The 135,106-nt window shown below is 46.3% G+C and overlaps 3 protein-coding genes and 1 non-coding gene across 15 annotated transcripts in view; 1 reads left to right on the top strand and 3 right to left on the bottom strand.

Moving 5' to 3' along the window:
- Window positions 1-15,515: 15,515 nt before the first annotated feature.
- On the bottom strand, window positions 15,516-110,854 carry KREMEN1 (kringle containing transmembrane protein 1). 2 transcript variants are annotated; one of them, XM_009234221.4, is made up of 10 exons: window positions 110,641-110,833; window positions 89,299-89,461; window positions 84,755-84,846; window positions 62,100-62,224; window positions 58,183-58,336; window positions 46,177-46,509; window positions 45,018-45,227; window positions 43,482-43,566; window positions 41,740-41,896; window positions 15,516-16,805 (listed from the first exon to the last, which is right to left on the bottom strand). In XM_009234221.4, the coding sequence occupies exons 1-10, from the start codon at window positions 110,735-110,737 to the stop codon at window positions 16,743-16,745; spliced, it is 1,479 nt and encodes a 492-aa protein (XP_009232496.4). In that variant the 5' UTR covers window positions 110,738-110,833; the 3' UTR covers window positions 15,516-16,742. The 2 variants fall into 2 exon arrangements, with proteins under 2 accessions (XP_009232496.4, XP_024095752.3); XM_024239984.3 differs by lacking the exon at window positions 15,516-16,805 and having other exon boundaries at window positions 37,012-41,896; window positions 45,069-45,227; window positions 110,641-110,854.
- Window positions 49,750-49,856, bottom strand: LOC112130679 (U6 spliceosomal RNA). Its single transcript, XR_002912912.1, has one exon. It is a non-coding gene; the product is annotated as a U6 spliceosomal RNA (small nuclear RNA).
- Window positions 110,855-121,784: 10,930 nt separating the features above from the next.
- Window positions 121,785-125,151, top strand: C23H22orf31 (chromosome 23 C22orf31 homolog). 3 transcript variants are annotated; one of them, XM_054543275.2, is made up of 3 exons: window positions 121,785-121,878; window positions 122,946-123,374; window positions 124,640-125,151. In XM_054543275.2, the coding sequence occupies exons 2-3, from the start codon at window positions 123,066-123,068 to the stop codon at window positions 125,078-125,080; spliced, it is 750 nt and encodes a 249-aa protein (XP_054399250.2). In that variant the 5' UTR covers window positions 121,785-121,878; window positions 122,946-123,065; the 3' UTR covers window positions 125,081-125,151. The 3 variants fall into 3 exon arrangements, with proteins under 3 accessions (XP_054399250.2, XP_002831021.3, XP_054399249.2); XM_002830975.3 differs by having other exon boundaries at window positions 121,787-122,001; XM_054543274.2 differs by lacking the exon at window positions 121,785-121,878 and adding an exon at window positions 122,165-122,448.
- A 4,680-nt stretch (window positions 125,152-129,831) lies between these two features.
- ZNRF3 (zinc and ring finger 3) overlaps window positions 129,832-135,106 on the bottom strand; it is a 257,576-nt gene continuing 252,301 nt past the window's right edge. For 8 of the 9 annotated variants that reach the window (XM_024239982.3, XM_054543271.2, XM_024239980.3 and 5 more), the window contains 2 exons: window positions 132,988-134,730; window positions 129,832-130,305 (listed from right to left, as the gene is read on the bottom strand). In XM_024239982.3, the coding sequence (XP_024095750.3) occupies window positions 130,262-130,305; window positions 132,988-134,730 (1,787 nt within the window). In that variant the 3' untranslated portion in view covers window positions 129,832-130,261. The remainder of the gene's footprint in view (window positions 130,306-132,987; window positions 134,731-135,106) is intronic. The other variant, XM_063722830.1, reaches the window with a different exon arrangement.

Here is a 135,106-nt window from a genome sequence, read left to right as displayed (position 1 = left end):
TACGCTGGAGCTAATAATGACGGTGGCTGCCTGATCGAGCAGGTGATGATTCAATGGCGCAATGTACAACATACAGCCGGCACCAGGCACATTGTAAGTAAATGGCCCTGTTTCCATCAGAAAGGAGAACAGCTGCCTGGACTGAATATGCAACAGGACACCCGGAATGTGTTTTTTGGATGCATCAGCTCACTTTCTAGCCACTGGCCTCTTCTAGAAGTTGCACACAGATAAAAGGTCCCAGTTAATGAGGATTCTGGTTAAAGTTTTAAAATTCACAGCAAGCCCACTCCGCATAATAATGTATCAGAAACACAACAATCCTTTAATCTAGAAGGAATTAATTGCTGGGCCCAGAAATTCAGGGCACGCTGACAGAATCCTTAATTTCTCGAGCTGATGGTTTCAAAAAGCGACTGATTTTAGACTGGCTTCTCTCTAGGCGTACATAAGACTCCCACAGTCCCAACAAAAGGCGAGATTGTCTTGGTGTCTAACTCAGTAAGAATCACGTATGTGGGGTCTGAATTAATGTCAGCTCTGAATTTTTCCTGCTGAGTGGAACGTGGTGGACCTTAACTCCCAGGAGATTCAATGGCAGCTCTGTGGCCTGGGCACCCCAGGCATCGTCCAGGGAACGTCCTCACTCGTCCCACATATGTTTACAGAGCGCCTACTCTGAGCCAAAGCTCAGGTTCTGTGTTGGAAATGCAGGAGCCAGCACGACCAACCTCAAAGACAGACTCACACAAACCCACGGTCGGATAACTGCGTGACTGCACGTCGTAAAAAGGAATGAGGCAGGGTGTCTGAAAGGACATAACAGGCTGGGCACAGTGACTCACACTTGTAATCCCAGCACTTTGGGAGGCTAAGGCAGGAAGATCACTTGAGGCCAGAAGTTCAAGTCTAGCCTGGGCAACATAGTGAGATCCTGTCTCTGCAAAAATTAAAATATTACCCAGGTATGGTGGTGCATGCCTGTGGTCCCAGCTCCTTAGAAGGCTGAGGCAGGAGGATTGCTTGAGCCAGGGAGGTTGAGGCTGCAGTGAGCCGTGATTGCATCCTTGCACTCCAGCCTGGGTGACAGAACAAGACCCTGTCTTAAAAAAAAAAAAAAGAGAGACAGGACAATAGGGCCCTAATTTAGATGATAGTGCCTGGCAGATAGGGCCACAGATCTTATAAAATGTTTTCATTTATTTATTTATTTATTTTTTGAGACGGAGTCTCGCTCTGTCCCCCAGGCTGGAGTGCAGTGGCCTGATCTCGGCTCACTGCAAGCTCCGCCTCCCGGGTTCATGCCATTCTCCTGCCTCAGCCTCCCAAGTAGCTGGGACTACAGGCGCCCGCCAACATGCCTGGTTAATTTTTTGTGTTTTTAGTAGAGACGGGGTTTCACCGTGTTAGCCAGGATGGTCTCGATCTCTTGACCTCATGATCGGCCCGCCTCGGCCTCCCAAAGTGCTGGGATTACAGGCGTGAGCCACCACGCCTGGCCTTTTTATTATTATTATTATTATTATTTTGAGACAAGTTCTCACTCTGTTGTCCAGGCTGCAGTGCAGTGGCATTATCACAGCTCACTGCAGCTTGGAACTCCTGGGTTTAAGTGATCCCCCTGCCTCAGCCTCCTGAGTAACTGGGATTACAGGAGTGTACCACCATGCCCAGCTAATTTTTTTTTTTTTTTTTAATAGAGACAAGAGCTTGCCATGTTGCCCCAGGCTGGTCTCAAACTCCCAGCCTCAAGCAAACTTCCTGTCTTGGCCTTTCAAAACCCTGAGATTACAAGCATAAGAAAAGAAAATCTTGTAAGCTGAAGGATGAGAGCAATTAATTGATGAAGTATAATGATCCCAGTGTCCCTGGGTGAAGAAACAACCTCTACAAGGCCCTGAGGTAGGAATACGCCATTATAGGAGCTAGGAGCTGTTCTCAGGGAGCTGACGGTGATTGAAGCTCATGGAACAAGAAAAGAAAAAATCATCATCATCATTGTCACTATCACTACCATAGTCACATGAAGGTGAAGTCTTACAAATACTTCACATGGGGCCAGGTGTGGTGGTGTGTGCCTGTAATCCCAGCACTTTGGGAAACCAAGGTGGGAGGATCGCTTGAGACCAGGAGTTTGAGACTGGCCTGGGCAACATAGCGAGATTCTATCTCTGCAATTTTTTTTTCTTAATTAGCATGATGTGTTAGTATGCACTTATAGTCACAACTACTAAGGAGGGTGAGGTGGGAGGATTGCCTAAGCCCAGGAGTTTGAGGCTGCAGTGAGCTATAATTGCACCACTGCACCCAGCCTGGGCAACAGAGTGAGACCCTGTCTCAAAAACAAACAAAAAGCCTCATGTAGGATCATATACACCAGGCCCTGTACATATTCCCAGGGGAATCTGAGCACCATTTAGGGCCCCAAAAGGATCATCCTGGGTACAGACTGGGAGGCAGGAGACAGCCAGATAAGGACACAGGCTCTGGGTCAGATGACCTGGCTTTGCATCCTGACTCCCCTCTCAAGGCAGGAGAGAAGGCTCCCCTTCCCTCCCCTCCCCGTCCCACTCTGTCACCCAGGCTGAAGTGCAGTGGAGCAATCATGGCTCACTGCAGTCTTGACCTCCCAGGCTCAAGTGATCCTTTGGACACAGGCATGTGCCACCGCGCCTGGCTAGTTTTTTTTTGTTGTTGTTGTCGTTTTTTGTATTTTTAGTAGAGACGGGGTTTCCCCATGTTGCCCAGGCTGGTCTCGAACTCCTGGGCTCAGCAGTCCACCCACCCCTGCCTCCCAAAGTGCTGGGATTACAGGTGTGAGCCACCGCGCCCAGCCCAAGCTGTTTTTCAAAGTAATTGTACAACAGTACCTAAAAGCTCCAGTTGCTCCACATCCTCACCAACCCTTGGTATTGCCAGTTATTCAAATTTAAGCCATTCTAATAGGTGTGTAGTAGTCTCACTGTGATTTTAATTGGCATTTCCCTAATGACTGATGCTATGGAGCATCTTTTCACCTGCTTATTTGTCATCCATACGTGTTTTTTTGATCAAGTGTCTGCTTCAATTGTTTGTTCCCCATGGGCACTCTTTTAAAAATCCTTTGTTTTTGTATTATTGAGCATTGAGAGTTCTTTATATATTCTGGATACGAGTCTTTTTAAAATCAGATATGTGATTTAATGAATATCTTCTTTCAATCTGTGACTTGTCTTTTTATTCTCTTAACAGTGTCTTTCTTTTTCTTTTTGAGACAGGGTCTCGCTCATCACCAGGCTGGAGTGCAGTGACATGATCACGGCTCACTGCAGCCTCAACCTTCTGGGTTCAGGCTATCCTCCCACCTCAGCCTCCCAGGACCACAGGCGTGTGCCACCACGCCTAGCTAATTTTTTGTAGAGACGGGGTTATGCCATGTTGCCCAGGCTGGTCTCAAGCTGCTGGGCACAAGCAATCTACCCATCTCAGTCTCCCAAAGTGCTGGGATTACAGTAGTGAGCCACTGTGCCCAGCCAAGAGTGTCTTTCGAAGAGCAGAGAGAGGTTAATTTTGATGATGTCCAGTTTGCATCTTTGTTAAAAATTGACCACATATCTGTGAATCTGTTTCTGGACTCTTTGTTCTGCTTTATTAAACTACTTGTCTATTTGTACACCAACGCCACACTGTCTTCGTTGCTGTGCCTTTATAATAAGTTTTAAAGTTAGGTCATTTAAGTCCTTTAATTTTGTTCCTCTTTTTCAAAGTTGTTTTGGCTGTTCTAAGCCTTTGCATTTCCAATACATTTTGTAATCAGTTTGTAAATTTCTACCAAAAAAGCCTGCTGAGACTTTGACTGAAATTATGTTGAGTTTGTAGATTAATTTGGGAAGAATTGACATATTGACAGTATTGAGTCTCTCAACCCATGAACATGGTATACCTCTCCATTTATTTAGACCTTTAGAGCTTTTTCTCAGCAACGTTTTGTAGCTTTCATTGTATAGGCCTAATATACTTTTTTGTTCTATTTACTCTATTTCATATTTTTATGCTACTGTAAATAGTATTTTTTAAAATTTCAACGTCCAGATGTTTTTTGCTAGTAATATATTTTTTATGTTAATCCTGTATCTTTCAACCTTATTATACTCATTTATTAGTCCCAACAGCTTTTTTGCAAATTCCATCAGATTTTTAACTTAGATGAACATTTTTTTTTGCAAATAAAGGCAACTTTTCTTCTTTATATCAAATCTGAATGTCTTTTATTTCCTTTCCTTGCTTGATTATAGAATCTCCAATACAATGTTGAATAGAAGTGGTGAGAGTAGATAGACCCATCTTGTTCATGATCTTAGTGGAAAAACATTAATGAACCCTAATGTTCATTATAGGGTTTTGTTTGGTAGATGCCTTTTATTAGGTAAGAAGATTCCCTTCTATTCCTGGCTTGGTTTTTTTGTTTTTTTGTTTTTTTTTGAGACGGAGTCTTGCTCTGTAGCCCAGGCTGGAGTGCAGTGGCGCGATCTCGGCTCACTGCAAGCTCTGCCTCCCGGGTTCACGCCATTCTCCTGCCTCAGCCTCCTGAGTAGCTGGGACTACAGGGCCCGCCACCACGCCCAGCTAATTTTTTTTTGTATTTTTAGTAGAGATGGGGTTTCACCGTGTTAGCCAGGATGGTCTCGATCTCCTGACCTTGTGATCCGCCCGCCTCAGCCTCCCAAAGTGCTGGGATTACAAGCGTGAGCCACCGCGCCTGGCCAAGCTTAATTTTTTTTTAACAATCAGGAACGAATGTTGGATTTTGTCAAATGGTTTTTCTGCCTTTATTGAAATGATCTGATCATTTTAATTGTTTAGTCTGTTAATATGGTGAATTACACTGATTGATTTTCCAGTGTTAAAGCCACTTTGCAGTCCTGGGAGAAATCCCACTTGGTTGTGATGTACAGTTGTCTTCCTTTATCCATGGGGGATGTGTTCCAAGACCCCTAGTGGATGCCTGAAACCTCAGATAGTACCAAACCCTATATACACTATGTTTTTTCCTGTACAGACATACCTATGATAAAGCCTAATTTATAAATTAGGCACAGTAAGATATTAACAATAACTAATAATACAATAGAACAATTATAACAATATACTGTAATAAAAGTTATATGAATGTGGTCTCTCTCTAAATGTTTTCTTTTACTATAATATGGGTAGCCAAAACTGCAAAAAGTGAAACTCCAGATAAAGGGAGACTACTGTATTTTTTTAATATACATTCATGAGTCACTTAATGATGGGGATATGTTCTGAGAAATGTGTCATTAAGTGATTTGATTTCATCATTGTGTGAACATGACAGAGTGCACTCACGCGAACCTAGCTGAGATAGCCTACTACACACCTAGGCTATGTGGTGTAGCCTGTTTCTCCTAGGCCACAAACCAGTACAGCATGTTACCGTACTGAATATCATAGGTAACTGTATCACAGTGGTATTTGTGTATCTAAACATAGAAAAGATACAGTAAAAATACAGTATTAGAATCTTTTTTTTTTTTTTGAGACAGGGTCTCACTCTGTTGCCCAGGCTGGAGTGCAGTGGCGCGATCTCAGCTCACTGCAACCTCCGCCTCCTGGGCTCAAGCCATCCTCTCACCTCAGCCTCCCATGTAGCTGAGACCACAAACACAAGCCACCACGCCTGGCTAATTTTTTTATTTTAAATTTTTTTGTAGAGATGGGGTTTTGCCATGTTGCCCAGGCTGGTCTTGAACTCCTGGGCTCAAGCTACCCACCTGCCCTGGCCTCCCAAAGTGCTGGGATTACAGGCATAAGCCACTGCACCTGTCCCAGAATTATAATCTTATGGGATCACTATTGTATATGTGGTCCATCATTGACGGGAATGTCACTATGCACCAAATGACTATTATATATTCAGAGACAACTTCTGGTATAGTGATGTGAGGAGCTCCACCTACCCTCTGCCCAGAGAAATAACTATAACTGGTAAATATTATATGAAAAAACCATTTAAAGTCTCTGGAAATTGTCCTGAGGTCACACAGCAAATGAAGAAAAATTTATTCAAGAAAATCGCTGGGGCCGGGCGCGGTGGCTCACGCCTGTAATCCCAGCACTTTGGGAGTCCCAGGCGGGCAGATCACGAGGTCAGGAGATCGAGACCATCCTGGCGAACATGGTGAAACCCAGTCTCTACTAAAAATACAAAAAAATTAACCGGGCGTGGTGGCGGGCACCTGTAGTCACAGCTACTCGGGAGGCTGAGGCAGGAGAATGGTGTGAACCTGGGAGGTGGAGCTTGCAGTGAGCAGAGATCGTGCCACTGCACTCCAGCCTGGGCAACAGAGTGAGACTCCATCTCAAAAAAAAAAAAAAAAGAAAGAAAAAAAAGAAAATCGGCCGGGCGTGGGAGGCTGAGGCAGGTGGGTCATGAGGTCAGGAGTTTGAGACCAGCCTGGCCAATGTGGTGAAACCCGGTTTCTACTAAAAATACAAAAAAAATTAGCCGGGCATAGTGGCACACGCCTGCAGTTCCAGCTACTCAGGAGGCTGAGGCAGAAGAATCACTTGAACCCAGGAGGCGGAGGTTGCAGTGAGCCGAGATTACCCCACTGCACTCCAGCCTGGGCAACAGAGCAAGACTCTGTCTCAAAAAAAAAAAAAAAGAAAGAAAAAGAAAAAGGAAAATCTATTAAATCTCAGAACCGTAGAACAGTGAGAGCCTGTGGCATTTGAGCCATGGCCCATTCTCTCCCTTCCCCGTCCCCGCAGCTCAGCGAGATGGAAGTTCTACTCCAGGTGGATGCAGCCAAGAACACAGGTCTCCCTCTCCTTAGTCTCAGCTGGGGGGCTAGAGTATCTCCCTAGGAAGGGCAGGATATCAGCATTTCTCATCCACCAAGTCCTGTGTTGTAGATACTCCATTCTAGGCAAGAGTGGCTGAGAGGTCTGAGGTTCTCCTCCTCTACCCAGCCCCACTCCGTAGGGTAGAAGCTCTGCCTTAGGTGCAGCAGGCCAAAAAAATGCCTGGTTGCATTTGCCCCAGCTCATTCATAGGGTAGAGGTTCCATAGCATAAGTGGCAAGCCAAGAAGATCAGAAGCTACTGCTCCATCCAGCAGCCTGTTCATAAAGCAGGTGTGTCATTCTCTGAGAAAGGGGCCCATTCTCCATACCTCCAGAACAGTTGTGCAGAGGTTTTGCCCAGAGAGTGGCAGGCTGTAAGAACAGAGAGAACCTAAGCTCTTCCCAAGGGAACTGACTTCCTTTGGAAGTGAGTGTGGAGGAGTTCCAGATTAAGGGGAAAAGCAATAGAGATTTTGATGGTAAGCAATTTTGGTGGCAAGCAATTATGAGGAGGCTAGTAGCTTGTCAGATTAACAAGCTAAACTATAGAGTAGCCACTGAGAAGAACGCTCCTGGAGTTGTAACAAACCTCAAAGACTGGCCTCAAAGAGTACCTTTGCAAAAGGGCCTGAATTTAACTGAATCACATGTGGAGCAATTTCTACCCCAGGACACTGTTGAAAACAACAGAGCAATTAGTCATCAATGGAGGCTAATAGCTGGGTATGATTCCAACACAGGCAGACAGCTTGACAGAGAAATCATAAAAAGAGACAAAGAGACCCCTGCTAAAACCACTGTCACCTAGGGTGACCCTGGTCATGCCCAAGGCTGCTTTCTCTGAGGAGTGAAATCAGAAGCTGCATACTTAGGAGAAATAGACTTCACTAAAATAGTCCAGCTAAGTCACTAAACAAATAAGCAAACAAAAACGAGCCCCAGAATGTGAGAGTTCAGTATTTAGAGTGCTACAGTATATTCTCTAAAATGTCCAGTGGTTAACAACCATTTATGAGACATGAAAAAAAAAAAAAAGCAGGAAAGTGTGACCAGATATAGGAAAAAGAAAAGCAGGCAACAGAAACTGCCTTTAATCTTCAGAGTATACAAATTCAGTAAAAAAGAAAAATATATAAAAAAAGAAAGAAACTTCACCTCAGAGGATCCAGATATCAGGCTTAGCCAAGACGCCAAAGCAACTGTTATAAATATTTTCAGAGAATTAAAAAAAAGAATGCTTAAGAAAATAAAGGAAGGTAAAATAATTTCTTATCAAAATAGAGACTATCAATAAAGAGATAGAAATTATAAAATAGCACCAAATGAAAATTCTGGAGTTGGAATACAATAACTAAAATGAAAACTTCATTAGAGAGATCCAATGGGCAAAAGAATGAATCAGCAATTGTAAGGAGAGATTAATAGAGATTACACAATTGAAAGAGCAGAGAGACAGAAAAAACGCAGAAAAATGAACAGAGCCTTGGAGAAATGTGGAAAACCATTAAGCACACCAACATACATGTAATTGGAGTATCAGAAGGAGAGGAAAGAGAAAGGAGCAGACAAAATATTTGAAGAAATAATGCTCAAAAACTTCCCAAATTTGAGGAAAACAATCTACACACATCCAAGAAGTTTAATGGACTCCAGGTCGGAATTTGCAAATATGCAAATATATCCAGACATATTGTAGTCAAATGATCAAATGATCAAAAACAAAGAACTATAATCCCAGCTACTCAGGAGGCTGAGGTGGGAGGATAACTTGAGCCCAGGAGTTTCAGTTTAGCCCGGGCAACACAGTAAGACATCATCTCTAAACAAACAAACCAATAAAAAGCAAAGCATTAAGTGAAAAAAGACTCATCAAAGAGAACAGCACCTCAGACTAACAGCTGACTTGTCATCAGAAACAGTGAAGGATAGAAGCCAAAGTGCTGACAGGAAAAGTAAGTATCAACCAAGAATTGTATATCCAGCAAAGCTGTCTTTTAAAACTGAAGGTGAGGCTGGGCACGGTGGCTCACGCCTGTAATTCCAGCACTTTGGGAGGCCGAGGCGAGCAGATCATGAGGTCAGGAGATCGAGACCATCCTGGCTAACGCGGTGAAACCCTGTCTCTACTAAAAATACAAAAAATCAGGCGGGCATAGTGGTGGGCGCCTGTAGTCCCAGCTACTTGGGAGTCTGAGGCAGGAGAATGGCGTGAACCCGGGAGGCGGAGCTTGCAGTAAGCCGAGATGGCGCGACTGCACTCCAGCCTGGGAGACACAGAGAGGCTCCATCTCAAAAAAACAAACAAACAAACAATAAAACTGAAGGTGAAATAAAGATGTTTCCAGATGTGCAAATACTGAGAAAATTTATTATATACTATTGAATTTAATTTGCCAAAGTTTTGTTGAGAATTTTTCTATGTTCATGAGTAACATTGGATTTTAGGTTTTCTGTTCTTTTTAAAAAATTTTTACATATAATTTTGTTGCTTCCTAAATTCACCTGACCCTAAAACCTTTTTCTGTTGTTTATAATACTGTGGTCTGGTTTTGGTATCAATAAAATGCTGGCCTCATAGAATGAATGAATTAGGAAATGTTTCTCCCAGTTCAATTTGCTGGAAGTTTGTGTAAAATTGGTAGTCTTGGCTACTTGGGAGGCTAAGGCATGGGGATCATATGAGCCCAGGAGTTTGAGTCCAATCTGGGCAATATAGAGAGACCCTGTCTTTAAAAAATTGCTACCATTTATTCCTTCAATGTTTGGGGTCAGCCAATCCAGAATCATATACCAGTAAAAGATCCATTCACAGTGTAAGGTCAGTGGATTTCACTGTCACAAAGTACAAAAAATCCATTGACCTGGTTTCAGATTTTACACTGCAACTAACCTTTGAAAAACTACCACTTTTTGCATTTTGGTTTATATCAAAGAAGAATATCCATGCTTATCTAAAAAGCTCCTCCATAGCTGGGTGCGATAGCTCACGCCTGTAATCCCAGCTCTTTGGGAGGCCAAGGCAGGTGGATCACTTGAGTGCAGGAGTTCAAGACCAGCCTGGGCAACATGGTGAAACCCTGTTTCTACCAAAAATAATAGAATAAAATAAATAAAATAGCTCCTCTTTTTTCCACTCCCATATCTGTGTGGGATGGAAGTTTCTTCATATACTGCAACCAAAAGAACATATCACAACAGACTGAATGCAGAAACAGGTATGATAATACAGTTGTCTTCTCTACAGCCAGACACTGAAAAGATTTGCAAAAAAACCACCACCAACAACAAATACACAGAAGCTATTCTTCTTAGTAATATTTTAAAATACATATTTATTTTTAATAAAAATATTTATGCTAACAAGAAATGCACCGTTTCTTTTAAAACAAATCAGATTTTAAGTTCTCAATTTAAATTTCTGATGATGTGTTAGTTTCTCACTGCTGCTGTAACAAATTACCACAGATTTCATTGCTTAAAACAAGATGTACGTACGGCTGGGCGTGGTGGCTCACGCCTGTAATCCCAGCACTTTGGGAGGCCCAAGGCAGGCAGATCATGAGGTCAGGAGATTGAGACCATCCTGGCTAATATGGTGAAACCCAGTCTCTATTTAAAAATACAAAAATTAGACAGGCATGGTGGCGGGCGCCTGTAGTCCCAGCTACTCGGGAAGCTGAGGCAGAATAGCGTGAACCCAGAAGGCAGAGCTTGCAGTGAGCCGATATTGCGCCACTGCACTCCGGCCTGGGCGACAGAGCGAAGACTCTGTCTCAAAAAAACCAAATAAACAACAACAAAACCGAAACAAAACAAACAAACAAAAAAACAAGATGTATTCTCTTACTGTTCTAAAAGCCAAAAGTTTGAAATGGATCTCAGTGGGGCAAAATCAAGGCAAGGCATCTGCAGGGCTGTTTCTGGAGGCTCCAGGGGAGAAACCATTCTTTGCTTTTTCCAGATTCCCGAGGCCACCCCATGTCTTGGCTCGTAGCCCCATGCCACATGGCCTTCTCTTCTGCATCCATCATCACATTGCCACCTTCTGCCCTTGACCTTCCTGTGTCCCTTTTATAAGGACCCTTGTGCTAATGGGGGGCCAATCAGATAATCCAGGATAATCTCCCCATCTCAAAGTTCTTAATCACATCTGGAAATCCCTTTGCCATATAAGGGGACAGATTCACAGATTTCAGGGATCAGGATGTGGATCTCCTTTGAGGGCCATTATTCAGCCTTTTACATACAGTAAGAATCAGGAGTCATGAGCCCCATACACAGAAGCTCCTTGAAGTCTTTGGTAATCCTCTGAGCATAGAGAGGTCCCAGAAACGGCTGCTCTGGGCTATCAAAGTGAGTGGGCCTGGGGGATTTTCCTGAACAGCCTCCCCTGCTTGATGCCCAGGGAACCCAGGCCAGGTCGCAGCTTGAGGGCAGCACAGGGCATGGCCAGCTGAGTGCCTCTGCTCTTCTACAGCCGTGTGGGCGGCAGCCCAAAGAGCTGGTTTGCAGCAGGGCTGAGTGCGAATCCTGCCCGGGTCCCTCTGTGTCACAGGTCTGTGAACTCAGTATGTTCACGACCAAACCTGTGACCTTCCCCCTAAACCTGCACCACCACCCACATCTGCCCCACCCTTTCCTGGTGCCCAAGCCCTTGTTCTCCTTCACAGACCACCCACCTCCCCACTCAAACCATAGGAAATTCCACCAGCATTCCTTCCAAAACACCTCTCGAACTTACTCCTTCTCTACCCAACTCCACTCCTGGTCCAAGCCACTGACACCTCCCATCTCCGTGACTGCAAAGCTCCCTTGCTGGTCTCAAGCCTTCAGCTCTGTCCCTCCCAGCCCGCTTCCCAGCCACAACCTCTGGGAATAAATGAGATGGCAATCTGGCAGGGCTGCCTCCTGCCTCACCTCCTCATGGCTCCCCATTGCCCTCATGGCAAACGTCCAGCGTGCCTGCTGCTGCTGAGCCCTCCAGCCCCATCTCTTGCCATATCCCCACTCGCACCCCAAGCTCCAGGCAGACGAGCACTGCTTGGCTCCTCAAACCAGCCAGCGCCTCTGGCCTGTGAACCTGAGCGCGTTCTGTGCCTCGGCTCCCTCTCCCCATCCCCTGCCCAGGGGTCATTCCTGGGCATCCCCTGAATTTCTGGGGTGGGTTGAGGGCCTCTGTAGTCACTCAGGTCTCCTGGGCTTGTCCCTACTGGGCCCCTAATTTCCCTCCAGGCTTGGCCCAGGTTGGACTTGGGGAGGGCGCATGGAAAGGTTGTGAACAAATAGATAAGCATTCCAGGTCCGTGGGGAGGGAGGTCATCCACGGAGAGGTACCCCCAAAACCCTCAAGGACTTCAACTGGAAGGTGAACCCCAAAGGGGAAAGGAGCCCCATCTACCCCTGCTCCAGAGGCCCAGGGGTGACGCTGTGGAGGGGTCAGAATCAGGGACTCTGCCCACAGCCACTGCACCATAGGAGGCCACAGAGCCACTCAGGAGGGGCAGGAAGACAGCCACGAGTGACCGGGATTCTCTCATTCTCGCCTTGACCAAACTCTACTCTGCCACCCTGGACTCTTTTATTACCCTTGAGATGCTTTCTCACCATCTTAAGGTGACAGGCTGGAGTGCAGTGGTGAAATCTCGGCTCACTGCAACCTCTGCCTCCCAGGTTCAAGTGATTCTCCTGCCTCAGCCTCCCCAGTAGATGGGATTACAGGCATGCACCACCACGCACGGCATATTTTTGTATTTTTAGTAGAGACGGGGTTTCGCCATGTTGGCCAGGCTGGTCTCAAACTCCTGTCCTCAAGTGATTCACCTGCCTCAACCTCCCAAAGTGGTGGGATTACAGGCATAAGCCACCGCGCCTGGCCCCTGGACTCTTTTTCAACCAGGCCTGACCTTTTGACTTCCGTGGTCACCTCTGTATTGCCCAATTTTAGCAGGAATCCTGCTAAGTCAGTTTATCCAGAGACCCCCGTATCTGACCACCTTCCACGTCTGACTGGGTTCCTCTTCCTCCACCACCCCTAGGTGCTGTCTGAGCACCCTGGCCTGTCTTCAGCAGGAATTCTGTTAGGTGGGTGTGGCTGGAACCCCTCTTCGCTCGGATGTTTCATTTTAGTCACTTTCCATCCAGTGACCCCCACCTGCTCCTTGGCGATCAATCCCAATATCTCTTCCGCACTGCAAAACCCCATCAATCTCAGTGGCTCCCCACTGCATAAAGTCAGCCTGACCATCCTTAACAAGTGTCATGTATGATAATGGTGGGCTTTGCAACTGGCCCCATGCCCTCCCTTCTGGGCTTAGCAAAACACTCCCGCTCAAACCTGGTTCTCCTCAGATGACCAAAGGCTTTCCTCCTCACATTGGATGTACATTTCTTCTTTGTTTTAGAGACAGGGTCTTGCTCTGTTACCCAGGCTGATGTACAGTGGCACAATCATAGCTCACTGCAGCCTGGAACTGGGCTCGAGCAATCCTCCTGCCTCAGCCTCCTGGGTAGCTAAGACTACAGCTGTGCTCAGCGAATTAACCACCATGCCTAGGGAATTAATTATTTATTATTATTATTATTTTGAGATGGGGTCTCATTCTGTGTCGCCCAGGCTAGAGTACAGTGGTACAATCATAGCTCATTGCATGATTTTTTTATTTTTTGTAGAGACGAGGTTTTGCTGTGTTACCCAGGCTGGTCTCAAACTCCTGGGCTCAAGCGATCCGCCTGCCTTGGCCTCCCAAAGTGTTGGAATTATAGGTGTGAGCCACTGTGCCTGGCCTCATGTACATTTCTAAATCTCCCATGCCAGGACCTCTGAGGTTTCTGCAGACCACACTCTCTCCTTCCACCCCTCATCACCTTTCCTCTGCAAGGGGCCTCCCTTTCTGGCCTGGACCCCTCCACACTCCCCAGCCACCCCTTCTCCTCCCCAGCTCAGCCTGTCCACCCTGCTGCTCCCCTTGCGTCTTCCCTGAGGCTCAGGGAGTCCAGGTTGGGGGTGCTCGGGTCTCAGCAGGGCCAGCACTCACCACTGGTGTTCCTTGCCACACCCTGTGTAAGGCCCCAGAGCAGGCCTACCTGTGGCCTCTATGAGGTCTCAGTATCAGACTAATTAACACCCTCAACCCATGCCATGGGGCCCCTGATGTGTTCCCAGCACTGGACCAGGTGGGGGAATCCAGAGATTATGTTCAGACCCAGCCCTGCCTTCCTGGAGCCCTCAGAGAGCCAAGCCAGCAATAGTCCTCACCTGGCTCAGCCAGGACACTGTGGTTGCCTAGACAGGACATGCGAACCAGTCACAGGCAGACCTGCAAATGGGTTTCACTGTCCAGAACTGAATGGATGGCTACTCAACTGTGGCAGGGCGAAGGCATCACTGAGCAAAAGGGGCTCACTGCTCCATGTGCTAAAAGCCAATGCTATAACACTGAGTTTTTTGTTTTTGTTTTGTTTTTTTTTTTTTGAGATGCAGTCTTGCTCTGTTGTCCAGGCTGGAGTGCAGTGGCTCCATCTTAGCTCACTGCAACCTCCACCTCCTGGGTTCAAGCGATTCTCCTGCCTCAGCCTCCTGAGTAGCTGGGATTATAGGCGCCCGCTACCATGCCCAGCTAATTTTTGTATTTTTAGTAAAGACAGGGTTTCTCCATGTTGGCCAGGCTGGTTTCGAACTCCTGACCTCGTGATCCACCTGCCTTGGCCTCCCAAAGTGCTGGGATTACAAGCATGAGCCACCGCGCCCCGCCGACACTGGGTTTTTGAGAGAAGAAAAGCTTTTATTGCAAGTTGATTTACAAGGGGATAGGAGTCCAGCTCAAAGCTGCCTCCCTGTACTGGTTTTAAGGCAGTAATTTTATTGGAAAAGGTTTATGGGGTGGAAGGAAAGGGAGGTCCTTGGGCAGGCACATTTATCCTTCATGCCTCCTCATGGGTCATGTGTGCAAATCAGGAGACATTAGTATGAAACACGCGGTGGAAATTTAGGCTTTGATGTCTGAAAGCCTGTTTTGCACAGATTCCCGCTGGCCATCTTGGCTCCAGCCAATTTCAGCCAGTTTCTAAAATCTCACAAGTGAAGGGAGTGTCAGCTTTTTAGGAAGTTGTTTCTTTTCTTACCTGCTATCCTGCAAACTCAAGAATTTCTTAGTCCCTGACGTCTTTTAACTCCTTGGGGCATGGTTTCGGAGGGACCCATAGGGCCGGCAACACGGACGTGCGACCTGTGGGCTGTTGCCCAGGGCCTGGTGGGCAGAGGGGCCCTGTGCTCCATTTAATGCTCTGCTGTTGCTGTCTTGAAATTCTTCATAGTTTTCCAATGGGGACTGCTCATTCTCATTCTCTCTCTTTTTTTTTTTTTTTTTTTGAGATAGAGTTTCACTCTTGTTGCCCAGGCTGGAGTGCAATGGCATGATCTTGACTCACTGCAACCTCCACTTCCCAGTTTCAAGCGATTCTCCTGCCTCAGCCTCCTGAGTAGCTGGGATTACAGGTGTCTGTCACCATGCCTGGCTAATTTTTATATTTTTATTAGAGACAGAGTTTCACCATGTTGACCACGCTGGTCTCAAACTCCTGACCTCAGGTGATCCACCCGCCTCAGCCTCCCAAAGTGTTGGGATTACAGGCGTAAGCCACCGTGCCCAGCCTCTCTTTTTTTTTTCTGAGACAGGGTCTCACTCTGTTGCCTACGCTGGAATGCAGTGGCGTTAGCTCACTGCAACAACCTCCGCCTCCCGGGTTCAAGCAATTCTTGTGCCTCAGCCTCCGAGTAGCTGGGATTACAGGTGTGTGCCACCATGCCCAACTAATTTTTGTATTTTTAGTAGAGATGGGTTTTCGCCATGTTGGCCAGGCTGGTCTCGAATTCCTGGCCTCAAGTGATCCGCCCTCCTCAGCCTCCCAAAGTGCTGGGATTACAGGCATGAACCACTGCGCCCAGTTGTGTGGGCTGCTTATTCTCATTTCATACTGGACCTTGCAGATTATATGGCCAGTCCTGAGGGTCTCGAGTCTTCGTGCGTGGGCCATCCACCAGGTACGCATCCATCTGGCATCACCCGTCATCCTCATCTTCTGCTGGGTGCCTTGCCACGTGGTGATGTCAAAGGCCTGTGGTTGAACTGATCATGGGATGTGGCGCTCAGGAGTGGTGTCCAGCTGGGAGCTTCAGGAATGCCCAAATCCTGCTTCCTGTGAAGTCCCCCAGCGAGATACAGGCACAAAGACACAGACGCACAGGAACCCAACGTGCCACTTGGTTCTGGGAGTCTCCAGAAAAAACCACAGTGGGCCTGGGGCCTTTTAAGGTCTCTGGGTGACGAGTCCCTCTTGGGATTAGACCATGGTGACTGCTGATCCTGAGCAAGTCACACAAAGCTTCATAACCGTTCCAGATGATAAAACATGGCACCAGGGCCGGATGCCAGTGGGAAGTCCCCCCTTCCGCTCTGGTTTTGTAGTTGCTTGCTGTGTGCTGTTTCCACGAGAGGACAAAGGGGAACTCACCACCGAGGGTCCCAAAGGAGGTGAGAAAAGTGCAACTGGATGTCACTCTCGGTCCTGCCTCAAGTGAGTCACACAGTTCTGACCGGCTGTGCGGAGACACCGTTTCTCTTTCTTTCTTTCTCTTCTTAGAGACGAGGTCCCACTCTGCTGCCCAGGCTGGAGTGTGGTGGTGTGATCATAGCTCACTGCAGCCTCGACCTCCTGGGCTCAAGCAATCCTCCCATCTCAGCCTCCCAAAGCGCTGGTATTACAGGCATGAACCACCACGCTGGGCCAGAGAGAGCCCACTGTTTGTTTCTGTGCAAGGAGAGGCAATGAAGGTGTCTCCTCTGCCCTCTGAAGTTGCCACCCAGTTATGCTCACGGAGCCTAGTTGTGTCTACGGTCAGATACTTCTGGGCTGCCCCTGAGACCAGATGAGTGATGTCACTGCAGAGTCCTGAATTGCCTGGGAAGGCAGGAAGGACAATGAGTGGTATCTGAAAGTACAGCCCTAGGCACGGAGGAAGAGAACAGTAAGAAGCATTTGACTGATTTTGGTCTCTTTTGTTTTGTTTTTGAGACAGGGCCTCACTCTGTCACCCAGGCTGGAGTGCAGTGGTCTGATCATGGCTCACTGCAGCCTCAAACTCTTGGACTCCAGCGATATTCCTGCCTCAGCTTCCTGAGTAGCTGGGACTACAGGCATGTGCCACCACACTAGGCTAATTTTTTTTGAAAGATGGGGTGTCACCATATTGCCCAGGCTGGTCTCAAACTCCTGGGCTCAAGTGATCCTTCCACATTGGCTTCCCAAAGTGCTGGAATTACAGGTGTGAGCCACCGCGCCTGGCCTGATCTTGGTCTCTTGATTTTCTGAAAGCTCCACCTCATTGTGACTAAAAGAGTTGAGAGAGGCTGGGTTTCTGTAACTTCTGCAGGTTGTAACATACTTTAAAGGTTCTAAACTATTACTAAGCGGATGATCAGTTCCTTAATTTGGGCTTTTGTAAAGTGGGCCAGAGTTTGAGGCTTAGGCTCGAGGTCTAGGGGGACCTCCCCATGCCTGTGCCCAAATACCGTATGGAAGAAGTCAATGAGCCCCAGCAGATGTGAGGAGCAGAAGTGACCCCCGGAAAGGCAGCTGTCCAGCAGGGTGCATGACCACAGGCTCCACACGAGCAGACACCTTGTCTCTGTTCCACGCCCTGTGTCCTTTGCATCCAGCAGAATACCAGTCACCTAGCAGGTGCTCAATAAGTATTTGCGGGAAAAAAAAAAAAGAGCCATCTGGTCACTCAGAAGCAGATGACTAGGAGGAGAGTGTGCATGTGTGTGCATGTGTGTGCATGTTATGGCGGGTGTGCATGTGGGTGATGTGTGCATGGGTACTTGTGTGCTTGCACCTGTGTGTGCATGTGTGCACACACGTGGTGTGTGTGTGGTGAGGGGATAGGTCTTCTGATAATGACCCTGCCTTCCAGCAAATTTGACCCAGTCACTGTCCTGGAACCTGACCCATTCTGAATGGCAGCCCCTCATCTTGGGGCAAAATGGGGAGTGACAGGAGAGAGGCAGCTCTTTCCTCTCCCCCCTGCTAACTGGCGCCCTCCCAGGGCCTAAGCTCCCCTTGACCTGTGTGGGAGTCTGAGAGAAGATGCCAGTCCCCCTGGGGACCTGGCCGGAGGAGAGAAACACAGTATCTTGCTACCTGGAGTCCAGCGTCGAATGGGGTTCGGGGGACACTTCTATCAGTCCTTGCTGCTATCACCTCTGCATACCATAGAGCTCCAACATAGCCAAGGACAGTGGGGTTCAAATCCAAGGCCTGCCACTTCTTAGTTGTTTGGTCTTGAGCAAAATGCCCTCTTTTGAGGAGGGGGAAAATTATTACTAGCCTGTTGTGATTACTGAACAGGATCATGAAGTAACATGTGGTGGGCGGCAGCCTCCAAGATGAGAGTGTGGCCAATGAGCCCCACCTCCTGGCTTCATGCCCTGGTACGGTCACCTCCCATACTGAAAAGGGCTGGCCTCTGTACCAACTGGATGTTGTGAAAATGACAGAGTATGATTTCTGAACTACTTTTTTTTGTGTGTGACAGGCTCTTGCTCTGTCACCCAGGCTGGAGTGCAGTGGCACAATCGTGGCTCACTGTACCTTTGAACTCCTGGGCTCAAGGAATCTCCCGTCTCAGCCTCCGGAGGACAAGTACACACTACCACATCTGGCTATTTTTTGAATTCTTTGTAGAGATAGGGCCTTGCTCTGTTGCCCTGGCCAGTCTTGAACTCCTGGCCTTTATTTTATTTTTTGAGATGGAGTCTCCCTCCGTTGCCCAGGCTGGAGTGCAATGGCACAATCTCGGCTCACTGCAACCTCCGCCTCCCAGGTTCAAGCAACTCCTCTGCCTCAGCCTCCCGAGCAGCTGGGACCACAGGCACGCACCACCATGCCCGGCTAATTTTCATATTTTTAGTAGGGACGGGGTTTCACCATATTGGCCAGGCTGGCCTAGAACTCCTGACTTTGTGATCCGCCTGCCTGGGCCTCCCAAAGTGCTGGGATTACAGGTGTGAGCCACCGTGCCTGGCCGAACTCCTGGCCTCTTGATCCCAAAGTGCTGGGATTACAGGTGTGAGCCACCATGCCTGGCCTAAACTGCTCTTGAATCCCTGACCCACAGAAACTCAGGATAATCACAGTTCCTTGTTTTTTTTTTTTTTTTTTTGAGATGGAGTTTCACTCTTGTAGCCCAGGCTGGAGTGCAGTGGCGTGATCTCGGCTCACTGCAACCTCTGCCTCCCGGGTTCAAGTGATTCTCCTGCCTCAGCCTCCCAAATAGCTGGGATTACAGGCACCCACCACCACGCCCAGCTAATTTTTGTATTTTTAGTAGAGACGGGGTTTCACTGTGTTGGCCAGGCTGGTCTCGAACTCCTGACCTCATGATCTGCCTGCCTCGGCCTCCAGTTCCTTGTTTTAAGCTGGTAAATTTTTGGATAGTTACATGGCAAAGGATTACAAATGCATGTGTGTAGTCCAATGCCTGGAGCACAGTAAGTGCTCAATAAATGATAGCAAGGCACTGTTACTAATCAACCTTCGTCACTGGAATCATGCTTTGTAACCAGATTGAGATCATCGTGCCAGGTTCCTTCTCTCCTTCCACCGTTCCAGCCAATACAACAAAGGACTGGTCCCATCAGTTTGCCACGTGTGTCCAGATTCCTCTTTGACTTCAAGAAGGCCCCCACACCATAGTCAACAGCCGTTTCCATTTTGGACTAGTTAATTGATATCCTGCTTTTGTAAATCTCTTACATCTGGAAAGTTCTTTTTAAAATGTAAGGTCCTCAGCTGGGCGCAGCAATGAGTGCCTGTAATCCCAGCTACTCGGGAGGCTGAGGTGGGAAGATCCCTTGAGCCCAGCGGTTTGAGGCTGCAGTGCGCTATGATTCAGCCTGTGAATGGGCCCTGCACTCCAGCCTGGGCAACATAGCAAGACCTCGTCTTTTTTTTCAACTTTTACTTTAGATGTAGGGCGTACATACGTAGGTTTGTTACATGGGTGTATTGCGTGATGCTGAGGTTTGGGATATGAATGATCCCATCAGCCAGGTGGTGAGCATAGTTCCCAAGACTTAGTTTTTCAACCCCTGCCCCCTTCTCTCCCTTCCCCCCTTAGTAGTCCCCAGTGTCTACTGTTGCCATCTTTATGTCCCTGAGTACCTGTATTAGTGTGTTCTCACACTGTTATAAAAAAATACCTGAGGCCGGGCGTGGTGGCTCATGCCTGTAATCCCAGCATTTTGGGAGGCTGAGGCGGGTGGATCACTTGAGGTCTGGAGTTCCAGACCAACCTGGCCAACATGGTGAAACCCTGTCTCTACTAAAAATACAAAAATTAGCTGGACGTGGTGGTGGCCCCTGTAATCCCAGCTATTCGGGAGGCTGAGGCAAGAGAATCGCTTGAACTCGGGAGGCGGATGTTGCAGTGAGCCGAGATCGCGCCACTGCACTCCAGCCTGGGCGATGAGAGGGAAACTCCATCTCAAAAAAAAAAAAAAAAACAAGAAAGAAATACCTGAAACTGGGTAATTTATAAAGGAAAGAGGCTTAATTGACTCACAGTTCCGCATTGTTTGCTGGGGAGGCCTCAGGAAACTCACAAGCATGGCGGAAGGCAAAAGGAGAAGCACACACCTCCTTCACAAAATGGCAGGAGAGCGTGAGGGCGAGAGCAAACAAAAATTCCACTTTTAAAACCATCAGATATCGCGAGACTCACTCACTATCACGAGAACGGAGGGGGGAGGGGGGAGGGGGGAGGGGGGAGGGGGAGGGGGGAGGGTGGGGGGGGAATTGCCCCCTTAATCCAATCACTTCCCTCCCTCACCGTGGGGATTACAGGTCCCTTCCTCAGCAAGCAGGGATTATGATTCGAGATGAGATTTGTGTGAGGACACGGAGCCAAACCATATCAGTACCCAATGTTTATGGTTTTATGTACTTGTGAATGGCCTCCAGCTGGATCTGTGTTGCTGCAAAGTACGTGATTTCATTCTTTTTTATGATTATGTGGTATTCCACAATGTATATGTACTACGATTTCTTTATCTAATCCACCACTGGTGGGCACCTACGTTGATTCCTTGTCTTTGCTATTGTGAATAGTGCTGCAATGAACACACAAGTGCCTATGTCATTCTGGTATAATACTTTGTTTTCTTTTGGATATATACCCAATAATGGAATTGCTTTTTTTTCTTTCTTGTTTTTTTTTTTTTTTTTTTTTTTTGGTGGCAGAGTTTTGCTCTTGTTGCCCAGGCTGGAATGCAGTGGCACAATCTCAGTTCACTGCAACCTCCACCTCCAGGGTTCAAGCAATTCTCATGCCTCCCAAGTAGCTGAGATTACAGGCGTCTGCCACCACGCCCAGCTAATTTTCTGTATTTTTAGTGGAAACGGGGTTTCACCATGTTGGCCAGGCTGGTCTTGAACTCCTGACCTCAGTTCATCCACCTGCCTCAGCCTCCCAGAATGCTGGGATTACAGGTGTGAGCCACTGCGCCCGGCCAGCATTGCTTTTCTTGTTCCAAGGGGAATGCTTCAGCGTTTGCTGGTTCAGTTCTGATGTTGGCTGTGGGTTTGTCATAGATGGCTCTTATTATTTTGAGGTACGTTCCTTCGATGCCTAGTTTCTTGAGGATTTTTGTCACGAAAGGATGTTGGATTTTATTGAAAGCATTTTCTGCATCTATTGGGATGATGGTTTTTGTTTGTAATTCTTTTTATGTGGTGAATCACGTTTATTGATTCATGCATGTTGAACCAATCTTGCATCACAGGAATGAAACCTACTTGATCATAGTGAATTAATCTTTTTTCTTTTCTTTTTTTGTTTTTTTGAGATAGAGTCTTGCCCTGTTGTTCAGGCTGGAGTGCAGTGGCACAATCTTGGCTCACTGCAACCTCCACCTCCAGGTTCAAGTGATTCTCCTGCCTCAGCCTCCCGAGGAGCTGGGATTACAGACATGCACCACCATACCTGGCTAATTTTTTGTATTTTTAGTAGAGACGGGGTTTCGCCACGTTGGTCAGGCTGGTCTCGAACTTATGGCCAGTGATCTATCCACCTCAGCCTCCCAAAGTGCTGGGATTACAGCATGAGCCACCACCCGGCCAACTTTTTGATGTGCTGTTTGAATTCAGTTTGCTAGTATTTTGTTGAGGATTGTTGTGTCTACGTTCATCAGGGATATTGGCCTGAAGCTTTCTTTTTTCACTGTGTCTTTGCCAGGTTTTGAGGTCAGGGTGATGCTGGCTTCATAGAATGAGTTAGAGAAGAGTTCCTCCTACCTGATTTTTTGGAATAGTTTCAGTAGAATTGGTAGCAGCTCTTCCTTGTACATCTGGTGGAATGTGGCTGTAAATCTAAGTGGTCCAAAGCTTTTTTTGGCTGGTAAGTTTTTTAGTACCAATTCAATTTCTTTTTTTTTTTTTTGAGATGTAGTCTCGATCTGTCACCCAGGCTGGAGTGCAGTGGCGCAATCTCGGCTCACTGCAAGCTCTGCCTCCCGGGTTCACGCCATTCTCCTGCCTCAGCCTCTCAAGTAGCTGGGACTACAGGCGCCCGCCACCACGCCTGGCTAATTTTTTGTATTTTTAGTAGAGATGGGGTTTCATCGTGTTAGCCAGGATGGTCTTGATCTCCTGACCTCATGATCTGCCCGCCTTGGCCCCCCAAAGTGCTAGGATTACAGGCATAAGCCACCACACCCAGCCAGTGCTGATTCAATTTCTGAAGATGATATTGATTTGTTCAGTCTTTCAGTTTCTTCCTGATTCACTCTTGGGAGATGGTGTGTTTCCAGGAATTTGTCTATTGCCTCTAGATTTTCTAGTTTATGTGTGCAGAGGTGTTCATAATAGTCTCTGAGGATCTTTTGTATTTCTTTTGTATTGTGGGGTCACTTATTACAAGTGACACCTTTGTTATTTCTGATTTTGCTTATTTGATCTCTCTTTTTTTCTTTGTTAACCTAGCTAGTGGTTTACTGATCCTGTTTATCCTTTCAAATAATCAACTTTTGGTTTTGCTGATTCTTTGTATGAATTTTTGTGTCTCAATTTCATTAAGTTCTACTCTGATTTTAGTTATTTCTTTTCTTCTGCTATCTTCTGGGTTAGTTTGTTCTTGTTTTTCTAGTTCCTCTATGTGCGATATTAGATGGTTAATTTGAGGTCTAACTTTTTGAGGTAGGTGTTTAGCACTATCAGCTTTCCTTTTAACACTGCTTTTGCTGCATCCCAGAGATTTTGGTATTTTGTATCTCTGTTTTCATTTCTTTCAAAGAATTTTTTTGATTTTGTGCCTTTATTTTGTTGTTTACCCCCAAAATCATTCAGGAGCAAGTCATTTAATTTTCATATAATTGTGTGGTTTTGAGAGATCTTAAGTATTTTTTTTTTTTTTTTGAGACAGAGTCTCGCTCTGTCACCCAGGCTGGAGTGCAGTGGCATGATCTCGGCTCACTGCAACCTCCACCTCCCAGGTTCAAGTGATTCTCCTGCCTCAGCCTCCCAAGTAGCTGGGATTACAGGCACCTGCCACCATGCTTAGCTAATTTTTTTTTTTTTTTGTATTTTTAGTTGAGACAGGGTTTCACCATGTTGGGCAGGCTGGTCTCGAACTCCTGACCTCAAGTGATCCACCTGCCTTGGCCTCCTGAAGTGCTAGGATTACAGGCGTGAGCCACCACACCCAGCCGAAATCTTCTTAGTATTTTCTGTCTTTATTCTCCTGTGGTCCAAGAGTATGGCTGGTATGATTTTGATTTTTTTGAGTGTATTGATACTTGCTCTATGGCCGAGCATGTGGTTGATCTTGGAATATGTTCCATGTGCAGATGAGAAGAATGTATATTCTGTGGCTGATGGATGGAGTTTTCCGTAGATGTCTAATAGGTCCATTGGCCAAGTGCTGAATTTAAGTCCAGAAATTCTTTGGTAGTTTTCTGCCTTGATGATCTGTCTAATGCTGTTAGTGGGGTGTTGAAGTCCTCCACTATTATGGGGCTAAGAAACCTTATCTTTAAAAAAATGTCCAGGTCTCCTTAAGTGTTTCTACATATATATAGGTAGAGTCCTCTGAGGTTAGCCTCCCTCTTGCTTTAATCTGATGTCCCCATCTTCCTATATGGGCACCTGGACTTCATCCACCCATATGCCATCCTCAACATCACATCATGTGCAGAGTTCATCATTCTCTGTTTGTGAAAAATCTCTCACCAGTAAGCACCTGTTTCTGACCAGTCTTGCTCCTTAGCAAGGAGAGTCTGAAACCTGTGCTTCCTGAATGTTTGTTTATTTATTTATTTATTTATTTTTGTTTTTGTTTTTGTTTTTTTAGACAGAGTCTCACTCTGTTGCCCAGGCTGGAGTGCAGTGATGCGATCTTGGCTCACTGCAACCTCCATCTCCTGGGTTCATGCAATTCTCCTGCCTCAGCCTCCTGAGTAGCTGGGATTACAGGCGTGCGTCAACACGCCTGGCTAATTTTTGTATTTTTAGTAGAGATAGGGTTTCACCATGTTGGTCAGGCTGGTCTCGAACTCCTGACCTCATGATCCACCCGCCTCAACCTCCCAAAGAGCTGGGATTACAGGCATCAGCCACCACTCCTGGCCTTTGGTTTTGTTTTGTTTTTGCTTCCCGAATGTTTACACCTGAGAACATTAAGGAGCAAAACACTCCTGGGCTGGCTGGGTGCAGTGGCTCATGCCTGAAATCCCAGCACTTTGGGAGGCCAAGGAGGAAGGATCACTTGAGCCCAGGAGTTCGAGACCAGCCTGGGCAACGAAGTGAGATCCTGTCTCTAAAAAAAAAAAAACACTTGCCTGGGCACCGTGGCTCATGCCTGTAATCTCAGCACTTTAGGAGGCCAAGGCAGGTGGATCACTTGAGGTCAGGAGTTCAAGACCAGCTCTGGCCAACATGGAGAAACCCTGTCTCTACTAAAAATACAAAAATTAGCCCAGCTTGGTGGCAGCTACATGTAATCCCAGCTACTTGGGAGGCTGAGGCAGGAGAATCGCTTGAACCCAGGAGGCGGAGGTTGCAGTGAGCTGAGCAGTGAGCCAGCCTGGGCAACAGAGTGAGACTCCGTCTCAAAAAACAAAAACAAAACAAAAAATCAACACTCTTGATCCGACCACTACTGCCAATCATCCTCCAGACCCATTTCCTGTAGTCTTGGTCTCTCACCAGGCTGGCAAATAACCATCAGCCACAGCCATGCCCTGGAGGTGGGGCCATCTGGAACTCAGGACTGACTTTGTAATTTGTGAGGCCCAGTGCAAAATAAAAATATGGGGCCCCTTCTTGGAAAATGATTAAGAATTTCAAGACAGTGACAGCTAGGGCCAAATGTGGGGCCTTTGTGAGGATGGGCCCTGTGTGACTGTGGAGGCTGCACATACGTGAAGCTGCCCTGCTGGTGGCAGAGACCTTTTCAGCCCTCTAGGCCCAGTTTCCCTAGAATTCCCCGTGCCCCATGTCGGCGCCTCTCCTCTGTTTTCCCTTTTCCTTCCCCAGTGCCCTCTCACATCCTCTTTTCTGCAAAGTGAGCCAGGAATCTTGGCTGGCATGGCCTCCCCTTGATGTCTTCAGGGCTATTGGGTTTCCCTTGACATTCATCTGGGGGACTCTGCCTCTTGCTCCGGCATCATTTTGTCCCTCTACTGCCATGGCTGGCTGCCTGTGAGGAACCTGGACCACATGGGGCTAGATTGCAAATTAGTACCCCGTGTTTTACCCGTGTTTCTCACACTGGGCCAGCCCACTTCACCAGCCTCATGCTCTCATGTGCTGAGCAACAATCTCAAGGCATTCTGGGCCCTGACATGACTACGAGCCTTTGAATAGTGTGGCAGAGACGGGCTATATATTCGCTAATTTCATTGTACACAACTCCTGGCCCACTGGAAGACTACATTTCCCAGTGGCCCTTGCATCCAGGTGAGACCATGTGACCTGTAACAGACAATGAAATGTGAGGGGAAATGAAGTACAGGACTCCTAGGCCATGTCCCTCTGCCATGTTTGCTCCCCCGACCTGCCTGTTTGTGACACAGATGGTGGAATGACAAGATGGAAGCAATCCCTTCTTACTTTGTAGTCTCCCTTAGAGGCTACACAATGCCCTTCTCCCAGCCCAAGGGCTCAATGAACGTATCTAGGGGGATTGGCTTTCTCCCCATTTTCCAAGGCGGGTCCTTGCCACCAGCCTCCATGTTTTCAGGAAGCTCCATGCAGCCATGGACATGACATTGCCCACAGAGGCAAAGTCATGGTGGGGGCTGGATGCGGTGGCACACACCTGTAATCCTAGCACTTTGGGAGGCCAAGGCAGATGGATCACTTGAGGCCAGGAGTTCGAGACCAGCCTGGTCAACATGGTGAAACACCGTCTCTACTAAAAATACAAAAATTAGCTGGGCGTGGTGGTGCATGCCTGTAATCCCAGCTACTCGGGAGGCTGAGGCAGGAGAATCACTTGAACCCAGGAGGTGGAGGTTGCAGTGAGCTGAGATCACGCTGCTGCACTCCAGCCTGGGTGACAAGAGCAAGACTCCGTCTCAAACAACAATGAAAAAACAAAGTCATGGTGGGGCCTTGGAAAGAAGGCAATCCCCCAGCCTGTCATGATGGAATTCTGGTCCCGGGGCAGCTGAGAGCTGTCCCCTCGCTCTCTCTGGCTATATCCAAGGGAAGATCTGACTGTAATCTTTGTGTGGAGCCCCCACAGGTCAGCTCCTCTGAGCTTGGCATAGTTTGTAGAAGCCTGAAGATGATAACCCTCTGGAAAGAGTTTTCCAATATGAATATGTGGAGATGGGCAGGTGTGGCTTCAAAGCTGTAAAAAGGGTTCAGTCCATCTTTGCCCCCACTTACAAGCAGGATGACCTTGGGCTAGGAACACCTGTCTGAAGAAGAGATTTTATCCACCCAGGATTAAGTGATGGCAGCACAGACTTTATTTCTCCAAGACTCAATGTCCTCATCTATAAAAATGGGAATAGAACTGTACCTACCTCATGGGGTTGCTGGGAGAGTCAAAGGAAATAAGGCACCATATGTAGAGTTGAGCGGGGAGCCTGGTCCGAGGGTGTTTAGCAAATGTCAATGTCAAGATGACCGAGCGCCCTCCCCTCAGCAGCCTCGCTCCTCCCAGCTCTGCGTGCAGGCCCTGGGGCTCCCCTGAGTGGTTTGATGAATGCTAGGGCTGCTCACAGCCCTTCATCTGGAATGGGGTGCAGCAGTGTGGGGGCCTTCTTAGGGGTGGGTTCCTAGTACCTCATTTAGAGTTTTGAAGAGGCAGCCAGTGTCCTGTGCGGAGAGCATTCCAAGGCCTGGAAGGCCCACCAATCACCAAGTTCTAGCACAGGCCCAATCAATCACTCCCACAACCTGCTGCAGACTGGCTGGCGGAAGATCAGATGCCCTGGTTGCTGAGGGTTAATTACCATCTTGGCACCCATTGGCTCAGGGAGAAATTGCAAGAGTCTTTCTCTTTTTGTCTCTTTCCAAAGGCATAAACATTTGTACTGCAAGTGGCCCAGGGGGCCTGGAGATGTTTATTTTGTAGTTAACAAAGAGAAGGACATTTTGGCTTGGGAGCTGAGCATTCTGCGGGCCCAAAGCTTCTGGGAGACTCCCTGCACTGGGAGGTGTCTCCAGGAGTGGCTCAGGGTGGGGCAGGGCAGTGGCGTGGGTGACGCTGGGCAGCAGAATAGATGTCTAGTCCAGGGCATTGGCCAGGCCCCCTCTTGGGGGCAAGCAGGGGAAGCAGTGTTCCTCAGTGCTCCTAGTGTGTGCTGGAAACACACGCACCAGCCTTTTAACAGTGCTTCTACTGAGCAGTGTGACAGTGAGAGAGACTTATGTTGTTCTTTTTATGTGCTTTCCAAATTTTTTTTTTTTTTTGAGATGGAGTTTCGCTCTTGTTGCCCAGGCTGGAATGCAGTGGCAACGTCTCAGCTCACTGCAACCTCCGCTTCCCGGGTTCAAGTGATTCTCCTGCCTCAGCCTCTTGAGTAGCTGGGATTACAGGCACTCGCCACCACACCCAGCTAATTTTTGTATTTTTAGTAGAGACAGGGTTTCGCCATGTTGACCAGGCTGATCTCAAACCCCTGACCTCAGGTGATCCGCCTGCCTTGGCCTCTCAAAGTGCTGGGATTACAGGTGTGAGCCACTGTGCCCAGCCTCCAAATTTTAAAATAATCCACCTGCACTTTATTTTCAAACTTGCACATGTAATGCATGAATGTAAGAGATTCAAGCCACGTATAAATATATCAAATAAAATGTGAAAATCTAAGTGTCCTCATCTTCTCTTTTCCTTTTTTTTTGGAGACAGGGTTTCACTCTGTTGCCCAGGCTGGAGTGCAATGGTGTGATCATGGCTCACTGCAGCCTAGACCTCCCAGACTCAAGTGATTCTCCCACTTCAGCCTCCTGAGTACCTAGGACTACAGGCACACACCACCATGCTTGGCTAATTTTTATATTTTTTGTAGACACTGGGTTTTGCCATGTTGCCCAGGCTGGTCTCGAACTTCTGGGCTCAAGAGATCCACTTACCTTGGCCTCCCAAAGTGCTGGGATTACAGGCATGAGCAACTGCCCCTGGCCTCCCCGTCTTCCTCCCTTCCTTTTCCAAAGGTGACCACGATAAGAGTTAGGCACAGACCTTGCAGGGTTTTGCTGGTGCCTTTGTATACACATACATATATTTCCCTCCCTCTTTTTAAAATTTGGCCAAAAAAAAAAATTACACTTATGCTTTGTTCTTTGACTTTTTTCATGTAAGATATTCTGATACAGTGTATGTAGAGGCACTACATTAATTTGTTCTTTTTTTTTTTCATTGCCTTTGGAGATTTACACCACATTAATTTCAATGGTGACATAGGATTTCATAGTATGGAGGTAGAATAATTCATCTGATCACTTATCTGACGGAATGAGTTCTTTAGAGGGCTTGGTGAGAGTGAGACCTGGGCTAATGTCCAGGTTTAGAGTCAGGAAACCTGTGACATTATTTTTTTCTTTTTCCTTTTCTCTCGCAATTTTGCCCAAGCTGATTCTGAACTGCTGGGCTCAAGGCATCCTTCCCCTCAGCCTCCAGAGTAGCTGGGATTACAGGCACGCATCACTGCGCTGGGCAAAAAATCCGTGTAACTGTAATGGGAGGGCTTGAGTGCAGTTGCTGCTCAGGGCTGGCCTTCTTCCGCAGATCTGCGGTCTTACCACGGGGCGGCGCTGGTGAGCAAGCCTGCGCCGGGACGGCTCCTGCAGGAAAGGCGAGGTCGGCAGGAGGCGGCGGCTGGGGGTTCTGCCGCAGCGGGAGCTGGGCGGGCGGGCAGCTTCTTACCTTTGCCATCTGGGCCCAGGGGCCTTAGCCTATTTGTCCACCTGCAGCATTGGGGGAACTATGAGGACATTCAAATTCTGCATTTGTTCCCTTACCTGAAGCAACAGATAAGGAAATCCACTGCAGGCAGGGAGTCGGCAGAAAACGGTATTTTCACCCAACAGCTAGGTCCCTAAGAAAGTGAAGGTCGGTAGATACTTTTATTAAATGAGGTCACATACTGAAGGTCTTGGGGAAAACCAGCTACTTGAAGGATCCAAGTCAGGAATTATTCTCTAAGGAGGGAACTGCCCCTACTTTGTGCGTTGTAAACTTGGAGTTTGATAAATACGGTTCTCAATCTGAACTGAAAGGCAGGGCACATCTGAGGTCCCCCCTGCTCCTGGTGGTCCTCTTAGTTTACTGATAAAAATCGTTAAAATTTGTTGAGGACTCACAGGCCAGTCACTGAGCTAAATATTGTACCTTTCTTATTTCATTTAATCTTCACAACAACCCTATGAGAAACTACTGCTGTATCTCTTTTCTTTTTTTTTTTTTTTTTTTTTTTTTTTTTTTTTTTTTTTTTGAGATGAAGTCTCACCCTGTTACCCAGGCTGGAGTGCAATGGCGCGATCTCGGCCCACTGCAACTTCCGCCTCCCAGGTTCAAGCGATTCGCCTGCCTCAGCCTCCTGGAGTAGCTGGGATTACAGGTGCCCGTCACCACGCCAGGCTAATTTTTTGTATCTTTAGTAGAGAGGGGGTTTCAACATGTTGTCCAGGCTGGTCTCAAATTCCTGACCTCAGGTGATCCGCCCGCCTTGGCCTCCGAAAGTGCTAGGATTATAGGCGTGAGCCACCGCGCCCAGCCTGTACCTATTTTATAGATGAATAAATGGAGGTTATAAAGGAGCCAGGCATGGTGGCTGGTGCCTGTAATCTCAGCACTTTGGGAGGCCAAGACAAGAGGATCACTTGAGCCCAGGAGTTCAAGACTAACCTGGGCAACATAGTGAGACCCTGTCTCTACAATAATTAAAAAAAAAAAAATCAGCTGGACGTAGCAGCCCACGCCTGTGGTCCCAGCTACTCAGGAAGCTGAGATGGAAGGATTATTCAAACCCAGGAGAGTGAGGCTGCAATGAGCTATGATTGTGCTGTCAGAGGCAATGGAACCAGAGCGACTCCATCTTGAATAGGGGCTGGATAAAATGAGGCTGAGACCAGCTGGGCTGCATTCTAAGGAGGTCGGGCATTCTTAGTCACAGGATGAGACAGGAGGTCAGCAGGACTGGTTTCACAAGATACGGGTCACAAAGACCCCGCTGATAAAATGAGATGCAGTGAAGAAGCCGGACAAAACCCGCCAAAACCAACATGGCAATGAAAGTGACCTCTGGTTGTCGTCACTGGTCATTATATGCTAATTATAATTCATTAGCATGTGAAAAGGCACTCCCACCAGGGCCATGACAGTTTATGAATGCCATAGCAATATGTGGAGTTTACCCTATATGGTCTAAAAAGGGAAGGAACCCTCAGTTCCAGGAACTCCCCACTCCTTTCCCACAAAACTCATGAATAATCCATCTCTTGTTTAGTATATAATCAAGAAATAACCGTAAGTCTACTCAGTCAAGCAGCCCATGCCACTGCTCTGCCTATGGAGTAGCCTTCCTTTATTCCTTTACTTTCTTAATAGACTTGCTTTCACTTCACTGTCAGCTCACTCTTGAGTTCCTTCCTGCTTCAAGCCAGGAACCCATGAGGCCTCCCAGGCTGAATCCCAGTTTTGGAGTTTACCCTGTGACGGTGCCACTGCTCTCCAGCCTGGGCGACAGAGTGAGACCCTGTCTTTAGAGAGAGAAAAAAAGGAAAGGTTGTGCTTGGCAGGCAGTGTGCCAGAGCCCCAAGAGTCAGCAGGAGGGGTTGGGGGGAGAGAGGGGGGTGCAAGGGGCGGGGAGGAGCTGGAGAAAGTTGAGCAGATTCTGTCTCCCGCTAGGGCAGATCCCAGCCCAGTAAGTCAGCTCACAGAAGGGCAGGGCTCGCCTGTCTCACAGGACTGAGAAGAAAGGCGAGTTTCTAAGAGACTGGAGGACTCCCTACATGGGAAAGGGAAGTGATTTTAGCCCGTTTGGCTGGGAGTTCGGCTGATGGTTCCAACTCATGGGTATTAGCAGAGGGGAACAAGGAATTGCTGAGGATGGCAAATTGGTTATAATTAAGAGAACCTGGGAGATGCAAAACAATGTGAAGGCCACCAGCTGTCCTGGATCTGGAGCCTCTGTCCTTGGAGCCACTTGCAGGGGGTTGGAGGGATGGCTCAGGAAACCAGCCGCCCTCCCCTGCAGTGCAGACCATTCAGCAAAGACTGCAGGAGGATGGAGCCTCTCTGCCTGATATTCCCAGGGCCCAGGGGACTGCCCTTGCTCCTGGGTCTTCCTTCCTGCTTCACTGTCACCTTTTCTTCCTCCACGATTTAAATGCACCCATCTTGTCTCTTAGGAAAGCAAACAGGCTTGGGAGTGGGCTCAAATCCTGACTCCTGTGTGTTTTTTTTTTTTTTTTTTTTTTTTTTAAGACAGAGTCTTGCTCTGTCTCCCAGGCTGGAGTGCAATGGCACAATCTCGGCTCACGGCAACCTCCACCTCCCCGGTTCAAGCGATTCTCCTGCCTCAGACTCCCGAGTAGCTGGGATTACAGGCACGTGCTACCATACCTGGGTAATTTTTATATTTTTAGTAGAGACAGGGTTTCACCATGTTGGCCAGGCTAGTCTCAAACTCCTGACCTCAAGTGATCCACCCACCTCAGCCTCCCAAAGTGCTGGGATTACAGGCATGAGACATCATGCCTGGCCGGTTTTTACACTTTTTAATTTTGGGGGGAAAAAATCAAAAGAATAGCATTTTGTAGCATTTCCTGACACACGAACATTATATAAACTTCAGGTTTTGGTGTCCGTGAAGTTTTATGGGAACACAAGCGTGAACCATTTGTTTACATATTGTCTGTGGCTAATAACAAGGGGAGCTTGGTGGCCCCTCATCCCCCCTCTCCTCATAGAGTTGCCTGGATGGCTCCAGGGCTTGTTGGAGTCATCGAGGGTCCCAGTGGCTGGCCTGTGGTTCTGGTCAATGGATCTGAGACTGTATGGCTTGCAAAGTCTAAAATGTTTAGTATTTAGCCTTTTACAGAAAATGTTTGCCGACACCTGGCATAAATGCCTGACAACAGGTGGTCAGTAAAATGTATCCTGTTATTCGTATTATTATGACTGTTACTATTATCCCTTCTGGCCTCATTTTAACTTTCAAATAATCATGCTCATGGCTTAATGGAGAGATTCTAAACCTGAGGTCCATGGAAGGGTTTCAGGGGGCAGGGGGTCTCTGGACCCCTGCAGTTTGGCAGATGGGGTCTTTTTTGCAGGGAGAGGCTCCATCCAACCCCTGGTTCTCAAAGGGGTTTATGTCATCAAATTGGTAAAGAAGTGTAGGTTTGATCCTTCCTTGACCCAGGAAAATTGATCAACACTTTCCCTGGCCTTTCTGGAGGCCATATCCTCGAAGATGAGCTATTTGGGGGCCCACCCACTGCCTGTGTTGGAGGGACCTGCAGCTCAACAGGAGTGAGGACCCCTAGCTTTGGAGCCAGTGGTCCCAGGCTGAGTCCGAACCTTGGCGGCCCCTGGCTGGACCCCTTCTCTGACCCTCAGTTTCCTTGTTGGGTTGCGGCAAAGATGAATTCGGTAATGTCTGTTGGTCACTTGGCACAGCGTCTGGTACACAGTAGGTACTGCAGAGATGGTAGTGGTTATTAATCTTATTGTCCTTGCACATTCAAAAGTGCTTTCCTCAGCTCACTCAGACCCAGGAAAAGCTGTCCCTGTGTTTGGCTGAATTTGAGGTCTGAATACCCCTTGAGGACCCTTAATCTTTATCTTTGGTACCAGCAACTAAGGCAAGTCCACTAAACATTCACATGATCAATGTGCAAAGAAGCACGACCCTCAACGAAGTTTTTAAAAGTTCATTGACCTCATTTGAACAGAGACAATGCTATTAAGACGGAAATAGATGGGATCTGCAGCTTTGCTATTGCAAAAGCCCTGGCTGTTTCCGAGTGTTTGGTGTTTCTCCCAGAGGGGTTACTCTGGAGCTCAAGCTTGGGTCTACTTTCCCCCTAAAACGCTTCTTGTGGAGCCCCTTTTCCCAGCTCAGTCACCCAGAGCTAACGGGTTTATTCCAAAGCCCAGCAACCACCACCAGGAGTGGACAGGGTATCCTTGCAGCCAGGCTGTCCTGGAGATGGGAGTCCTGCACAGACTGGTTCATGTTCAGTCCGGCAGGCACTGCCCGCCCCCAGTTGCTGGGCATAGGCCCATTCAGCGGAGGCCTGGTGGCTCCAGACAACAGCTGGAGACCAGAAATGAAGACTTCCAGCTACAAGCAAATGTTGCTGCTTCTTAAGGTTGAAATATTCTATCCCTAAAGTGTCCCTTTCAGCTGAGCAAAAACAATCCCCCATCAGGACCCGACCTCACCACAGAGGAACAAAAGCTTCCCAGTTCTCTGAGTCCCAGAGACTGTCTGCAGTTTCAGGCACACATGGCCCAGAGGGGAAAGAAGATGGTCATGTGACTTCCAAGCCTGGAGACAAGGTCACCCTTGTCCAGCTCCGTTCCCCTTCACAGGAAGAAGAGCCTTTGACTGCCTGACAAAGGATGGGGCTGGTGCTGCCCTGGTGCTGGCTCCCGGGTGGTGGATTCTCCAATATCTGCATCTCTCAGGTTCAGGAGAACACAGGGCAAGGTCAGTGGTCCCAAGAATCTACTCAAATGGGTTTGAGGGTCTCATCCTGGCCTCATTGTCCCATAATCCCAAAGGGGTTCTTCAGGTGGGACAGTTGCACATTCTGGCTGCGTTTATTTTATTTTTCTGTTGCAGTGTAATTTGTCCCTAAGAAATTCACCAGCAAGGCCACCTCGTTTGTTTTCCACCATCCATTTCCTGCCATTAAAAATATTTTCCTTCATGGAAGGAAAGAGCTTCTAGGAGAGAGAAGGAAAGCCCAGTGAAGATAAACAGTCAAGTGAAGCTGATCTTTAAAGGGGCCATCACGGGCCGGGAGTGGTGGCTCACGCCTGTAATCCCAGCACTTTGGGAGGGCGAGGTGGGCGGATCACCAGGTCAAGAGATCGAGACCATCCTGGCCAACATGGTGAAACCCCGTCTCTACTAAAAATACAAAAATTAGCTGGGCGTGGTGGCAAGCACCTGTAGTCCCAGCTACTCGGAAGGCTGAGGCAGGAGAATCGTTTGAACCCAGGAGGCGGAGGTTGCAGTGAGCCAAGACAGCACCACTGTACTCCAGCCTGAAGACAGAGCGAGACTCCGTCTCAAAAAAAAAAAAAAAAAAAAAAAAGATGCCATTATGTTGCACCGGCCGCGGCAGCATGGGGGCTGGCTGCAGGGTGGAGGCAGAAGTTAGCCAGGGAGGGGACAGTGGTGAAGTGAAGGGCGTGGACTCCATGTCGAGGCAATGCTTCCAGGGATTCTGATGTGGTAGGTCTGGGGTGGGGCCCGGGAACCTGCAATTTAACAGAGCACATAGGGATTCCCAGGCAAGTGGTCAAATGCATCCCACCGAGAGCCACATCTCCGGTGGTAATATTCTTTAGCTGGACTGGCCTGTGCCCTCTTTTCTCAGAGAACACTATCCTAGCAAAAACTGGCTGGATGAGGGAGACTTCACCTGGCCAAGCTGTCTCCTGAGAATCTGGAACTGGGACTCAAAGCATGAGCAGTCTGTGTGTGCCGGTCAGGTTAGAAGCTTTGCTTGCCAGGCGCGTTGGCTTACACCTGTAATCCCAGCACTTTGGGAGGCCGAGGTGGGCGGATCACCTGAGGTCAGGAGTTTGAGACCAGCCTGGCCAACATGGTGAAACCCTATCTCTACTAAAAATACAAAAATTAGCTGGGCATGGTGGCGGGCACCTGTAATTCCAGCTACTCTGGGAGGCTGAGGCAGGAGAATCACTTGAACCCAGGAGGTGGAGGTTGCAGTGGGCAGAGATTGCACTGCCGTACTCCATCCTGGGCGACGAGCAAAACTCCGTCTCCAAAAAAAAAAAAAAAAAAAAAAAAAGCTTTGCCAATAGGTTCTTTGGCTTCCAAGGGAGTCCTTGTCTCCTGTCCTACCCCTGCCCACCCTGGTCCTGCCAGGCACTCCCTCACTGTCTCAGTGGATCTCAGGACACTGTCTCCCATAGCCTTCTGAGGGGTGGCCCCAACACTCACCCTGAGGATGCCAGCTGTGCTGTGCAGAGCCCTGTGCTCCTTGTGGGGTGCTCAGGCTGTCTGTCCAATGCCTGCCGGACAGCTCTGCCTCAGTGTCCCACAGGGACTGCAGTGAACTTAGCCCAAAAGGAACTCATCAGGTTTCCTCTCACACCTGGCGCCTTTTACATTCCTTATGTTGAAGAATGGCCCCTCTCTCCACTCAGGCACCCATGTCAGGTACCGGAGCACCATCCCAGACACCTCCTCATTCTTAACCCCCACCTCTATTCTAGAATGAAAGGAACATCTACCTTTGATGGAAAACATACTGCAGGTAATAATAATTCATACAGCCCAATGCCTCACAAAGGCAGGTACTATAACTGTCTCCATTTGACAGGTGAGAAAACAGGCACACAGGGCCGTGTTACTCACCCCAGGTCACATGGTGAACAGTGGAACTGGGATGTGAGCCTGAGCTACCCAGCCCCATGCACGTGCCCCTGCCCTGGGAGTGCAGTCAGCATCTCTCTCCACAGCACTGGCTTGGGGGCCCAGGCATGCCCTCAGCATCTCCTGGCTGGGCCTGTAGAGTCTCCCGACTGGTTTTCTTGCCCTCGGTCTTACCCCGCTCGGATCTGTTTTCCCAGATGCAAGGAGGAAAGCTTTCTAAACTGGGAATCTGATGTCACTCCTCCGCCGAAACCCTTCAAAGGCTCCCTGTTTTACCCTCACTGGCCTCACAGAGAATGAATGGAGGAAACTGAATCCTGGAGGGCTGACTCCAGGGCTGTGCTCCCAGCTACTGTCCCCCACAGCCTCTCTATGCCTCAGCTGTCTCATCTGCCAAAGAGGGAAAGTGGTACCCATGGCGAAGAGTTGTAGGATGTGCACAGTGTGCCTGGCGCAGAGTGGGCAGCTCATACATGGAGCTTCTGTTAGCTTCTTTCCTTCCTAAGAAGGAAAGGGTGGGGCAAGAAGGGGGTGGAGAGGAAGAACTGGTTGCTCTGAGAGGCAAGGTCAGTTCCACCTGGGATAATAATTACATAAGCACTTTAGATGCATTTTGTCAAAACAGAGCCTCCACAGCCTCCTGAGGAATAGATTCCATTACCCTTTTCAGATGGGGAAGCTGAGGCTGAGGAGTCGAGGGCCTGGATCTAGGCCGGCTCGAGCCCAGATCTCTCTGATGCAGAGCCCTGTGCTCTGCCCTCACCCTCCTTGGATGTGGGCTGCAATGCAATGGTTTTGGAGTACCTAATCTTTCAGATCTTACCAGCTGAAGGTCAGCTGTGGGTCAAAGCCGTGACAAGACTGGACGAAATTTGGAGGCGCTACTAGGAAAAAGCAAGCAAAAGGCGAGGACTGGCGCCCGAGGGAAGGTAAGAATCCCACCACAGACACCCTCTGCTCATCCCACGGTCTCTGGGGAACTCCCATAGAAATGACAGCGTAGGGCCCATCACTCTTTCTACAACAATGAGAATATTTATTTTTTCCACAAAGTAAAAATAACATTTTTTCTCTTTGTAAAAGTACCATTACATTCCATTTTCTTAAATAACAAAGTCCTAAAAATATATATTAAATTGTATACAGTGCGTCACACTTCATCTTATATTTTAAAATACATGATGTTTCTATTTTATTCTCAAAGTTGCATATTAAGAGCATATTTACAAATAAAGCCTTGTCATCCAAAATCAAAATCCCTGCTGGAAGCTGAGTTTGGATGTGGGAAGGTCTTGACGTGCACGAGCCCCACAATGGCAGCTCCGGTGCGGGTGGGGAAGGGCCTCCAGTCTTCGTGTCTAAAGACCCTTTCTTTCTGAAGCAGATTTCCCTCTGACTTTCCTCCACACCCCCCTTCTGCCTCCGTACCCAACTCAGCAAGACGGAAGACTGTGAGATGTGCCCACCAGGGGTCTGCAGGCAGAGGGTGAAGCCCTGTCACCCCTGAGCCATCCAGCCTGAGGGGAGACAGCTGTGGCTGGAAGGCTTGAAAAACACCCCACACCAGGGAAGCTAAGCTGAGACCTGGCCAGGAGGTAGAACAGTGAGGAAGGTAAACAAAGACACCAGAGGAAACAATCCAAACTCCCAAGGTAGGAACAAAAGCCGACATCAAACACCACGCAGGAGATCTGAAACCTAACGGTGCCAGGTGGTGGGGTGGGGAGCTGCCCGGCTCCGTGGGAGACCTGGCCTGGCCTCAGCAGACCAGGGAGGCAGGGTCTCGGAGGCCATCTGCGTATAAGTGCTTGTGAAGAGTAAGCGTGCAGTGCCAGGATGCATCGGGGCTGGGTGATGGCCTGGCTGGGCTGCAGGCAGATCCTGAGCCCGGCCAGGAAGGCTCCTGCCTGGGCTGACAGTGGGGCATGTGGGTGGAGCCGCACCCAGGCACGCCCGTGGGTTCTGCCCGAGGGCCAGGACAGCTGAACTTGCTAGTGCTTTGATCTCCGTGGGCTTCTGGCTGATTGGAGTCTTGAGCCAGAGCCCACTCTTCAGAAGTTAGAGCAGCCTGGTTTCCTCGCTCACGCCCAGAGGGGCCTCAAGCCTGTCCTGACATGGGGGACAGGGCGGGTGAAGGCACTCGGGTTCATTCCTACTCATTCTCTGCTTTGCAAGCAACTGGACAAACGGGGAGGAACAGGGCACCGTGTGCCTCCCGCCTGCCTTCTCAGAAGTGCCAAGGACACTGAGAAACGCTGCTAGAAACTAGGGGCCACAGCTGGCCAAGGCGCTGTCACCACGGAGAGTGACAAGATCGGCTGGTGAGGGCTCTCCTGTTGGCACATGTACCAAGAAGGCAGGGCCTGGCGCCAGCGGGGAACAGGGGTAAGGATGGCACGCAGGCCCAGTGCAGCCTCCTCCCACGCTCTGTCACCTCAGGAGAGGCTTTGGCCAGGGTGCTTTCAGAGCTTCGTCCACAGTGGTCCCCAAAACCCCTCCCCTGCCTCTCCCACAGTCTTCTGCCATGGGTTCTGACGCTGACTTTCCCAGGGTTACCCTCTTCTCGCCACCTCCAACCCCCACTTTATCTCATCTAAGGAGTTTCCTAAAAGTTCAAGTGCCACCTCCTCCATGCTCCTGGAAGCCCACATCATCTCTTCTGGAGCAGTTTCTTTCTCAGGTGTTTACTTAGCCGCAGTGGCCTTCTGTGGGGTGTCGCTGACTTTCTACCTGGTTCTAACTGAGCCCATAGCCAGGCTGCGGCAGGAGCCAGTGCCCATGGAGGCTTAGCCTGGGATGATTTACAGCCCTCCTGCCCATACGCTGTCCTGAGCCAGGTTTGGGTTTCCCGGGGCTGCTCCACGGATCGTAAGTTGATCCTAGAGGCGCTGGGCCATGCCAGGGCCAGGCAGGAAGGGAAGCTCTGGGGCATCCCCAGCACCTCCCAGGCCCTCCGAGGAAGCGCTGCCCCCACTGCAGGCTCCGACAGCACATTGGCTTGGGCATGGCCTCCCCTGACTGAGATGTGAGGAGGGCAAGGTGGGCATTTGGGCTGCAGGACACCCCAGAGGCCAGTGGTCAGTGTCAGCCCCAGGCAACTGAACAACTGCCCCCTGGCCGGGTGAACTCTTCCTGGGGCCACGTGCCACATTCCCTTTGTGCTGCACATGGATCTATTCACAGCACAGGACCCGTTGGGACGACACACACCTGACACTTGTGTTTGAGAGAGATTCCACAAACAGCATGAATAGCTTGGAGGGGAGACTGCACGTGTTGGTATGTTTCCAGCGGTCCTCCTGTGTGACAGGCCTCTTGGAGACAGAGGCCTGCGGACAGCTGCTCTTTCCAGATCAAAGCATGAAGGCTGCTCCGAGCAGCTCTGTGCCCTCAGCAGGCCTCCCACGGGGCCTGGGGTGGCAGTCCTGCCCCTGCCTGCCTGTGACACATTGCTCCATTTCCCTCCTCTGAAGGCCCCTCTGCCTGAAGCTCCAAGCACCTCTCCTGAACTCAGGCTGCCGAGTGTCACCTCTCCCTGCAGACACTTCCTGTGTGGCCCTCTTTCCTCCCAGGGGCGGCAGGTGCAGAGTGTTTCCAGAACCTCAGTAGGAGCCCCAGCAGGCAGTGGCTCAGGGCTTGGGGGAGGTAGGCAAAGTGCTGCAAAGAGGAAGCACCAAAGCCAGAGGCGCAACAATCACCCAGGCCCGAGTGCCTTGTGGAGAGGCACGCTCTGACGAGGGCCTAGGCATGGCCAGCAGAGGCACAGGCTGCTTTTCTCAGCTGCTGTTGACAAAGCCTGCTTCCAGATGGCAAGGACTTTTAAATTAGTGATGGCACTTACTCTCCCAACCAGCAGCCACTACAGCTGCAGCACTCAATCTTAGGAGGAGCTCCTTGGAGGAGCTCCAATTCCCAAACCCACCCTCTCCTGGCACCAATCTCTGCAGCCCACCTCCCTATCTAAGGGACAGGGTGGCATGGGACTGGGGACAAGAGTGCTCTCCTTCCCCACTGAGCCATTCCTAACCCCACTTGGTCCCCACAGGAGGGGCAGAGAGCACGGATGGCCCTTGGGGTGTTTTTTTTTTTTTTTTTGAGACGGAGTCTCGCACTGTCACCCAGGCTGGAGTGCAGTGGCGTGATCTCTGCTCACTGCAAGCTCCGCCTCCCGGGTTCACGCCATTCTCCTGCCTCAGCCTCCTGAGTAGCTGGGACTACAGGCGCCCGCCACCATGCCCGGCTAATTTTTTGTATTTTTAGTAGAGACGGGGTTTCACCGTCTTAGCCAGGATGGTTTCGATCACCTGACCTCGTGATCCGCCTGCCTCAGCCTCCCAAAGTGCTGGGATTACAGGCGTGAGCCACCGCGCCCAGCCCTTGGGGTGTTTTTTATCTTTTAACACGGGGGATACCAGAAGGAAGGACCACAGGCCCCATGTCTCATATACTGCTGCCTAAGGGCAAAAACACAAAATTGATACTCTCCACTCTGAACTGAGAGTTAGCTGAGCCAATCATGGACAGACTGAGGCCTGGCTCAGGTTCCATAGGACCATGAGCTGCTCAGTGGCAAGGCTGATAAATCCAATCCTGAGTACTTACTGAGTGCCCATAAAAGCTTGCAGGAGAATTTATTGCATGAGTAAATGAATGGATTTTTTTTTGTTTATTTGTGTTTTGTTTTTTTGAGACAGAGTCTCACTCTTGTCACCCAGGCTGGAGTGCAGTGGTGCAATCTCGGCTCACTGCAACCTCAGCCTCCTGGGTTCAAGCTGTTCTTCTGTCTCAGCCTTCTGAGTAGCTGGGATTACAGGCGCCTGCCACCACACCTGACTAATTTTTATACTTTTAGTAGAGACGGGGTTTCACCATGTTGGCCAGGCTGGTCTCGAACTCCTGACCTCAGGTGATCTGCCCACCTCAGCCTCCCAAAGTGCTGGGATTACAGGCATAAGCCATCACGCCTGGCTGAATGGATGTTTTATATGACCAAAGCTCTTAAAGCTTTCCCTGTAGCTCCATGAGCTATGGAAAGAAGAATCTAGAAAGAAGCCCATGTGTAAGATATCAGGTTTGATATAAATGGGGGTCACTAGATCTTATTCTCAGACCCTTCCAGGCTGAAGGAGGCCCACCCTAGTCCAGCATCTGGAGAGCAAAGCTGCCGGGGCAGCACAGACACCGCCGTCTTTACACTTCGCTAATGTCCAGGAGTCCGCACTTGTATGGGACCAGACCAACTCCCAAGAGTACCTAAGAGTTCTCCCTGTCTGGCCCTGTTCCAAGCCATAAAGACCAGGAGAAACTGATTTGTGTGTGAACAAAAATAGAGAAGAAGCAAAAAAAATTCAATGTAACTAAACCTACCCACCACCTGACAGCCATCTAGAATGTACCTGAGCCCTGTGCCAGCCATGACCACCTCTGTCATCTCAGCCTCACTGTCCTGACACCCCCACTGCTAGCTAGATCAGAGAGAGATGCAGAGAGACCCGGGCCCCAGGGCTTTGAGTCTCTCTCCTAAGTGCAACTGATGAAGCAGGAGGAATCCAGGCTCTGCCTGCCCTGGCAGCAGGGCGCGTCTTCCTAGTCTGTAGGAGGAGGGTGTCCCCGAAGAGGCCGAGGCAGAGGGAGAGGAGGGGAAGAGTCTGAGAAGAACCACAGGAGAGGCTGACCACGGCAGCCTTGAGCGCAAAGAGGGACCTCGAGTCCTAGGCACAGTGGGGTTTTTAGTCACTCACAAGGGGATTGCAGTCATCTTGTTGACTCTGACCCTTGAGTTTCTTCTTAAAGATGGAAATTGAAGTGGAAGGCTTGTAAAAAATGCTCCAGATTTCCCCGGAAGTCCCTGGTTGATGACAATCCCTAAGGTCCCCTGAAGCAGGAACACGATGGGATCTGTCAAGCAGATAAATATTTTTTCCAATAGATTAGAACAACGCACTCCAAACAGCCTACCATCTCACGAGATACTGTATCTATGAAATGGGGTGGGGCAAGGTCTTGGGAAGGACCTCACAGCCACCTCTAAAGATCTGAAGGACTAGCGTGCAGCTGAAATGTGGCCTGTGGGCATCAGGGGCTGAGGCCAAGTGCAGCAGGGCAGCATCTGCATCAGAATAACAAAGAACTTTCTAACTAGCAGAATTCTTCAAATCGGGAAAAGCCCAGCCTGAGAGATTATGGATTTTCAAATTCTTTTATTTTAAATAAAAGAACTGTCTTCAAATGCCATTTACCTGGAAGCCCACCTAGCTAAAACAAGATAAACACAAAACTTCTCTGCTTCAAGCAGAGACCCGTCTAGCCTCCGGTGCTGGCCTGGACTCTGTTCAGCCCCCACGGCTGCCTGGCAGGGAAGCTGCAGCTGATGTCAGAGGAGAGTTAGGCATGCACTTTAGGGCCTCAGCCATGCTGTCAGATGCTGGACTCTATAGGAAGCATCGGGCTCTCTTGCTGCCACAGGGGATGTGGTCAGGACTGAGCCTGAGAGGCTTCCCCAGAACATGTGAATTGTGACTTTAAAACACACATACACACACACACAGACACAGACACATACACACACACACACACATACACACATGCAGACACAGACACACAGACACACACACACACACACACACGAGGACATTATTTCCACTAAAAATTTCAAGTGTAGGGTGGAGGTGTCTATGTAAAGGGGTTCCAATGTGGCCAAAGGCAGCCTTCACGAGGCAATGGAAGAGCTCGCATTTAATGTATAAGAAGTCTGTAGCAGAGGGCAGTGAGATGGTCAGGAAAAAGACAGCTTTTAGTGGACATACATAAATTTTCAAGGAGGCTGTGAAATGAGAAGAGCCTGTAGTAGAAACCACCGGAAAGACAGAGTAGGGGTCTAGGAAAAATTAGAACGAGCTCCCCTCTAACTACACAAACATTAGTAGCATGAACAATCGCCCCTTTCCTGGAAGGTGGAACTGTTAGACTTGAGTAGCAAAATAAGGGAAGGAAATATATTTTAACCCAAATTGGTCAGAATTGAATGATAAAGCTTCCATAAGTGTCTTCAATAACTGTTTTAAAATAACTACTAAGCAATAGTTAATAAAATGTGAGAATTCTCTTCCTAAGGATGTTTCTCAATTTCTAGAAGGCATCAGGAAGTATGCATGGCATCGTCCTAGCTGTCTTCAGTCTTGCATAAAGATCTCCGTAAGGGACTAGCACATTTGCTTTTTAAGCCAGGAATGTTGCAATCCTCCTTGAAATTGTATGCCTTGGACACAGAGCAAACAAAATCCCTGAAACCTTAATGAGACTTGTCCAGTTGTACATTTCACTCTACAAAGAAGGGGGAATGTCTGCTGCCTTCTGTTCCCTAGGACTGAGGGCTTTGGAATCGTGCTCATTCTACAGTTGTAACCAGACAAATGAAGCATCATAGAAAATGAACTCTGAGCCTTCCCTTTCCTGGAATCGGGCAGCTCCCTCTTGTACTCACTTGAATGTGATGTGCAGAAGTATCTTTGCTACAATGGCTGTGACTGTGAGGATGAGGAGAGTTGCCAGACCATAGACTGTCCATCCTGCAAGTGCAAAAGACAGAGCTTACCAGACTTGTTTATGGTTGGTTTTTGAAAGGAGGTCGGCTGGAATACCCAAGTGAGTAAGTCTGGCTGAGGGGCTCCCTGCAGGCCGGTGTGGGAGGGCAGCCAGCAAACCCAGCCTCGGGAGCAGCTGACCCAGGCTAAGCATGGGGCCCAAGGTGTTCTGAATATTTCCCTTTGTTCTACAAGTCACTCTCAGGGTGAGGCAGGCAGGATGATCCAAAGTCTATTGGACTCAGAATCTAAAGGGATGACATGCATTTTGTCTCTGCCACTGGGACCACTGTGTAACCACAGATGGAGTTATGTAAACTCTTTGGGCCTCAGTTTCGTCATCCGAGGAATGAGATGTGTGACCTATGAGATGCTACCTATGAGAACCACAGCCTAATGATGCACAGGAAGTGCTGGACAGGCCCTTCTCCCTGACCTTCTATGGTGGGTCCTGCAGGGGCCCAGGGCAATTTGAAAGCCTCCAGGCTAGGTCACCACTGAGGATACTTTCTAGTTCTACCAGCTCATAAGGGCATCACTTCCTTGGCTCACTGCATCCTCAAGCTCCTGGGCTGAAGCAATCCTCCTGCCTCAGCCTCCCAAGTAGCTGAGACTATAGGCAGGTGTCACTATGCCCAGCTAATTTTTCTATTCTTTTCTTTTCTTTTTGAGACAAGGTCTTATTCTGTCAGCCAGGTTGGAGTGTAATGGTGCAATCATAGCTCACTGCATTCTTGAACTCCTGGGCTCAAGCAATCCTCCCACCTCAGCCTCCTAAGTAGCTGGGACCACACGTGTGCACCACCACACCCAGATAATTTTTTTATTTTTTGTAGAGAAAGGGTCTCCCTATGTTGCTCAGGCTAGTCTCGAACTCCTGGCCTCAAGCAATCTTCCTGCCTCGGCCACCCAAAGTCCTGGGGTTACAGGCATGAGCCACTGCACCTGGCCCTGCATGACTTTCCTTCATAGCGCTTATCATTATCTGATTTTTATTTGGTTTCTATCTTTCTCCTCTCATTTATACACCACAGAAGGGCAGGGGTTGTGTTTGGTTCACTCTATAATCCAGTACCTAGAACAGTGCCTGGCACCACTGAAGCACTTATATATCTTTTGAATGAATGAGTCAGTGAGTGAATGAATGGAGTTCTTGCAAATGCCAATGGATTTAGGGAGTTTCAATGTGGGGCTCTAGAAAGATAATCTCAATGTGGGAAAATACGGGATTAGCTGATTAGTCACAATGTACAAAAGGCACACTTGCCTAATTTTTGGAGGTGCGCACTTTTCCCTCAGGACTAAGGAACCAAGCTAGTAAGAAAATTTCCCTCAAAAGCCAGCTCAGACTATAGGTCACAGAGCCAGTATCCCAACCTGCCTCTGAATAAGAAACACCCAAGTGCTTTTGTTTTTATAACTGTCAAGAGCGCTACCTTCAACTCTGTGGCTTCCAGCCCCCATGGGTGGCACCCAGGAATTGCTACCTGGGACAGTCTGAGGTGGGTGGCTGGGGCTGGTGGTGATGACATAGAGGACTTTGGAGGACCGGGCAGCGCTGACACTGAGGTTGGCCTGCTCCGTGATCACCTCGACCACCGTCTGGTTGACAGCAGGCCTCTCCTGTGGCAGTTCTTCCTTGACGGCTGGAAGAGAAAAAGCAATTAACTGGGGACAGGGCTATGGAGACAACAAAGAGCTGTGCGGGAGGACAGCACGAGTTATGAAAAAAAGGCCTTCTTCTCTGATTCAATTCTGGGTGCAATTCCTTCCATAGGTGGGTCCCACCAGCCCCAAAACAGAACCTGTCAGGCTGTCACCCTTTAGGAGGCAGAAGGATGAACCTGTCAACTTCACAGAATGTGGCTAGTCTCATCTCAGACACCTGGGCATGGTTTACAGCTTCTCTGCCCCTGCACTTGGCAGCTATGGCTCCCTATCCCTGGAAGGTTCTCTTTTTTCCTATTGATCCAAATGCTACCTGTTCCTCAAGACTGTCCCACCTGCAGAGGGGACCTCTTCCCATGGGTCTCCTGGAGCACACACTACCTTAACTCTTCTTGAGGTTTGCTATCCAGGACAAACACAAAGTCTCAAACACCTGTGTTTCTTGTGTCCTGGCAAAGAGATGCGCTCAGCACACATATGCTCACATTACAGAGGCAGAGAGTGTGGCTCCATCTTAGCAGGGTTTGAAGATGGCATGCCAGTCTTTTGGAATTAGCTAGGATGTTTAGAGGAAGGAGGACAGACCAGATGACCTTTTGAGAACCTTCCAATTGTCCCAATCTCAGCTGTTCCTTCTAGTTATTCTGTTTTTTTAAATTCTTTTAACCCTCCCATGAAAACTGTCATTAGACCTACTAAAATAGCCAAATTGACAGGTTTTCACCTCTTTTCTGTCTCATGAAACACAAATGAGTTATGAAATGGGGGTAGGGAAGGAGCCACAGGCTCGGGGTGAACTGCAAGTTGAGTCAGTAGTTCCTGAGGCCCAATCTGCCCCGCAAGAACTGCCCAAGTCACAAGGGTGAAGAAGAGAAGCCCAAGGCGCGTGGGCCCTGAAGAACCCCCAAGGAGGCAAAGATGTCTTACCTTGGTATAAAACAGCAAATCCCTGGGCCTGATTGATGCGATCAGAGAAGAAATACAAGATGACGAAGTCCAGAGAGACATTGAAGGACAGAGGTGGGCGGCTCCTCCCGTGGAAGCGGGCTAGGACACGGTGGGTGTAGCCATCCAGAAGCTCCACCATGTCCGCCGAGTCCCTGATGTCAAATAGGGGGAAGCTGAAGTGGATGTGGGAGGCCCCCGGAACCCGGATGGTCCAGTAGCAGACCCTCCCCGTGGCATAGGTGTCAGGGAAGTCAGGGGAATAGACCACAGAAGACATGGCTGAGTAGTTCCCACCGCAGGCGCCGACGAGAGCTGTAGGAGAGAAAAAGACACCACGCCCTCAGTCTGGGCCTCTGCCACAGGTGCGCTTCCAACACCAAGGCACTAAAGCCTTCCTAACGAGCAGGATCCCATTTAGGACATTGTTTCTGTCTGTAAAACCTGACAGTCTTATGTTTCAGGATCAAGTCACAAAATGAATCGCTGAGACTCTCGACAAATGACTGTGGAGATGTTGTCCCCCCAGAGAGCTTAGAATTAGCACACAGCACAGTGGTGTGGCCTAGGTTGGGGCCGGGCTGGAGTCAGAGAGTCTGGACTTGGGACTGGCAGGGCCAAGTGATGGCAGGGGCTGCACTTTACTCGCGGGCCTCTTGCTTCTCTCAGTTTCAAGGCTGGAGAGAGCACCACCTGCTCCTGTATCACGGGAATGTGTGACGGCACATGAGACAAAGCACATGAACCACTCAGGCCGCTCTGCAGGGAAGCCACCCGATGAGGTAAAGTCGTCAAAAGAGAAGGGCTTTACAGCTCCTCGTGTGTCCCCAGTACCCTTGCAACGCTCCCATGAGGGACCATGTTTTCAAGCAGGGAAACTGCAGCACAAGAAATGACTTTCTGCAGTGAGGAAACATGCTAGATTCTGAGCACCCTGTACTGAGCACATTTGATTTCTCTGGACTCCTGTTTTTGATAGGCATGTTCTAGAAAGGGGATGCAGTGATTTCCTGTCTTACATGGTGAAATGTAAACAAGATCTTAGAACTGAAACTCCTTGGGAGGGAATGTAGGGCTAGGATTTTTTTTTTTTTTTTTTTTTTTGAGACGGAGTCTCCCTCTGTCCCCCAGGCTGGAGTGCAGTGGCGTGATCTCGGCTCACTGCACCCTCCTTCTCCTGGGTTCACGCCATTCTCCTGCCTCAGCCATCCGAGTAGCTGGGACTACAGGTGCCCACCACCAGGCTGGCTAACTTTGTTTTGTATTTTTAGTAGAGACGGGGTTTCACCGTGTTAGCCAGGATGGTCTCGATCTCCTGACCTCGTGATCCGCCCGTCTCGGCCTCCCAAAGTGCTGGGATTATAGGCATGCGCCACCGCGCCTGGCCAGGGCTAGGATTTAAAAAGCAGGCTTTTGGGGAGTTCTGGTTCCCTTTAGGATGTAGAAAACAACAAGCAGTCCGGGCGCGGTGGCTCACGCCTGTAATCCCAGCACTTTGGGAGGCTGAGGCAGGTGGATCACCTGAGGTCAGGAGATAAAGACCAGCCTGACCAATATGGTGAAACCCCGTCTCTACTAAAAATACAAAAATTAGCTGGGCGTGGTGGTGTGTGACTATAGTCCCAGTTACTAGGGAGGCTGAGACAGGAGAATTGCTTGAACCCAGGAGGCGGAGGTTGCAGTGAGCCGAGATCACGCTACTGCACTCCAGCCTGGGCAACAGAGTGAGACTGTCTCACAACAACAACAAGTGAATGCTGCTTCTATCCTAACAATGAGAAAAAGCTTAAAACTCAGCTGAGGTCTCGTGACAACCAGGGGAACTTAATTCTACAAAATCAAAGCCCCATCAAGGAGAGTCAGGCCACACAAACAGTTTCATCTTTGAGAGAACACAGGAGGAAGAAGTGACCACCCGAGAAGTAACAAGAAAGCACTAAAATTTTAACAAACTCTTAAAGGCTGAGAGTGGGCTAGTGTCTCAGCTTAGGGCAACTGGGAGTCCCAGACACAATGGGCATTTTGCACTCACTTGCGAGCTTTTCTGCACAGACCTCCACTCAGTGCTTTCACAAGTGACTCGGGTTGGCCAGCAGACCACAGTCCCCCTGAATGGCACGAGTGTGCAGGAGGTGACAGGCTGCCACTGGGGGACAGGCATGGAATACTGCCCACTTCCTTCTCTTTGCACTTGCAGGAGGGGACTCTCCTCTCTAAGAAAGTAAAAGCCTTCGGCAGCTGGGAGAGGGGAAGCAAATCCTGTTACTCCCAGGGCCACTGAAAACGGACAGAAGTAAAATCTGTTTGCCTCTAGGGGAGGGAGTAGACCTGATCTGACTAGAAAAGTCTACACCAAACACCATTTCACAAACCCAAATTTCAGCCTCCTTGAAATTCTCCTTCCTGTCAAAGTAACCAGGTGAAGATTCACTGCTTCTGGGGGAAGAGCAGAAGCAAAAGCCATTGGTCCCTGATTGCCTCGAGCCCTCTTGAGCCCAGGATCCTGCAGCCAATGCAAAGCAGAGCTCTACTACTCCTGGAGGGAGGGCAAGAAATTCTTTTCCCCAAGATCCACCACAGACGCAAGGCAGTGTTTGGCTGCCAGGGAGAGAAGAAGGTGTGGGAATGCTGAAAAGACCTCAGGCTGGTGGCCTTTTCACATCCTGTCTAAGACTGAGGACAGGGCAGGAGAACCAAGAACTACCCCCATGACCTCACCGTGAGTAGAGCCAGGTAACAAGCAGCCATAGCCTACCACTGAGGGAGGGAAAGAGAGTGGAGAAAGAGCCCCTCTGTGGCACAGGCATGTGGGAACTCCTCAAAGCTGAGGATGGAACAGGACTACTGAGGAAAACTCATGGGTACCCTAGGCTCCACACTAAGCACAAGCTGATAGCAGCCCGTCACTGGAGGAATTTAAAGCCTGATATGCATTGAGGGTAGTGATAGAAACAACCCAGCTCAACTTCTGATAGACTGGCTCAGTCCCTACACTATGCAGATCTGCCCAGGTGTAAACACTATCTCAGCCCCTAGTGTTCTTCTATACATAGTGTACGGCATTCAATAAAAAATTACAACACACATATAAAAGCAAGGGTGGGAGGGGGGAAAGACATTGTTAAGAGGTAAAACAATCTACAGAACTAGACTCAATGATGACCCAGATGCTAGAACTATCAGACAGAGACTACACGATGAATACAGTAAATAATCTACTGGAGGCGAGGCATGGTGGCTCATGCCTGTAGTCCCAATACTTGAGAGGCCACGGGAGGAGGATCTCTCGAGGCTAGGAGTTCAAAACCAGCCTGAGGAACACAGTGAGACTCCATCTCTACAAAAATTTTAAAATTAGCCAGGCATGGTGGTGTGTGCCTGTAGTCCCAGCTACTCGGAATTCTGAAGCAGGAGGATCACTTGAGCCCAGGAGGTCAAGGCTGCAGAGAGCTATGATTGCACCACTGCACTCCAGCCTAGGTGGCAGAGTGAGACCTTGTCTCTTAAAAAAAAAAATCTACTGGAAATCAAACAATATCGGAGATGAATTTTTTTTTAATTATAGAATGCTTCATGAATTTGCACATCATCCTTGCACAGAGGCTATGCTAATCTACTCTGTTTTGTTCCAATTTTAGTAAATGTGCTGCTGAAGCAAGCACTGAAGAATTCCTTTGATGGGCTTATCAGGATACTAGACACAGCTGAGGAAAGAATCAATAAACTTGAAGACAGGTCAATAGAAATTACCCCCAAATGAAACAAAGGGGAAAACAAAGTGAAACAAAGAGAACAGAGTACCCAACAGCTGCAGGACAATAGCATATGCTCAGTCTAACATACGTGTAATTGGAGTGCCAAAAGAAGAAAAAAAGAATGGAGCAGAAGAAATGTTTGAAGAGATAATGGTGAAAAATGTTCCAAAATCAATAAAAGGTGACAAACTACAGATCCAAGAATCTCAGCAAACCCAAGCAAACAAACAAAAAAATTAAAAACAAAAACAAAAGCAAAAAAAACCACACAAGACACACCTAGACACATCATAGTTAAATGTTGAAAACCAGTCTGGGCATGGTGGCTCATGCCCGTAATCCCAGCACTTTGGGAGGTCAAGGCAGGAGGATTGCTTGAGCCCAGGAGTTCAAGATCAGTCTGGGTAACATAGTGAGACCCTGTCTCTACACAAAATTAAAAACTTAGCTAGGTACGGTGGCGCATGCCCATAGTCCCAGCTACTCAGGAGGCTAAGGCAGGAGGATTGCTTGAGCCCAGGGGGTCGAGGCTGCAGTGGGCCATGACTGCACTACTGCACTCTAGCCCGGGTGACAGAGTAAGACCCTGTCTCCAAAAAAAAAAAAAAAAAAAGTTGAAAACCAAAATCAAAGATAAAATCTTGAAGGCAGGGAAGGAAGAGGAAAAGATTACATACAGGGGAATAAAGATAGAGCAGATATCTCTAAAAACCATACAAGTCACAAGAATATGGAGCAACATCTTTGAAGTACTGAAAGAAAAAAGCTATCAGCACAGAAATCAATACCCAGAAAAAATTACTCTAAAAAATGAAGGTGAAATAAAGCTTTTTCAAACAAAAGCTGAAAGAAGCCATTGACAGTCAACCTGTACTAGAGAAAATGCTAAAGGAATTTCTTTAGGGGAAAGGAACATACCAGATGGCAAATAAGAATATGAAAAGATGTTCAATATCATTGGTAATTAGAGAAATGCAAATTAAAACCACAATGAGATACTACTACATACCTACTAGAATGGATCACATTTTAAAAACATCATACAAAAGTTATCTGTAGCTGGAGAGAAAGGGGAGCAAATGAAAATCTTACATATTGTTGATCAGAATACAAAATGGCACATCCACTTTGGAAAATAGTTGGCAGTGACTTATAATGCTAAATATGCACTTAGCACATGACCCTGCAATCCCACTCCTAGGTAGGTACCCAAGAGAAATGACAACATATGTCCACATAAGCACCTGTACTTGGATGTTTACAACAGCTTTATCATAGACAGACCAATGTTTGTCAACTGGTGAATAGATGAACAAATTACGATACATCTGTACAAAGGAACGCTTCTTAGCAATAAAAAGGAAAAAAACTACTGATACAGGCAACAACATAGGTGAATCATAAAGCATTATTCTGGCCGGGCATGGTGGCTCACTCTTGTAATCCCAGCACTTTGGGAGGACAAGGTGGGTGGATCACCTGAGGTCCGGAGTTCAAGACCAGCCTGACCAACATGGAGAAACCCCGTCTCTCCTAGAAATACAAAATTAGCTGGGTGTGGTGGTGCATGCCTGTAATCCCAGCTACTCCGGAGGCTGAGGCAGGAGAATGGCTTAAACCAGGGAGGCGGAGGTTGCTGTGAGCCAAGATAGTGCCATTGCACTCTAGACTGGGCAACAAGAGCGAAACTCCGTCTCAAAAACAAAAACAAAAACAAAAAAAAAGCATTATTCTGAGTGAAAGAAGCCAGACACAAATGGTTAAATACTGTGATTCCATTTATATAATATTCTGCAAAACACAAAACTATATACAGATCAGTTGTTGCTGAGGAGTTGGGTTGGGGAAGGGAACTGACCACAAAGGAGCAGAAGGGAACTTGTGAGGTGATTAAAAAAAAAAAAAAAAAAGTCCTAATCTCGATTGCTTATATATTTGTCAAATCCTACTGAAGTATACAACTGAAAGGGTGATTTTTACTTTATGTACATTATACCTAAAATTAAAACCTAATTTAAGAAAAAATCAAGCTTTGGAGAAAGACTTCTGGGTTCTAATCCTGACTTCACCGTGTACTAACTATGAATTTGAGCAGGTTACTAAACCTCTGTATATCTCAGTTTATTAATCTATAAAATGAAAATGATAATAGTTTCTCTCTCATGGGGTCATGAGAATTAGCAGGAGTAATGCTTATGAAGTGTTCGGTGTAAGATATGACACACAGTATAAACTCAGTAAGTGTTGGGTATTCTATTTTTACCATTATTTGAAAAGAATAAAGTATCCAACTGAAACTGGTATTTTTCAATAGCAAGGGCAGACCTTAAACCTAAAACTTTGGATTCCGTGCTGACAGCATATTTAATTCAGCAATTTTGAGAACAAACAGATGATCTTTATGATGGATTATTAAAATTCAGTGATAATCCAACAGGAAACTTGAAATATAGTAGTCAAGACCTTATTTTTTTGAAGGAGAGATTAGCCCAACATATACAATCTGGGTGAGTGGAGGGCCCAGGATAGACCTGGGCAAGCCCTCCATGGCAGGGGGCCGGTGTCCTGCCTTCTGTGATTCTCTTCAACCTTCCTGCTCCTCCTCGATACTAGCTGAGTCCATTACTTTGGGAAGAAGCCTCAGGCACTAGTCAGGACAGGCAGCTTCCCTGAACCCCAGCTGAGTGCTCCACTTCCAGACAGGAATGATAATGGGCGTGTCTCAGGAAACAAACCTCAGCCAAATGGGTCCCAGCCATGAATCAGATTCCACTCAGGATGGAAAGGTTCTACTCTTTCTTGGCACCCAAGAAAGAAGGCTGGTACCATATTTCATCAACTCTAAGGGATACACTTTAATCTTTTAAACTGGGATATATCTTTTAGTCAATGCATGTCATTGTTAAACTGAAAATATTTTTTTCCCTTAATGGTGTATAAAATAATGTTGCACCTCAGAATTGAGGCATCTTAGAGTCTATGAAATGCAATTGCTAACACAGTCCCAGGAGCCAGATCCTACCCATCCTTAGACCAATCACTTTCACAATTAATCTCTTCCCTTCCCACTAAAATAAAGGTTCCATGAAGGCAGAATCTTTATCTGTGGGAACTTGGGCAAATTATTGAACTTTTATGAGCCTCGGTTTTCTCATCTGTAAAATAAGCATAACAGTACCTGCTTCACAGTACTGTGAGAATTAAGGGAGACAACGCATGTAAAGTGAATAGCACAGGGTCCTGTCAATGATAAATGTTCAACTAATGCTACAAAATAAGGTCCAATCCAGATGACTGACCCCTCCCTTCAGGGCCTAGAAGCCAAGGGAGTCCCAACAGGCTAGCCTGGGTAGTTCCTGTAACCCACTGTTGACTCTGGCCTACATGTTCTTCTGTTTGGTTAATTCAATAAATTATAATCCCTAGGGGTAGCAGAGGCTATGAAGCCCTCGTCAGTGTTGTGTTTGCACACAGTACACAGCTCACCTCTGTGACCTCTCCAAGTCCATGACAGCTTGCTGAAAAATCAGCCAGAGAGTCTGTGACAAACTACTTGATATGGCAGTGATGACTGAGCAGACAGTTTCTGCCAGCTGCCCCTCACCCTCCACCCCCACTACCCCGTCGTCTCTCTTCCAAAGAGCAAACACAGCCTGAGTGCTTCTACTGCAGAGGAGCCTGGGTGCTCCTCTAATCAGCAGAGGACAGGAAGACGTCGCTGACACTCTGACTGAGACCCACATGCGAGCCACACTGGTAGCAGGGCCTCATGTTCTGGGAGACAGACTGTAACCTGGTCGTTTCTCCATCTAACTTCTCCAATATCTTTAGGGAGACATCTTCACCCTCCCAAATCATGGGACAGTCTGTGGTCACCATTTCCAAAGTGCTCAGCCTTGTTCAATGAGTCATAAGGATTTCCATGAGGCGGTACTTGAGCTGTTCAAACTATTTTACTCTCTACTAGATGGACCTTTTTTTTTTAGAGGGAGTCTCACTCTGTCGCCCAGGCTGGAGTACAGTGGTGTGATCTCGGCTCACTGCAACCTCCACCTCCCGGGTTGAAGTGATTCTCCTGCCTCAGCCTCCAGCCTAGAATTACAGGCGTGCGCCCCTGTGCCGGCCTCTAGATGTACTTTTAGAGATTATTTATACAGTGCTGCATTTTGTACCTTTCTCAGCAGAGCAATGGGGTGTGAGTTACAGAACTGGCTGCTGTCAGGGGTCCTGTAGACCACAGGCATCTGGGCCTCTGGAGGATGGCGTGAGCAGCCTCTCAGAATGCCAGCCTTCTTAGTCCTTGAGCAAATGCAAGCCAGAAAGGGCAGCTTCTGGAGAGCTGCACAAGGGGCCAATGTGGTAATAATCAGAACTGGGCATACTTTGTTCATGTAACTTTAAAGCATAAAACTGGACCCGTTATTATGATATATTTTACTATTGTTAATAAAAGGGATTCTAGCTGCTGATAATAGAAAAATTTCAAATGTGGCAAACCAAGGTTTGAATCCTGGCTCTGGCACTTATTAGCATAGACAAATTACTTCATCTTTTGATCCACAGTTTTCTTATCAACAGGATTGCTATAAGGATTAAATAACATAAAATACACAAAAGCACTTGGCATCAAGTCTAGCACATGACAAGCACTCAGTAAATAGCAATAATTGTTTTATAATTAATTCACTTCAGTGCACCTTTATGTGAGGGCCAGTACTCTTTCCTAGTAGTACCAAAGATGCTACTTGGTGTGCACTTTAGAGACTATTTCCACAGTGCTGCATTTAAAATTTAATCCAGATTATTTCTACTTGACACCTCCAGTAAAGGCACTATACTAAAGAAAACATACTTTTATTTACCACAGCAGATGCCCAATAAAAATGTGCTAATTCAAAGATTGTCTTATAAAAACCACCTTCTAGGCCGGGCGCGGTGGCTCACGCCTGTAATCCCAGCACTTTGGGAGGCCGAGGTGGGCGGATCACGAGGTCAGGAGATCAAGACCATCCTGGCTAACATGGTGAAACCCCATCTCTACTAAAAATACAAAAAAATTAGCCGGGCGTGGTGGCGGGCGCCTGTAGTCCCAGCTACTCTGGAGGCTGAGGCAGGAGAAAGGTGCGAACCTGGGAGGCGGAGCTTGCAGTGAGCCGAGATCACACCACTGCAACTCCAGCCTGGGCGACAGAGCGAGACTCCATCTCAAAAAAAAAAACAAACTACAAAACTACATTCTATTTCTTCTTGATCTAAAATCCACCATTTTAGCCATTTTAAAGTACAGATGTTCCTTGACTTATAATGGGGCTATGTCCTGATAAACCCATTGTAAATTGAAAATATCAAAGTCAAAAATGCATTTAATACCCTGATAAACCTACTGTAAAGTAGAAAAATCATCAGTTGACTCTCCTAAGTTGGGGACTATCTATATATGAATCAGTGCTATTTAGTATATCCACAATGTTATACAATCATCATCCCTATCTAATTCCAGAACATTTTTATCACCCTAAAAAGAAAATCCGTACCTATTAAGCAGTCACTCCATATTCTTCCCCTTCCCCTAGCCCTTGGCAACCCGGAATCTGGCTTCCGTTTGTGTGGATTTGCCTATTCTGGACATTTCTTATAAATGGGATCATAAAATATGTAGCTCTTTGCATCTGGTTCTTTCATTTAGAATAATAGTTTCGAGGTTCATCCATGTTGTAGTATGCCTCAGTACTTTATTTATTTTTATGGTTGAATAATATTCCATCATATGGATATTCACTTTGTTTATCCATTCATCAGCTGATGGACATTTGGTTTGCTGCCTCTTTTTGGCTATTATGAATAATGTTGCTAGGAACATTGGTATGTATGTTTTTTGTGGAAACATGTTTTCAGTTCTCTCAGGTATATACCTAAAAATGGAATTGCTGGGTCATACAGTTACTCTCTGTTCACGTTTTGAGGAAATGCCAGACTGTTTACTTTTTTTTTTTTGAGATAGAGTCTCGCTCTGTCGCCAGGCAGAGCGCGATCTCAGCTCACTGCAACCTCCACCTCCTGGGTTCAAGCGATTCTCATGCCTTGGCCTACCGAGTAGCTGGGATTACAGGCATGTGTGCCACCACAACCAGCTAATTTTTGTATTTTTAGTAGAGATGGGGTTTCACCATGTTGGCCAGGCTGGCCAGACTGTTTTCCAAAGCAGCTGCACCATTTTACATTCCCACCAGCAATGTATGAGGGTTCCAATTTCTCCATATATCTGCAAACACTCATTTTCCATTTTTTAATTGACACTGCATTCTATTTAAAGTCAAAAAACAGGTAGTAAACCCTCGCACTACTCCTCTTTCCTCTCTAGCACCTCTCTAGTGGCTTCTTGGCAGTATGAATCCCAGCAAGTTATTTATCCTGTCCATGTCATGTGGCTCTGTTCTGTGAAATGAGAGTAATCACAATAACCCTTACTTCAGAAGAGTGCCAAGAGAACCTAATGTGATAATTTAGATAAGACCTTCATGCATACTAGGTACTCAAGAAACATTTATTTCCTTTGTTTTTTCACTTAAGAGTATACCAGGCATTTTGCAAGTTCAGAAAACTTACTCTCCTGAGTTACAGTGTTAAGGCAGAGAATCTTATAATAATGAACTCTAGAATAAAAGGTTAAATAGATGTGCAGTGCATAGTTATTTGCCAACTAAGCATTAGCAAGATTCCTTAATCATTAGCCAAAGTTCAGTCTTTAGCCAAAACAAAGGTATCAAACTAAGCATTGGTCTGGACATAACAGGATGTATAGGAATCAACTGGCAGTCTCCAATGGGCACACTTAGCTAAAAAAACCAATTGACTTCAATTTCTGTTCACTAATCCTGTCTTCCCACCCCAAATACAAACACACTTTAGACAGTATCTAAGCTATAACATGTAAAAGGCTCAGTTATAAACCTTGGCTGGGTTTTATAGTCACCATATATATAGTGGCTGAATTGTGTCCCCTAGAAAGGTATGTTCAAGTCCTAACACCTGGTACCTGTGAATGTTATGTAACCGAGTTAAGATGAGGCTATACTAAATTAAGGTGGGCCCTAAATCCAATGATTGGTTCCTTTTAAGGAGACACACAGAGACATGGGCACACAGACACACGCAGAGGGGAGATGGCCATGTGAAAGAGAAGGCAGAGACTGGAGTGGTGCAGCCAACAAATGCCAAGGATTGCCCACAACCACCAGAAGTGAGGAGGGCTTCCCTGGAGACTTTGGAGAGAGCACAGCCCTGCTGACACCTCGGTTTTGGATTTCTAGCCTCCAGAACTGTCAGAGAATGAATGTTTGTTGTTTTAAGCCACCCAGTTGGTGATAATCTGTTATGGCAGTCCTAGGAAACTAATAAACCATATGTCATTTTTGCTCAAAACTAGCCATGCTGCTTGGTTGAGATGCCAGTAGCGCACCTCCTCTAGCCTAAAGGCCAAAGACACCACAGACACTACAATATTTCTTGGTAATCTCGAGCCTTTTTTTTTTGTCTGCCTCCACTATCTTTAAGTCTGGTGCTGCACGGTGCTGTAATTATCATAAAGTCTCACTGCCACTGAGAGGATGCTGGTGGATTATGATGAGGAATCAGTTGGCTCAGTGGTTAGAACATGATGTTGGCGAGGTCAAGGCCCTGGATCCACTCCCATTCTGAACACACTCTGCCCCTGAACACACTTTGCCAGTATCTCACAAATGCGGCAGTTTAGAGAGGAGGTGGGTCGGGGCAAACCCAATGCCAGGCCTGAAAAAACAACTTAGAGCTACGCTGTCTCCTCAGGTGTATCACAATAATATATAAATCCCAAATGCCTAAAAAAAAAAAAAAAGTCAAAAGGGTTTGGAAATTATATTAAAGCAAGAGGATAATAAAGCTGATACTGGATTGTTATATTAGTGTCTATGTAAAATTGGAAAGGTTATCATTTCTGGGTTGTCTAAGCATCACACAATAGGCCATGTTGCTTCAAACTGTTTGGCATGACTGTAGCTAATCCCTTTTTCTCTCTTCCAGAAGGCAGGGGCTGAGTCTTCATGCACTCTGCTGTATTCCCAGGGTCTAGTCACAAGTATTATCTATTGCCAAGTGAATGAATGAATACATAGAAGGGAGGGAGGGTGGGCAGGCTTGTTGCTCTGGTCCAAGGGTTCCTGTGCCTTGGGCAGTGATGGGCACAGGGCATACTCACTATCAAAGAGGATGATCCTGCCATCGCCACCACAGGGTTGGGTGTGATCCCCGAAGCAGACACTGTTGCATTCGGTACTGGCTGCCTCCCCGTACTTCCAGTAATCAGGATTGTTTCCACAGAAGCAAGCATAGCCTGACTCCATCCCAGCAAACTGCCACAACAGAGAAGCAGCACACGGTAAGCATCATCAGGGATGTCAGATGGCCTGAAGGAGGCTGGCAGGGTGGGCTTCCAGCAAGCAATCAGCCTCAACTTCCCAGGGTCCCTTCCCCTGGGACCTCCCCCTTCTTCCACTCTTGCAACACTTAATTTCAAGCTGACCAATAAGTACGCTACCACCAATGTGTTTCCCTGTTGGCGAGCATCACTTTTTAATGTTTGTGTTTCTACTGCACTTAAGTAAGTTTTAAGGGGGAGAAAATCTCATAAACTTCAAATGTGAGTAACAGCTAAATATTTTATTGACTGTTTACTATGTGCCAGGTAGTGAGTGCTTTATAGCTAACCCTCAAAGCAAACACATTATAGGCCCCATTTTACAATTTTGTTTTTACATTACTATATAGCATTTTGGCATATAGTTCTGTAAATTTTAACACTTGTATAGATTTGTGTAACCACAGCCGGGCATGGTGGCTTACGTCTGTAATCCCAGCACTTTGGGAGGCCGAGGCAGGTGGATCACTTGAGGTCAGGAGTTAGAGACCAGTCTGGCCAACAAAGTGAAACCCCGTCTCTACTAAAAATACAAATATTAGCCAGGTGTGGTGGTGGGCACCTGTAATCCCAACTGCTTGGGAGGCTGAGGCAGGAGATTTGCTTGAACCCGGGAGGTGGATGTTGCAGTGAGCCAAGACTGCATCACTGCACTGCAGCCTGGGCAACACAGTGAGACTCTGTCTCAAAGAAAAAAAAAAAACAAGAAAAAAGATTTGTGCAACCACCAGTACAATCAGGATTCAGAACAGCTCCATTACCCCAATAATTTTCTTTGCACTATTGCTTTATAGGCCCCCTCCCCCAGAATCCCTGGCAACCACTGACCCATTTTCCATTACTGTAGTTTTGTCTTTTTGAAAATGTCACATAAATAGAATCATACAGTATGTAATCTTTTTGAGACTGGCTTCTTTCAGTCAGCATAATGTCTTTGAGATTCATCCAAATTGGTGTTTGTATCAATAGTTTACTCCTTCTTATTGCTGAGCAGAGTTCATTGTATGGATGTATCATAGCTTGTTTATCTGTTGGGCTGTTTCTAGTTATTCATAATTATGAATAGAATTGCTGTAAGCATTTGTGTACTGATTTTTATGTGAATATAAGTTTTCATGTCTCTAGGGTAATAACTAGGAATGGAATTACTAGGTCATATGGTAGATGTATATTTAACTTTATAAAAAAAGTGCCAAACTTTTTCCAGAATGACTGTACCATTTTAGATCTGCACCAACAATATACGAAAGTCCCAGTTGTTCTGTATCCTTGTCAGCAGTTGTTATTTTCAGTATATTTTATTTTAGCCATTTTAATAGGTATGTAGTGGTACCTCATTATAGTTTTAATTGGCATTACCTTAATGGCTAATGATGTCGACTATATCTTCTTCTTTTTCTTTCTTTGTTTTCTTTTGTTTTTCAGATAGAGTCTCACTCTGTCATCCAGGTTGGAGTACAGTGGTATGATGTTGGCTCACTGCAACCTCCACCTTCCAGGTGCAAGCAATTGTCCTGTCTCAGCTTCCCGAGTAACTGGGACTACAGGTGTGCTACCACGCCCAGCTAATTTTTGTATTTTTAGTAGAGACAGGGTTTTGCCATGTTGGCCAGGCTGGTCTCGAACTCCTGACCTTAAATGATCCTCCTGCCTTGGCCTCTCAGAGGGCTGGGATTACAGGCTTCAGCCACCACGCCCAGATGACTATCTTTTGATGTGCTTATTTGTCATCTGTATATCTTCTTTGGCTTCTTTTCATGCGCCTATTTGCCATCTGTATATCTTCTGTTCAGGTCTTTTGCCCATTTTTAAATTGCTTTGTTCAGTTTTTGTAACTATTGACTTGTTTGGCTTTTTTTTTTTTTAATTTTACACATTATGGATACAAGTCCTTTGTCACATATGTGATTTGCAAATATTTTCTCCCAGGCTATAGCTTGTCTTTTCATCCTGTTAAAAATATCTTTCACAGAGCAAGATCTTTACATTTTTATGAAGTCCAAATTAAAATGTACCAATTTTTTCTCATCATGGGTCATGCTTTTGGTGTCTCATGTAAGAACTTTTTGCCTAAACTCAAGTCATGAAGATTTTCTCTTATATCTTCTTCTAGAAGTTTTATAATTTTACATTTTACAGTTAGATTTGGGATACATTTTGAGTTCAGTATGTAGTCTTGTGTTTAAGTTCTTTCAAGTAGCCTACTGTTTCGGAGATTCATCCATATTGTGTATAACAGTATGTTTTTTTTTTTGAGACAGAGTCTTGCTCTGTTGCCTAGGCTGGAGTGCAGTGGCGCGATCCCAGCTCACTACAGCAACTTCCGCCTCCTGTGTTCAAGCAATTCTCCTGCCTCAGCCTCCTAAGTAGCTGGGATTACAGGCAAGCACCACCATGCCCGGCTAATTTTTGTATTTTTAGTAGAGACGGGGTTTCACCATGTTGGCCAGGCTGGTCTCCAACTCCTGACCTCGTGATCCACCCACCTTGGCCTCCCAAAGTGCTGGGATTACAGGCATGAGCCACCATGCCCAGCCAGTAGGTCTTAATATTGCTGAGTGGTATTCCACAGTGTGGATATACTGTACTTTGTTTCTCCATTCATCAGTTAATGGACATTTAGATTATTTACAGTTTGGAGCTATTATGAATAATGCTGCTATGAACATTCATGTATAAGTCTTGGTGTGAATACAGGTTTTCATTTATCTTGGGTAACTATCCAGGCGTGATATTGCTGAGTTTTAAGGTATGTGCATATTTAACTTTGAAAGAAACTTTAAGATCTTTCTTCAAAGAAGCTGTAGCATTTTACATTCCTACTAGCAGTCTGTGAGAGTTCAGTTGCTCCACATCCTTATCAATTCTTACTATTTTCAGTATTAACTTCAGACATCCTGAAGTGGTGTGCAGTGGTATCTCATTGTGGTTTTAATTTGTATTTCCCTGACAACTGGTGATGCTGAGCATCTTTTCGTGTGTTTATTGGCCACCTATGTATTTTTGGGGGATAAAATGTCTCTTCAAATTTTTTGCTCATTTTTAAAGTCAAGTTGTCATATTGTTGAGCTGTAAGTGTTCTTTATATATTCTGTGTACAAGTCCTTTATCAGATATATATTTAACAACTACTTTCTCCTAGTCTGTGGTCTGCCTTTCATATTCTTAACTCTATTTTTTGAAGATAATATTTTAATATTGATAAGTTCAATTTACCAACTTTTTAAAATGATTTGTTTTTGTGTCCAGTTTAGAAATCTTTGTCTAACCCAATATTTTAGGATTTTCTGTTTATTTTTCTAGAAGTTTAGTGATTTTAGGTTTTTTAAAAACTGAAATGTAATTCACATCATGTAACATTCACTGTTTCAGTGTATATTTCAGTGGTTATTGGTATAGTGACTGTGTTGTGCAGTCACCGCCATCTAATTCCAGAACATTCATAACCCAGAAAAGAAACTCTGTGTTGAGTAGCAGTTAGTACCAATTCCTCCCGCCTCCCACCCTCTGGCAACCACTAACCTACTTTCTATCCCTACGGATTTGCCTATTCTAGACAATTCATGTAAATGGAATCATACAATATGTGGCCTTTTGTGTCTGGCTTATTTTACTTAGCACTTATTTTTAAGTTATCTGAACAAAATGCATTTACATCTTTATATTTTTCTATAGTTACATAGCCACAGAGTCATCACCTTGAACCTCTGACTCCGACAAAAACTGATGCAAGTTTGTATGGTGAGTTTGTTGGACGTTTTACTGGTGCCAGTTAGAGGAGGTGGGTTTCCATGATCCTTGTAGCAGCCAAGGTTTCCAGGCACTAAAGAAAAAAGAAAAACAACAGAATTTTGCAACATCTGGCTGTGAAACACCAAGAAGGAAAAGCAATTTGTGCCAGGTACTTTCATCTCAGCCAGTATTTCCACTCCTGAGGTACAAATAAACAACAAGCAACCAGCTTTGAAAATGGAAGCTTTAGTGTCCTCTGCTAAAAACCATGTTTTTGTTTTATTTTGAAGAGTATGTGAGACTAGGTCTACCTTTAACTAACCAAATACTTTTTTTAAAAAAAAAAAAACTTTAATATTGATAGGATTTAGTATTGAAGAAAACTAGGAACAATTTCCTAAAAACAGAAAGACTCCAATAATGTAAATTATGTTTCAGAGTTACCAGAGGGCAAGAAAAGCCCTCTCAGAAGCCCATTATCCTATACCTTCTATGTAAGCTCCTAATTTCTTCAAAGATTCCACAAGTGGGTTTCCTCAAGGACTTTTGGTGAATATATTAGTTTCTTATTGCTGCTGGGACAAATTACCACAAACCTAGTGGCTTTAAATAACATAAATTTATTATCTTTCAGTTCTGGAGGTCAGGAGTACTAAGTGGGGCTCCACTAACTCAAGGTGTTAGTGGAGCCAAGTTCCTCCTAGAGGCTCAAGGGGAGAATCCATTCCTTGCCTTTTCAACCTCCTAGCAGCCACCCATATGCCTTGGCTTGCAGCCGCACCATTCCACCCTCTGTTTCCGTCAGCACCTCTCCCTCCTCTCTCTGTTTCCTTCATCACCTCTCCTTCCTCCCTGTTTCCTTCATCACCTCTCCTTCCTCCATTTCCTTCATCACCTCTCTTTCCTCCCTGTTTCCTTCATCACCTCTCCTTTCTCCCTGTTTCCATCATCACCTCTCCCTCCTCCCTTTCCTTCATCACCTTTCTCCCTGTTTCCATCATCACCTCTCCTTCCTCCATTTCCATCATCATCTCTCCTTCCTCCCTCTGTTTCCATCATCACCTCTCCCTCCTCCATTTGCTTCATCACCTCTCCCTCCTCCCTGCTTCCATCATCACCTCTCCCTCCTCCCTCTATTTCCTTCATCACCTCTCCTTCCTCCCTGTTTCCATCATCACCTCTCCTTCTTCCGTTTCCATCATCATCTCTCCTTCCTCCCTCTGTTTCCATCATCACCTCTCCCTCCTCCATTTGCTTCATCACCTCTCCCTCCTCCCTGCTTCCATCATCACCTCTCCCTCCACCCTCTATTTCCTTCATCACCTCTCCTTCCTCCCTGTTTCCATCATCACCTCTCCTTCCTCCGTTTCCATCATCATCTCTCCTTCCTCCCTCTGTTTCCATCATCACCTCTCCCTCCTCCATTTGCTTCATCACCTCTCCCTCCTCCCTGCTTCCATCATCACCTCTCCCTCCTCCCTCTATTTCCTTCATCACCTCTCCTTCCTCCCTGTTTCCATCATCAACTCTCCCTCCTCCCTCTGTTTCCGTCATCACCTGTCCCTCCTCCCTGTTTCCATCATCACCTCTCCTTCCTCCCGGTTTCCTTCATCACCTCTCCCTCCTCCCTGTTTCCTTTATCACCTCTCCCTCCTCCCTGTTTTCTTCATCACCTCTCCCTCCTCCCTCTGTTTCCTTCATCACCTCTCCTTCCTCCCTATTTCCTTCATCACCTCTCCTTCCTCCCTGTTTCCGTCAGCACCTCTCCTTCCTCCCTCTGTTTCCTTCATCACCTCTCCTTCCTCCCTCTGTTTCCTTCATCACCTCTCCCTCCTCCCTCTGTTTCCATTGTCACATTGTCTTCTCTGACTCAGATCCTCCTGCCTCTCTAAGGACCCTGTGATTACATTGGTCCCACCTAGATAATCTATCACAAAATCTTTCATCATATCTGCAAAATCTCCTATGCCATCTAAGGTAACGTATTCACAGATTCTAGGGATTATATCATGAACATCTTTGGAGGGCCATTCTTCAGCCCACCACACTGAGCATATTAGTGTTTCACAGCCACACATCAGATGGTTTGGTCTAGTAGAAAAAGCTGTAGCTGAGAACAAAGAAAGCTAAATATATGTACCAACTCTGATAGACAGCTTTCGAAGATGGACCTCAGTGATTCTGCTATGCACTCGATGTTTGCATACCCCTGTGACACTTGGTCTCTGCCCTGGCACAGAGCAACTCTCTGGGAATTTTCTGGGTGACCTGAGCATCATTTGTTCTAATGAGGCAACTCTTGGTAGGCTCCTGGATAGCTTCAGGATGGGGGTTGGTCACAAGAAAGACCAAGCCATGATTAAAAGCTTGGAACTTTCAGTGCCACACCCCCACATCCTCCAGGGAGGGGAGAGAGTCTAGAAATTGAGTTAATAATCAATCATGCCTATGTAATGAAGCCATCGTTAAAATTCCTAAAAGATGCCATTTGGAGAGCTTCTGGGTTGGTGAATACATATCTGTGCCAGGTATGGCAAATTCCACAAGAACAGAAGCTCCTGTGTACAGGATCCTTCCTGACCTCACCCTATATATCTCTTCATCTGCAGTTCACCTATAGCCTTTTAATTTTATTTTTTTAATTATTGAATTGAGATGGGGTCTCACTGTGTTGTTCAGGCTGGTCTTGAACTCCTAGGCTCAAGCGATCCTCCTGCCTCAGCCTCCCAAAGTGCTGGGATTACAGGTGTGAGCCACCATGCTTAGCCACACCTATATCCTTTATAATAAACTGGTAAGTGTAAGGGTTTCCCTGAGTTCTGTGAGCTGTTATAGCAAATTATCAAACCAGAGGAGAGGGTTGTGGGAACCCCCAATTTGTAGCCAAGTTGGGACCCACTCCTTGTAATTGGCATCTGAAGTGGGGGGCAGACTTGTGAGACTGAGTTAGGTAGTGCCATAACTTAATTGTAGGACCCCCAGGTGGTGTCTGGAAACTTGGAGAATTGGCTGGTTTGAGACAAATCCATACATCTGGTGTTAGAAGAGAAATGTATGAATGTATGGGAAAAGTTTTTTTCCCCCTATTACTCCCTAAAATTAATATATTGAAACCTGAATTCCCAATATGAAGGTATTTGGAGGTGAGGCTTTTGGGAGGTAATTAGGTTTAGATGAGGTTATGATGGCTGAGCCCCCATGATGGAATCACTGCCCTTATATGAGAAAGAGACCAGAACCCCCTCTCTCTCTGCAGCAAGAAGGTAGCCCTCAGCAAACTAGGAAGAGAGGCCTCACCAGGCCCTGAGTCGCCAGCACCTTGACCCTGGACTTCCTAGCCCCTTGAACTATGAGAAATAAATGTCTGTTGTTTAAGCCACCCACTCTATGGTATTTTGTTACAGCAGCCCAAACTGCCTAAGACAGATCCCCCCTTCCTGGTATTCATGCCCTTGTATAATCTCCTCCCCCTGAGTGTGAGCTGGACTGCTGACATGCTTTTGACAAGTAGAATGTGGCAAAGTTGATGGGATGTCACTTCTGGGATTAGGTTACAAAAGATTATGACTTCATCTTGCTTACAGACTCTCTATTGTTTTCTCGCTTTGTATATTTCTATGAAGCAATAATGAAGCAACATGCCATGTCAGAGGCTGTGTGGTAAGGAACTGAGGGTGGACTTCAGCCAATATCCCACAAGAAAAAGAATTTCACCCAATGGTCCACAATTAACTAAATCCTACCAACAACTACGTGAGGTTGAAAGTAGATCTTTCCTCAGTTGAGCCTTCAGATGAGACTCCAGCTCTGGTAGACACCTGGATTGCAGCTTTGTGAGACACCTTGAAGCAGGATAGTGCTGTCATACCCCAGATTTCCTGACCCACAGAATGCATGAGATCATGAATGTCTGTTGTTTTAAGCCACCAAGTTTTGAGGTAATCTGTTATGCAGTAATAGATAATATACCTTATAATACTAAATACAGCTTTATTGAATAAAGAAATTAATTCATCATGGGTCATGGACAATGAATCTCTGTGGAACTTAGTTTTCCATCTATGTTATTGATTTATGAATCACTCCACTATCAGTTGAAGTCCTTTCCCTTTCTCCATTTGTTCCTCATGGTTTATATAACTGAAGATCTAACAAAACACAAATGAGGCCTGGTCTCAGAAGCACTTCTAGGTCAGCTGAGAGTTATGTATTATACAATTCCAAAGTGACGGGCATATAGACTCTTAGATAGCATTTTTTTTTTTTTTTTTGAGCCGGAGTCTCGCTCTGTCGCCCAGGCTGGAGTGCAGTGGCGCCATCTCGGCTCACTGCAAGCTCCACCTCCCGGGTTCACGCCATTCTTCTGCCTCAGCCTCCCGAGTAGCTGGGACTACAGGTGCCCACCACCAGGCTGGCTAACTTTGTTTTGTATTTTTAGTACAGACGGGGTTTCACCATGTTAGCCAGGATGGTCTCGACCTCCTGACCTTGTGATCCGCCCGCCTTGGCCTCCCAAAGTGCTGGGATTACAGGCGTGAGCCACTGCGCCCGGTCCAATAGCATTTTTTTCCTTTATGTTTCAGACTGGAAAACAGTATGGTCCAGTTTAATAAGCTTTATATCCACATTAGTCTTTTGGGCATATAAAAATATATTCATGTGTATGTGCACATGTACACACACATTTTAATGTATTCCACCATCTAACCAGCTCATTTTAAATTGGCAGGAAGTACCTCTGTTAACCCAAAGACTCACCCTTCCCCCTCTAAGTCAAGTGGTTACCTTTCTCCCTTGCGTCACACATGGTTCAAATATAACAAATGTGGCTCACCGCACAAAAGTTAAAATGCATCCTTCGGAAACAAACTAAATCTCTATAGTAGCAAATGTAAACAGAAAAGCTCTATGCAGTAGGAGTCCAGTGTTGGGGGTGGAGGGGCCTGGCTTGGAAATGTCTACGTTTTAGGGTTTAAACAACTGCAGTGAGTCAAGCTTCTCTAGTCAAGAGCATATGATATAAACTGAGTTTGTTAAAGGGACCTTGCGCGTGGAAACCTGAGCCAGGCATTTAATGGTTCTTAATAAGAGCTACTTGATGATGATCATCTTGGTCATTTACTCTGATTTTTCTCTCATTTATTCCATTATGCTTACAAGTAAGCATGTTATTATGTATTAGTTTACAGAGAGCCTAAGGCATATAATCATAAATGTTAAGGTTAGACATAAACATCACCATGGCTTACATTAACACAGCTGGAACCTCTAAGCTTTATTAATTTGTTGAGCAAATCCAGGTGGTTCATGTTTCAATAGGACAGTGAGGTCTTGAAACACACCATGAGGTAGATCACTGGGAATCAGACCACAGCCTGCTGCCCTTCTAACCCATTTGAACGTCAGTGGCCTAAGGTATCAAACTTGCCCCCAAAGGCAATCACTTGCCAGTTGTGACACTGTCAATTCTACCTCCTACAATATCACATACATCTGCCCTTGCCTCTCTGTTCACGCTGCCACTTCCCCAGTTTGGGTCACCATCTCCTTTCACTTAGACCACTGCATCAGACTCCTCCTATTCTATCTCCATTTCTAGGCTTACCCTACTCTAATCTAGTTAGCAAACTGCAACCAGAATAATCTTTGCAGTACATTCCAGACAGAAGTGCAAAGGCCTGAAGCAAGAAAGATTGTGGCCTTGGCAGGAACTACAAGAAGTGAGCGTGATTGGTAGCAGAAAAAGGGAAAAGCAGCAGCAGCTGGTGAGGTAAACGGAGCCCTTCCCCAAACCCTCAAAGCTCTCTGGTTGCCCCCCAGGATAAAGTCCAAACTTTCTCACATGGTACACTGCTGCTGCTCCTGTGCTGCTCCCCCTTCCCCTCTGTGCTGCTCCCCATTCCCCTCTCCCACCACCGTGACCTGTCTACCCTTCAGCTCACATTCTATACGGAGGCCAAATTGTAGTGTATTTGCAAGTTTCCCAACTGGACTTTTCCCTCTGGCCTCTGGGTTTTTGCACATGCTATTCCCTGTGCTTAGAATATTATTCCCTTCTTAAGATTTCAGCCTGAACATCATTTCTCCTGGGCAGCCCCATGGCCCTCCCATCCTCCCCACCCTATCCCCCACAAGAAAGAGGGTTATGTGTCCCTGCTGTGTAGTCCTACAGCAGTCTATGCTGAGTTTGATTCTGAACACCTGTATACTTGTCTCTCTACCTGATTAACTATGAGCAACTTAAGGGCAGGACTGTATCTTCCACACACCCCTGTATTCCCAGGGCCTGGAGTGGTCCCAGTCACAAAGCAGGTGCTCTAGGACTATATGCTGAATAAACAAGCACTTCCTGTGTCACCCACTGAAATCACGGAACGAGTGGATAACGGTACTTCTGTTTTTTTTTTTTTTTATTATTTCCATAGGTTATTGGGGAACAGGTGGTGTTTGGTTACATGAGTAAGTTCTTTAGTTGTGATTTGTGAGATTTTGGTGCACCCATCACCTGAGCAGTATACACTGCACTCAATTTGTAGTCTTTTATCCCTCACCCCATTCCCACCTTTTCCCCCTGAGTCCTCAAAGTCCACTGTGTCATTCTTACACCTTTGCATCTTCATAGCTTAGCTCCCACTTATGAGTGAGAACATACAATGTTTGGTTTTCCATTCCTGATTTCCTTCACGTTTGGAATAATAGTCACCAATCCCATCCAGGTTGCTGAGAATGCCATTAGAGTGGATAAAGGTACTTCTTGGGCAGAGTGAATGAATAAGGTAGAGTGAAAGTGGAAAGCAGACTCAACCTGCATAACGACATCCACTTAAAGCTAGGAACAGTTGGTTTTGACTCCTTTCTTCTCACTGTCTTCTTTGGCTATGTAGGAACATCATTCTGGATAACTGAGTTTTCCATAAAGCTTAACTTTAAAACTTAACATTTTATCTTAATCATTTTGGATGAAACCTTTCTAACATGCATTAGATCTTTCTTAAACAAATTTAACAAGTTTAGCCTACTTTAAATTTTTCTTGGTAACTTGAGGTCATCAAATATACTTCAAAATGGCCCCAGACTGGTGTGCTTTTTTATGTTCTAGTGTCTGACTTTAATAGTTAATTTGTCTTTTGGTTGCTGTCTCAGTCCATGCAGGCTGCTATAACAAAATACCACAGGCTGGTGGCTTAAACAATGGACATGGTTCTGGAGGCTGAGAAGTCTAAGGTCAAGGTACTGGCAGTTTCAGTTCCTGATGAGGGCCCTCTTCCTGGCTTTCAGACCAAAACCTTCTTGCTGTGTCCTCACATGGCAGAGGGAGATGGAGCTCTGGTTTCTCTTCCTCTCCATTTTTTTTTTTTTTTTGACATGGAGTTTCGCTCTTGTTGCCCAGGCTGGAGTACAATGGCGTGATCTTGGCTCACTGCAACCTCCACCCCCTGGGTTCAAGTGATTCTCCTCCCTCAGCCTCCCGAGTAGCTGGGATTACAGGCGCACACCACCACGCCCAGCTAATTTTTTTGTATTTTTAGTAGAGATGGGGTTTCACCATGTTGGCCAGGCTGGTCTTGAACTCCTGACCTCAGGTGATCCACCTGCCTCGGCCTCCCAGAGTACTGGGATTACAGGCGTGAACCACTGCACCCAGCCCTCTTCCTCTCCTTATGGGGGCACTAATCCCATCATGGAGTCCCACTCTCATGACCTCATCTAAACCTAATTACCTCCCCAAGGGCCTCATCTCCAAATACCATCACATTGCAGGGTTAGGGCTTCAACATAAGAATGGTGGGAGTGGGGGTGGGACAAACATTCAGTCTAAAACAGTTGCTGTCAAGGCTGCTGCAACCTCAGAACATTAGAACTGAAAGGGGTCTTTGTGGGCATCTACTTCTTATTACTGTCAATGCCTGCAGTCTTTGCTTAACCCCTTCTTAATTTGCTGCTTCCTAGGCTTAGAACAAAACTGTGGAGCTTATCAGAACCATATGAAAAATAGAACATGCAGCTTCTAAAAGAGGGAGGGCCATTATGCTCCTCATTTTCTGCCATCCACATTGTGGCTCAGGAGTGGGTTTTGCTTGCTCCCTTCCTAGGACTTGATAATGTTCTGAAGGGCACTGGTGCCACCACCATGTGTCCAGGAGCAGGTGGCCTTTTACAGTGAGACAAACCCTAGGGTAAATTCTGGCCTCTCCATCACAGCCCTTCTCAGCTCAGTTTCATCAACAGTGGAATGAGAATCAATATGGACCTCAAAGGGTTCTTGTGAGAAATAAAATGAGATAATGTAAATAAAGTAAATACCACAAGGCCTAGCAGAATAGAATGTGCTGAATAAATAGTGTTTATCATCATTACATACAATAAGGCTCTCATCATTCACCACACAAACAAGAACTGGCTGAATAATAGAAAAATAAAATAGGCTGATTTAAAAGACAAAAATCAAAGGCAGCCACCTCAGAAAACGGTTTGATTCCAGATATTAAAATATTAATCTCTTACATCTGTATAGCATACAGCCCATTTTCACATAAGTCAGCTCACAGGAAGCTCTAGCCCTTTCAGGGAGGCGGGACAGATGATATTATTCCTATTAGACAAAGAAGAAACCAGTCTAACAAAGTTAAAGGCCTTGTATGGGGACACACAAGGCAGAACTGGAGAGTCGGGGTAAGCTCCAGGGTTGCAGACTCCCATTCCATGGGTTTTTGTTTTTATTTTTCATGTCTCTGACCCCTTTTCTTATAGGACCAGTCTGGGCAACTAAATGAAAGTGACTCCCTGAGACCTGAGATTCAAGACTGAATTCTCAAACATATTAGTCCCTCAAAACTCTGTTCACCACGAGGGAAGCCTCTGCGGTCCCAGTCAGCCTCTGAGGGGGCCACTGCCCTCTGACTTGTCCTGGAAAGTGTGGCTCGAAGTCTAGTCAGAGAAGACACGTCATGTTGCTTCAAAAGCATTACTACTCAACTGAGTGGATTTCTAGATCGTGTCCCACCCTTAGCGCTTCCCAGAAGCAGGGAGGAAAAGCCAATTTGAAAAAGGATATTTGTCTTCAAATTCCTTTTTCATTTCAAGCTTACTTTGAAGTCCTTGTGGCTTGGTCATGCATTTTTCCTCTTACCAAAGAGGCTTCATCACTTTCAATTTTTAAAAAATTATCTTACCATACAAATGGACCCCTTGTTTATCTTAGCTGAGGCTTCAAAACTTGTGAAAATTAATTACAAACATTCAGATGTTGAAGATAAAAATTTTAGAGGAGTTAAAGAGAGATGGTCCTCCGTTCACATTAACCCAGGAACTATTGCTCCTTTACTATCATAAGAAACAACTGGGAAGCAATCAGGCAGGCCCACTAAACATTGTTACATTTGAATATAACTGTGGCTTCATTGTGAAGGTACTGCGCACACCTCCATGGGGGCCTCCATGGCTGACAGCCGTTCTTTGAGAACCACCTATTACCCACAGCACCTTCTCAGAGTATCTGCCCCCATAACTACTGCTGGTTGGGGACAAGACAAAGGGCTCCATCCTCTGGCCACAGCTGCCTCACACTGGGGCCACCAGATTCTCTTTCTTAGGAAGCTGGAATTGGGATCCGCTCAGGGAATGCAGGCACTGAAATTGTAGGATTTGTCAAGTAGGAGTTGAGGCAACCAAACTCAAGTTTCAGCCATGTAAGCGGATGAATGAGCCAATCCTGCTGGTCCACGAAGAGGAAGAAGGATGGATAACAAGCTGAGAGAGCGGCAGAGAAGGGAGATGAAGTGGCCACAGAGAGAGATAGTGAAAGTCCCTGCCTTCTAGTTTCTTAGGACACAGGGGCTGGGTTCTGTGATACATCCCAATGGTCTTCAAATAGATTTCTTTTGCTCAAGTTAGCTTGAATGAGCTCTAGTCCTGGTAACCAAATCATTATGGAAGACAGAAGGCACGGCCATCATAGCAAAGGCTCAGTTTGAATCTAAATCTTCAGCTGGTAATTCACTAAGAAGAAGCAGCCTTAACTATTATTATGTTTTCTATTCCACTGCTCTGACCAGATCTGGGATATTTGCTTTAAGAAACCAGATGCTAAGATCTTGTCCTATGTCTTAAAAAACTCTTTCCAAGGCTCTGCAGAGCTCCCTTTTTTTTTTCCTAAGTAAAATCTGCTTCTTCAGAAATGATGTAACTCCTCTGCTGATTTTTTTTTTTTTTTAATAGAGACAGGGTCTCACTCTGTTACCTAGGCTGGAGTGCAGTGATACAATCATACTCACTGCAGCCTTGAACTCCTGAGCTCAAGTGATCTTCCCATCTCAGCCTCCCGAGTAGCTGGGACTACCAGTGTGTACTACCATGGCTGGCTAATTATTTGTGTATCTTGTAGAGATGGGGTCTCACTATGTTGCCCAGGCTTATCTCAAACTTGTGGCCTCCAGTGATACTCCTGCCTCAGCCTCCCAAAGTGCTTCTCTGCTGATTTTAAATGTCATTTAACCCTGTGTCAATACCATCTTCTGCCTCAAGGACCCCACACTGGTGCCTCAGTAGCTGATTTCTCCCCTCCATGGAAAGAAAAACTATGTGCATCTGAGACGCTGCAGCTAGTATCCTACTTCTTTCAGAGCATCAACAGGTTAAGTGTGGATTCATCCACACCCTCAGACCCACGACCGTAAGCTCACTGCACCCTGTGCTGTTCATCTGCAACTTCCATTCCAACCCCTTCTCATGATATGGCCCCACACTACCTCTGTAACTTTATTTCTAAACATAAACTTCCTTTTCAGTCACTCTGATTCTTCCAACAGTCTTAATTGTGCCCCCGAGTCTTACAGCAACACCCCCAAATAAATAAATAAGCACAGCTTTTTCTTCCTCTGTGAAATTCTGCCCTTAGGGGGAGGTAGTAAGAGTTCCTAAAGATCCTGATCCCATAAGGCCAGGATCTATCACAGCAGTAGTTCCCTCCCGGTGGGAGTTCCTTCTCTGAAACTTAGTTTCTGGTGAGTTAATGTGATAAAGAGTCAAAAGAGGCTCTAGTAATTTCTCCCCTCCCTGTACATGTGTGTTGCTCCCACTTTAATAGATTTCCCCACTTCTTAAATCGGGCCTTGCAACTTGCTTTGATCCATAGAATGTGGTGGACTTCTTCTGAGTTCATGCCTTAAGAGGAATGGCAGCTTCTGCTGCTTCTCTCTTGGAAGCCAGCCACCGTATAAGAAGTCTGAATACCCTGCTGTTGAGAGAAGTCACTGGATAGAGGTCTGAAGCCACCTTGAATGCCAGCAGAGCTCCCAGTTGAATGCAGGCACCTCACTAAACCCAGGTGACAGCAGCAGAAGAACCACTCAGCTCAAACTCAGTCGACCCAGAGAACTGGGAGAAATGATAAACTGTTGGTGCTTAAGTCACTGCGGCTGGGGATGGCTCATTACACAGCAATAAACAACTAGTACACATTACATGGTAAAAGGTCAGTCCAAGTTCAAGAGGAATGATAACTGCTGTGTCCCTGGAAGAAAAGCTCGTTTGTTGACTTGGACTTTTTTTTCAGGGACACCACAAATATCCCAGGCAAGGAACCTCTTCCTGCTGTTTTATCCCTTACATATTCCACTTGTCAACAAGTTCTGTCTTCTTCCTAAGTGCATCTTGGACTTAATCCTTCCTGTCTTGTCTCACTGCTGGCATGATAGCCCAGGCCCTTATCCCTTGAGTTTGGAAATCTACACCCATCCTCTCTTCCCCAAACTTTCTTCCTTTGATCCGTCCTATAAATGACACTGGACTTGCTTCTCTTCCTAAACTAGGGCTTTCAGCATATCAGTCCCATCTAATTAACTCTTGCTTTCCAGGTCTGACCTGGTTCCTTTTTGTCCATTCCTCTACTCAGGAAGCCTGGATCCCAACCCACACACACATCGATTCTGTGCTTCCTCCAAGCCTCTGTCCTGCTGTTCCCTGACCCGTTCAGCCACCAGCCACCTTTCTTCCAATTTCCACAATCTTTAATGAGTCCTCTTGTCTTCAAAAACTCACAACACTCTACCTCATAATTCAACACTTATTTATATAATTGGTGTGCTGGTCTGCAATTTTCTCTTAGGTTTATAACTCAGATTCCCAATTACATCATAAGATTGAGGGGCTATTTCTTCCTTATAGGCAAGTGCTGGTATAAAGATTTTCAGTAAAGTCATCCCTATCAATTTGAATGAGTTTTCCTTTTTAAGTCCCTAGTATGCTTTACACAACTGTGCTTTAGAACATTTGTATCTGTCACTGAACCGATATCCATTTGGTTCAGAAAGTCTGTATTTTTTTAACGGAAAATTAAATAATACCCACTGGCAAAAACCAAAAAATAATTGAGTACAAAAAATAATTGAGTACATAAAACCTCATTGTAGGAACAAACGTGGGAGCCAGGCAGAGTGGCTCACACCTGTAATCCTAGTTCTTTGGGAGGCCAAGGTGGGAGGATTGCTTGAGCCCAGGAGTTTGAGACCACCCTGGGCAACATAGCAAGACTCCATCTCTACAAAAAGTAAAAATATTTGCCAGGCACAGTAGTGTGCGCCTGTTGGCCCAGCTACTTGGGACACTGAGGTGGGAGGATCGCTTGAGTCTGGGAGGTCAAGGCTGCAGTGATCCATGACCATGCCACTGCACTCCAGCCTGGGCAACAGAGCAAGACCCTGTCACAAACAAACAACAAACAAACAAACGTGGGGCCTCTTGTGTTCACTGAGTTCAGTGCTGCAGCAGGCCACAGGGAACAGCCACTGCAGCAGCTGATGCCTGGTACTAAGACCCATGGTCAGTTAGATAAAAAAGAGATGGGCAGAAATAAAACGCAGGTTATGAATAACATATTCTAGGAATTAGATGACAGGGACATACTAACGGTAGTCCATTCCCTGGGGAGAGCATACCATCACAATACCTGCTGGTACTTTCATGTCTACCTGATATGTGCTAGGACTTAGGGCAGCGTGCATTTTATTCATTTAATCTTCAAAAAAACCCTGGAAGGAACCAATGAGGAAACCCAGGCACAACTGAGAGTCATTGTGCCTAAAGCTATTAAGCAGATAATGATTCAAACCTAACTGGGTGTGACTCAGATGTCCACATTCTTTCCATCTTTCCACCAGCTTGTGTTGTCTCTTATGGGAAGAGAGGAAGAGATAAGACCTCATGGCATGAAGAAAGAATTTTGTCTTTTGAGACAGGGTTTCACTCTCATCGCCCAGACCAAAGTGCAACGGCGCAATCTAGGCTTCCCACAACCTCCGCCTCCTGGGCTCAAGTGATTCTCCTGCCTTAGCCTCCCAAGTAGCTGGACTACAGGCATATGCCCATCACACCTGGCTAATTTTTGTATTTTTGGTAGAGACAGCTTTTCACCACATTGCCCAGGCTGGTGTCGAACTCGTGGGCTCAAGCGATCTGCCCATCTTGGCCTCCCAAAGTGTTGGGATTACAGGCATGAGCCACCACGCCCAGCCAAGAAAGAATACTTAGCAAGCACTTTTACACTCTCCACTGTGCTAGGTGTGGGGAAGACTGTTGAAATATATGGCTCTTTTCGGTGGCTACCAAGAAGAGGCTTGAAGAGGTAAAGCCTCCATAAATTCCATCAGCACTCTTCCACAAATAAAAGTACAATCAAGTAAAACAAGGGTGCCTGTGATGTGAGCTCAGCCTCAACCTCCTGAGCTCAAGCGATCCTCCTGAGTAGCTGGGACCATAGGCACATGCTACCATACCTGGTGAATTTTTAAGTTTTCTGTAAAGACAGGGTCTCCCTATGTTGCCCAGGCTAGTCTTGAACTCCTTGGCTCTAGCAGTCCTCCCACCTTGGTCTCCCAAAGTGCTGGGATTATAAGCATGAGCCACCTCACCTGGCCTATTAATATTCATTTCAATATTGCTTTGGCTATCAACAAAAGTTGGAATTTTCACTTTAGCTGTAAAGTATAAATGGTACACAGCCAAGTGTGGTGGCTCATGCCTGTAATCCCAGCACTTTGTAAAGCCGAGGCGGGTGAATCACAAGGTCAGGAGTTTGAGACCAGCCTGGCCAACATGGTGAACCCCGTCTCTACTAAAAATACAAAAATTAGCTGGGCATGGTGGTGGGCACCTGTAATCCAGCTACTCGGGAGGCTGAGGCAGGAGAATCTCTTGAAACCAGAAGGCAGAGGTTGCAGTGAGCTGAGATCATGCCGCTGCACTCCAGCCTGGGCAACAAGAGCAAAACTCTGTCTCAAAAAAAAAAAAAAAAAAAAAGTATAAATGGTACACAGGGATGTGTCATTTTAGAGAAGGTGAATTTCAGCCCACAGCAGTGAAGACATGGTATTGGGGGAGAAGCTAAGGCCCAGACAAAGCTGCTGACGAACTGTTTTGTGCAGTGGGTCCAACCCCAGGGGAGCCCTTTCCTAGCTGAGAACAGCTGGTCTGGGAACACCCACAGAGATAGCCCAGCATACTGCAGAGTGGCTCTGTTGGGCAGCAAATGCTTCCCAGATCCCATCTCAGCCTGCTTTACTCCTGGGGCTTAGGATTTCCCAAAGCCAAAGAAGAAAAGAAAATGACTTAGAGCTAACAGCATGAACTGCAGACCCTCTGTCGCCACTGAGTTAATCCTTTGGTTTCCACAATGTCACAAAAGCAATCTTAATAATTCACCATACTATCAGAATTTCAAACTTTAATTCCCAAATAATTCACAAAGAAAATTCTGAAGAATGACCTCAACAGTAGCCGGAATCCATCCCAGAGCCCCTGTTTTCAAGGAAATAAAGGAAATGGGACTGTTCTCAAGTGCTAGAAGGAAAAGGCACTGGTCTTGCTATCAGGAGTCCTAGTGAAAAATCCTGTTTGACTCAGACTGTAATCCTCATCAAATCACTTAACAATCTAGGCTCAATTTTCTTATCTGAGAAATGGAGACGGGAGAATAGACATGCCACCTGCTTCATAGGATTGTTGAAAAGGTTAAATAAGATAATGTGTTGGGAGGCCGAGGCGGGCGGATCACGAGGTCAGGAGATTGAGACCATCCTGGCTAACAAGGTGAAACCCCGTCTCTATTAAAAATACAAAAAAAATTAGCAGGGGCTGATGGCGGGCGCCTGGAGTCCCAGCTACTCAGAAGGCTGAGGCAGGAGAATGGCGTGAACCCGGGAGGCGGAGCTTGCAGTGAGCCAAGATCACACCACTGCACTCCAGCCTGGGTGACAGAGCGAGACTCTGTCTCAAAAAGAAAAAAAAAAAAAGATAATGTGAATATAAGTGCTTTTTGTACATAGTAGCTACTCAGCAATAGCTGAAACATACTAGAAAGCAGTGCTGACATGAAAACACAGAAAGTGCTGACAGAAACAAAACATTTTCTATAATTGAGAAACTGCCTTGACCACCACTGCCACAGCACCCTTGGCTTTTTACACATACTCTAAACACAGTTTTAAAAACTCTTATCAGGGATAATGGGAAGCTTTCACATCCTATTTTTTGGGCTGACTTTTGTAAGGCAAATACTAACATCTGAAATCTATTTTAAATATATTTTTAACAAGTCCAGGTATTATTTAGTTAAAAGAAACCTGAGCTGGTGAGGTCACCAGCTGAGATGGACCTAAGGTTCCACGCGTATTGCAGAGGTGCAACTGCTGGCTTCCTCTTAGGGCTGATGTGTGTGAATGATAGAATCACTAGAGAACTTCTCATAGGTTAAAAGTGGGAAATCTTGACCCAAATCCCTAATACAGAGGTTTAACGAACTATGCAGAAATGTCTCCTTCAGACACTCAGCCCTCACCTCAGCTTCATCACCATCTTCCTGGATCAGGTCCAGGCTTCATACCCAGACCATAAGACCTGACATCATCTAGCCCTGTCTACTTCTCAGACCTCATCTCCTGCCCCTTTCTTCTAAAAATTTATGTTTCAGCAACACCAACTTGCTTGGAATTCATCAGTGTGTGTGTGTGTGTGTGTGTGTGTGTGTGTGTGTGTGTGTGTGTGTGTGTGTGTGTGTGTGTGTGTGTGTGTGTGCGCGCGCGCGCGCATGCTCACGCACATGCAGGGGCACAAACTGTTCCCTTTGCCTCCAATGCCCTTACAACCCCACCCCACCCAGCCCTAACATCTAGAACCTTGCTACTTAAAGTGTAGTCCTGCAGCTCTGGCATCCCAGAACCTTGTTAAAAATGTAACAGGCCTGTTCTAGACCTACTGATAAGAATCTGTATTTTAATAAGATCCCAGGTGACTGGATGTACTTTAAAGTAGAGAAGCCCTAAACAAGACCCCGCTCTTTCCAGAAGCCCTCTTCAACAGACAATAGCCCCTGCCTCCCTACCATGCCAGACAGATGGCCCTCCTAGGTGCTCCGAACCTTTTGCTCACCTCACTTATTATAGAGTATTTCGCATATGCTTATCTGTTCATGTGTCTGTCTTCTGTCCCAGACTGAGGATTCCCCACAGGCTGCAGAACATACTATCCTTGTGTCCCCCATTTTGTACAAGGTCTGACAGATGGTCAGAGCTTAAGAAATGTCATTTGACACAACTAATAACTTCTAAATATGTCTAAAGTTCTTGTGATTTTATTTTATTTATTTTTTTGAGATGGAGTCTTGCTCTGTCGCCCAGGCTATAGTGCAATGGCGCCATCTCAGCTCACTGCAACTGCTGCCTCCCAGGTTCAAGTGATTCTCCTGCCTCAGCCTCCCAAGTAGCTGGGACTACAGATGTGCACCACCACGCCCAGTTTATTTTTGTATTTTTAGTAGAGATGTTGGCCAGGCTGGTCTTGAACTCCTGACCTCAGGTGATCCGCCCACCTTGGCCTCCCAAAGTGCTGGGATTACAGGCGTGAGCCACTGCGCCCAGCCAAGTTCTTGTGATTTTAAACTTTATTTACTAACTTTAACCTCAATAACTAGTAGTTTTAATAACTTTAAATAACTAATAGCTTTAGCAAGTTTAATAACTAAAACTTTAATAACTAACTTTAACAATGACATCAGATACCTGTGGGCTATGTGTAAAATTATTACAATTGGCTGGGTGTGGTGGCTTATGCCTGCAATCCCAGCAATTTGGGAGGCCAAGGCAGGAGGATTGCTGAGCCCAAGAGTATGAGACCAGCTAGGGGACCCTGTCTCTACAAAAAATACAAAAATTATCCAGGTGTGATGGCATGTGCCTGTAGGCCCAGCTACTCAGGAGGCTGAGGTGGGAAGTCTGTTTGAGCCTAGAGGTAGAGGCTGCAATGAGCCAAAATTTTGCCACTGCACTCCAACATGTGTGACAGGGCAAGATTCTGTCTCAAAAAAAAAAAAAAAAAAATTACAATTTAGGATAGTCGTGTTACATATTTGAATCTAGGTACTCAGAATGCTGTGTTTATATACTCTTTATATTTAAAATATTATAAAAATAATTAAAATTTTTTTTTATTATGCAAAGTTTCAAACATACACAAAAGTGGGAAAGAAAAATGAACCCATCACCCAGCATCAACAAATAATCCACTTTTTTTTAAACCATTCTTGTTTCATCTATTTCCCTCACCCCTACCTAGTCACTGTTTGGGGGGCTGGATTATTTTAAAACAAATCCCAAATATTATGTCATTTCAACCACAAATATTTCAGTATCTGTAATTTTTAAAGGACGTAACCACCATGCCATTATTGTAGCTAATAAAATTGACAGTAATTCCTTAATATAATCTAATACTAAGTCTGTATTCAAATGTCCCTATTTCAAAGATGAATTTTTATAGCTGGGTTTGTAGAAATTGGGGGAATATTTTTCAGCAAACACAAAATAGCTCTCAATAGTCAAACCAACAGGCCTTAGAGGTCTAAAGTGTGGGATCTAGAGACATGTTAAACCCGATGACGCTGGAATTTGCTTTTGAAGTCTGCATTTCTCCTGGCTGCAATAAGAACTTGGGGTTTCTGAGAAACATACTGGCAGAAGCAGTTTCAGGGGCAAATCCAATTACCTCCGAGCTGTTCTTTTAACGGTAACTTCTGATCCATGCTCTGCAGGTCAAGAGCAGTTCAGATTTCTCTCTGCTCCCATTTGAGTCATACTTCAGGTCTGCCTCCTGCTTGTTGTAGCTCTACACATAACACACCAAGGGGCAGAGATCTGGTTTCCACACAATGGCCCACCATTCAGCCAGATTCTGCTTTGTCCCTAAACATTCATTCCCCCTGGCTCCTGCTGGGTCTGTTATATTCAGATATGAACTTTCCAGGAATCTGATCATGTCACAGGCCTTTTTCTGTATGACAAGTTCAATGCTAATCATGAATAGCAGGCTTCATGCAGAGGTTTAGTATTATTCATGAAAATTGTGACTCCACATCCAGAAATAGGGCAAAAGTGGCCTAAAATAGGATGGCTGTATCTCTGTTAAATCCACCAGGCAATTACAAACATCTCTCGCTACAAACTGTAAAAGAGGTTTTGCTCAACTATGTTAATCAGACACACTAGAAGTACAATATGCTGCCAGACTCAATGTCTGAGATCCGGCTTGATGGGGAGCCCTGGTCCCCACAGGGTAAACTGAAGGGTTTTCCAAAGAACCAAAGCCAGACACCACCCACCCTCTATCCGCAGAAACCAGGTACTATAGAGCTCTCATTCCCAACTTCTACAAATCTCTCTGCCCAGACCATCTCAAGGCTAGCTTCAGAGATTTTAGAGGGTTATCAAGGGGCCACAGAAAAACTGAAATAATATTTAGTTTTCCTTTTTTGGAACAGGAAAGCATATCCGGTAAATATTACAAATTAGAGGCATACTAAATAGTTTATAGCATTTTGTTATAATTCTTTCTTCTGGAACCTGGTTTCAATGACCACATGAATCAGCTCCTATTGGCCCAGATTGTATTTTAGAAATGCAAGTCGAAGATATCTTTCCAAATAAAAGTGCCCAGATTGAAACCCCCTCTTTACCACTCCCAAGAGAAAGACACAGGCTGGTACTAAAAGACTATCTTTGTGCTGAACAAATGGACCGAGGAAAATCTGCTGTCCTCTCCCTCTGCTTCTTTCTTCTTTACATAACTAGAGGCAAATGAGATGTTTTTCATTTTAAAAATTTGATTAAGCAGACTGAGCAAAAGCCCATTCTTCTGGTCTTTACTGTTTTCTCAGTTTGGGGACTGGATGAAGGCACACTCAGGTTGGAAGGATAGTGAAGCTAAGGCTGAACTGTCAGGCAGTGTTGACATCTGGGTGTTTAAATTACAAAAGGTGAGTACTAGGTCTGCAGCACTGGTCAGGGGCTGCCTTTCCCCCTGGAGGCCTCAGAATTCAGTTGCTATTCCAGGTATCAGTGAAAGGGTTGCCAGGTCCCATACACAAGACTCCTGACCTGAGAGGTGAGAAAGATGGCAAGGCAAAGAGTAGGTTTAAATAATAAGAAAAAAATAACCCAGATAGAATGTTATGAATTCACTGTCTTTTTCTTCAGCTCTAGGCACTGAGCTCTTTTGGCATATTTTAAAATACATTATATATACTACATTAATAGACTCCTTATAGAAGCAGATCTTGCTTTAGTTTCGGTGGTTCAAACCTTCTGCAAGACCTTTCTACACACGGTATTTTCTTTACCTTGTTTAAAAGTATAGTCATGTATCTCTTAGGCAAGGATTCGCTCTGAGAACTGCATTGTCATATAATTTTGTTGTTGTGTGACCATCATAGAGTGCACTTGCACAAACTGAGATGTGATAGCCTACTACACACCTAGTCTATAATGGGATAGCCTGTCACTCCTAGGCTACAAACCTGAGCAGCATGTTACTGTACTGAATACTGTAGGCAATTGTAACATAATGGTAAGTACTTATGTATCTAAACATATCTAAACATAGAAAAGGTACAGTAAAAATACTGTATACAAGATAAAAATTGGTTTACCTATATCATGGCACTTGCCAGGAATGGAGCTTGCAGGACTGCAAGTTGCTCTGGGTGAGTCAGTGAGTGAGTGGTGAGTGAATGTGAAGGCCTAGGACATTACTGTACATTACTGTAGACTTTATAAACACTGAACATTTAGGCTACACTAAATTCATTCAAAATTATTTTTCTTGAATAATAAATTAACCTTAGCTTACTATAACTTTTTTATTTTATAAACTTTTTAATTACTTTAGCTTTTTGACTATTTCATAATAACACTTAGCTTACAACACAAACACATTGTATAGCTGTACAAAAATATTTTCTTCCTTTATATCCTTCTTTTTTTGTTGTTTTTTGTTTTTTTTTTTTGGAGACAGACTCTTGTTGTGTTTCCCAGACTGGAGTGCAGTGGCATGATCTCGGCTCAGTGCAATCTCTGCCTCCCAGGTTCAAGTGATTCTTGTTGCTCAGCCTCCCAAGTACCTGGGATTACAGGTGCATGCCACCAAACCTGGCTAATTTTTGTATTTTTAGTAGAGATGGGGTTTTGCCATGTTGGCCAAGCTGGTCTGGAACTCCTGGCCTCAAGTGATCTGCCCGCTTCAGCCTCCCAAAGTGCTGGGATTACAGGCGTGAGCCAACGTGCCCAGCCTTTACATCCTTCTTCTATAAGCTTTTTTCTATTATATTTTTTAAATGTTTTACTTTCATTTACTTTTTTAACTTTTTTTAAAAAACTAAGACACAAACACACACAATAACCTAGGCCACACAAGGTCAGGATCATCAATATCACTGTCTTCCACCTCCACATTTTGTCCCACTGGAAGGGGACAATAACACACATGGAGCTGTCATCTCCTGTGAAAACAATGCCTTCTTCTAGAATACCTCGTGAAGGAGCTGCCTGAGGCTGTTTCACTGTTAACTGCTCTTTTAATAAGTAGAAGGAATATACTCTAAAATAACAGTAAAAAGTATAGTATAGTAAATACATAAACCAGTAACATAGTTGTTTACTGTCATTATCAAGTATTATGTATTGTACGTAACTGTATATGTTATACTTCTGTGTGACTGGAAGTACAGTGTGTTTATTTATACCAGCATCACTACAAACACATGAGTAATGTGTTGCACTACGGCATCATGACAGCTACAACATCAGTAGGCAACAGAAATTTTTCAGCTCCATTATAATCTTTATATACATATATAAAGACTAGTCCATGCCTGTAATCCCAGCACTTTGGGAGGCCAAGGCGGGCGGATCACCTGAGGTCAGGAGTTCAAGACCAGCCTGACCACATGGAGAAACCCCGTCTCTACTAAAAACACAAAATTAGCCGGGCGTGGTGGTGCATGCCTGTAATCCCAGCTACTCAGGAGGCTGAGGCAGGAGAATCACTTGAACCCAGGAGGCGGAGGTTGGAGTGAGCCGAGATGGCGCCATTGCAGTGAGTTGAGATGGTACCACTGCACTCCAGCCTGGGCGACAGAGTGAGACTCTGTCTCCAAAAAAAAAAAGACTAATCAAGTGTAGTAGTGAGAAGGGAAGAAAGAAGGAAGAAAGAAGAGTAGAAAAAGAAGTGTGATCTGTAACTGACTGAACAATCAGTTGAGATACTCCGTATGGGACCACCATTGTATATGTGGTCTGTTTTGTGTGGTGCATGACTGTATCTTAAGATTCATCCTATACCATACACTCCTGAAGGTCAGGGTATGCTATTGTCTTTGTAGTTTGCATATAATAAACAGTGAATACAGGTGCCGGGTGTGGTGGCTCATGCTTGTAATCCCAACACATTGGGAGGCCTAGGCGGGCGGATCACGAGGTCAAGAGATCGAGACCATCCTGGCCAACATGGTGAAACCCCATTTCTACTAAAATACAAAAATTAGCTGGGCGTGGTGGCGCACGCCTGTAGTCCCAGCTACTGAGGAAGCTGAGGCAGGAGAATCACTTGAACCCGGGAGGTGGAGGTTGCAGTGAGCTGAGATCACGCCACTGCACTCCAGCCTGGTGATAGAGCGAGACTATGTCTCAAAAAAAAAAAAAAAAAAGGAAAAGAAAATGAATACAGGAATAAATGAATGAAGCAGTTAGAAAACAGGCATTTTAGTAAAAGGCTGAAGAAATTGGGTTGTGAGTTATTATTATAAACAGTAGAACATGTTAGGCTAATGTGAGTAAAAGAACTACCACATCCGCTTTGTATGGTATTTAACAAGATATTTATCAAATATCACTTCTGGGGACCCATTCAAATCCAAGTAATAAGTAGTGCCATAACTGAGTTTCACTATATATAAAGATGTTCATTCCAAAAAATACAAGATTTTTTTCCCCTAGGCTGCTTTTGAGCGGTTGCCCTCTCTATCCCTGAAAGAATCAGAAATTAACCAAAAGTAGGAATTCTCATGGGGCTTACCCATCAAGGGAATACCTTTAGAATGAGGTGCTAAGGAAATCAGCATTCCTATTCCTGAAAAGCCTCAACAAGAGAAGTGAAAATCCTCAGCCCAGGATGGCTTCTCCTTTCACATGCTCCATGAAATCCACCAGCCTAACTACCTGACCTCTGGCAGGGGCCTCCCTCTCCGCACTCTTAGTGTTCCCAGTCCTGGAAACCATCACACTGGGTATTACAGTCTTACTCTGGCAAGCAGGTATCTCACAGTACTTCCAGTAGACACCATCCTCGTGCTCTGCCACATAGCACCAGGGGCTCACGTCTCCATCTGGGTTTCTGTTGGGGAAAAGGACAAAATTGATGACTTCTGATGTTTTAATTCAACTGGTTCATTGCTGTTCAGTTTTACAGAAAAGGAAATGCTTTAGCTTCTGTATTATTTCTAATAGTTGGTCTGTATCTCAGTGCCATCTCTCATCAAAAGGGAAAAAATGGTAATATTACAAGAACAAACGTATCTATTCTGACATATACTTCAGAGTTTGGGGAGAAGTGAGCAAAGGTAATATATGTTTAGGCAAATTCACTATAGTATAACTAGGACAAATGGCCACTGCACATATCGTGCCAAATAGCACTGGCACCTTGAATGTGAGCATGGAGATTCCAAGGCTGAGTAAGCATAGGGGCTCTCAATGCCGCTGATGAATACATGAACTGACACAAATGGTCAGAGCAGCAATTTGGGAATTAGAGCCAAAGGCCCTAGAAATATGCAAACCCTCCACTTGGCAATTTCCTCTTTAGGAATTTACTGTAAGGAAATCTTACCTATAAAGATGTTCAACAAAACATTTTTATAATATAAAAAACAGGTGGAAACAGCAAATATCCAACAATAAAGGTTTGGTTAAATAAATTGTATATCCATAGAAGAGAATATGTGGTATAGAGACCGGTCTTATTAATTTGCAAATATATTCACAATGCCTTATGAGGCTTTTTTTTTTTTTTTTTTTTTGAGACAGACTCTCACTCTGTCACCTGGGCTGGGCTGGACTGGACTGCAGTGGCATGATCTCGGCTCACTGCAACTACCGACTCCCAGGCTCAAGCGATTCTCCTCCCTCAAGCCTCCCGAGTAGCTGGGACTACAAGTGCCCGCCGCCATGCCTTGCTAATTTTTGTTTTTAGTAGAGGTGGGGTTTCACCATGTTGGCCAGTCTGGTCTCCAACTCCTGACCTCAAGTGATCTGCCCATCTCGGCCTCCCAAAGTGCTGAGATTACAGGTGTGAGCCACCATGCCCAGTCTTATTAGATTTTTTTTTTAAAGAGGCAGTTATAAAATCCAATAGATGACATAATTCCATGTTTTGAAAAGACTTATTTAGGAAAGAATGTACACCAAATTCTAGACAGTATCTCTAGACACTGGAACTATTGGTGATTTCGGCTTTTTTTCTTTTCTGGTTTTATTTTATTTCCTGTATAGTGAATACTCCAATGGTGTAATTTTTAAACAGTAAAATAAAATTCACTTAATAAAGACTCCACTGGGCTGGGCACAACAAGAGTGAAACTCTGTCTCAAAAATAAAAAAATTTAAAGAAAATAAAATAAAGACTCCACTGACAAGCTTTCACCAGGATGAGGCTCACATTTGCTAGAAATGGGTGCTATTCCTTCCTCAAAATGCTGACTCCTCAGAGAATACTGAAGAAAACTGCGTCAGAGTCTCAGCTACAACTTGTGATCCTGTCATGAGGTACTAACTTCTGATATGCAGATAATATTTTTTAAAGCTCTATTTCACATTTCTAAACGAGAATGGCCTGGAATAAATATGCTTTAAGGTCTTTTCAACTCATAGATGGCATAACAATGACAAGCAACACTACTGAAACAGATAAATAAAACGGCAGGGGCTACTGGACACACAGAAAAGGCTCGCCTCTCTTCACCGCTTTCCAAGCCCCTTTTATTTAGACTCAGAACACTGGAAAGCTGACACTCCGGTTAGGCCGGAAATGGACATAAAGATCCTGCAGCAGGAGCTGGGAGCAACCCCTATCAGGCCAGAGTGGGCTAAGCCTATCATGTGGTGTAGAAGATAAGCTTTCCCAAAGTACAAAGCGTCCTTTTGTTTCTTGTGCCCAAAGGCAGGTGCCAGCACCAACTCTGCTCTTCCCCAGTCTCTGCCTTCCCTTCTAAGCCAGTTACTTTGAGCCCAGAAAAGTGCATTCCCATCACTCGCCAACTCTCAGACATCTCTAATGTGATGGGTCTGAAAAAGTCACACAAGACAAACATGGTGTCGGGTGTCAGCTGAGAAACCAAAGTAGGAGAACTTGTACAAAGCCCTTCTTTAAACAGTATTTCACTGTCATTTTCCTCCCTCTATTCAGTGTTCAGCTTTGATGTATTTATTTGGTAAAGCCCTTAGAAAACTGTTTATTATCAATGTCAAAACCATATTGAAAAGCATCAGAACAGCTTAATAAAGAACAAGCAAATTCATCCTTGACTTTGCTGCAGTGCTAAAACAAAAGGCCTGGACTCTTTGATGTGATAATCAACAATTTCAGCCTCCCTTTTCCAAAGCATAAACTGGTATTAAATAGTTCAGGTCTCCTGCATTCCATCAAATCAAACGAGAGGGTTTGATTTGATGGCTGACCAGGGCTAAGGAGAAAGATGGTCCGTCCTGGCTCTCACTGCTCTCTTAATGGATGTTTACAGGTACATTTCTAGGAGCATGTGAGTAGAAGTGGGTGCTAATCCACAAGAAAGAAAAATTTTTCACATAAATTAGGCCTCACTGGAAACTTAAAATTTACCTTAAAGTCAGACTTAAAAACATGAGCTCTTCTGAGAAGACTTGCTTGATAGGAAGCAACAGAGCAATAGAATAAACCAACAGCCTACTACCAAGATATACTTTGGAACAAGAAGATAAGCAACTGTGGAAAAACAAAAACCAAATACTTGTCTCTCTTCCTAAACACTCTTTCCAACCCAACCAACTATTCTTATGAATAGAAAACCTAGGGGAAGGTAATAAAAAATGGGGTGGGACAAATTTTTAAATTTATGCAAAAAATAAATTAACATGTATGACTTGGAAAATAAAATATAAAAGAACTATTGAATGAGCATGTGTGACTTGAACAATAAAATACAACAGACAGCAAAATGTGAAGTGGCAAATACCCAAATTGGTTGTCTCTGGGACTTGGGACATGGTGGGGAGGGTTTCAGGGAAAATAGGTAAAATGGGGAACTTTAACTATTTAAACCACATATATTTGTAGTGTTTGAGAAGTTTTTTTTTAAGAATAAGCTTTTAACACTTTTATAACAAACAAAATAAGTCAATAGCAACTAGGAGGGAATGGTCAGTTGATACAAGATAGGCAAAGGTATAGGGATAAAGAAAACATAGACTAAAGGCCTGGTGACTTTGAGACAACTACAAGGGCCCTAGAGTGTTAGCAAAGGTATGTAGAGGGCAGAAGGTAAACAGTGTGGCCCACACAATACAGGAAAATATATGTTTGGCTCAGCTGCGTCAACAGTGCCATGGTTGAGATTCCAATGTATGTAGAACCAGGGACACAGTATATAGTTCAACAATCATTTTTCCCTGTCCCAATAGCTCAAGAGGCTGCCTTTGCACCTGTCCTAATAATAGTTAAATTCAATGCATTGCTGAACCGTAAATCTCATTACCAGGATCTTGGGCATAAGCAGCACAAACGTATAACCAAAAGTGCTTACAATCTTTGTTCTGGACCCTACATACCAGTGATCCTGAACTTGTTTTCAATCACAGATAACTTTGAGAAGCTGATCAAAGCTATGGACCATCCCCAGGAAATTGTGAATCACATTTGAAGCACCATGGATGTCAGGTTAAGATCCCCTGCTACAGTCAGACAGGAGGTGAAAAGCAGAGAAACACCTTAGTCGACTAAAAGGAAGTAAATGGCACACATCTGATGGATACAGCTGTTCCCAGAGCAAGGTTATCCTGGGCTGGTCGGAGGTAGAATAATGTAGGCAGCTTCCTTTGCTCAGAAGCAGAGGGAGTTTTGGGTCACAGATGGTGCTGTTTGACCACAACATTCTCGGTAGCGTAGGCTGCTCTGCTAACTGTGTATTGTCCACTGGTGGTAGGGCCAACTAACAAAACCCTCCCAAAGAGACAAGGAAGCGGTCAGACAGAAAAGCAGAGCTTTGAAAGCCAGCATTAAAGCAACCCATGTTGAAAAGAGCGGTAAATTGGCCGGGCGCGGTAGCTCACGCCTGTAATCCCAGCACTTTGGGAGGCTGAGGCAGGTGGATCACAAGGTCAGGAGATCGAGACCATCCTGGCTAACACGGTTGAAACCCTGTCTCTACTAAAAACACGAAAAATTAGCCGGGCGTGGTGGCGGGCGCCTGTAGTCCCAGCTACTCGGGAGGCTGAGGCAGGAGAATGGCGTGAACCTGGGAGGCGGAGCTTGCAGTGAGCCGAGATCGTGCCACTGCACTCCAGCCTGGGCGACAGAGTGAGACCCCGTCTCAAAAAAAAAAAAAAAAAAAAGAAAAGAAAAGAGTGGTAAATTGTGTGTGTGTGTGTGTGTGTGTGTGTGTAAGGTGTGGAAGAAATATTTTAAAAACTGACAAGATAAGTCTCTTGAGTTGGTCAAAAGATTTTCCCTAGTTGTGAGCTGGGATGAAAGGGGTTGGAAGAAGAGACCAGATATATATCTATTTTTTTAAAGTACTGAGTGGCCCCATCTTACCTGCAATAGTTGTGCTCACCCAGGCCCCCCTCCCCGTTGGGGTATTTCAGAGTGTTGTATGGATGCTGGAAAGTCTCGTTCCAAAACAGACATGGCTTCCCGCCTTGTAGTGCTGTCCAGTTCTGGGTTCCCCTATAATCCGCACCATTGGCTGTGAAACATTCTAGAAGAAAGAAAAGACAGAGCAAACTAATTTTCTGGCAACATTTATGGTTTCCTCCCTCTTTGGTTGATGTTTTGTTTTGTTTGGACCAAGTTGGAAATGGATAGTGTCTTGCTAGATCCTGGACACAGTGCAGTTAACACTTCTGGGGCTGAATAAATCTGAAACAAGGTACCCTCAAAAAGCTAGGCTAATCTTGGCACTCGCTTGTCTACAGACACTAGAACATTTTCCCCTGAAGTATACAGATCCCAACTAGGATATAAACAGGGAGCTGAAGTGTACTGAAGCCCATGAAGTGAACCAGGAAACCCCCAAATCTGGGAACAGTTGGTAACAGCCATCCATGTGGAATTCTGGGTACTCGGAGGGGGTCACTGCTCTCGCCAGTGGCTCTGTGTGGTAACTAGAACCAGGTCACCAGCTGTAACTGAGCTCTCCCCTACAGTCTGAAAGGCTGCACTGACACTTGGATTTAATAAGACCATCGGATACAGCAATGCTTTGGAATCCCAATCACACAAATCTGGGAATGACTCACATTCCCTGGTAATGAAGAACAGTCCTCCCCATGCTGTTTGAGATAGAGGTGCAACAAAACAGACAGTCAACATGAGGGAGGAAGGGCTGGGCTGGCATTTTCTCTCACCTCTTTCTGAGATTCTTTTGATGAGGCACATTGAAAATGGTCTCAGGTCCAATTTAATAAAATGACAAATCCTCACAGGTGCAACAATGTGTTTCTAAAATCTACTTCTCAGACTTTGGGGGATGGGGACTGAGGCTGATAGGATTTTCACCCACATATTGCATGCATTAAACTCGAAGAGGTTCATGAGACAGGCACAGTACAAAGAACAATTTTTTAAAATTAGCTTAGTTGAAACTGACAGATAGAAGCACTTCAAACACTTCTTTAAGATATATCACTAGAAAATTGACAACCTGGGGGAGTTACACTACATTCTTAGCTGCATTTCTTTCCTTCTCCTGGCATGCACTGACCTATAACTTCCAGTATTAAGGACTCTTAATGCCATCTCCTGTTGTCGTCCATGTGCCTACTCCAGTCTAAGCGTGTGAACAACATGAACACACTCTGGAAGATATTTCTTTTAATACTTCAAACTATCCACAGAACATCTCTCTTCCAGCATCCCCTTCCTCCGACCATCCAGGCCCTGTGTTTTGTCTGGAATGGCACCATTTTATGGATAGCCAAAATAATCTGAATGTCAACCTATGCAGGAAACCCTAGGAATTTATTTTTTATTATTTTTATTTTTTGAATGGAGTCTCGCTCTGTTGCCCAGGCTGGAGTGCAGTGGTGCAATCTTGGTTCATCACAACCTCCGCCTCCCAGGTTCAAGCGATTCTCCTGCCTCGGCCTCCCTAGTAACTGGGATTACAGGCACCCGCCACCATGCTCAGCTAATTTTTGTATTTTTAGTAGATACAGGGTTTCACCATGTTGGCCAGGCTGGTCTCAAACTCCCAACCTCAAGTGATCCACCCACCTGGGCCTCCCAGAGTGCTGGGATTATAGGTGTGAGCCACCACACCCCGCCAACCCTAGCAATTTATCATGTCTGGTGCAACACTCATGTGTTATGATCAGTGCAACTCTTTGTGTACCATAAGGACCAAACCCCTCTACCAAGAGTCTGCATAAATAAGTTTAAAGGAGGCATAAATTGAAGGAGGCAGTTCAGTGTCGCATAAAATGCACTAAACCAAGAGACTAAGCCTTGGCTTCTTGTCCTGGACCTGCTGCTGACCAGCTGTGGGACCTTGGATGAATAAACATCATCCAAATCACTTCTAATACTTACACAGTGTTTCACCATGTGCCAAACTCTGTCTAAGTGCTTTACAAATGTCAACTTGCCACCAACCCAGAGAGGTACCTTAGTACCCCATTTTACAGATAAGGGAGCTGGGCACTCGACCACACCCTATACTGCCTCTAATGGAACCTCTTCGGCATCATTCTTGCTTCTCCCATTCTCTCGCTCACTCCACTTCCGATTCGTCAGCAAGTCCTGTTGACTTCCGTAAAACATACACCCTGAAACTGCCTTCTCTCTGTCTTTGATGCCACCAGTATAGTCCCCTTTATCATCAGAGAACAGTTTGGGTCTCATAGCTTCCACTTTTGTTCTCTTACAGTCCATTCTCCATAGTTCTTAAAAGAATGATGACACTCAAAACAAAACTCAGACTCTTCCTCGGTGTCTGCAAGGCCTCTGTGATGCAGCCTCAGCCCCTTCCTCCCATGAAGCAGAGCTCTTCCCTTACTCACTCGCTGTGCTCCGGCCACACTGGTCTGCTTTTAATTCTGTGAACACACTATGCTATTTCCTGCCCAAAATGTTCTTCCCCTAATACTTCCATCACAGACTGAATACTACCTTCTCAGAAAGCCCTTCTCATCATCTTTACTCCTATTTTTCTGCCCTTTGTTTGCTTCACAACACTTACTATCACAAGAAATATATGTGATCTGAGAGAAAGAGAGAGAGAGAGACAATGTGTGTGGTATGTACCACACCAGACACACCAGAGCTCTATCCCAATCCCAGAGCTGGAGCAGGACCTGAACCCTGTATTTCTGAAAGGCAGCCCAGGTGGTTCTGTTAAGTAATGAGGTTTGAGAACCATTAGACTAGATGATTCTAAGAACATCAGCCAACCTTTGCCAATTGCTAGAATTTTAATTGTTGTGTGTTAATACATGTTTTTCTCCTATCAGAATTTGTATATTGAAACATCATACTGTACCCCTTAAATATATAGGATAAAAATAAATTTTTTTAAAAAGTGTGAAGGGTGATCCAGGGGCCAGAAATCAGAGATGCAGCTCAATAGATCAATGGAAGGTCTTAGCTATACATAGCAACCTGCAGGACAGGTGGGGTTCCTGAGACTCGGATGACTTGGTTTGTAATACAAAAGAATGTAGCAGAATGTGTAATAAAAAGAATCCATGGCCGGGCACAGTGGCTCAAGCCTGTAATCCCAGCACTTTGGGAGGCCGAGGCGAGCGGATCACCTGAGGTCGGGAGTTCGAGACCAGCCTGGCCAACATGGAGAAACGCCATCTCTACTAAAAATACAAAATTAGCTGGGGGTGGTAGTGCATGCCTGTAACCCCAGCTACTTGGGAGGCTGAGGCAGGAGAATCACTTGAACCCAGGAGGCAGAGGTTGTGGTGAGCCGAGATCACGCCATTGCACTCCAGCTGGGGCAACAAGAGTGAAACTCTGTCTCAATAAATAAATAAATAAAATCCACACACATGACAGTCCTCATGGAGATGAGATGGCATCTGAGAGTGGAAATGGGAAAGTGCAGGCTTCTTTGCTTGGGTCTGTTCCTCTCAGACCCAATCTTGTTCTCAGTTACACTGGTGAAACTGAGGCAGTGTATCAGATTCTGTGATTATTTTTTGACCAGACTTGCCCAGTACATATCAATTACGGAGAAAAGCACGGAAAACAGACTTGAATGCTCTGCATTTAAAGTCATCTAGTGCATCTTGATTTCATCAGAGTACTAGGGTGTATATTAGGTAAATAGGACCCTACCTCCCTTATTTTTTTTCTTCAAAACAGTGATTTTACTTCCTTTGAATATATACCTAGAACGGAGATTGCTGGAATATGGTCACTCTATTTTGAATCATTTGAGGAACCTCCACACTGTTTTCTATCGTGATTATGTTAATTTTTTTTTTTATTTTGCACTCAGGGGTACATGTGAAGGTTTGTTACACAGGTAAACTCATGTCACAGGGGTTTGTTGTACAGATTATTTCATCACCCAGGTACCCAACACTTATCTTTCTGCTGATTTCCCTCCTCCCACGCTCCACCCTCAAGTAGACCCCAGTGTCTGTTGTTTCCTTCTTTGTATTCATAAGTTCTATCATGTAGCTCCCAGCCTCCCTTATTTTCTACTGCTATGAAACTGATGTAAGCTTTGGCTAAATAAGCAAGAGTGGCTTAAACCAATAAGAAACACACACACACAGAGCCAACTGTTTATTTATGTATTCAGTGAAAAGAGAATGAGTGAAAGCAAGAGATCTAATGTCTAGGAAATTATTCATTAATTAGTTCAGCAAATATTTATTCAATACTATGTGCCTGGCACTGCTCACAGCACTGGGGCTACAGAGATGAACAAATATCCTGTATTTATGGAGCTTACATGTTTATAATAAACTGATCAAAATGAACATCAGATAGTGATAAGTGCTATTAGGAGGAATGAAGCAGAGTAAAGGGAGTAAGATGGAATGGTGAGGGTTCTCTCCTAGGGTGGGTCAGGGAAAGCCTAGTGAGCAGAGACGTGGATGAAGGGAGGAAGCAAACCCAGTGAATGAGGCGGGAGGTGTTTAACTGGCAGAGGGTCCAGCAAATGCAAAGCCCCTGCAAATGGCAATATGTTTGGCAGGTTTGGGGAGCTACAAAGCTGCTCCTCTAATCTGACTGGAGCAGGAGAATGAGCAGGGAAGGGCAGGCAAGGTCAGGACATGTAAGGTCTTGAGGGTTAGATAAATGAGATTTTGGCTTTTGTTCTAAGTGTAAGGGGAAGCCACTGGAGGGTTTAGAGCAGGGGAATGACATAATATGACTTATCTTTATTTTTATTTATTCATTTTTGTGACTTATCTTTTAATAGAATTGTCTAGCTGTTGGGTGGAGGAAAAACCACTGACAGACAGGAACTAGGCAGGGAGAAAAGTAAGTAGTTACTGTAGAAGGATGGGTGAGAAAGAAGGATGGCCTGGACTAGGCTGGCAGCTGTGGGGTGGTGAGAAGTGGACCGATTCCAGATATATTTTGAAGGTAGTGTCAAAAGTATTTGCTGGGGGTTTGGATACAGGGTCTGAGAGACAGAGGGGTCACACAGCACACCAAAGGGGCCTGAGCAACCAGCTGAGTAGTGATACCATTTACTGTAATAGGGAGGGCTCAGGAAGGTCAGAGTGTTTTGGGGTAGAATCAAGAGTTTGGTTTTGGATAGGTTAAGCTTGACATCTTCAGAAAACTGTGTAGAGATGTAGAGTAAGCAAATGGCTACATGAGTCTGGAGTTGAGGAAAAAGGCTGAGGCTAAAGCTAGAATTATGGTCCCCAGGACTTACATGTAGAGAGAATAGGATACTGTGTGTATCAGCCCCAACATCTGGGGCTGAGCCCTGGGGCCCTCCAACATATCACACTTTGCAATGATGACTGAGAAAGTACAGCCTGTGGGGTAGGAGAAAAGCTAGGAAAACTTTTTCAGTAATATTTTTTTCTTTATCACACAACTTCTAGCAACAATGTGGTACAGTATGGAAAGCTATGTTAGGGGCTCTAGAGCCAGACCTCAGCTTTTCAGTTTACAAGCTACAAGCACTTGCCTAACCTCTTTGAGCCTCAGTTTCTTGACTTGCAAAATGAGAGATCTGATTATCTACAGCTCAGGGCAGTTGGAAGAATTGGAAGGTGTGCAAGTAAAGTACTCGGTACATAGCAGGTATCCAAAAATTATTATTGTATAATCATAAAGGCATAAAAATAATCAAACTTTATATAAGCTTAGAAATATTATAAGCATCATGATAACTTAGGTTATTCTGAGGCCAGGCGCGGTGGCTCATGCCGGTAATCCCAGCACTTTGGGAGGCTGAGATGGGCAGATCACTTGATATCAAGAGTTCGAGACCAGCCTGGGCAACATGGCGAAACCCCATCTCTACCAAAAATACAAAAAATTAGCCAAGCATGGGGGTGTGTGCTTGTGGTCACAGCTACTCAGGAGACTGAGGTAGGAGGATCGCTTGAACCTGGGAGGCAGAGGTTGCAGTGAGCCAAGATCGCACCAAAGCACTATACCCTGGGTGACAGAGTGGGAACCCCATCTCAAAATATGTGCGTGTCTGTGTGTGTGTGTATGCATGCGTGCACGCGTGCGCACGTTATTCTGGTCCATAAAATAATTAGCTATAAAAGGCAAGATAACATAAGTATGTGGGCACATCATCCTACTACAATTCTGTTTAAAGTCAGGCTACCATCAAGATGGAACATATGTATGGTTTGAATCCTGTGTTGAATCCTAGCGTTCAATGGATAAGCGGTAAGGGAAAAAGATACAGAGGAGCAAATAGGTTTCTCTTAATCAAAATTTCAGCTATAAATATGATGAAACACATCTTCATTTATTTATGCTACTAAAATCACATAGTTCAATATTTATACTAATCATAAGTGAGGAAAACACAAGTTAATAGAGTCCCAGGAAAAATTCTGCCAGGTTGTATAATAACTGCTCTGCAGTTTTAAAGTTCATGTTTAAACTATAACAAGGTATTCTTTTAAAATAATTAAAACTTGGCTGGGTGTGGTGGCTCATGCCTGTAATCCCAGCACTTTGGGAGGCCAAGGTGTGCAGATCACCTGAGGTCGGGAGTTTGAGACCAGCCTGATCAATATGGAGAAACCCCATCTCTACTAAAAATACAAAATTAGCTGAGCATGTTGGTGCATGCCTGTAATCCCAGCTACTCGGGAGGTTGAGGCAGGAGAATCACTTAAACCCGGGAGGCGGAGGTTGCAGTGAGCCAAGATCGCACCATTGCACTCCAGCCTGGGCAACAAGAGCAAAACTCCGTCAAAAAAAAACTTGACATGTATAAGATAGTGGTAGGAAAACAGTAGTTAATCTAAAAGACATCCTAATCTTTGGTAAGATTTAATAAAGCTGAAGAATATGCTCTCTATAAAACTCTATAACTAGGTAATTCTTAATTTGTCCAAAAACACACTATTGAGAAATACAACATTTTTCTCTATATTCGTGCTTTTCTGGTAGAATTACTAGTTAGATCTCTATATATGATGCTTATGAGAGTCATTGTTTTTTTTAATCCACCAAAGTTAAGTCTCTGTTCTCTGTGGGACCGCTTAGCAATTCTACTGATCTTATGTTGGAAGAATCTGTCTGGTTTTAGCCTGGCTTGAAATCAACATGAATCAATTCACATTAAATTCAATTACAGCATCTTAAAGCAAGACAGCAGAGAACATATTCCAATGAGAATAACCCTTGTTCTTTAAAAAAGTCTATGAAACTTGGTAGGTAGATAGATTATAGAAATCTAAGGTTTAGGTGTAAATGCTTTTTTTTAATATTTAGAGGGTATGGCTCATGCCTGTAATCGCAGAACTTTGGGAGGCTAAGGCAAGAGGATCACTTGAGCCCAGGAGTTCAAGACCAGCCTGGCAACATAGGGAGATCCCACCTTTACAAAATTAAAATTTAAATTTAAAATTTGCTGGGTGTGGTGGTGTGTGCTTGTAATCCTAGTTATTTGGGAGGCTGAGGTGGAGCCCAGGAAGTCAAAGCTGCAGTGAGCCATGGTCATGCCACTGCACTCCAGCCTGGGCGATGGAGTGAGACCCTATCTCAGAAAAGATATATATAGAGAGAGGGCAATGCGACAGTGCTGTCAAATATTCACATAGCACACCTATCGTCCTATTGGGTTTCAAATACAGACTGGTGCCCGGTGGGAACTTGCACCACTTCAAAGCCCCTGGGCAGACTACCCTTTGCCCTCAGACACTCAAAAGCACTATGGGAAAGCTGATTTCAGTTATGTGAAACCCTGTAGTAAAGGGGCATGTGGCCCTGGGAAGGCAGGGGTTCCCTGCCTTTTCCAACACAACACCACTGAGGCTGTGATAGGACACACTCCCATCTTCAAAAATGGCTCTCCAAGAGCAGTGATTTCTACAATTACATAGAGGAATGTCATCAGATCTAGAATAGAGAGAGGACAGTTTAGGGAAAAAACAACAACCCTGTACACACATAGTACATATGGAGAATCAGCGCAATAAAGGGGAAATGATATCAGAGAAGCAGCTAACACTGTGGTTTGAACAAACCATCCAGACATCATTGGGCCTCAGTTTCTTCCTTGGTTTCCTCATCTGTGAAATTAGGAGAGTCAAACCAGATTATCTCAACGTCCCTTCACTGTAAATGTCTGCAATTTCAAGTTCAAGATCTAACAAAATGAAACTCAGGTCCAAAAGTCTGGGGTGATATGACTGGAAAGGACTCATGGCTAAAAATCTCTTCCAGGCTTAAAATTCTCTAATTCTATGTTTCTCTAATGGAAGTAAGAATTGTATGGTTAAAAAAAAAAAAGCAAAAAAAAAAACCTCACCTCCCATGTGGGCCTTCCCTCTGAGAGGCACTTAGGCACTTTTTTTTTTTTTGAGACAGGGTGTTGCTCTGTCACACAGGCTGGAGTTCAGTGGAGCAATCATGGCTCACTGCGGCCTCTACCTCCCGGGCTCAAGTGATCCTCCCATCTCAGCCTCCCACATAGCTGGGACTATAGGCATGTGTCACCACACCTGGCTAATTTTTTAATTTTTTGTAGATATGGGGTCTACATTGTCTAAGCCAAATTCAAACTCCTGGGCTCAAGCTATCCACCTGCCTCTGCCTCCCAAAGTGCTAGGATTACAGGCAAGAGCTATTGTGCCCGGCCTACTTAGGCATTCTTCTTGCTTAAAAGAAACTACATCTTCAACAAGTAAATTGCAAGAAAAGAAAAAAAGGGGAAATCTAAGGGTTTATAGAGATTTAGGACTCACATTACCTAAATACACCTTGTTTAGATCCTGACTGAAGTGTAAAAAATACTAATAAGACAACCAGGAAAATTTGAACATTGACTGGATATTTGATGGCATTAAGGAATTATTGGTTTTTTTCTAGGTGTAATAATGGTACTATTACTATGTTTTTGAAAGGAATCCTTAGCATTTAGAGATACATACTAAAATGTTTACAGATGAGGTGACATATCTGAAATTGGTTACAAAATAATGTAGTAAGGGGAATGAAGAGGGTATAGATGAAATAACATCAGCCATGGTTAATAATTGTGGGAGTCGGGAGATAGATACATGGGACTTCCTTACACTCTCTTCTCTATTTGTGTCCTAAATTTCGCATAATAAAAAATTTTTCAAAGAACATCTTGAAAATAGTTACCAACATGTTATTTTGAAATTAATCTACCTTAGCCTTTTTTCAAGAACTATAAACAAATTCGGCCATAAAGTTAGCCATCTAAAATCAAAACTGATACTCATATATCACGTTCTTGGATTATGTGTTAACAGTGCCAAATGACCATAGAACGAGCTGCCCTTTTGCCCAAAGTGGAATTACCACAACAAAAATCACTGTAATGTTTTATGTATTAGTAGCTTTTTCATTAAAATACCTTTTAGATCTTCTTTTCCATTTAAGGAGACGGTGCCCTTAAAAACAGTACGGAAGGAAAGGCCTTGCCTCTCAAAGATACTTTAACTAAAGAATTTATACTTTTGGAAGGAGACATGAGGTCTTCTATTTGAATCTCCAGTTTATCTATCACTACTAAGAGATGAAATATTTAATTACTTAAAAGACCATTCCAAGAAAAACTGAACTTAGAGAGTAAGCATAAGACCAGATGTTTGAATTCAGAAGAACCATGAAAACGCTTCGGAGAGGGGGCCTTATTTGTTAAATAAAAATTCAAAAAACAAATAATTATCAAGGCAGAGAAGGTCCAGAATGCAGTGGCTTGGGTACCACTCTTTTCCATCTGGCTCTCATCTTGCATATGCTCCACTCCTACCCAGGCAGGGCCCCCTGGAAAACATGCCATGCTTGTCACTGTGAAGCATGTGTGTTTCTGCCAGGAATAGTCATCATGAATATGCATTAGTGTTGAGGAATTTTTATTTATCATTTACCATATTATAAACCCATATAATAGAGGCATTTGAGTCAGAGCCTCTCCATCTTGAACAGCAGATGGGTAAAATGAGGCTGGGACCTGCTGGGATACATCCCCAGTTTAGGCATTCTTAGTCACAGGATGAGATAGGAGGTCAGCACAAGACACAGGTCACGAAGACTTCGCTGATAAAACAGGATGTGATAAAGAAGCCAGCCAAAATCCAAGATAGTGATGAAAGTGACCTCTGGTCATCCTCACTGCTCATTACACACAAATTATAACATATTAGCATGCCAAAAGACACTCCTACAAGCACCATGACAGTTTACAAATGCCACTGCAACATCCAGAAGTTACCCTATATGACCTAAAAAAAAGAGGATCCCTCAGTTCCGGGAACTCCTCACCCCCTTCCCGGAAATCTCATGAGTAATCTACCCCTTGTTTAGCATATGGTCAATAAATAACCATAAAAATAGCAACCAGCTGCCCTCGGGGCTGCTCTGCCTATGGAGTAGCCATTCTTTTGTTTATTTACTTCTCTAATAAACTCCTTTTCACTTTACTCTGTGGACTTGTCCTGAATTCTTTCTTTTTTTTTTTGAGATGAGTCACACTCTGTCGCCCAAGCTGGAGTGCAGTGATGCAATCTCAGCTCACTGCAACATCCGCCTCCTGGATTCAAGCGGTTCTCCTGCCTTAGCCTCCCTAGTAGCTGGGATTACAGGCACCCACCACCATGCCTGGCTAATTTTTGTATTTTTAGTAGAGGCAGGGTTTCACCATGTTCGCCAGGCTGGTCTCAAACTCCTGACCTCAAGTGATCCGACGGCCTCAGCCTCCCAAAGTGCTGGGATTATAGGCGTGAGCCACTGTGCCGGACCCCTGAATTCTTTCTTATGCAAGATCCAAGAACCCCCTTTTGGGGTCTAGATCAGGACCCCCTTCTCGTATCACAACCATCAAATTGAAGTCCAAAAGACACTTTTTGAGAAAAAAAAGTCCATTAACCTATCAGCATTCAGGTCTATAATATGTAGAGATTAAACTTCAGTTAAAGAACGGACTCATTCAAATAGTCAAAAGTCACTGACTCAGCAGAACTCTAAGAAAAATATTTCATTTATTAACCAAAGCACCTTGATGGGTTTTACTTCCAATACCAATAGAATATATTCTATTATACTTTGGTGATGTAAAGCATCTATCTCTCAATGTAATATGTGAGCACAAATAAATCTACCTTAGATATTTATTCATAAATATCTTCCTGAATCTTGAAATAAAATTTCATACTAGAAAGTTTTCATACACTTGGCAACATAGTGAAACACTGTCTCCACAAAAAATATTTTTTAAAAATTAGCCAGGCGTGGCGGCGGGTACCTCCCAGCTACTTGGGAGGCTGGGGCAAGGGTCTCTCTTGAGTCTGCAGTGAGCTGTAATCACACCTGGGTGACAGAGCGAGACCTTGTCTCAAAAAAAGAAGTTTTCATATAAGGATAGAGGAAATGTGAGATATTTTAAAGCTGAAAGTCCAGCTTGCTGATGGACAATACCTCAGCTCATTATAAGCCAGCTCTAAAGAAAACAAAAAGACAAAAGGCGAACTATTTGAAGGCTCAGGGTCTAGAATAGGTAGCACTAACTTCTATAGAAACCAGGGGTTTTGAAACAAGTCACACAGTGCCTGCTGCCACAGCTCTTAAAGGACTTGATTACCTTGAAGTGTAATTGCTCAGGATGCAAATAGCCCTGTTTCCAATAGCCTGGAGCATCTTACTCACCTTTGTATCCTCAGCAACTACAGACCACATAGAAGGTGCCTGGCTAAGTGTCTGTTGAAAGAGGGAAGCTGGTGAATGAGTGGCTAGGGGAAAGCTCTATTACAGATACATTCAGGGTGCATTAGTTTCCTCACCAATGTATTCCTCCTAGGCCAGCCTCAAGACTTACCTAGCAATACCTATGAGAAGTTCTAGGAAAGTTTATGTAAATCAAGTACGAGTTTATGTAAATCAAGGAAATCAAATATTTGCTATTTAAACCAGGGACTCTGCTATTTAAAGGAAATGGATGGTGGCTGGGTGCAGTGGCTCACCCTTGTAATCCCAGTACTTTGGGAGGCCAAGATGGGTGGATCACTTGAGTCCAGGAGTTCAAGACCAGCCTGGCCAACATAACGAAACTCCGTCTCTACTGAAAACACAAAAATTAGCTGGGTATGTTGGCGCACACCTGTAGTCCCAGCTACTTGGGAGGCTGAGGCGTGAGAATTGCTTAAACCCAGTAGGCAGAGGCTACAGTGAGCCAAGATTGTGCCACTGCACTCCAGCCTGGGCAACAGAGCGAGACTCCATCTAAAAAATAAAATAAAATAAAATAAAAATACGAATTTTATATTCTTAGTTTGCTTTAAGCAGGAGGCACCCAGCTCAAATCTACGCCTTGCCTCACTATCACTTGAGCAACCTTTTTCCATGTTGTCTGAAGTTCTCAGTTAGATGAAAAGGAGATAAACTGATATAATCCAGCTTCTAGACAAGTTTTGTTAGTAATGCCTGTGACCTATTTTTAATGTCAGATGGCAAGAAAATTCCCCAATAATAGAGTCCTGGAGGGCAGCCAATACTCCATGGAAGACAGACTCTGGGCTTTTCAGCTTCCCTTGGCTGATACGGGATAGACAAATAATATAAGAGCTCCTGAGTGGGGAGCTGATACCAGGTAGACCATATATCTCTAGAGCACATTTCAAAGTAAAACTCGAAGCAACAAAGTTGTAGCCTTCTGTCAATTGGCACAGGGATAAGACCTAATCAGGGATGCTGGGCACACAGGAGGAATTTGATAAGTACTTGTTAATTGGCCCCAACATAAAAATATGACTCAAGAGATGGGTTTCATAAGTTCTGGCCAGGGAGACAGTTTAGGGCAGAAGGAAAGGCTCAGTGTAACACTGATTTATAAGTAGATGGAACCATCATCTCTGGTCACTTGGAGCAATAAGAATAAGAGCAGATAGTGGCCAACAGATTAATTCTGATTGTCAAAGCTTTAAAGTTTCATGGAGTGTTCCATGAAGCTTGATTAGGGTTGCCAGATTTGACAAATAAAAACAGAATTCTCAGTTAAATTTGAATTTCAGATAAACATCATAGAATTTTTTAAGACAAGTATTCCTAAACATTGCATGAAACAGACTTTAATTAAAAATTCTTTGGTGTTTGTCTGAATTTCAAACTTAATTGGGCATCCTGTAATGTATCTGACAATTGTACTCTAGAGAGAATAAAAAGACACAGTGAATCACAGACCCTCTTACTGCATTAAGGTTTCTGAAACACTGTCCACAGAAATGCTTAAAGAGGTTAGATGTGGATAATGAAGAATCTGCTTAAGAGTGAAAAAAGATGCTGATCAGAATCAACTGTTCCTAGGCAGGCAACTAACAGTAAAAAGAAGGACGGGGGGAGGGGGGAGGGATAGCATTAGGAGATATACCTAATGTTAAATGACAAGTTAATGGGTGCAGCACACCAACATGGCACATGTATACATATGTAACTAACCTGCACGTTGTGCACATGTACCCTAAAACTTAAAGTATTAAAAAAAAAATTCATTGCTGGTAACAGGAAAGCTTGACACTAAAAAAAAAAAAACAAAAACAAAGAAGGACAAAAGAATAATACAATCAGGACGGGGTTTCTCAACCTCAGCGCTACTGACATTTTGGGCTGTATAACTCTTTGGCGTGGGGGCTCTCTTGTGCATCCTAGGATGTTTAGCAGCAGCAGCATCCCTGGCCTCTGCCTGCTAGATGCCAGTAGTACCTCTTTAGTTGTGACAGCCAAAAATGCTTCCAAGTATTGCAAAATGTCCCCTGGGGGCAAAATCTCCTCCAGTTGAAATCACTGAGTTAGAAGAAATGGTCAAATAAACAGAAAGTGTCACACCCATTAACCAGTGGTCATATAACTAAAGATTGTTCCCAAGGGAGACTTTCTCAGCTCAGCCCCTGGCCCCCTCCAAGCCCCTAACAAAGAAGGCCTAGTTATTTCAGCTAAGACAATCAGAAACCCTTCATCTGCCAGAAGCGCTAGGGAAGAATCTTTGGTGAGCCAGGCCAATGAAGCTCTGCGTGGCCATGCACACATCACAGCAAGCAGGGCATCGCACCCAGCCTTTGAAGACACTCCTTTTAAGTTAATCTCCCCTCCAACTAAACTTTTTCCAAATCTCTTCCTGCCATTTGGAAGTTGAGTGATTCTCAGCTGAAAAGGCCTGTATAGACGAGGTGCAGATGGCAGCAGTTACAGCCCTCACCAGATGCTACAGTCTCTAATTTGATTGAAAGGATATAATTAGACAACAGAAACACTTTAATGAAAGAGCAAAACATGGAGGGAGGGAAGGATTGAAGGCCCTTAACTGATGCCAAAACACCCACCAGTAATAGAGGCTTTGAGTCTGGGGAAAGGGAAGGGGAAAGCCCCTTAAAAGGACAGTCCCCATCCTGTTTATTTCCCCATAGACATACGAATAGGGATTTTATTATTGTAGATTTCCACTGTATTTTATGTGGGAACAATCTGATTAGAACCAGAAGGGTCTTCGGAAGAACATCAAAGAAAAACAAATATGGCTTCTGTGGTCATTATTAAAAATATTTTTACCAGCCCAATAATTTTCTTTGAAGATGAATTTTTATAGATTGAACAACAGCAAGTAATTTACATACTGTGATGGGATTGGTTAGCAATCCCTACTAGTCTAGAAGAGAACTACTCGGTTGCCATGTTTTCCTCCAACTTCAGGACACTAAGGCACATGCACAGCCATCTAATATGTCTGTTTGGAAGGTATGAAGAAACCATGCAGAGTCAATCATACACGCTGATAGCTACAGCCACTCTGAATCACCTTTAAAAGTTGCCTACACTGTTTTTACTATTTCCTAGCTTTAAAATTTTGTGTGTGAGTATACCGTTCTGGTTCTAACCAAGAATCTAACCAAACTGAAAGAAATCCAGCCCTCAAAGTCTGCAGTTGCTAATGTGGTGTGACACTTGGGTTTGGAAGCGGCTGCAGCCTCCTCAGCCCACTAGAAGCAGGGCCCCGCCCTTGTGGCAAATTGAACAATAAAAGTTTAATGCTTTGGCTACTTGCCAGAGATTAAATCCGTGGCAAGGGAAGCTAGAAGCTGGGCCCAGCAGAGGGGTAGCTCTGAGAGGGCCCTGTTGTATAAATGCAGGGAGAGAGGCAACTTTGCGTGTGAGGTGGCCTAAAACATTTTGTCTGCCAAGGTGCTCCCTTAGCACCCCAATTCATTCATTCCTCTTTAAACTGGTACAAGTCCAGGCTAGGGAAGTGTTAACCTAGAAAGAGAATTTAAAAGGGGGGGAAGGGATTCCCTTAGAAGAGAAGTCACGTTTCTGTGGAGTAGTTATTTGTGAGGTGTATGGACGCCAATCTGACACTTTTCTGCGATGGCCTCTTTCCTTTCCCTCATCAGTCTGAATCCAGACATAGTCTCAGAAGGTGAGGTGAGGGTTGAGGGAAGCACCACCATCTTGGCAGGAAGACTATGAAGATAAGAGAGGGAGGAAAAATAGAGTGACCTCAGACTGCTCCTCCTAGACTAATACTTACGGGTTCCAGCTGGATTCTCAAGGTCAAACAATATAGAAGGAATGTCAGTCATCATTCTCACCAATGACGAGGCTGCACAGTGAGCCGGCCAGAAGGTAACCTGCCAAGTGGCGTTGGGGGTGCTGGATCTCACTTCAAACCTATACAGGTAGTTTTCTGAGGGACACATTCACTTCCTCCTATGTTGTCCTTATTCAGGCGGCAGACACTCAGGCAAAAGCTACAGATCCAAACTTCCGGCCTCTCTCAAGTGTTTTGCATTAACTGTTCCACAGTACAAGCACAATCAACTTAGTATGTTTGAATGTTTCATTTTGTTTTTTCAGAAATGTTTTAATTAAAACAAAATAATCAGCCATGCCAAGCACACTGCTGTTTTTTAAAACGACTTTAAATATGACAACAGAACCATGGACATAAAAATTGACTGCTTAGGAAAGTCATAGAAGTTTGTTTTCTTCTTTTTTTTTTTTTCCTGGCTGTTTTTCTGTGTCAGGGCTGGTGCCACCTGCTGCCTGGGCTTTCCTCTGAGAAACAGATCTCTCAACGGTTTGTTCTAAGCAGCATCTGCAGGCATAGTTGAACAAACCATAGCCCAGTTCCAAGGCGGGCACTATTTATGTAGTGTACACTGAACCACGCTGAATTTCTCTTTAGGACATTTGCAAGGTGTTTTTTTGTTTGTTTGTTTTGTTTTTTTTTGAGACAGGGTCTTGCTCTGTTGCCCAGACTGGAGTGCAGTGGCACAATCTCAGCTCACTGCAACCCTGACCTCCCAGCTCAAGTGATCCTCCCACCTCAGCCTCTTGAGTAGCTAGGACTACACGACATCTGGCTAATTTTGGTTTATTTTTTGTACAGATGGGGTTTCACAGAGACGGGGTCTCACTATGTTGCCTAGGCTGGTCTCAAACTCCTGGGCTCAAGGGATCCATTCACCTGAGCCTTCCAAACTGCTGGGATTACAGGCTTGAGACACTGCACCTGGTCTAAAAGTCCTATTAAAGACCCAAATGTATGTGCATGAACTTTTCCCTATACGTATCTTTTTAAAAAAAATTGTGGTAAAATATTAACATAAAATTTACCATTTTAACCATTTCTCCCATATGTATCTTAAAGTTAATTAACAGTAAATGGTAAAAGTTTCATTCGTTCACCAAAATCAAGCCTCCTTCTCACCTTTTCTAGACCAGTGAACACTGAAAAAAATCAAAAGACATGGACCTTGAACAGAACTCAGCAAAGCACAGCCTGTGGCCCAAATCTGGCTCACTGCCTGTTTCTGTATGGCCCACAAGCTAAGACTTAAAAAAACTATAATTTAAAAAATATTTTAGTTTTGAAAAATCAAATGAACAATATTTTGTTAACATAAAAATTATAGGAAATTCCCAGCCTGGGCAACATGGTGAAACCCCGTCTCTACTAAAAATAAAATACTAGCCAGGCATGGTGATGCATGCCTGTTATCCCAGCTACTTGAGAGGCTGAGGCAGGAGAACTACTAGAACCCGGGAGGCGGAGGTTGCAGTGAGCCGAGATCGCGCCACTGCACTTCAGCTTGGGTGACAGAGCGAGACTCCGTCTCTTTAAAAAAAAAAAAAAAATAGGAAATTCAAATTTCAGTGTCCATAAAGCCTTACTGAAACACAGTCACGCCCATTCATTTGTCTTTTGTCTATGCTGCTTTTGCCCTACAGAATTGAATAATTGCAACACAGATAGTACAAGGCCCATGAATCTCGTATTATTTACTGTCTTCCTTTACAAAAAATGTTTACCCATACCTGACCTAGATTATCAGTTGACACTTCCAGACTCAAAAATTCTAAACTAAGGATGGTATATTCCCCATCACCAAAAATCCCTAATCTGTATATTGTGAAGCTATTTAAAGCAATATATTTTATCTTACTCATTTATTGCTTTTGGTCTAACTATGCTAAACCATGAGTTTATCAATAATATCTGTACTGAGTGCATCAACTTTCTGTTTATGAGTAGTGAGCCTAAAAGGAATGCTTTCTTGCTTTAAGATTTATAAAGGGGCTCATTGCCTATCTCAAATATTTTTTATTTATTTATTTATTTATTTTGAAACAGAGTTTTGCTCTTATTGCCCAGGCTGGAGTGCAATGGCGCGATCTCAACTCACCGCAACCTCTGCCTCCTGGGTTCTAGCGATTCTCCTGCCTTAGCCTCCCAAGTACCTGGGATTACAGGCACGCGTCACCATGCCCGGCTAATTTTTTGTATTTTTAGTAGAGATGGGGTTTCGCCATGTTGGCCAGGCTGGTCTCGAACTCCTGACCTCAGGTGATACGCCTGCCTTGACCTCCCAAAATGGTAGGATTACAGGTGTGAGCCACCACGCCCAGCCTCAAAGATTTAAATGTTTTGTCTAGGGGCTAAAATATATTTTCACAAAAACATCAGAGGTCTCTGATAGCACGTCGAAGTGGTGTTTCTTAAAATACTCAGAGTATACAAGTAACTGATATGTACCCTTCACTCCTTCACTGCTTCAGCCCCCATGTTGTTTACAGGTAATTCTATTAGCATTAATGAAGTCCCCAAGAGGGCCAAGAATTGGTAGACAGTATGAAGCTCTAGCTGTTAACTGAACTCATAGGTTTTATGGCAAACACACTACTGGCTAGTGGGACAAATTCTAGATGAGGAGTTAGAGAAGAATGAGCATCAGTCTATAAACTTATAAAAGGTATTCACAGCAAATATAACCTGAGTGGAGAAGCTCTGTTGATGTGCACCTGATAGACCCTAAAGGTAGTAAAACACTCAAGTGAGTAGACCATAAATTCCATAAATTCCAGATGGGACCTACTACAGAGAACCTGTCGACCCCATGGCCCTAGTTGCACTCCTCCTTGAAGGAAAGTCTAGATTCCATTACCTTCTACTTTCCTGCTTATGAGTTGTGAAGGAAGGAAGAGAATCTTAGAGGAAGAATGAAAAGAAGGGAGATCATTTGGGGTTGCCTACACATTGTAATTCGAAGTAGGATGGATGGGGAATGAGCTGTTTTTATAAAGTCAGCATTCAAAAATGCAAACCACCAGTAATTTAAATATTACAAAATTGTGCAGAATATAAATATTGAAATAATTTTTTCCATCCACAAAATTTTAGAGAAAATTACAGTATCAAAAAATATAAAATGGCAAGTTTGGCATATCCTCAGAGTACAATGTGTGTGTGTGTGTGTGTGTGTGTGTATTTGTGTGTTTTATTGGAAAGGATTTTAAAAGCTAGTGGGTAGGATCTAGACAGGATGTGTTGGTGAAGACCATGTGGTATCTCCCTAAAACTGCTTCTGCAACTAGACAGGAAAAGTCAAAAAAGCAAAAACACTGAGTTATCAGGACGGTAAGGCACCAAGCTGGCAAGGCTCAGTGAGTTGGGAACTTGGGCCACTTATCACAAATTATTTCACAATGATTATTTGCCCCTAACCCAGACTCCTAAATAAAAGTACACCAAAATCTGGAGTGCAAACTTCATAAGGGCTGCTGCCTTTGACCTTAAAAAAGCAAAGATATCTGGGAAGAGAATAGCTTCCAACAAGCTTAAGGAGAGTTGGCTCACTTGATGCTTTTCAGAGCTGCTACTCTGCCCTTTGCAGAAGGGGAACCAGTCTATTTCCACCCATACCTCTCTCTTTGTAGGGGACATTAAACCCTGACCACACAGATAGCAAAGTGGAGCTAAGGGGTTACTAGGTTACAGTTATGTTGACATATCCTGGCTCTCGGAATGTCCCTCACTCCTCACAACAGTAGAAGTGATCATACTGTAGAAGTCCCATAAAAGACGGTGATCACTCAGAAACCACTTACTGAGCCTCAGGTTTACAACACTTGGAGACCCCAGTTCTACTAATTTAAAGCCAAGCTTTGCCTTTTACAGAAATCAATCAGACCGAAAGCTCTTAGCATTCCCAGGGTAAATGAGGTGTCTAGCACTCGATGAACTGTGAGGACCTATAAAAGTATTATTAAAATATGTTTATTGACTCCCTCCTATATGCCGGTATGTTACCTACAGTATATCATTTAATCTTCACAACACTCTGCAAAGAAGTTATCCTGTCTTTACAGATGAGGAAACTGAGGCTCAGAGAGCTGAAGGCATGGCCCAAAGTCACGCAGTAAGTGACAACACCAAGTCCTAGCTTTTTCGCTAATCCAAGCCAATGAGTAAACAAAGTAACTCTGAGTTCTTACACCAGCAAAATCCCATCCTTTCCAACATCAGTCTGTGACTTTGGGTGGAGAACCCAGAGGCGGCTTTTCCTACTCCTGCAGACTGGTAATAAACTCTTCCCATCCCTTTCACAAATGTCCTATGCTCAACACCCAAACAGCCTGCAGAGAAATGCAACGCCCTCTTGCCTTCTCTTCAACTTAGAAAGGATTCGGCTACAAGGTTGCGTGTGGAAGTTAAACAAAGTCCAAGCTTCATCCTGGTCCAGGGCCTCACCTCGGGAAGACCTGGCCTTGGCCTTGGCAGTGAGCGAGCGACCTGTCTAAGGTGTGGGCTGACCCAAAACACGGAGCTCGGCGTTGCACCCTCAGGAAGAGCACCCTAAACTCAGTAGGGGAGAAGTTTCCCATCACCGCTTCCTTTTTCCTCTCCCCGTTCTGCGCCATCACCTGAGTCATAGGGAAGTTCAAAGCGGCCCAGCGGAGAGAGAGGGCACGTCCCGTCTGTCTGGGTACAAGGTCGTCCCAGGACCCTAACCTGCCTCTAGCAGGGCGAACAAGTCCATCCCGTTCCTCGCGAGGCAGAAGTTACAATGTCCGCCAAGCGGGTGCAGCCGAGGACTCGGGAAAAGGGGCTGAGTGCCGGCTCCTCCCGCCTCCGCTCTGCTCTGCGCGGGGAGGCGCCGGGTTCCACCGGTGTAGGCGGGAGGAGAGGACTGGGGGACGCGGGGGCGTCGTAGTGAGGCTCAGGGAGGGGACCCTGGCCCGGGGGAGGAATGTCGCTGAGGGTCTTGGAGAGGGGCGTATATCCTCTTGTAGTGGGGGAGTCGTCCCGGTGCAAGGTGCGTCGATGAAGGACTAGGGGCGGGATCGCAGGAGGTACTGGGGAGCAGGGGTCGTCCCGGCCCGGGAGGGGTCGCTGGGGACTTGGGGATGGGATCCCAGGAGGTACCGGGGAGCAGGGGGCGTCCTGGCCCGTGGGGAGTCGCTGGGGATTTTGGGACGGGATCCTAGGAGGTACCGGGGAGCAGAGGACGCCCCGGCCCGGGGGGAGTCGCTGGGGACTTGGGACGGGATCCCAGGAGGTACCGGGGAGAGGGGGCGTCCCGGCCTGGTTGGGGTCGCTGAGGGACTCGGGCAGCGGGTCCCAGATCCCGAGACAGAGGAGATGTCCCAGCCCGGGGGGCGTCGCAGAGGGGCTTGGAAGATTCAAGGCGGAGGGGGCGTCCTGGGCTGAGGGGCGTCGCTGAGAAGCACCGGGTCCTGCAGCCGGGGGACAGTACCGGGCCCGGGGGCGTCGATGACGGGCCTGGGGGTTGCCCGGGTCACAGGGAGGGACCATCCCGGCCTGAGGGGCGTCGCCTAGGGGCCCGGGGAAGGGGCCCGGAAGGTCCTGAAGCGGGAGGGAGGGGGCCCTCAGGCCGGCCGGCCCTTGTCGCCCCTCGAGTGGGCTCCGCTCAGGGCGGGCGGCGGGGGGTCGCTCACACTCACCGGGTCCGGGGCCGAGGCCGGGGCTGGGCGCGGGCCGGGCCGCCAGCGTGAGCGCTGCGGCGGAGAGCAGGGCGAGGCGGGCGGCGGGCGGCGCCATGGGCCGTCAGTGCGGGGCCCCGGGGCGCGGCCCGGGGGAAAGGGGGCAGCGCGGGGAGCCGGGGGCGGCCATGGGAGCAGGACGCGGGGCCCGAGTGTAGCCCCGCCCCGGCCGCCCGGCCGCCCCGCCCCGGCCCGCCCAGCTCAGCGCCGCCACCGCCCCTGCAGCCTGGGGCCCGCCCGGATCCGCGGAGAGGCCTGGGGGGCGGAGCCCACTGCGCACGCACGCCCCGCCCCGGCCGCGCGCCGCTCCTGCCACTCACGCATCAGGCCCCGCCCATCTCTCGCCTCACCTGGGCCCGCCCCTCAGGGCCCTCTGTTTGTCCCATCCAAGGGTAGGATCCAGCAGGTGAGGGGCGGGGCCTCGGCCCAGCCTCCAAGTCACCAAGCGGTTTGGCGGGACTGAAACAGGCCGGGCTCCCAGTGACCCCTGCTCCACCCTCACTTAGGTCGTGACCCACGCGCGAGCTCAGCTACAGCGGTAATAATTACAACAGCAGTTTGCAAACTGTCTTCCCTTGCTCAGCTCATCCTAATGGTTAACAAAAGAATGCTTTGGAGAGTTCACATCCCACTTGGTCACCTGTAAGACCTTGGACAGGTTTAAAGAAAAAATAGCTCTTACCTCAATTTCCTCACCTGTTAAATGGAGGTGATAATAGCTACTACTCCTCAGAGCGGTTGCACTAAATAAGAATGCCTACAGCCGGGTGCGGTGGCTGACAACTCCTGTGATCCCAGCACTTTGGGAGGCCGAGACGGAAGAATCGCTTGAGCCCAGGATTTTGAGACCAACCTGGGCAACACAGCGAGACCCCACCTCTACAAGAAAAAAATAAATAAATCAGTGGTCCCAGCTACTCAGGAGACTGAAGCAGGAGGATCGCTTGGGCCCGGGAGTTCGGGCTTGCAGTGAGCCTTGTTCGCACCACTGCACTCCAGCCTGGGTGACAGAGCAAGACCCTGTCTCAAAAAAAAAAAACAAAAAAAAAAAACAAAAACCGAAAGCATGGAAGCTTTTACGCACGCACAGTAGGAGTTCAGCAAATGTTGAATTTCTTTCTCCACCCCAAGTTTGCAGCCACATACTGACCCCTGGTTCCATATCTTATCACATAGCCAGTTTCAGCTAGGGCAACTTTCCTGATCTGTCTGAGGCTCAGCCGTTTGCAGAATAGGAATAATAGAAGGCCTTCAGAGGATTCGATGAGATAGAAGCAAGTAAAACGCCCAACGCAACGTCCAGAAATGGATGGGACAGTACTGCTTATCCTACAGCCTGGGATGTTAGGGAACAGAGAGCGCGCGGCTTGCTTAAACTTTCGGCCCTCGCGTGGTAGGCCCTTTGCCCGCCTCCCCCCGCCCCGACCCCGGCAAGGTCTTTCCCTGCCGCACCCGGGGTCGGTCGTGGGCCGTCCTCCTCCCCCGCCCTCCCCCCAGGCAGAGGGGATTTTCCTACAGCTCCCGCCTAAAGCGCAGCGGTGACGCCCGGCCGGGCAGGTCCAGGCGGCGCGCCGGGCGCTTTCAAGTCCCTGGTCCCGGGCTTGCAAGTGCAGACCTGCGCCCGGCGCGGCGGCGGGAACATCTGCCCCAGTGTGCAGACTCGCCGCACCCAGAGCGCGGCTGGGCGGGACCTGCCCGCCTTGGGTACACTCGCCCCTGGGCCCCCTCAACCCCCGGGCGCCGCCCCCTCATCCACTCCCAGAGCCCGCGTCCCCCCAAACTACTTTCCCCACCCACGGCTGCTCGCAGGGTCTGGCCCCAAGGGCGCAGCTACCTCCCACAAGGCCTCTCGATCTCTGTCCCTCTCCACCCACACGACTCAGCGCTGTAGCAAGAAGAATCTTGTTCAGTTATTGTTTTCATGTGTCATTCCCGAGTTCAAGGATCCTCTGGGCTTCTTATTGGAACTTAGGGGCATCCACCATCCCCTCACCCAGCCAGCCGCGGTCCTGGGGACCCCCCCCACCTCCTGCCACCGGTGATCCCCACTTTTGTCCAGCTTTCCCCTTTTCCACAATTTTGAGCCCTTCCCACCTTCTCCACCTGACCTGAGAACCCTTATTCCGGGACTTCTGTGCCCTCCCGGACAGCAGCGCCTTTGAAGAGAATGAAACGAGAAGATGCAGGTGAAGCCCTCAGCCCAAAGCAAACACTCAATAAAGTCGAACTTTCCTTCGTTCAGCAAATATTCAGCGAGGAACATGCCAAGGGCTGAGGATACAGCCACCAAGACCAAACCTTCCTCTTGGAACTTACATTCTAGTCAACCTGAAAACACGCAAATTCCGGAGAACAAAAAGTACTGCAAAGACAAGAAAATTATGTTGACCACATGTTCTGTGGAGTTTTTTTTTCTTTTTCTTTTTCTGGAGACAGGGCCTCCGTCTGTCGCCCACACTGGAGTGCAGTGGTGAGATCATGGCTCACTGCAGCCTCCAATTCCTGGGCTCCAGTGATCCTCCCGCTTCAGCCTCCTGGATACCTGGGACTACAGAGGCATGCCACCACACCTGGCTAACCTTTGGACTACTTTAAGCAGGGTGCCAGAGAAAGACTTTAGCAAAGCAGGACACAGTTCTGTCCAGTTCACAAGGTTCTTTTCTGCATCTCATTCAGGTTTCAGAGGAGAAAATAGGAAGGGCATCCAGGAGGTTGGAAACAAAGTTTATTTGGCCAAGTCTGGGCAGCCATGCCTTGTGATAGTAGCTTTCGTCTGTCCTGCCCGCTGCAGGAAGGCATCCCTCCTGGGCTGGCAGCAGCCCCTCCTCCAATTGGCTCTCTCTGTCATGTGCACTGCTTAGGACCAGCCATATAATTGGCATGGCACAGTGAGAAATGAAAATGCATGTCCTTTGTCCAAACTTATTAAGAATTTCAAGACAGGCCAGGCGCCGTGGCTCACGCCTGTAATCCCAGCATTTAGGGAGGCCAAGGCCAGTGGATCACCTGAGTTCAGGAGTTTGAGACCAGCCTGGCCAACATGGTGAAACCCCATCTCTACTAAAAATACAAAAAATTATCCGGGCTTGGTGGTGGGCGCCTGTAATCCCAGCTACTCAGGAGGCTGAGACAGGAGAATTGCTTGAACCTGGGAGGTAGAGGTTGCAGTGAGCCAAGGTCGTGCCACTGCACTCCAGCCTGAGCGACAGAGCAAGACTCCATCTCAAAAAAAAAAAAAGAATTTCAAGACAGTGACAGTGACAGCAGAAGATAAAAAGATAAAGCATGTGTGGGGCCCTTCCAAGCAAGGGAGCCTATGTTGACATACAGGTTGCACGCCCATGAAAGTGGCCCTGTTGTACAACAGGACTTGGAAACTGTGTGCAAGCTCCTCCTGGCACTGGCTGCAGTGAAAAACATCCTTCTAGCCTTCTCCACCCCCACCTTCTCTTTTCCAGCTGAAAGCCCAGCACAGGTGATGGAAACAGTGCACAAGAGGCTAAAAATACAGCCCAGCATGTCTAGGTCATGGCACTTAACAGCTCAAGGTCTTTTGTGGTCCTGGCTTCTGGCAGAGAGCAACCCGGGATACTCATTTCAGTGCTTTACATGCCTGGGGTGTTTAGCAGCTTTATTTCATGGAAAGAGTGAGGACACTGAATGCAGCTCCTGGGCCTCCAGAAAGATGTTGGTGTCCGTTTGTCTGTTTGCACTGTGCAAGTAAGGCCCCCTTCTTCCTCTGAGGGCAGCACGATTGGCCAAGAAGCCAGGAGACCTACAATGTTGGAGTTTGGGTCATTCAACTGTCTTTGAAACTCCAGTTGGGATGATTTCCGCTCAAAGGGCAGTCATTTTATGGAGAGAGCCCTGGAGGAGGGGGCCTGATTGTAATGACAGCAATAGAAAACGTTTACTGCGGACTTGACTAAGGCTATGCAGGATGTCCACGGTTGCATTTCACAAAATCCTTCCAGTAGCCTTATGAGGGAGGCATTCTTACCAGCCCCACACCCACCCCAGAACAAAGAGAGGTTAAATGACTTGCCCAAAGGTGACATCGTGTTGGAGCTGGGCTTTGAACCCAGGCAGTGGAACCCTAGTCTTACCCTCATAAGTACCAGGCTGGGCCAGGCGCAGTGGCTCACACCTGTAATCCCAGCACTTTGGGGCCGAGGCAAGTGGATCACAAGGTCAGGAGTTCAAGACCAGCCTGACCAACATAGTGAAACCCCAAGTCTACAAAAATAAAAAAACTAGCTGGGCGTAGTGGCGGGTGCCTGTAGTCTCAGGTACTTGGGAGACTGAGGCAAGAGAATCGCTTTAACCCAGGAGGCAGAGGTTGCAGTGAGCCGAGATCGCATCACTGCACTCCAGCCTGGGCGACAGACTGAGACTCCGTCTCCAAAAAAAAAAAAATGTACCAGGCTGAGCCACCTCCTTGTCATTTTTGTTTTAAAGACAGGGTCTTGCCAGGCGCGGTGGCTCAAGCCTGTAATCCCAGCACTTTGGGAGGCCAAGGTGGGCAGATCACAAGGTCAGGAGATCGAGACTATCCTGGCTAACACGGTGAAACCCCGTCTCTACTAAAAATACAAAACATTAGCCGGGCATGGTGGCAGGTGCCTGTAGTCCCAGCTACTCAGGAGGCTGAGGCAGGAGAACGGTGTGAACCCAAGAGGCAGAGGTTGCAGTGAGCCAAGATCGTGCTACTGCACTCTAGCTTGGGCAACAGAGCGAGACTCCGTCTCAAAAAAAAAAGAAATTTAAAGACACGGTCTTGAGCTCGGGCAGGGTGGCTCATGCCTGTAATCCCAGCACTTTGGGAGGCTGAAGCGGGTGGATCACTTGAGGTTAGGAGTTTGAGACCAGCCTGGCCAACATGGTGAAACCCCCATCTGTAAAACAAAAACAAAAACAAAAAAAACAAAAATTAGCCAGGTGTTGGGGCATGCGCCTACAATGTCAGCTACTTGGGAGGCTGAGGCAGGAGAATTGCTTGAACCCAGGAGGCAGAAGTTGTAGTGAGCATAGATAGTGCCACTGTCCTCCAACCCAGGCAAGAGTGAGACTCTGTCTCACAAAAAAAAAAAAAAAGACAGGGTATGATATGTTGCCCAGATTGGAGTACAGTGACTATTCACAATCATGGCACACTACAGCCTCGAATTCCTGGGCTCCAGCAATCCTCTCACCTCAGACTCAGTAGCTGGGGCTACAGATGCTTGCTACTGTACCTGATGCCTCCTTGTTCTGTCATTAGGCCAGGTGTGGTGGCTCACATTTGTAATCCCAGCACCTCGGGAAGCTGAGGTGGGAGGATCTCTTGAACTCAGTATTTTGAGGTTACAGTGAACGAGGACAGAGCCACTGCAATCCAGCCTGGGCAACAAGAAAGCCAGACCCTGTCTCTAAAATTAATAATAATAGGCTGGGCACGGTGGCTCATGCTTGTAATCTCAGTACTTTGGGAGTCCGATGCTGGCAGATCACCTGAGGTCAGAAGTTCGAGTCCAGCCTGGCCAATATGGCAAAACCCCATTTCTGCTAAAAATACAAACATTAGCCGGGCGTGGTGGCTCATGCCTGTAATCCCAGCTACTTGGGAGGCTAACGCAGGAGAATCAATTGAACCCTGGTGATGGAAGTTGCAGTGAGCCGAGATCGTGTCACTGCACTCTAGCCTGGGCGAGAAAGCAAGAGTCTGTCTCAAAAAAAAAAAAAAAAAAAGAAAAGAAGAAAGAAAATTAATAATAATAATTAATAAAAAATAAAATAATAGGTTTCTGTCACCAAATACTGAGTGGTCCAGAGCTGGAATTGGAATGAGGCAAGTGAAGTATGTGCCTCAGGCACAGAGTTTAAGAGGATTTTTAGAAAACACAATAAAAAATCTGGTAATCAGGATAAATATTATTTAATAGATATTTTATACATCTAATAAATATATGTAATAAATAGTATTTAATGCAATATTTTAAAATAATTTTTTAACATCTAAATGAATGCAAAAAAATCCATTATGAATGGACTGTCCCAACGTTAAATGAAGATAGGATCTGTATTCCCAATTTTGCTTCAGCCTCGGGCTTGAGGCTGCGCTGTATCATTACTGAGTCTCCCAGGATTCTGGCTCAGAAAACTAGTGATGGGAAATTCAACAGAGGCAGTCATTTGCTTGTTCTGATGGGGGTGAAGGAAGAGAAAGACTCTGGTCTTGAACATAATGAGTTAGAGGTGTCTGTGGGGCATCCATGTGGGCGCCTCTGAAGACTCACAGTAGGGTTTGGGTTAGCATTGAGGAGGCGTTGACTGGGCATGGTGGCTCCCACCTGTAATCCCAGCACTTTGGGAGGCCGAGGCAGGTGGATCACCTGAGGTCAGGAGTTCAAGACCAGCCTGGCTGTCATGGTGAAACCCTGTCTCTACTAAAAATACAAAAATTAGCCAGGCATGGTGGTGAGTGCCTGTAATCCCAGTTACTCGGTAGGCTGAGGCAGGAGAATTGCTTGAACCCAGGAGGCGGAGGTTGCAGTGAGCCAAGATCGTGCCACTGCACTCCACCCTGGGCAGCAGAGCGAGACTCCATCTCAAAAAAAAAAAAAAAAAGAAAAGAAAGAAAGAAAGGAGGAAGTGTGGGACATCTGCGGGAGTCAGGTGAGAACTGGTGGGAAGGCACACAGGACGCCATTATTTCGCATACTTGGCCCACGATTGGTGCATATTCAGCACATGTGGTCCAAATCATTGGTCCTCCGAGTTTGCATCACAGTTCAGGAATCTTTTCCAATTCTTTCCCATCCAAAGTGTTTCTCTTCTGCATCATGAACCTCAGATATGTTCCCACATGGGTATGGAAGTTAACTGCTTGGGTGTTAAAACAAAAACATCTGAGGAAATTAAAAGCAACTAAATTCCACTAGAATTGCATGGACGGGGCGGGGCCATAAAGGCAGAAGACAAGAATTAACAGAAATTGACTCAATTTCTTCTTTATTAGCTGATCCACCAGAAGGAGAATAAGAGCTAAGAGAAGCTACAAAGAAGAAAGGTAGTAGTAAAGGAAAGACAAAAAAAAAAAAAAAAAAAAAAGGAAGAAGGAAGATTATAGGAGCTAAAAATACTGTGAGGAAAGTTTGGCTAAACATCAGAGAAGGACAGATGTGTTTGCAAATAGAAGCGGTGGTTTAGATATGTCAGGAAGCACAGCTCCAAATGATGGGTGGAAAATAAAGGTTAGTGAGACTGAGCTCAGCAGAATAAAAAAGCTTCATGGGAGAATCAAACTAAGGAAGAGGTCTTTCAGCAACATGGAAGCCCTACCGCTTCAACCCCGAGTTCCCTGGATCAAGTGCTGGCACCCATGATGGAAACTCTTGCCATGGTTTTAGTACCCTGGACCAAATAGTCATTCTATCCTGACTTTAAAATTCTAAACAACCTTTGATGGGACAATCTCTGTTAAAGACTAACCACTTCCTTATCTTATCTTCAGCTACCTGCTTCCCTTTCCGTTTAACAAAGCATAGAATATTCTGAACAACTCCCATAACCAGAGGATGTAGCTCCTCTACATTCAACACTTCTGTGAGGTCAATCGATCTGACAAATATATAATGAAGATGGATCATGAAAGTCTGATACCCAAGTCAGATCAGAAACATTCCCTACTTCCAAGAGGCTCATTGCTTGGCCTCATACACTAGATTTTTTTTCTTTGTTCTTTTTCTTTTTTGTAGAGATGGGGTCTTGCTTTGTTGCCCAGGCTCATCTTGAACTCCTGGATTCAAGTGATCCTTCTGCCTCAGCCTCCCAAAGTGCTGGGATTATAGGTGCAAGCCACTGCACCGGCCATAAGCCAGACTGATGTACATGAAAGACCTGAGACAAAGATCATATCAAATGTTGCATTACATCACTTAGACCATGAGCAACAGCAGCTCAAGAAAGGGTCAGATGAGTAAATGGAACATAATATTAATAACATTCACATGGTCAGGCGCAGTGGCTCACACCTGAAATCCCAGCACTTTGGGAGGTGAAGGCTGGTAGATCACGAGGTCAGGAGTTCGAGACCAGCCTGGCCAACATGGTGAAACCCCATCTCTGCTAAAAATACAAAAATTAGCTGGGTGTGGTGGTGGACACCTGTAATCCCAGCTACTTGGGAGGCTGAGGCAGGAGAATTGCTTGAACTCAGGAGGCGGAGGTTGCAGTGAGCTGAGAATGTGCCATTGCACTCCAGCCTGGGTGACAGATTGAGACTCCATCTCAAAAAAATAAATAAGTAAAAAATAACTTTCACATGGGATAGGTGTGTTGGTTCACAGCTGTAGTCCCAGCACTTCGGGAAGCCAAGGAGCATCACTCGAGACCAGGAGTTCCAGACTAAGCTGAGCAACATAGGGAGACCTCATCTCTACAAAAAAAAAAAAAAAATCTCTGGGCAAAAACAAGCCTGTGATCCCAGCTACTCGGGAGGCCAAAGTGAGAGGATTGCTTGAGCCCAGGAGGTCGAGGCTCCCATGAGCCATGATCACACCACTGCACTCCAGCCTGGGTGACAGACTGAGACCCTGTCTTGAAACAAAAACAAAAACACAAAAAAGCAAATATTTATTGAGTGCTTACTATACACCAGGAGCCATGCCAAGTATTTTAGATGCATTGTCCCACTTCATCCTCACAATAATCCTTAGGTAGGCACTATGACTAGCCCCATTTCACAGCTGAGGAAATTCAGGTTCAGTGGTATGAATTCATTTGCCTAATGAAAGATGGATCTGGGATGCCAACGCAGGCAGACTCCCTCCTGAGCCTAGAGAAAGTCTCATGACAAGGACAGGACTAGAACTGGGCCCGGGTATGGTAGATGGATGGGCTGACCAACAGACAGGCCAGGCATCACGGTGATAACTGTGAGTGTTTAAGAACAGGGGCAGTAGGGCTGGGTGTGGTGATTCACACCTGTATTCCTAGCACTTTAGGAGGCCGAGGCGGGTGGATCGACTGAGGTCAAGAGTTCGAGACTAGCCTGGCCAACATGGTGAAACCCCATCTCTACTAAAAATACAAAAATTAGCCCGGCATGGTAGTGCGTGCCTATAATCCCAGCTACTTGGGAGGCTGAGGCAGGAGAATCCCTTGAACCCGGGAGGTGGAGGTTGCAGTGAGCCGAGATCGTGCCACTGCACTCCAGCCTGGGTGACAAGAGTGAAACTCCGTCTCAAAAACAAAAACAAAAACAAGGGCAGTATAGACTTTGGTTGGGTTCAGCCTTTGTTGGTTACTTGAGGCATGATACTTGAGCAACTTGTGCCTCAGTTTCTTTATCTGTAAAACAGGGAACAGTACTCAAACTCATAGGACGGTTGGTAGCATTTCATGACATGATGCTAATAAAGTGGCTAGAACAGTGCTTGGCCTTCAGGAAGCATTCAATAAATATTAGTTTTCTTGACATAGGAGAAATAGCTTAGAACAAAGTACCCTGGGTTAGTTCTAAGGAAAGCTGAGGGTTACCGGTTGTGGCATAGTCAATTGAAGTGAGTTACAATGAAGGCAGAGAAGGCAGAATTTGATAGAACTTGAAGAGTATGTATCAGGTGCTGCCCATGTGAACAGCTCTGTGCGGGAAGAAGGAGATTGAGGCTGAGCACAGGCTCACGCCTGTAATCCCAGCACTTTTGGAGGCCAAGGTGGGTGGATCACTTGAGGCCAGGAGTTTGAGACGAGCTGGGCCAACATGGTGAAAACTCATCTCTACTAAAAATACAAAAATTAGCTGGGCTTGGTGGTGCGCGCCTGTAATCCCAGCATCTTGGGTGGCTGACGCACGAGAATTGCTTGAACCCCAGGAAGCGGAGGTTGCAGTGAGCCGAGATTGCGCCACTGCACTCCAGCCTGGGGGACAGAGTGAGTAAAAGACCAAGCAGAGTCACTGAGTAAAAGACCTAGCAAAGTAAATCTAACAGATGAGTGTGTGGAAAGATGAGGTGCAGGAAAGCCAAACTCAAGATGGGGAAGGAGAAAAGAGAAACAGATGACCTACTCCTATTATGCCTTTTTTTTGCTTGACATTTCCCTCCTGTCCCTGCTTTGCAGAGTAAAGACAGATGGTAATTTCCAGGTAGCCCAGGAGCCCGGTGCCATTTTTCCAAGATTGACCAGCTTTGAAAAGACGCTTGCCTGCCCAGTCTCCAGACATTCGCAAACTCTTCCCAAAGAAAAACCCTTTCCAAAGCCCTGCTCTAAAACCGACCCAGCTCTTAGGAGGTGAGGCCAGGGCTCACCACTGAAAGGGAGCAATTGTCCTCCCAAGTGTCTGTGGGTCCAGCTGCCATAGGCCTGGAGGTGGTTCCACCACAGCCTGTGGTGCGGTCCGCCTGCAGGCTTTGATTCACTCCAGGGACAACACTTAAAAACTCAAGCAGGCAACACATGCGATTCCAGGAGCCCCTGCCAGATTCATACTCTGTTTTTCCATCATTTCACTCGCCTCCCCCTCGGGAGGGAGGCTCCCGAGACATTTTACAAATAAAAGAATCAAACCCACCAACAGGAGGAGCACCTGATAAGGAGTGAGGCATTGCCCAAGAGTTCCCAGGAAGAGGCGGCTTTGTTCTCCTTTCAAGCCCTTGACACTGCTAACAGCTCTAATTACTGCATTTGCCATGGGATGTAAAATAAAACCACATTCCAGAAACCATGTTGTCTTCCCGGGAGAGACACGCAGGGAAAGGTGCCCAGGGCTGCAGGAACGTGTTCTTTCATTCCTGGTCCCTAACCTTGGCAGCTATTCTGAGAACTTAACAGTGCCTCCTTTATGAACATGAAGGAGGGCACTTTTGCACATGTAGGGATGCATCTCACCACCCGTATCCCCAAATCTGGTCTGCATATTTGACTACATTTCCTGCAAAGCATACTTCTTAAGAACATGAAGATCTTCAAAATTCACCCAAGCCATTTTGGGGGAAATGAGGACTTCAGAAGTTTCTGAGGCTAGAAGCAAAACCATATAGAACTTCTTCCCACATAATTTAAGTATAAAATCTGATGATGTAACACCCACCCACACCCACATCACAAACCAAAGTGACATCACAAATACTAGAGATAATGGCTCAAAGCTGCCTGCATTGAGCCCAAATCTAAACAAACAGCAACTTGCCCATATGTGACTAAGGCAGAGAAAGACAGGTGACTAGAAATATTAAAACAAAACAAAACAAAAAAAAAAGAGAGAGAAAAAGGAAAGAGAAAATACACATTTCTTCCCCCTACTAAGCTAGCGAAAATAAAATTTAAGGCAACTGAAATATGGTAAGGTGATTTTATTTCTATAGATGACATTTCTTAGAAATCCAGCTCTCTTTAAATATGTGATTCTAATCTATCCAAATTGTTCTGCTGCTCTTAGTTGGTCCCAGGAAATGGAGGCCGGCAGCATTAACATTTTCGTGTTGCTTTTATGGTCCCCAGAGTGTATTGATTTCCCTGTGAATGAGCTCTTCTTGGCGCATGGCAGTTGGTTAGAAAGTGTGTTCAGCCGAACATGGTGGTTCACGCTTGTAATCCCAGCACTTTGGGAGGCTGAGGCGGGCGGATCATCTGAGGTTGGGAGTTCGAGACCAGCCTGACCAACATGGAGAAACCCCATCTCTACTAAAAATACAAAATCAGCTGGGCACGGTGGTGCATGCCTGTAATCTCAACTACTTCGGAGGCTGAGGCAGGAGAACCCCTTGAACCCGGGAGGCGGAGGTTGTGGTGAGCCAAGATCACGCCATTGCACTCCAGCCTGGGCAACAAGAGCTAAAATCCGTCCCCCCCACACAAAAAAAAGAAAGTGTAAAGCGTATTCAGGGTTTGGCAGAACTTACCGGCTGTCATGTCTGTGTTGCAGCATGGTTGAGTGTCTACAGCTCATATGGAAGTCTTGAGTGAGCCTGCCTTCCATATCTTTCCAGCAGGCAGGAATTGTCTTCAATTCCTTGTGAACCCTCCCTGACCCCCGACTTCCTGCCCCGGCATGCTATGTTCTTTGAGAGCCTGAATATTACTGTAACCTTGTGGAGTGACTATCTCCTCCCTACTTGGTATAAAAGGCTTTGGTGAACAGGAGAGGACACATAGTAAATTTCTAAGAACTGGGTGGAAGGAATGGCCTATAAAAAGATGTTAAAATTTTGCCTTCAAAGTAGACCTTTTATTCTCCGCTGAAAACGGTCCTTTTAAAATTCATTTCTCCCTCCTTATAATTCTAGCACCCAATCAATGTGAGACGAGACCCCAGCATCCCTATCTATGGACTCCGACAGTCCATCTTATTAAATACCAGGCTTCAGGACTGCTATGTGGACTCACCGGCTCTCACCAACATCTGGATGGCCAGAACGTGTGCAAAGCAGAACATTAACGCCCCAGCACCAGCTACCACTTCCTCTTGGGAAGTTGTAAGGAACCCATTAATTGCCAGTTCCTTCTCTCTGGTTAAGCTTGTACTCAGGCGGCAACTGAAGAATAAGTGCTGCCCAGCACCACGCAAGTTTGGAGAAGGAAAACTCTCGAAGAGATTAAAGCACAAGGACGATTCAGTGATGAAAGCCACCCAGCAGGCCAGGAAAAGAAACTCCATCAGTTCCAAGAGCAAGCGGCCAGCAGGGCACAGGAGGCCTGCAGGAGGCATCAGAGAGGTAGACGAGGACCAGTGGTGGGGAAAATGTGACGGGCGAGGGGAGGGAAAAGGTAAAGCCAGAGAACACTTAACGGTTGAGATTATATGGCGTGCGGCTACCGCCTGTAATCTCAGCACTTTGGGAGGCCAAGCAGGGAGGATCACTTGAGCTCAGAGAGTTCAACACCAGCCTGGGCAACATAGGGAGACCTCATCTCTACTAAAAAAAAAAAAAAAAAGCCAGGCATGATGCACACGCCTGTGATCCCAGCTACTTGGGAGGCTAAGGAGGGAGGATTACTTGAACCCAGGAGGTTGAGGCTGCAGTGAGCCATGACTGCACTACTGCATTCCTGATTGGGCAACAGAGCAAGACCCTGTCTCAAAAAAAAAAAAAAAAGAGAAAAAAAAAAGAAAAGAAAAGAAAAGAAAAAAAGATCTACACCAAGTGAAGGAAATCCTAAAGTTGAAGACAGAATGTGGGGAGGAGGTGTAGCATGACAGAGGGGAAGAATGCCCCAGATTTTGGGGTCATGCTATTTATCATTTCCACTATGCTTAGTTCTAGAGAAAGATGAGGTGGCTTTCATAAGCACAGACTTGACATGAAGGAAAAATAAGGGTGAGAAGGAAGGCTAGGATATGGGTAGTGCATGCTTGTGCACACACACACACACGCACACACCAGTGGTCAGCTATGGATCTGGATTGTGAGCGTCCACATGGAGAACTTGGCCTACGAAGGCCTGATTGGAATCCAGGTCTGTTACCCCGTGGTGGCCAGCAGAGCTCAGTGTAACCTGGAGCTAGGCCATCAGGGTTCAAATCCCAACTCTGTCTATAATTGAGGACGACCTCGGGCTTAATTTCTTTGTGCCTTGATATTATCATATTAAATGGGGGATAACGGCCCTTCCCTCATAGGGCTTCATGAATGTTAAATAATACATGCAAAAGGCTTTTGAACAGAGCCTGGCAGAGGGTAAATAATTAGGATCTTGCGTGGAATTCAATAGATGACAGCTGTTATTAACCTTCTAGCTGTGTGGCCTTGGGCAAACCAATTCCAATTTCTTTGCCTATAAAGCTGTCTCCTGCTGACCTCACAGGGTTATGGGGAACACATGCAGTGGTATGTACATAAAGGAATTCAGTAAACTAGAACATGCTAGACAAATGTTGGTTGTTGCTGTAACCAAGACTCTGGGACACGAATCCCAGATAATTATTCTGAGCTCCCCTCTCAAGTTTTAGCTTTGACTTCTCTGCTTTCTTCCTGGCTAGAGTAAAGAAAGTTCAAAGGAGAAAAAACTAACAGTCCGCCAAGATCTTGAGGACAGATATGCTGAACATGTGGCTGCCACCCAAGCGCTACCCCAGGACAGTGGGACAGCAGCCTGGAAGGGCCAAGTGTTGCTTCCTGAAACCCAAAAGAGACAGCAGTTGTCAGAGGACACACTAACCATCCACGGTCTCCCGACAGAGGGTTACCAGGCTCTGTACCACGCTGTGGTGGAGCCAATGCTGTGGAATCCTTCAGGGACCCCCAAGAGGTACAGCCTGGAGCTGGGCAAGGCCATTAAACAGAAGCTCTGGGAGGCTCTGTGCAGTCAGGGTGCCATCTCTGAAGGTGCTCAGAGGGACCGGTTCCCCAGCAGGAAGCGGCTGGGTGTCCACGAGGAGGCTGTACTCAAGAAATGGCCCAAGTTAAAGAGCAAAAAATAGGAACAGGAACTCTTGGGATTAGAGTATTCTCTGCTAGAGATCTGAAAAATAAACACAACTTTGCACATTCCATGTCATCGCATAGTGCTTTACAAATTAGCGACACCCTCTCAGGGGAAACAAAGAGGTACCAGATTTGCTCAAGACCAAGGGTCCCTCTCCACTCATGATTAGGTAATTTTGAAGGGTAGATGCTTGGAGTATTTTTCCTCCAAGGCCTTGAGGGTCTCTTAGTCTTCCAGGTAGGAAAAGTCCTGACAGATAAAGCAGATGTTTTATATTCAGGCTATGGTTCCTTATTTCCTTCCTTCTTTCCCTTCCTTTTCTTTCTTTTGAGACAGCTCTGTCGCCCAGGCTGGAGTGCAGTGGCATGATCATAGCTCACTGCAGTCTCGACTTCCTGGGCTGAAGCAATCCTCCTGCCTCAGCCTCCTGAGTAGCTAAGACTACATGTGGACCCCAACATGTATAGCTTTTTTTTTCTCGGTAGAGAGATGGGGTCTATGTTGCTGAGGCTGGTCTCCAACTCCTGCCTCAGGAGATCCTCCTGACTCAACCTCCTGAATAGTTGGGATTATAGGTATGAGCTCCCATGCCTGGCCATATTGTTCCTTATTTTTATACAGTGGATGGCCGGGCACGGTGGCTCATGCCTGTAATCCCAGCACTTTGGGAGGCCAAAGTGGGCGGATCACGAGGTCAGGAGATCGAGACCATCCTGGCTAACATGGTGAAACCCCGTCTCTACTAAAAATACAAAAAAAAAAAAAAAAAAAAAAAAAAAAATTAGCCGGGCATGGTGGGGGGCACCTGTAGTCCCAGCTACTCAGGAGGCTGAGGCAGGAGAATGGCTTGAACCCGGGAGGCGGAGTTTGCAGTGAGCCCAGATTGCGCCGCTGCACTCCAGCCTGGGAGACAGAGTGAGACTCTGTCTCAAAAATAAATAAACAAACAAACAAATAAATAAATAAATAAAAAATAAAAAGTGGACCCCTAGGCTCGATCACTATCACTTTCCCTAGCTCTTTCTACATAGGGCTGAGCAGAAAGCCTACCATTCTCACAAGGATGTAAACCCACACACCTTATAACAGATGCTCTCCTGTGACACTGCCTAAACCCCCAATAACCTGGACTCTATATTAACGGGAGAGAAAGTTATATGACTGCTTCCAAGGACAAGTAGAAGTTAAAAGTACTGCCCCATGCAAACCTCCCCTTGTTGAATCTGTAGACTTTAACTGAACAGACCAATGACAACATATAACACATACTTGATAAAATTGTATTTTTTTTACAGTCATTTGTACAATTTGTTACAAAACCATAGAAGACTACAACTTGTTTTAAATCATTTTTGGTCTGCAAATATGTAAAATCTGTGTGCAATTATCATGTATTTACAGGGTCTTGTGTTAGTCATTTTCAATGATTATTCCAACAATGTCACACTCTCAACATAAGACATGGCTTAAGATAAATATATTAGTAAATAAATATTCTGAGAACATATTTCCATAAATGAAATGTGCTGCTATACATATACAGAATATACATAAGTTGTTTTCTAGCTTTTAAAACATTTTTTAAAAATGGTAATGTTGGAAAAAGAGCCCTTAGACCATTTTATTACAAAATCTTTACAGCAAAGTCTTTACAAAATCTCTTTTAAGTGCTATGGGAAAAATTAAAAAATTTTAAAATAGTGCCTCGTTAGACCAACACAATAGAAAGAGTTTACACAAAGAGTAGAAAAAGGCAGTTCTGTTTAAAGAATAACATTCTCGATTAGTAATTATTTTTTAGAACTCATTTTAAAAGCATTAGTCCTGCACGAACTTCGAGTAGAGACTAGCAGCACATAAGTATGTGAGCAGTGGGACAGATGGGGCTTTATTTTATAAAAGGGCTTGGATTAGGAGGAGACGGGGAAGGAGCTGAGAGTTAAAGCCAGCTTACTGGGGCTGCATCCATAAAGAGGTACCTTGTTGGTAAACACCCAAACTTCCATTTTTAGCTGGTTCTAGAACTCTTCACTGTATATGGCTGTCCTACACCCAGGGCTGGGTCACTTGACCCTGCCCAACTGCCACACCCCAACTTAGAGGGATTGGGGGCAGGGGTTCTCAGTGGAAAGTGAGATACTCCTAGTTTCCATGGCTATAAAACCACCACACACCACTCAGAGTGCACCGAAAAGGGTGTCTGTCATTGGTGGAGTCTTACAACTTCAAAGAGGACATTTCTTTTGATTTACGTGTGACAAAATAAGACCATTGGTTATTTTATTCCAGTGATCTCCCTGTCTGAGAAGCCAACACAAATTTAAAAGACAATGGTTGGTATTGCTGGGCGGGCACGGTGGCTCACGCCTGTAATCCCAGCACTTTGGGAGGCCGAGGTGGGCAGATCACCTGAGGTCGGGAATTCAAGACCAGCCTGACCAACGTGGAGAAACCCCATCTCTACCAAAAATACAAAATTAGCCGGGTGTGGTGGCGCATGCCTGTAATCCCAGCTACTTGGGAGGCTGAGGCAGAATAATCACTTGGACCTAGGAGGCAGAGGTTGCAGTGAACTGAGATCGCGCCATTGCACTCCAGCCTGGGTGAAGAGCAAAACTCCATCTCAAAAAAAAAAAAAAAAAAAAAAAGACAATGGTTGGGATTTGGTTTTAAAATTGCATTTTTGTTTCTGCCACCTGTAAGCTACAAAAATTAAATGGGTTTCTTTTGCCATCTGCGGCTATCACTTGTTCAAGTGAAAACTAGACACACTTATTTTAATAAGCCCAGTGGAAGCCACATTCTCTACTCATCTATTTATTGCTTAAGGCTATTGAGAGGTGGTTTTCCAGCCAGGGCTAAAGAAAGCCACTTTGGGAGTTCGGTTTCAGACGAGGAAGAAAATATGCACTCAAAGGCATTAAAAACAAAACAAAACAAAAAACCCCCCACAAACAACAAAAAAATCTCAGTGAGAAGCTGCTTTTTGCAGTTCATATTAAAAGCCAGACCCCGCTTCCCTAAAACCATGCAATGCAAGCTGCTGTCCTTAGCAGCTGCTACTCCTGGCCTGAGAAATGAAGGCGTCCCAGATCACATGTCAACAGCTTAGGCGCTTCTCACACCCTCGATAACAGGTGTGCGGGGCGCAGTCCGAGGAGCAGCCCCCAAGGGACTGCATCCGAGGATGGAGCATGGATCTCACCAGTGAAGCCTCAATGGTAAATGTTTTGATCATTTGATGTTGGAATTCGTCAAATCCTAGCTACAGATAAGTAAATTTCCTCATCATACGCTGAGGTTAAGAAAAACATTCTAAGAGTGAGATTCGCGTTCAAGAATGGAGAACCCAGGTGGAGACTTGTTCAAGACTGGAGAATCACCTGGCAACCCAGGTGGTCCTTGTTCTCCTACCCACAGGGGGCCAGGTCTCAAGTTTTCTATTCTCAAGCGAGCTTTCAGACCCAATGGGCCAGTTCTTTCAGATGCTAACAAATATCTGATGAATGAATGAATAAATAAATACAAGTGACCAGAAGAGTTAGTGAACACAAGGACTAATATTAGTTTCCTCTAAAAAAATTTTTTTTAAAGAACAAGGAATACATTGGACAAAAAAGGATGACAATCCCTGATCTGAAATAGCTTTAAATAGATTCTCTCTCCCTTTTAAAAATGAAACACCTTAAAACCACAACGGTTTGGGTTTTTAAACTCTCCCCTTCCCCTTAATAAAAAAGGCTGGAAAAATATACAAAAACCTACCCTTTGGGTGTAAACTATCTGATAGTCTCTCTCTCTCTCTGTCTCATGGAGAATCAATACATAATAGTGCATTAGGTAGACAGGATAGTAGACATCTGCAGACGAGATGAGCAATTTCAGCCATGAGGCAGAGGACTGAATAACCCTGAAGCGGTGCTTCCGTGGGGAAATGGGATAGGAAAGGTATCATTCAAATGGAGCTCAGTGCAGACCTCGTAGGTCCAGGCACACGCCCCCAGAAAGGCAGCCCAAGGAAGCAGCAGCCAAGGGGTGTGGCTGTCCCTACACAGATGCACAGATGCATGCGCGCTGCACATCGGTGTGCTGCTGGGTCAGTGGAGAGCACTCTCCCCCAGCCCCATCGGACACCAAGGCCACAAAAGTACATTCCTTCTGGGTGTCTGTCCCCACACACCCCGTCGAGCCATTTCTGCAGCCAGTGGTGGCAGGGGGCCCAAAATATTTTTGCAAAGGACTCCAAAGCCAGGACAACCAAAGGGGACAACCTCCTCTTCCCTGCCCCGAGGGTCAGAGTTCAGGTCGAGGGCCCCAAGAACATGCCCTTACTATGACCTGGACCTCAGCCAAGACCAGGGCTGTGGACTCTGTCATTTCACTTGGGACCATGACCCGAGGGGACAGATTGAGGACACTGGGCAGAATCGTCCCCGTCACCCTGGAGCTTTCATAGCAGCGGCTTGACCTGGCTCCGCAGGGCTGCGGATCATGTACACCCTATTCCTAGCTGCTGCCATCACCTGCCTAAAGGCATGGGCTGGAGAGGCATGGCGTCTGAGACCTGAAATCGTGTACATTGGGATTTGCCACGAGAAAGAAAGAGGCAGCTTTGCACTGCTCCTCAGAGCCTGTACCCCTATCAACTAGCTTTACTTCAAGTTTCTGGTTCATTTTCTAAGGCAGGTGAAGCCCTGAGCTTTTCAAAGGCCTGAGCTCCCTTCAGGGAGACAACAGTATCTACACATGATGTGGTTCATTTAATGCAGCAGTGATTTTTTTTTTTTTCTTTTTCAGCAAAAGTTGGCGGTTAGGGTTCTTTAAAATATATATTTAAATAACATTTTACATTTACATACAATATCTTAAAAAAAAACAAAGCAGAGAACTCAATCCCACACCTCGGAACCCCAAGCACACACACTTTACAAAACAGAACAACAACATGTTATCAAAAGAGGCAAAGGACTCGGAGAATTTTGTCTGTTGATTTGTTAATGGGTTAGGGGGTGGTTTTGCCACAGTGGGCTCACATTTTGGGTTGACAAGGAGGGCTCTCTTTATTACCACTTTTGTGTGTTTGTCAAAGCTAAAAAATTTTTTTTTGTTTTTTGAAAGAAGTCAGTTTGGAGTCTCCATACAGTTCCCAATTTCCAGGTAAGAGTTCCTCCTGAGCTCAGGCTCCTGTGCTGCTGCTGTCTGCTGAGTGAGATCTCGGTCCTGGGAAAGAGAGAGAACAATCATCAGGGGAGGGAGCTGGCACCACACAGGACCAGGCGGCCCTGTCCCCAGCATGCGGCAGGCCTGTGTATGCTAAAGGGCTGAAGCAGGTTCCTGTTCCCAGAGGGGCTCCATTTGTGCTGAAAGCACAGGTGCCTCCTGGAGAGCCAGCCTCTCATTTGGATGTACAGAGCTTTCTAGAAGCCCTCAGGTAGCATGAAAACCCAATATATTAGAGATGTTAACTGGGTGCCCAGTGTGCGTCAGGCTCTGGGAAAAGCAGTAGAGAGGACTCCCCCACAGAGCTTACAAACCTTGAGACAAAGTAATTTAGCAACAGGATGACAGAAGTGAACAGAAGGTGTGTAGGTGATCTCAGAGGGGGCTGGAGTGTCGCTTAACCTAAGATCTGGAGGAGAAAAGTAGCGGAGAGGTCTGGGGGCTGGAATGAGCTTGGCACATGGGAAGAACGGGACAGGGGCCACAGGGGGTGAAAGCAGCAAGCAAGGAGTGAACCAGGAGCTCATCTGATGGGTTGGCAGGAGCTGGATCACACAGAACTGAGTGAGATGCTAACATTTATTATTATTATTTTTGAGACAGCATCTTGCTGTGTTGCCTAGGCTGAAGTGCAGTGGTGAGATCATGACTACAGTCTCAATCTCTTGGGCTCAAGTGAGTAGCCAATCTCTTGGGCTCAGCCTCCTGAGTATCTGGGACTAATGGCATGTGTCACCATGCCCAGCTAATTAAAAAAAAAATTAAAAAAAAATTTTTTTTTAAGAGATAGGTTCATTCTATGTTCCCCAGGCTGGTCTCCAACTCCTGGCCTCAAGTGCTCCTCCTGCCTTGGCCTTCCAAAGCACTCAGCCAGGAGTTAACATGTTTTTTTTTTTTTTGAGATGGAGTCTCGCTCTGTTGCCAGGCTGGAGTACAATGGGGCAATCTCAGCTCACTGCAACATCCGCATCCCGGGTTCAAGCAATTCTCCTGCCTCAGCCTCCCGGGTAGGTGGAACTACAGGCACGCCCCACCATGCCCAGCTAATTTTCGTATTTTTATTAGAGACGGGGTTTCGCCATGTTGGCCAGGATGGTCTCGATCTCTTTACCTGGTGATCTGCGTGCCTCAGCCTCCCAAAATGCTGGGATTACAGGCGTGAGTCACTACGCCCGGCCAACATTTTTAAGATTTTAAAGGTAATGGCAAGTCATTGAAGGGTTTTCTAGCACAAAGACATCAACTTATGTTTCAAAAAAGGCCACTCTGGTTCCAAGTGGAATAGAAGGCAAGACCAGTGACGCAGGTCAGTCAGAGGTTATTGCCTCTGTCCCGAAGAGAGGAAAATGAGACTGGACTGAGGGGATAGCAGTGGGGGTGCAGAGAAGTAGATACATTTGGGATGTACTTCGCCGGTAGATCTTGTTGCAGTGCTACTCAGAGTTGCTAGACTCCACAGTTTATTACTGAGACAGCATGTTTGGAAAACTTGTAGCAATCTGATGTCTGTTGAATCTAATAATAAAATATCTGGACTTGTATCTTACACATGTCTTTTGCTAAGTTTCATTTTCTGGGAATTCATTTTCATGGACTGAGGCAAAAACAAGCAACTGGGGTCCTTCACAGACAGGCTGAGAAGCCCAGGAGGCTGAAGTGCAAGGGGCAGGGTGGGCACAAGGATGGGGCCTAGGTTGTTTTTTTTTTTTTTTTTTTGAGATGGAGTCTCGCTCTGTCGCTCAGGTTGGAGTGTAGTGGTGCAATCGCGGCTCACTGCAACCTCCACCTCCCAGGTTCAGGCGATTCTCCTGCCTCAGCCTCCCGAGTAGCTGGGATTACAGATGCCCGCTACGCCCAGCTAATTTTTTTGTATTTTAGTAGAGATGGGGTTTCACCATATTGGCCAACCTGGTCTCGAACTCCTGAACTCAAGTGATTCACCCGCCTTGGCCTCCCAAAGTGCAGGGATTACAGGCATGAGCCACTGGGTCCCGCCTTTTTTTTTTTTTTTTTTTTTTTTTTAAAGACAGAGTCTTGCTCTGTCACCCAGGCTGGAGTGCAGTAGCTTGATCTTGGCTCACTGCAACCTCTGCCAACCAGGTTCAAGTGATTCTCCTGCCTCAGCATCCTGAGTAGCTGCAACTACAGGCACCCGCCACCACCCCTGGCTAATTTTTGTACTGAGTAACGAGAATGTTTATGAATTGGCTCCTACATAATATCCCAGCCATGCGGAGTCATGAACAGACTCCATGGTTTTGCCATGTTGGCCAGGCTGGTCTCCAACTCCTGGCCTCAAGTGATCCACGGCCTCGGCCTCCCAAAGTGGTTGGGTGAGCCAAGATTACAGGCATGAGCCACTACCCCCAGCTGGTGCTAGGTTTTTGGTGTGAGCATGTGGATGGGGAGCAGGGCAGAGGGGGAAATGAGAGCACTGCTGTGGACATGACAGGCTGCAGGCATCTTGGGGGAGAGATCCCGAGGTCATGGAAGCAGAGGGCTCAATGGGTCTGAACAAGGGAGGGCCAGGCTGAGGAATAACCCTTGGAAATCTTCAGCCTCAGATGGTGTTTAAAGCCAAGGGCACAAAAGAAGTCATTCAGAAAATGCCTAAGACAGAAGACGACAAGACGACCCTGATGGAAACTCCTGCTCTGACCTACTGCCATTTTCTGCTCTCACCTGCAGCCTCAGTGGCCGTGGCATTGGACTCCTGAGTGTCCTGGAGGGCACTAGGGAAGCTGGCCCTGGCAGTACCCGCCTCCTCCGGAGGGAAGCCAGGCCGCAGCAGGGCCCTAGCCTGGCAGCACAGAGCCCGCTCCTCTTCCCGGGTTGCTCCCAGGCCCCTGTGGGGCCGTGGGGTGTCCGGGCCCCGCGTCCCACCCCAGGAGCCGAGGCCGTGGGTCCCTTGGCAGTCCGAGGGCAGGCCCAGGTCACAGTCCACATCCTCTGGAATGATGGGGATGCGCTGGCTCAGGTCCCGGGCCCCGGGGTAGCAGCCGGGCGGGGGCTCCTCGGTGAGCGTGTACTGCACACTCACCGAGTAGTCCTCAGTGTAGCAGCCGCTGCCCCCTCCGCCCCCGCGGGCCACCTGCTTCTCTTCATAGAAGCAGCAGGGCAGGCCCTCGTATTTCACCCCATCTGTCCTGGGCAAATGGTCGAGGTGAAGGCTGTACAGGCCCTGGGAGCTTCCTGACTGGGGCTCCCCACCTGCCGGGCCAGAGCCCTCGTAGAGGTGGGGCCCCAGGAACAAGGTGCTGCTGCCAGCTGCTCCGGCGTTAGGCCCGGGTGGGGAGGGCTGAGGCTCGCAGCAGCAGGCACATGACGGCAACTCGTGGCCCCCCTTCCAGGTCCTCCTGAGGTCAGGGGCGGCCCCAGGAGAAGCCTCGAGCCCCACTTCTGAGGTAGAGCTATTGGGCCCTCTGTGCTCCAGGGAGGAGTTGCTGCTGTAGTTCATCTCCAGGCTGCAGGTGGACACCTGATCCCCCGAGGGAGAGGCAGGGCCCGGCCAAGGCTCGTTCCGTCCAGCACCATGACTGTGCACCGCCGGGAGCTCCTCGGGAGGCGGGGAGCCTTCGAAGCACAGGGCAGGTCCCCGGCCCGAGCCCCCCGCCTCACTGGCACGACAGGGGCTCCGGCTGCGGTAGATGAAGGGGTCATAGTCGCTGCTGAGGGAGCTGCGGAAGGTGGAGCAGCTCCCGTACACGCCCTGGTTGCTGACCTCAGTGCAGTCTACCACAGAGTCACTGGAGGAACAGTGGCACTGGCCGGAGCTGCTGCTGCTGCTGCTGTCGCTGCCCGGGCAGTCGGCCAGGTAGCCACTGCACACCGAGCGGTGGCCGTGATAGCAGCTGAAGCTGGACGTGCTGCCGCTCTCCAGGTGGGAGGGCGGGGCCACGTGCACCACGGTGGGGAAGAGCAGGCTGCCACTGCCGCTCGGAGGAAAGGCACGGGCCGGGCCCCGGGGCGCGAGGCTAGGTGGGGACTGCCCCTCCTGCTCCGGGTAGCTGAGGCCCTGGAAGTAGTAGTGCTGGTACATGGTCTCATACTGGGAGAAGCAAGCTGCCTTGGAGAAGCTGCGGCCGCTCAACTTGGGCCTGCGGAAGGGGTGGGCTGGGGAGTAGGCCCGGTGCTCCAGGCCGCAGCGGTGAGCGGCCAGGCTGTGGTCCAGGTGGAGGGGTGGGTAGCTGCGGATGTAGGCGGGGGTCTGCGGGGAATAGAGGCTCTGCTCCCCGTGCCGGTCCACGGTCAGCAAGGTGACGGGGTTGCCGTGGGAGTCCATGCTTGTCCTTGTAGGGTAGGCTGGGATGGCGTTGGTCCTGTGCACGCGGCCGGGGTAATGCACCGGCAGGGTCACCCTCTGCTGCCGACCACGTGAGAGGTTGCTGGTCTCCACACACACCGCGCTTGGGTTTCCCTTTTGTTCTGGAGACAAGTGGAGGAAACAGAGTAGGCAGGGCTGAGTATACTGGTGTCAGAGGCTAAAGGGATTTTTAAAACGGGCAAAGGCTGAAGCAGCAGACTTGGTCACCTGCCAAGGTGCCCATTCTCACAACCCTGCCCCCAAACTCAGCTGCAGCGGCAGAGGCTGACCTGCCTATCTGTGTGAAATGGCCCATCTCCTGTAAGGGCCCCGCTCCCAACTCCCCACTGCTCTGCCTGACAGGGCACCACAGGAGTCTGCAGAAAAGAATCGGATTCAAAGATGCCAGTGTCCCGCCATCCCTGTTTAATGACAGTGATGCAGGAGCAACAGCCCAAGCTGGCCTCTGCACACTCATCGTCTCTCGTGGTCCTAGGA

The sequence above is a fragment of the Pongo abelii genome, chromosome 23 (assembly GCF_028885655.2).
Source record: "Pongo abelii isolate AG06213 chromosome 23, NHGRI_mPonAbe1-v2.0_pri, whole genome shotgun sequence".
Lineage (NCBI taxonomy): Eukaryota > Metazoa > Chordata > Mammalia > Primates > Hominidae > Pongo > Pongo abelii.
This window is presented reverse-complemented; position numbering and strand designations above follow the sequence as displayed.

What these genes read in the sequence shown, in the direction of transcription:
- KREMEN1 (XM_009234221.4), bottom strand. Translation starts at nt 110,737, where the DNA reads ATGGCGCCGCCCGCCGCCCGCCTCGCCCTGCTCTCCGCCGCAGCGCTC. An exon ending in GTCGGAGTCAGAGGTTCAAG is followed by an intron (nt 58,337 to 62,099) that starts GTGATGACTCTG and finishes CTGTTGTGGCAG; the next exon opens with TTTGCTGGGATGGAGTCAGG. An exon ending in CAGGATCATCCTCTTTGATA is followed by an intron (nt 46,510 to 58,182) that starts GTGAGTATGCCC and finishes TCTCTCCTACAG; the next exon opens with CTCTCGTCGGCGCCTGCGGT.
- C23H22orf31 (XM_002830975.3), top strand. An exon ending in CTGCAGGAGGCATCAGAGAG is followed by an intron (nt 123,375 to 124,639) that starts GTAGACGAGGAC and finishes CTTCCTGGCTAG; the next exon opens with AGTAAAGAAAGTTCAAAGGA.